The 121,896-nt window shown below is 40.8% G+C and overlaps 1 protein-coding gene across 5 annotated transcripts; it reads right to left on the bottom strand.

The window, feature by feature from the left end:
• Positions 1-9,845: 9,845 nt before the first annotated feature.
• Positions 9,846-108,889, bottom strand: RXFP2 (relaxin family peptide receptor 2). Of its 5 annotated transcripts, XM_082602269.1 has the most exons (18): positions 108,765-108,889; positions 55,971-56,117; positions 52,817-52,894; positions 49,263-49,368; positions 48,381-48,452; positions 40,185-40,256; positions 39,537-39,608; positions 37,908-37,979; positions 36,768-36,839; positions 33,798-33,869; positions 31,866-31,937; positions 28,496-28,567; positions 28,317-28,388; positions 25,872-25,943; positions 22,130-22,359; positions 21,106-21,516; positions 14,530-14,748; positions 9,846-11,065 (listed from the first exon to the last, which is right to left on the bottom strand). In XM_082602269.1, exons 2-18 carry the CDS (start codon positions 56,008-56,010, stop codon positions 10,806-10,808), a joined length of 2,064 nt encoding a protein of 687 aa, XP_082458395.1. In that variant the 5' UTR covers positions 56,011-56,117; positions 108,765-108,889; the 3' UTR covers positions 9,846-10,805. The 5 variants fall into 5 exon arrangements, with proteins under 5 accessions (XP_082458395.1, XP_082458397.1, XP_082458396.1 ...); XM_082602271.1 differs by lacking the exon at positions 28,317-28,388; XM_082602270.1 differs by lacking the exon at positions 108,765-108,889 and having other exon boundaries at positions 52,817-52,931; positions 55,971-56,018.
• Positions 108,890-121,896: the final 13,007 nt, after the last annotated feature.

The raw sequence follows: 121,896 nt of genomic DNA, 5'->3' as shown, positions 1-121,896 counted from the left end.
TTATTATTAACATGTATTTGCTATATGTTATCTGGGAGCAGCCCCTCCCTACCCAGCCTGTTTCTGTAATCTATGTTAGCCTCCGGACTAGCTAGTTAGCCCGTAAAACCTGAGGGCATAAGACCCATTGACTAATGGGGTTATGAGTGGGGAAGGAGTGCATGCCTTAGGTCGGGGAGTGGAGGTAAATAAAGATACTGAGTCACGGACAGCCAAATTAGGGTGAGCAGTTTGGGAGGGCAAGGGATTGCAAGGGGAGAAAACCTGCACAAAGGTTGGTAGACCCTAAGGGAGAGAGAAAAGTGACATAAACAGAGAGGGGAAGAGAAGAGACACTTAAACCAACTCTGCTTTTTTTGTTTTTCTTTGTTTAGCCTGGATCTTATTCTGTTTACTGTCAAACGAACTCCCACTTTCTCTATTAATTATTTATTAATTTGGGGGGGAAAATTAAGGATAATTTGTTCACTCTAGTTTGCTGGTATTGACAGAGCAGCTCCACTTTCTATAGTGGGCTTTTTGAATGGGATCTGCTTTCTCCTCATCAGTGCTGGAAAAGGGCTAAGAGAAAGATTGCTGCCCTTAGCAAAGGGAAAATGCTTTAACTTTTCATTAATATTGTGTTTTTCATTGAATCGAGATGAAGAAATCAAAGATCTCTGAAGGTTGCTGAAGGTGGAGAGAGGCTAAGACCCTCATTATAACCCCCCTAATTTTTCTTTTAAAATGATTTACAGTCAGTGAATTGTTAATCTGAGACTTTCTCTCTCAAAAAAAGAGACAGAGATGATACATAGATGATACATAGATAGATAAATAAGATATAGATAGACGATTGACAGGTTAGATAGATAGATAGATGGTAGATAGATAGCCGGATAGATAGACAGAGTGTTTGCAGTGGCTGTGGTTCACTGGATGCTATGTCTTACCGACTTGGCATAGGACACGGTGGTCAGAGGAAGAGAAGTTGTGACACGGTGCTCATACCTTCTCAATGGGAGAGGCTCCCAGTGACGCTGTGTACTGAAGAGCTGCCGTCCCCACTATGTCCAGTCTCTGCATTACCAGTCTTTCCTTCCATTGAATATCAAAATGTCCATCATTCTTCTGATTCCAGTCGAGCTACCACCTCTCTGATGAGACTCCTAATTATTATGAAGAAATTTCCACAACAGAAAGAAAAATGAACCAAGGCATGGTTACAAAGTTCTCTAGACAGGATGGGCTGAAATATTAGCAATAGACCCCTCTCCCCATAAAATCATTATACTATAACTTCCTATCATTAACAGGACTGGGACCACATAATCTCCTTTATATCTGGTCCTGTGTCTACCTCAGACTCTCTTATGTCTTAGTTCATTTAGACCCAAGACTACGGGGTTTCATGTAGCCTGGGATCTGGTGTGTAGTCATAAAATATTTTATGTAGAATTGTTTGTTGTAAATATGCAGAGTCCTAATATTCTCTCAGTGTTCCTGAACTTTTACATCTCTTTATGAGCCTTAGAGAGTTAGTTCCAGCCACCTATGAGAATAACCCAGGGAAATATTTTTCTAGAGCAATCTGAATGGTTTAATGCTGAGAAGGATGAACTTAACAGACAAAGAAAAGAACAACTCCAGAATCTACTGAATACCAACTTATCTAGCATCTTACACTCTGTAGTGTTTTCCCAAGACACATCTTATTAAATCCTCATGCCATAACCCTGTAAGATAGATGGGGAGGAATTATCCTTCTTTTAGAAACATTTGAGGTTCAAGACAGTAAGAAGCTTGTTCAAGATCACACTGCCTCTCTGTGGCTGATCTGGGACTTGAACTAGGTCTTTTGATCCCGGGTGTGAGACTTATGTTCCATTTCTACCCAAGGGTTTGAAAAGCTCATCTTTCTTTTATGGTGTTTCACAGGTTGGTGTATTCAGAAAGCAGCCTCTGAGACAGTCTAGTGTTCAGGGGGTTTATTATGATCTACTCTTGGGATCAACCCCTGTGGAAAGGAGAAGGAGGAAGAAGGTTAGGCAGAGGGAGAAGTGAGCTCGGATGCAAGACCAGCGCCACGGGGAGCTCTGGATCCAGGTAGTTTGGTTCCAGGTCCCCCCTTCAGTGACCACATCTCATTTCCCCTGAATTTGTCAAGAGCAGGGACTGTTTATGTCTCTAATGTTTAGTGTAGTGTTTGACACATAAAAGACACTTCATGCTTTCCGAATGAATGAACAAAGTTGGAAAGAACCAAAATGCTTCACAGCAGGGAAGTGGTTAAATCAATTAGGATTAATACTTCAATGGAAAATCACTGAATCTCAATACAGAAAATATAACAATTATGAAAACTGGGGAACATGAAAAAATTGTACACTCTCGCAAAAGAAAAATAGCACCATGTAATTGTATATATGCTGGGTTGCAATGAGGGAAAACACATCTATTAACATGATAGAAAATAAATAAATGAAAATCATATTATATTAAGGTGAGGGGATTATGGGTGATTTTCATTTTTTAATTTAAGTTTCTTTCAGTGTTGCCATAGTTTAGCGTGTGCAATACTAATTACATCGTTAAAAAGAAAAGAAAACAAATCACCAGTTTGTGGCTTTTCCAGCACCACTGTCGGCCTGGGAGTGAGGCTGTTGAGCCCCAGCAGTGAGCTGGGGTTTATTGACATGGGGAGGAGATCTGGCGTTGGAAGCCATTCAGCCACTCTGGAAGTCGGGGAATGCTATATTTTACTTCCTTAATCCACCCCCAGGGAAGACGTTATCTCCTCCGCTAGAGGCTCTTCCCAAATCTTTTTTTTTTTTTTTTTTTTTTTTTTTTTGCTGTACGCGGGCCTCTCACTGTTGTGGCCTCTCCCGTTGCAGAGCACAGGCTCCGGACGCACAGGCTCAGCGGCCATGGCTCACGGGCCCAGCCGCTCCGCGGCATATGGGATCCTCCCAGACCGGGGCACGAACCCGTATCCCCTGCATCGGCAGGCGGACTCTCAACCACTGCGCCACCAGGGAGGCCCCCCAAATCTTTTTAACTCTTAAATTGAATCCTCAATATCTGCTGATTCAAAATTGCACTGAGTTAACGGAGTTTTGTTTCTTTTGATTCACGTTCACTTATCACAAGATGTTTGAATCCTTTAGCAAACTTTTTATTCAATACAATCATACAAGTTCATTATTTGGCAGTGTTCTTTAAGCTTCTCATGGTGATAGACCACGAACCTATTCAGGGATTGCTGTCTTTTGGTGCAGAAAGAGACCCCTTTGCTCTCCTTCATATGCTTTGCAGGTGACTTAATAACACTCTGGCATTTTTGCTAGATAGATATTGATTCCATTTTGGCTAGTGTTCTAAATCCTCCAGGGTGCTCCAACCTGACTGCACTCTTCGCACAGAGGTTTAAAACCTGACCCTCACTCTTCCTCTTTGGATCCCTTCTCTCTTAACTCTCTGAAGCAAATTCTGCCAAATAAAACTCTGCTGTTTGCTTAGCCACTGGGCAGTCTCTCCTGAGAGTGGGACCTAGGTCTGTTCTCTGATGCGTCCCATTCTCTGAGCAAATTTTCCCCCGCTTGTGAATCAAAGTCAAGGGTTTTACTTCACTTTACATTACCTCTGTGATCTGCACGGCCACATTCACCCTCAGCACCAGGAAGAAGGAAGGAAGTCACATAGGCTCTCTCCTTTAAGAAAGTCTGATTTCACCAAAGATTACACAAAGGGTACTCTATTCAGTCGGTAATAAAGTTGTGAAAAAATCTTATCTGAATCTCAGTGTCTTCTTCTAGGTATGGTTTTTATACCCCTGGGTATGTTTTCTTATATATTAATGATCTATACTTTCTAATGTGGCTTTGAAGACAAAGGATGTAGGCAAGGAAGAGAGTAATCAAGATGGGGAATTCTTGGAGATACATATATATCTCTATACATATAAACACACTTCCCTCCATCCTGGATAGCACCATTTCAACCATCTAAAACCCTTGGGTTATTCTGGATAACTAAATAGTGATTTCAGGCAGCCAGGGACATACACATTTCATTCATTCATTCAACAAATTCTTGAGCATCTACTATGCATTAGGCACTGTTCTATTCTGAAGAAGGGATTAACAGAATTTGTGGGATAAAACGGCTGGCAGTCAGGGTAGGGAGAAGGGGGGTGTGTGTGTGTGTGTGTGTGTGTGTGTAACAGAAAAGCCCCAGAAGATGGAGACAGTGTGGGCCTAAATGCAGAGAGGGAAATGACTGAACGAGCTTTTAGAACACATTTTATTTAAGTTTTGTGTTGTTTTTTTTTAACTGAACTGTAATCTGTCTTCATTACCCTCAACTGTAAGTCTGTTAATGGTACACGGAGTTGAGGGATAACACAGCCCCCCCTCCAGTATCCCTCTGCTCTGTGAGTGTGTTGGTGGCAGCACCGTATCGAGGGAGGACTGAGGCCCATGGTCCAGACGGCTGAGGCTAGAGGAGGCCCAGAGCTGGGGATCAGGGGAGAAGGAGAGTGCTCACAGAACAGGAACCGATTTAGCCAACTGTAAATCCCCTGAAAATTCAAAGAAACCTCGCTTGAAGAGACTTTTGGACATTCTAACGTTATGACATGCAGGATGAGGGCTTGAGTCATTTAAATTTTAATTCTAAAAGATGGTGGAACCACAAAAAAGTTTATGAACTAATATTGGGTTGGCCAAAAAGTTCGTTCGGGTTTTCCGTAAAATGCTATGGAAAACCTGAACAAACTTTTTGGCCAATCCAATATAACTGATAGCAATATATACACTGGCAAAATTAAACAGATAATCACATTAGTGATATTTGCTTTAGGTCTTTTTTTTTCTTTTTTAGAACAATTGTTAAAGACAGATTAAAATTTTTTTCTCTCCTTCCCAGAAGTAAATCCTTTCTTAAAATTGCAGAATATCGGGGCTTCCCTGCTGGCGCAGTGGTTGGGAGTCTGCCTGCCGATGCAGGGGACATGGGTTCGTGCCCCGGTCCGGGAAGATCCCATATGCCACGGAGCGACTGGGCCCGTGAGCCATGGCCACTGGCCCTGCGCATCCGGGGCCTGTGCTCCGCAACGGGAGAGGCCACAACAATGAGAAGCCCGCGTACAGCAAAAAAAAAAAAAAAAAAAGAAAAAGAAAAAAAATGCAGAATATCATTCCCATGTATAAGATATATAAGGGATATATTGTTTTGTGTTTTAAAATTTTGTGTAGATGACATAGTGTACTCCATCTTTTATAACTTCGTTTTCAGTCAATATTACATTCTTGACATTTCTCTATTTTGATACATGAGATCACTTTAACTGTTGTATGATAATGGATTGTTTTAATTAATAAGCCATAGTTTACCCATTCTCCTACTGCAGGACAGTTAGATTGCCTCTGCTTTTGTGCTAATACAAATATTGAACAAACATTGCAGCACTGAACATCTTTGTATTCATCTCTTTGTGCCCATGTGCTTTGATTTCTCTAGGGTGAACACCTGCAAGTTGAATTGCTCGTTTGTGGGATGTCTTAGCCTGGATCCCCTAGAAAAATCAGAGCCTGAGGCAAGGTTTAACAGCTAGTGCTTTATGAGGAAGCCAATCCTAGAGCAGTGAGGCTGAGAGAAGCAGAGTGTGAGGCAGAGAAGGATAGGGAGCAAATGCAAGGTTTGTGCAAACGCCACAGCTTCAGAACAAGCCAAGACGAGCAGCTGGGCAGGTGGACCCACTTGGCCACACAAGGTGTCTCTGGATAGGCTTTAGGGGAATGTATTCCTAGGAACAGTTCCCTGGAGCAGGACAAGTGGAAATGGATCTGTTGGCTCCCTTTTCTCTTCTCTCTCCTATGGACAAAGTTCATTCAGAGGGGAGTAAATCACCCTGCACTTTCAGATTACATGCCCTGGCCTCTTCAGTAGCTGCTGGAGAAGCCAGATTCTACTACCCCTCCTCCGCTCTCACCCTCCTGTGGCCTGATGTGTCTTCCTGAACAGGAAGTGATGGAAGAGCCAGAGACTCTTGTACACCTGAAACATTGTAAATTAACTATACTTCAATGAAAAAAAGTTATTTATTTTTATTGAAGTGTAACTGACATAACATTACACTAGTTTCATGTGTACAGCACAGTGGTTTGGTCTTCATGAGGGCAGCTCAGTGGAGTGGTGAGGGTGGAGGTCAGTGGTTGAGGAGTCATGGGAGGTGAGATGATGATGACCAAGAATGTACTATTCTTTCAAAATGTTTAGCTATAAAGAGAAGGTGAGAATAAGACAGATGCTAAAGGAGGGTGCAGGAAGGTGGGATTGTCTTCTTTGCGGTGAGAATTCTGAGCTTTGTGAGCTGAGGAGAAACAGCCAGCAGAGGGAGGGAGAGGCTGGCGACACGGGGAGGGAGTTGACAGATGATGGTGCGAAGTTGGAGGTGGAGCTGAATCCTGGGTCAGGAACCACATGTTTTCTGCTGGTTCCACGGGGTAATCAGGCATGTCATTGTCTCTTTATCCTAACAACATTTTTCCCAGGAGTGTAACCAGTCGTAAGTGCTGGACACCCCAGTGCATCTATGTCTGTTTAAGAGGATAATGCAGGTGATAGTAGACCTATTTATACACTTATGTGAAGAGAGCAGTCTGATTAGTAGTTAAGAAGTTTGCTTGTTAGTTATCCTGATCTCTGCATTCCTGGATTTTGCTAGCAATAGGCCACCTAATTTTTAAGTTGTACTTACTGATGTATTGTTGTAAGTGCCTGTGTCCTAGAAAAGCTTCAATGTCTGAGGCTTTGCTTCAGTATTTTTTCCAGAATAGAAGCCTCCTGGAAGGAAATCCACTGAAAGGGGTGGATTTCTGAACATTGGTGGCTCTGTGCATTGATTCTTCCTGAGAAAAGGGAAATTGAGAATTGAATGATCTTTGAACTTTATGTAAACTTTTGCATTTTTAATCCATATCTGCCTTCAGCAAGTGTTTTAATCCACATAATAGATCTTCCCAGAAATGGGCCAAGATGTCAGTTTATGTGATATAATCTTAAGGAAAGTCAGTTATAGAGAATGATAGAGATTTAAAGATATTTGTCTGAGGTCTTGGAAGTAGTTGATGGCTGACCTTGAACTACATCACCAGCCCCCTCACTTTTGACAGTGTATTTCCTTGTATTAAATGTGTGTTGTCTGAGCAAGAAAGTATACAGCTTTCATTACAAAACCTATACTGAATCAGACACCCTCGCACCATGAAGTCAGAGAATCACTAAACAAGTGAACGTTTTACTAGCTCCCAGATAGTCCAGAAATAATTTCTTCTGTATAAAGTAGTTATGAGTTTATAACTCAAAATTGTTATGAGTTTCTTCAGGTCCTGGGGGTAGGAGGTGTCACTATGGACTGGGACCAGGCTGTTCAGACAGCAGAAGATTCCCACTCTGGATCTGCAATTTTGTCACTTGGCCTTTTTGTTCTCTATTTCTTCATTTGTAATTTGGTTCTTCCATATGTGTCATGTGGAGAAATATCCTGAAGACTAGTGTAATGAAATACATGGAGTAATAGGTTCCAACTAGCTTTCAGGGCTTTGGGAAGTATTTCTCAAGGACTTTGAGATCTCCCACTGAAAAGCCATTTAAAAGGAGAATCATCTAATTTCATTTTCCTGGTCAGAGATAAACATTATCATTATTAAATATACAGCTTCTTTCATAAACAAGGTTTCAGACAACTGACATATAAACAGAAACATACATAAACAGATAAATATATAAATAGATACATAGAGAGAGATCTTTGTAATCATTCTCTCTTATCTACTAGAATAAGGAAATAAAATACTTATCTTCAATGTTTTGTTTCTTGAGTAAAGTTGCCTAAGTCTATTTATTAAATAGAACCATATGCCCATTTACGTTATACTGCAAAAACTAAAAAGAAATATGTCTTTCATGTATTCCTTGTTAATTTTGGCAGATACATTTCCTTCAGACTCCCTTGGAATATTTATCAAATGATAGGGTGGATATGATTGATGTTAAGTCTTTACAATTTCTCATCTCTAACATGTGCATTCTCTGGATTTCTGCACTGCTTATGAACTTGAGGATGGTAAAGCAGAGTGAAGAATCACCTGGGGTGAGATAAAATCTTGAAAATGTGGCATGAGTAGATAGGTAGCAAATCACCAAATGCTAATTTGATCTGGCAACCGAGTCATCCTTAGGAGACAAACACTGGGGAGATGGGTCTGCTTCTGTGGCTCCTTGATTTTATAGAGACCAGGTAGATGAAGCCGCAGAATTGGGGTGTAAGATGGGATTGGGGGAAGGTGATACTACTATTTATACAAAAGCTCAGATATGCCTAATTTCACTTAAAGTATCTTACCATCAAGAAGCTATTTCAGCAACTGTGATTGGCATAAAATAGTTTAACTTTAATTAGATATAAAACTTAAGAATAAAACAAAGTGATGTAGAAAAGCTTGGCTATGACTAGTACAGATAAACCACAAAGCTTCTCTTTGTACTGATGTCTGAGGTTCCATATTGATTTTTTAGAATATCTTTTTCTTTTCAACACAAGATACGTTATACACAAAGGCATAATAGGTCGTGGATCAGGTAATTTGCCCTCACCCTCTCCTACTCAGAGATGGCACAGTCTGTGGCCTCTTAAATTCTAGAGTGACATTTAATTGATGTTTATCTTGTCATGGTAAATGGCTCAGGAACAGAGGTGGTATTTTCACAACCACATAGAAATACTGGGTTTAGAAAACAAGTCTGACCCAACACAAAAGACTTCACTCAGCCCAGATAAAACACTATCATTAGCTAAAATCAAACATATTTCTGATGGTTTTCTATTTATATAGCAGTATAGAATAAGACTGTAAATCACTAAGCTATTAAAATTCAATTTTATACTATTTGTCATGCGGCTGACCAATATAGAGCTTCCATTTTTCTGTGAAATATGCTGCCAAATTCCCTGGTGCATCTGACCTTGTGCTTCTCCTCATGTCCAAAGCTCAACAGTAAGAGTGCAGACATTCACAAACAACAGTTCCCAGATCCTTGCTTCCTGGCCAATGCCTGAGGCTCGAGAATGGGAAACTGGGAGACACATTTGTGCTAAGATTAGAGATACCCTACGCTCAGGGTCTATTCCTTATTTATGCTTTTGATGTTGGGAAATATATTAGAAATAAATCATGTGATGTTCAAGGACTGGCAAAGGACATTTAAAAAAATAGACAAGTTGGGAAGCAACTAATCATAGTGAGGAGATAAGACAGAGGGAATTTTGAAACTATAAGGAAAAAGGGTGGCCTAGTCAATGGGTAGGGACATTATTTCTAGAATAAGAGTGAAAAGATTTCCCTGGTGTAAGAAATATCTCACTTGATCAAAATAAAGGAACTCCCATGATGGTTTTAGTCAATATTAGATACTAACAGGTAAATTACCGACACAGCTGTGATGCATAAACTCTGGGATTCTTTCTTTCCTGGATGCTACTGGATAAAAGGGCATCTCATTCAATATGCAGTAGGAGGTGATGTGCAGTTCTTAGTCAGCTGCTTACATTTCATCTCATTAAAGGAACTCAGAATGAAGTGAAGAGTAAAGAAATTAAGTTACTGCTTCATGCTTTGGAAGAGGGGGGAAGAGAAAGAAAAATGTAAAGAGGTGTCTTGTTAATTGCGGTGCTGTGTTTGTTTCCTAGTTATATTCTCTACCAAGAAAAACATGGGTAACAGTCAATAAGCCCTATCTATGGTCTTTATTGAATTTAAATAGACAAATGCAAAATATAATTTTATTTACCTGATTCTTTTTTTTTTGACATATAAACTTTCCATATAAAAACATGTCCAGGACTTCACAACTACTTTTCATTTTCAAAAAACAAATCCAAACTTATCAGCCTTTCTGTTAAAAACAATAGGAATTTATCTGAGTCCAGTGTTCTTAAATCCCCCTTAACACTTCTTATCTGTGTGTTCTATGATGGCAGAACTTGCCAGCAATAGGGATACTGCTCTTAAGAAATTATACTTTAAAACACATTAAAATGTAGTTTTTGGCAGTTGGAGTTCCCAAGTTTCCTTTATGGCATGCGCAACCTTAAGAAAAGTATTTTGAGGGCTCAGTTCTTCTCACATTAAATACAAGCTGAAAAGGAGAATGGTACTAGGCGAATGGTCAGCGTGCCCCTCTGGTCATATGTTCGACTTCGAACCTTGTATGAAGTTCTGCTTTCAAAGCCGCTAATCCACGGGCCTCCATAGGGCAGGACTTGAGGTGGGTGGACATCTCGGAAATCCTTCGCTATCAGTTCAGCAGGATGCTGATGATTTCATTTGACGTCGAAAAAGCAAGGAGAGAGATGTTAGGCTTATGCTATTACCGCCACGCTAGCGTTAGATGTCGTGACTGTTTTCATTTTATGGACAGCACAATTCAATTTAAAAACAGACCATGCAGCGCCAACGTGTGGGCATCCGCTGGTAGGTTGGCCGCGTTGACGAGCTAGACAACAACTGCTTATCAGCCTGCTATTTATGGATTCACTTGTGCATTTCAGGCATGTCGGTGAGGAGAACTCTCAGGTACAGTTCTCAGCCCAGCTGATCAACAGTACAGCTGCCATCGGAATGCAGTGCCTGACATCATCCTGCCGTGCCCTCCGTGCAGAAACGTTCGCCGTTGGTAAAGATGAAAAGCACCGCAGATGTCATCTTCCAAATGCTGTGTTTTTTTAGGTCGTCCACCGAAAGTCCAGTGCTCCAAAACCATGACTAGGAAACTAGTTTCACTATATTCTCCTCGAGGTTTATTTTGTTCAAAATGCCAAGTTTCAGTGAAGAGGAGTCATCGGCCCGCACGATGGACGTAGACAAACGTTTTTTTTTAGTTCTGAAAATCGATTTCCTCTGATGTTTGTGCAGCAGCTGTTTCAACTTGTCTTTGAAAAAGCTCGTTGTGAGAGTGTAGAGGATTGGGTTCAAGGCACTGTTTACCGGGAGGAAACAAATGACGACCCAGGAAGTGATCGCTTCTGAGAAGGAAACGAAGTGCGAAAGAAAGCTGAGGTTTTCATAGACACGAGACACGTAACATTTTATAGTCAAAGCTGCTTTTGAGACGGCCACCTGGCTCGTTTACATCCTCTCTCACCTCATGGAAAAGCTCTCTGCTGGAAGAGCATGGGAGCTACGAATTCAAGGTCCTACCACCGACTTTTCTGAGTTTCAGAAACTACTTCGCACTTTGTTACGAAACAACATGGGAGGAGATATGTGAAAACACTTCATACACTATAAATTGATACACATAATGTATTTTCTTGTTTTTACTGCCCTTCCTTATAGAAAAATAAGAAAATGAGGAAATAATTCATAATCAATAGGACAGTGTCCAGAACTAGAAGGTTCTGGTCCAGAGTCAGCTCTGACCTTGGTCTGAATTTCAGTCCTGAAGGTCTTCCTGCCCTGCCCTCATATCCCCACTGCTATATTCAGAGTGCAGTCAGAAGATTTGAAGAGCAAAAAAGAATATATCTCCAAACTCAATGAATTCCTTCTGTGTGAAGGCTTACAAAGGCTAATAGAATATTAAGGGAAACATGCCAGAAAAAGTGAAGAGAAATTTTGGATGGCAGTGTCCTTTCTGAATTCAGTTGTCCCTCAGTATCCACCATGGAAGTGGTTCCAGGAGCTCCACAGACACCGAAATCCACAGGTTCTCAAGTCCGTTAAATAAAGTGGCATAGTATTTGCATATAACCTATGCACATTCCCCCCGTATACTTTACATCATCTCTAGATTACTTCACCTAATACAAGGTACAGCCATGTAAAGAGTTGTAAATACAATGTAAATGCTATGTAAATATTTGCCAGCACAAGGCAAATTAACGTTTTGCTTTTTGGAACTTTCTGCAAATATTTTTCCAATATTTTCCGTCTGCAGTTAGTTGAATGCATGGATTTGGAACGCAGGGATACGGAGGGCCGACGGTACATCAGTTGCTTGGTTAGAATGAAATCTATTTTCTCTCTTAAACAGAGCCTGCTCCCAGGGCTACACACTTCTTAGCTGTGTGACTGTGGGCAAATCCCCTAAGCTCCCCAGACCTCAACTGCCTTATCTGTGAAAGGGGCTGACGATAACTTACATGACTGAAGTCAGTGAGCTGGGCCGGCTCTGCGGACAACCATTTTCAGCACATTTTCAGAACCTGGGGTTCTCCAGTCCCACCACATTCTGCTGTCTCCTCCCCCATCTTCAAAAGTCTGAGAACTGCCAGCTCAGGTGAGAGCTGGACATAAGCCTAGCATCCTTCCTCTCCCCCCTCCTTTGTGACCCCCTCCTTCCCTCCCCATCCTGTAAATTTCTCATCCTTCAGACACTGTTACTTGTTCTTCTCTTAGCCCTGCTCTGTTCCCTACATCGTGTCTGTTCTTCCTCTGGTTTACTTTTCCACTTCTTCTCTGACTTTATCTGCCCTTTCCTCCTTCCCTTTGATCTCTCCCTTCTCCTTTTTCTATGTTTGCCTTTCCTCTTCTCCACCCCATTTTCTCTTTCTTTCCCTTATTTCTTTTTAACTGGAAAGAATACGAAAGAAATACGTTTGTATTTAGCATACCTTAGATTAAATGAAGTTTTATATTACTATATTATGTCCTTAATTTAAAAAAAAATTAGATACGAACAGTTTGTGACTGAAGCAAAACAGTCAGTTGTTTTTTGTCTGTTGTATCCCCAAAGGAGGTTGTGATCAGGAATGAGACTTCCTGTTCGTCTCAGGATGACTCACTGATGTAAGGTTAGCAGGTAAGTCCTGAGATGGGAGGGCTGAAGCCAGCTTATCTTTGGGGCTGACCCCATGTACTCTCAGGGACCTACCATGATGGCGCAGACCCCAGAGTTCTTGGAGGGTGGGGACAGGAGGCATTTAGGTCCACGAATGTAGCAATTTCTACAACACCATGGGAAGTTGGGCAAGCGAGGAGGGGCTTAGTCAAGTGTGGTAAAGACTTCTCTCCTAGGTGCACTGAGGTAGTCAAGACAAACCTCAAAGGACTGAACTATAAAATGTAGAGAAAGACCAATGTGCGGCCCAATAACATTTTCATGATTTTTTTTCCTGTTCTAGTTCCATATCATGATCTGAAATGTCTTAGACTCTCTCCAAGAATAATGATTACTACCCTTGCTTATCAGAAAACCTTGTTGTGAGACTAAGCTCATAGGTTAAGGGGATGCTGCAAATGTTGTATGTCATTTTGCAGTGAGGCATTTGGCAAGGCTGAGGGACATAAATAGTTGCAGGTGTTTGTTACTTGTACATTCATCACTCTTTTTTTTTTTTTTTTTTTTTTTCGGTATGTGGGCCTCTCACTGTTGTGGCCTCTCCTGTTGCGGAGCACAGGCTCCGGACACGCAGGCTCAACGGCCATGGCTCATGGGCCAAGCCGCTCTGCAGCATGTGGGATCTTCCCAGACCGGGGCACGAACCCGTGTCCCCTGCATCGGCAGGCGGACTCTCAACCACTGTGTCACCAGGGAAGCCCTCATCACTCTTTTATAAGGGCTTCTGATGTGTCAACCCCACGCTTGACACTTCTTTTGTTTTTATCCAAAAGATTTCATATTCCATGGAATCTCATTATAAAGTCTTACAAAGAGAATTTCACAAAATCGATTTATCTTAGGCCTATTGTCAGAAAGTTTAGTTAAGAATAAAATAAAATGACTGCTAAAGATGTTCCTCTGGTACAAATCCTGAAAACATCTTCTACCAAGATGAAAAAGACAATTCCTGCCCTGGAGGAACACTCCAAATAGATTTGCAATAGGCTGAAAAAGTGAGTTGAAGATGATCCCAAAGTTTGTTTCCCTGAGGGCTGGGCAAAAGCCCTGGGTGGACCCTAGGATGGCTACAATTTCTAGGTCCCAGAAAGGCCTTCAAGCAAAATCCTAACTAATGAAAGGTGATTTTCTCTGGTTGAAGTAGGGCTGTGGCCTTTTAGATAGGCACTTGCATGGAACATTAGACCTCCCCAGGGCACAGTGTGACAACCACATGGCTAGGGCCATGAAATAGACTGGTGGTTCTTAACCAGGGGTGTGCACCTTAGAATCACAAAACACCCATGTAGAGGTCTTGGCCCCTACAGACTAAATTCAGAGGCCCAGGGTGAAACCTGGGCATGTATATTTTGTTTTGTTTTAGGTACTCTTGGTGAAGCACCACTATGTAGCTCAAGTGGAAGCAAGACACTAAGACTTAGTTTTTCTCTGTCTCCTATGTTTTTGTTATTCTTGTCTGGGTGGCACCATTACTCAGTTCCTATCTTAGAATACTGATTATGAAACACTTAGGAAATCCTAAACCTTTGTATTCAAGTTGTAGGTATTTATGGAGAACTTACTATATGTGACGGACTGTATTCTCGCCTCGTCAAACAAAGGACATAAGAAAGCACAGCGTACTTGGGAATAAAAGAAGGGACTGACCTGGTATTTCCACCCGGAAGAGGGAAAGGATTTTAATTACAAATACAGGAATCCAGCAGATGGCATCAGAGAACACTATAAAAAAGAAACGGTTTGCGACGGCCGCCTCTCTTCCAGTGTTATTCCTCACTTCTGAAGTCTGCAAGGCAGTTTTTTGAATGGAACAGAACATAATAGTATAGGAAAACACAATGATGAGAAAAGCCAGCAAATTCACACCTGTTGGGAAAAGTACACCTCTTAACGTCTCAGGTGTATAAATCAACAGTAGAAATATTGTGTTACTTAGATGTTCAATATGGTGCCTCTCCCCCTCCCCTGTACTTCCAGGAAGCATTCTTGTTATAAGCCCAGTGGTAAATCGGCTAAAACCCTGAATCCAAGGCTATAAACTGGAACAAGTTAAAAAAACGGGGTTTGCCAGATCAAAAAGGTATTTTAAATACATCAACACTTTTCCAAGAATTGTAGACTTTGAAATTCAGATCTATGTATATCATGAGGTAAATTTTAGCTTTTTAAAAGCAGGAAAAAAGCTATTTCATTTTTAGTTCTCTGCAAATTCAAACCTTAAGGGATTACTGTAATCACATGTACAGCTCAAGAAATCAATATGCCCCTATTCCTTTAACTTATAAATATGAATAAGATATCCTTGGAATATCAAGAAGACAACAGCCTCAGAAACATTATTTCTTATGTTTTTTGGTCTTAAAAATAATAATACACAGGACTAAAATACATTTTTATTTTTTCTTCAGATTGCCCACAGTAATCTAAACTAAAATTCAGAACCTTTTAGACTTGTTTTAGAAAAATAAGGAATAAAAGAAAAATTAAGAATTCAACTATGTAAATTACTCTTTTAGGGTCAAATATGTTCAGAAGATTCTCACTTATCATTATCGTATAATAATGACTTCTTTGTTGCTCTGTTATATTCTTGCTATTATAAAAATCCTAAAAGTGATCATCTTATTCCTTATAGTGAACATAAAATTTCCATATAATTTCAAAGTTGTTTAAAAAATGTTCATCTGATTAGACTGTATGTAAGACTGGTGAAGTCTAGGGAAAAATTCTACAAATTCAAGGTGTTCCATTGTTTTTATCCAAAAGATTTCATATTCCATGGAATCTCATTATAAATTCATACAAATAGAATTTCACAAAACTAATTTATCTCAGGCCTATTGTCAGAAAGTTTAGTTAAGAATAGAATAGAGAGTAGCTTCAAGATGGCTGAAGAGTAAGATGCAGAGATCACCTTCCTTCCCACAAATACATCAGAAATACATCTACACGTGGAACAACTCCTACAGAACACCCACTGAACGCTGGCAGAAGACCTCAGACGTCCCAAAAGGCAAGAAACTCCCCACGTACCTGGGTAGGGCAAAAGAAAAAAGGAAAAACAGAGACAAAAGAATAGGGACAGGACCTGCACCAGTGGGAGGGAGCCGTGAAGGAGGAAAGGTTTCCACACACTAGGAGCCCCTTCGTGGGCGGAGACTGCGGGTGGCGGAGTGGGGGAGCTTCGAAGCCACGGAAGAGAGCACAGCCACAGGGGTGCGGAGGGAAAAGCGGAGAGATTCCCGCACAGAGGATCGGTGCCGACCGGCACTCACCAGCCCGAGAGGCTTGTCTGCTCACCCACCGGGGCGGGCGGGGCTGGGAGCTGAGGCTCGGGCTTCAGTCAGATCCCAGGGAGAGGACTGTGGTTGGCGGCGTTAACACAGCCTGAAGGGGGCTAGTGCGCTACAGCTAGCCAGGAGGGAGTCCGAGACAAAGTCTGGAGCTGCCGAAGAGGCAAGAGGCCATTGTTTCCTGGTGCGCGAGGAGACGGGATTCAGAGCGCTGCTTAAAGGAGCTCCAGAGACGGGCGTGAGCCGTGGCTTCAGGGCGGACCCCAGAGACGGGCATGAGACGCTAAGGCTGCTGCTGCCGCCACCAAGAAGCCCGTGTGCAAGCACAGGTCACTGTCCACACCTCCTTTCCCGGGAGCCTGTGCAGCCCGCCACTGCCAGGGTCCCGGGTTCCAGGGACAGCTTCCCGGGGAGAGCGCACGGCGCGCCTCAGGCTGGTGCAACGTCACGCCGGCCTCTGCCGCCGCAGCCTGGCCCCGCATCCGTACCCCTCCCTCTCCCCGGCCTGAGTGAGCCAGAGCCGCAGAATCAGCTGCTCCTTTAACCCCGTCCTGTCTGAGCGAAGAACAGACGCCCTCAGGCGACCTACACGCAGGGGCGGGGCCAAATCCAAGCTGAACCCCAGGAGCTGTGTGAACAAAGAAGAGAAAGGGAAATCTCTCCCAGCAGCCTCAGGAGCAGCGGATTAAATCTCCACAATCAACTTGATGTACCCTGCATCTGTGGAATACCTGAATAGACAACGAATCATCCCAAATTGAGGAGGTGGACTTTGGGAGCAAAGTTATGTATATAGTTTTTTCCTTTCTCTCTTTTTGTGAGCGTGTATGTGTATGCTTCTGTGTGTGATTTTGTCTTTATAGCTTTCCTTTTACCATTTGTCCTAGGGTTTTGTCTGTCCATTTTTTTGTGTGTTTTCTTTTTATTACTTAAAATTTTTTCATAATAATTCTTTCTTCTTTTAATAACTTTATTTTATATCATTTTACTTTATTTTATTATACCTTCTTTCTCTCTTGCTTTCTATTTTTTCTCCCTTTTGTTCTGAGCCGTGCGGATGAAAGGCTCTTGGTGCTCCAGCCAGGCATCAAGGCTGTGCCTCTGAGGTGGGAGAGCCAAGTTCAGGACACTGCTCCACAAGAGACCTTCCAGATCCAAGTAATATCAAATGGCGAAAATCTCCCAGAGATCTCCATCTCAACGCCAAGACCCAGGTTCACTCAACGACCAGCAAGCTACAGTGCTGGACACCCGATGTCAAACAATTAGCACGACAGGAACACAACCCCACCCATTAGCAGAGAGGCTGCCTAAAATCATAATAAGGCCACAGACACCCCAAAACACACCACCAGACATGGACCTGCCCACCAGAAAGACAAGATCCAGCCTCATCCACCAGAACACAGGCACTAGTCCCCTCCACCAGGAAGCCTACACAACCCACTGAACCAAACTTAGCCACTGCAGACAGACACCAAAAACAACGGGAACTACGAACCTCCAGCCTGCGAAACGGAGACCCCAAACACAGTAAGTTAAGCAAAATGAGAAGACAGAGAAACACACAGCAGGTGAAGGAGCAAGGCAAAAACCCACCAGACCTAACAAATGAAGAGGAAATAGGCAGTCTACCTGAAAAAGAATTCAGAATAATGATAGTAAAGATGATCCAAAACCTTTTCTATACCCTGAGAAAACCATAATTCAAAAACAGTCATGTACCACAATGTTCATTGCAGCTCTATTTACAATAGCCAGGACATGGAAGCAACCTAAGTGTCCATCAACAGAGGAATGGATAAAGAAGATGTGGCACATATGTACAATGGAATATCACTCAGCCATAAAAAGAAACGAAATTGAGTCATTTGTAGTGAGGTGGATGGACCTAGAATCTGTCATGCAGAGTGAAGTAAGTCAGAAAGAGAAAAACAAATACCATGTGCTAACACATATATATGGAATCTAAGGGGGAAAAAAAGGTCATGAAGAACCTAGGGGCAAGACGGGAATGAAGACACAGACTTACTAGAGAATGGACTTGAGGATATGGGGAGGGGGAAGGGTAAGCTGTGACAAAGTGAGAGAGAGGCATGGACATATATACACTACCAAACGTAAAACAGATAGCTAGTGGGAAGCAGCTGCATAGCACAGGGAGATCAGCTCGGTTCTTTATGACCACCTAGAGGGGTGGGATAGGGAGGGTGGGAGGGAGGGAGACGCAAGAGGGAAGAGATATGGCAACATATGTATATGTATAGCTGATTCACTTTGTTATAAAGCAGAAACTAACACACCATTGTAAAGCAATTATACTCCAATAAAGGTGTTAAAAAAAAGAATAAAATAAAATGACTGTTAAAGATGTTCCTCTGGTACAAATCCTGAAAACAGACTTATAGAAAGGTTAGGAAGTGTGTGTTCTGAGAGCACCATAGGAACGTGAGATGTTAACAGTAGGGGAACCTGGGTGAGGGGTATAAGGAAACTGTACTGTCCTGGCAAATTTTCTCTCGATCTAAATATATTCTAAAATAAAAAAATTATTTAAAAACTATATATTCTTATATTTTTTAAGCAAAAGAAGGGGCCCTAGGACTCCATCTCTCACAGATAAGCTATGTATATGTAGATGATGTTTATGTGTGTGTGCTAAACCCTTGTAGTGACGCCCACACCTTAACTGTAAGATCCAGCCATGCCATAGTTCTTTTTTTTTTTTCCCACACCATAGTTCTTTTGCCCTTTATTTGGGCCTGTTCCCTGGCTGTGGGTCTCTAGCTCCTGGAACACGACCTCTGCCTTCACTTGGCTAATGTGTCCTCATCCTCTGGGCCTCCGTTTGGATTTATTTCTACTGGGATGTCTTCCCTGGTCCTCAGATCTGGGGCTCCTAGAACATCCTGTACTCCTCCTTCGTGGCATCTGTCAGCCTGTGACGTGAGGATGTGTTTCCTTGGCTTCATTCTTCTTTCTGGCTGCAGATCTGTGGGGCCAATCTGTTTTTTCTCCAGTTCCCAAAATAGTGCCTGGTCTATAGGAGGTGCTTAATAAACCCTGTTTGAACCAATGAATGTACAGTAGTGTGTGTGCATATGTGTGTGTGAGGGACAGAGGGTTTCCACGAAGTGTACCTATGCCAGGAACGGCTTACAACATTGTAGGTGTGCCATAGCCATGAAAAAATGGCTATCAAACAGGGTTTATGTGAGGAGTATTATTAAAATGGTACAAATAAAGTGTTTTCTTTTTCAGAGGAAGAAGAGAAGGAATAGATGGAGAATAGCTGGGAGTGGTGGTTAGGGCCATTTTGTGATGGGCTTTAAGTGACTAATTTAAACTTGACCTTGGTTGTAGGGAGTTCCTGAAGGTCTCTGAGCAGAAGATACTCAGTCCTTTTGGTACTCAGGTAGTGAACAGATAAATAGGAAAGAGAAGACCCCAGAAGCCAAAAGACCAGTGAGGGCTAATGTAATAATTCAGGGCAGAGGTCATAAGGCTTTAAGCAAAGATGACAGCAGGAGGTAGAGACTGGAAGAAAGAGAAGACAAAGGTGTATTTCGAGGGAAAAGCATTTGATGAAAAAGAAAGGATGAGGACTTCTCCGGTGGCACACTGGTTAAGAACCTGCCTGCCAATGCAGGGGACATAGGTTCAATCCCTGGTCCGGGAAGATCCCACATGCCACAGAGCAACGAAGCCCGTGCACCACAACTACTGAGCCTGCGCTCCAGAGCCCGCAAGCCACAACTATTGAGCCCGCGCGCCTAGAGCTCGTGCTCCACAACAAGAGAAGCCACCGCAATGAGAAGCCTGCGCACCGCAACAAAGAGTAGCCCCCGCTCACCACAACGAAAGCCCGCACACAGCAACGAACATCCAAAGCAGCCAAAAATAAATTAATTTTAAAAAAAGGTAACGAGGGCTTCCCTGGTGGCGCAGTGGTTGACAGTCCGCCTGCCGATGCAGGGGACACGGGTTCGTGCCCCGATCCCGGAAGATCCCACATGCCGCGGAGCGGCTGGGCCCGCGAGCCATGGCCGCGGAGCCTGTGTGTCCGGAGCCTGTGCTCCGCAACGGGAGAGGCCACAGCAGTGAGAGGCCCGCGTACAGCAAAAAAAAAAAAAAAAAAAAAAAGGTAACGAATATTTAAAAAAACGAAAGGATGATGGAGCTTATTGACTTCTTAGATGAGGGGACAAGATGAGAAGGGGGAATCGAAATGATAATACTGCCCTAGTTAAAGAGGGGACATGGGAATGGCCTTAGTTTTAAGCAAGAGAGATACCTACTAGACAATTTTAAGTCTTTTTAATCTTTAAGGGCTAAACTTCTCATTCATTTGTAATAGAGAAGGCGGCGTTTTCTTTTCTAAAACCCTTAATTCTCCCTCTTTAATTAGGGAGAATTAAGAAAACTAAAAAGCAAAGAGTTTTATTAAGCACCCCTTCCGTTGCGGACTTTGGAACTGCATTTACAAAAGGTAATAAACCTTCCTGGTATTTCCATTCAGATAATCTCCTGCTAGTCAGTTTCAAGAATTTTATTATTATTTATTTAGCTCATATCTAGACTGTAAAAAAATGAGTTTAAATAACTTGGTAGCGTCACAGGACAAGGCAGTGAACTAGAATTCCTCCAGCTCACTGTCACTTTGTATGAACATGAAATCAAAGGGCCTTATAGATAATAAAAAGATCATTCAGAGATCCTGACAGTATGTTTTTGGTTTCCATACTAAATCTCTATAATAAAAAATTTAATAAAACCTCCTATAAATACACAGCAAGGACTTTTCTTTAAAAAAGGAAACAGTCTTGACTATATTGGTTTACTTTCTGAAACAGAGAAATATGGCTTTACTGAAATCCATGGTATTGCTACAAAAATAACGTTTGTCCAGCAAATGAAAAATATAATTTACCTAGGAAAATTCCAAGAGAATACCCTTTGCTTCCAATATCTTCTGTTTGATCATAATAAAGTGGGAAACATACTCCATTTTTTCCATAAAAGTTTCCAAAATAATCCTCCTTCCAAAATGGAATCACAGCTATGAAAAATCCCACAATCCAGATGCAAATGAGGATGACCAAGGTCTGCCATTTTCCAGGACGGATGTTACTGAAGGGAAAGACAACGGCCAGGAACTTCTCCAAAGTCAAGTACGTCAGCAAGAGGACGGAGACCTCGGTGGACAGCATGGCCAGGAAGCCCAGGAGGCGGCACTGTAGGCTCTCCATCCACAGCAACGCGTACTTCTGATACTGCCCGCGGTATTTTAGATCAAAAAAGCCAACGAAGAACAAATAAACACCCATCAGGCAGTCCGCACCTATTGAAGAGTCACAGAATGTATGTTGGTAGTTCCAGCATCTCCGTCTTAGTTTTCTGATTTAGGTCTGCTTCCTTCTTCCTGTATTAAATGAACTAACGTAAAACCTACAATAGTGCCTAGAAGCCAATGGACTTCAAAAGGTGTACTATTTCTAAAGTACTACACTGCATCTTTGTTTTATAATTTTGAAAAAAATGGTGGTGGGGAGATAATTTGCGAGGGTATGGGAGGGGGTCTAGGTTTTAGACAGTAAAAAATATTACTAACATAGTTAATAAAAGGAATAATTTTCTGGGCTTGAGGAGCATGGATGCTATTGTAATTGAAGGTTAAACAAAACATAGTTCTGTAACCCACAACCTGTCCTCTCCTCTATAATCCATCCCTTAACTCATCGGCTCCCTGTTACCCCATTTCGAAGACATAAATCACTGCAGATTCATGCAATCCAGAAAAGAGTAGCGAAAGAGAACAACAGTACCTTCATACTTTAAAAAAATTGCCCAGCATATATAATTCATATTAAACGCCATCTGTTGAATGCCAATATAATCTAGAGCACAGCTCTCCGAAGATATACTTAATTCATTTATATAGGAAACATACTTACAGCAAAGGATTTTGATGGATGTAGCATGGGTCATGTTTTCAGCTTTAATGAAAGATCTCATGCCAATGACAAAAAGATTTCCAAAGCACGTTAGAGAAGCTATAACCCAGACAAATATCCTGAGGATATTATTAGCCAAGAGGTCCTCAAATGAAGAAATGCCGTCAGTCAAGGGCATACATATTCGGACATGGGAAGCATAGGAGCAGTATCGAAAGTTTTTGAAATAACTAAAGTCAAAGGGAAAAAAGAGTCATTTAAAGCAATGACACAGAAACGACAGTTGCAGTCCTATTGGGGCTGCAGCTGTGTTAGGTATGCGGCTTCACTAGGCTTGGTTATTTTTGTTTAGTAGTGATTATGTAATTACAGAATTCTTCATTAAATATTACATTACTCTAGGCAGTGTTCTTCCTTTAAAGGTGAAGAACCTAAAGAACATAGGTATCTGATGTGGCTTGTCCGCGGTGAGTCAGGGGAGGAGATGAGAATGGGAAATCCCCAGGACTCTACTTTTCCCCATCACATTGGGTGATTCTCTAGGGTATTACAAGAAAGTAGATTGTCACTGTTAAATTGATCTTTAGCAAACATTCAGGGGCTTCGGTTTGGGATATAAGGGACCCACGGAGTAGCTCACTAAAAACATTCCTGTCTTGTACTTAGTTTTAAGCATATTCACTTAAACTAGCCTTCTTTTCCCTGATACAGGCTGGAAGGGAAGGTCCCTGAGACGAGATAAATTCCGTCTCATTGAAGTGAGGAGGAGAAGCAGCTGCTTTAAACACAGATTCCTTAATAGGGCCTGGAAGGACTTAAACCATTTCTAGAGAAAAATACAGGCCTGTCTGTGATCAATGTGTTTATGGTCTAAGTGTGTGGAATCTTGAAGGGTTGGAATTGGGGAGATCATTTGGTTTACTGCCATTCTCCAAACCTGTTATGTTTAGGATTTTCTCCCATAAAACTCATTTTATGTTTATATTCGTTCACCACCTCTTTTAGTTCTTTTCTCTTCATCTAATATTGTTTTGTCATCTCCCCATTCAATTGCTAAACTAGCAAGTTAAAGAAAGTTTGTTTATATTTTTTTACATTTACATGTGTAGATAAAACTGCTTTGGTAAAAAAAATTCCATTGGGGCTTCCCTGGTGGCGCAGTGGTTGAGAGTCCGCCTGCCGATGCAGGGGACACGGGTTCGTGCCCTGGTCTGGGAAGATCCCACATGCCGCGGAGTGGCTGGGCCCGTGAGCCATGGCCGCTGAGCCTGCGCATCCGGAGCCTGTGCTCCGCAACGGGAGAGGCCACAACAGTGAGAGGCCCGTGTGCCGCGAAAAAAAAAAAAAAAAATCCATTGGATACAATTAAAAGAGCAATGAACTGTTTTATTTTAAAAAGCCAATGTTCTCAACATATGAATACTATATCCTCTGCACTTTTTTAAAACTTGTGATGTTCAATATAATACAACAATTTAAAAACATCTGAAAGATAAGGTACAGCATGGTGATTATAGTTAATAATACTGGCTTATATATTTGAAAGTAGCTAAGAGAGTAGATCTTAAAAGTTCTCATCACAAGAAAAAAAAATTTGTAACAATGCGTGGTGATGGATGTTAACTAGACTCATTGTGATGATCATTTTGCAATATATACAAATATTGAATCATTATGTTGTACACAGGAAACTATAATGTTGTATGTCAATTATATCTCAGTAAAAAAGTGAAAATAAAAATAAAGTAGAAGAAAATTTGAAAAAAAAAAAAGAGGCAGGGAAAAAAAAAAGAAGGCTTTACTTTGCCCCAGCTTCCAGGCCTCCCATGATTGGACCCCTGGCTACCCTGATCCGCCTCAGCACTTCCCTTCCGTGCTCACTCCAACCAGACACGTCAGCTCCCTTCTAATCCTCGAAACAAGCCAGGCTAACCCCCTTCTCAGTGCAGTGCTTTTGCTTTTCTCTCTTCCTGGAAGGATCTTCCAGGAAGAATTCTCTCCTTCCACTCAGGGCTGCTTGACTGTCACATCTCTGACTTCTAGGTGAACTACCTACATCCTCCTTCCTTCCCTTTATCTTGCTATACTTTTCTTCCCAGCATTTCTTAATGATTTATTTGTTAACTAGTTGACTTCCTGGTTCCCAAAGCTAAACGGAAGTTCCGTGAGGCAGACACTTCTCTCTCCCATTCATCCCTGTGTTCTCCCCGGCATGAGGGAAGTACTCAACAAATACTTGTTAGATGGCAAATGAATGATGCACGATTTAGTGCTGGGTATATGTCACACAGAGATACTGAAGGCTATCCCTGCCCTCAAGTAGCTTACGGTGGTCCAACCTCTCCTCCCACTGGGACCAGGGCACTGGTTGGCGGGTGGACATGTTTCAATAAACGATGGGCAAGGAAGATGGAAGAAGAATCACTAGGTCACTTAGTAGGGAAGTAACTAAGTCCACACATTTTCTGTTAATTGTTGGCTCCTTCTTGACCTCAACCTACGGTTCATATTTAAAGCAGCAGCTTCTCCATCAAGCTCTACAAAGGTTGAATTTCTCTGTTCTAAGGAGACTTCACATTCTGCCTGCAGCAAGGAAATGATAGCCTCATGAAACATTTATCTACTAGAGCCACAGAAAGAGCATTTATGAAAACCATGTGGATATACATCAAATACTTGTCTTTGGGTAATCACACCTACTGCATAGACATAAACAAAATATTCTCCCAAAAGGTCACCTTCACACCAACCATTTCAGCCCCTTGCTGATCCCAACTTGATATCTTACATCGAATCCTCCCTATTTTTGTGGATAATAATGGTTGATTTTTGAAGTCATGAACACATTAGATCACACAGTTGATAAAGAAATGATCATGTCATAAACTCCTATATTAAGACAACTTACACAGTGCACTTTAGCCAAATATATTAACGTGACTTATCAGAACTACTATAAAGATTAATTACCTCCGTTTTGCAGTGCACTCAGTAACAGAAACAACACCTGGAATTTATATAGCAACTTTCCTCTTAAGGGCTCAAATCTTAGAGTAGCTGACTGCTCACTCATGTGAGGTGAATTAATGTTTCCAGGTCTCCTGAGTACCATTAGCCAGTGACTTCATCTTGTGTCATATGTGGCATTCTGGTACCCTAATCTCTTATTGGGCCTCAACTGGATAAAAAGCATGTTTCCAGAGAGAAGTGTCATTCATGTCAGCACATCATAATATTGAGCTCTATTTGAACAGGGACCAAAGGTGACAAAATTAAAAAGTTCTCAATAAAAAGACTTTTCTTGCATAAAAACACATTGCAGGGGCTTCCCTGGTGGCGCAGTGGTTAAGAATCCACCTGCCAAGGCAGGGGACACAGGTTCGAGCCCTGGTCCGGGAAGATCCCACATGCCGCAGAGCAGCTAAGCCTGTGCACCACAACTACTGAGCCCGCGTGCTATAACTACTGAAGCCTGCATGCCTAGAGCCCATGTTCCTCAACAAGAGAAGCCACCGCAACAATGAGTAGCCCCCACTCGCCACAAATAAAGAAAGCCCACGCGCAGCGATGAAGACCCAACGCAGCCAAAAATAAATAAATTAATTAATTAACTAAAAAAATCCACATTGCAGTGATACATCAGACAGTTTAAAAGAGAACATCAGCAACATTTCACCATGCTTTCTTCCCCATCGGCAACATTTCACCATACTTTTTTCCCCATTCTTTCATACATACATACATGTGAGAAAGATTCTTCATGGGCTGAAACATTTGTGTGTTTATACTTGGAATCTCTATCCTTTCCAGGTCTCTGGAAAATATGCACAATAGGTTTCATGTTTTTAGGATTTAACTTTTAAATCATTGTACTCTTTGTCAATCTTAAAAACCATGCTTCAAAATCTTGTTATAAATTCAAATTAGGATGAAAATTTTACCATAAACTGTCTTAGAAAACTGCCATTTCTATTTATGCCTCCTGTAACCTGGAGCTGATTTATCACTTTCATATGCAGAACAACCTTCTAATAAAACACGTTCATTCATTTCTTTGATTTAAAAATGACAGTTGTGATTTGTATGATTGTGAAACTAACTGGCTCTGTAGTTTGATTTTATAAACCACAAAATATGAGTTAGAGGGTTTCAGACAGGACTTGATATTTTCAACCTGAGTTTTGTCAGAATCTGGATTTAAATACAGTAATTTCTTCCTGGCCTATGTATCTTTAAGGTAGAAAACCATGGAAGCAATAATAAAAGGAGCTCCGATTCAGGACAATCATTTTCTAAGACAACAGTGGGAAGCATAATTCCTGTAATTCCTCCAACCCCATAAAATGTCCACACGGGGCTCCAAGGATAACCCCTAACACTCCTCATTTATCCAGAAGCTTCTTCAAATATGGCTTCTTAGAAGACACTTTAGGATGGCATGAATTAAGGGAGTCTGCCATGTTCTCAGGAAACACAGACGGAAAGAGGATAATCTAAAAAGATAGAAACCTTTTGCTTTTTAAAGGCTTATTTTGAAAGATGTTTGATTCTCACTCAGCTTCTTTTGGGCAAATCTGAATAAGGATTTCTGGACAAGGTTCTGAGTTTTCCTTTGCATATTGAGTCCTTTACAGAGGACCTTGGTGGTCAGAAATGAGACTTAGGGAACAATTCTACCACTGAATCATCACAGGGCCCCTCCTGCAGGAAACTCTGGAGTCCTTTTTAAAGGATTCCGCCCCCCCACTTCTTTCTTTTGCTCTCTAGCTTCTCCTGAACTTATCACAATTTTACCATTACATGGATTATGTGATTATTTGATGAATAGCCTGTGGTTTTCAAAAGAGCAGAGGCTACTTACTATATACTGAGTGCCCAAGACAGTGCTATGATTAAGTTGGTGGCTCATAAATGTTTGTAAAATAAATGTGTAAATGAATCTTTAGAGAAAAGAAAATGAGACAATAAAGAAAGAAAAGAAATGAAGAAAGGGAAGTATGGGGTAAATAGTTACTACTTTGACTTTTCAGAAAGGCGTGATGTGTAACTTGATACTTTGCCTTTCGGAATTCAGTACGTAGTGAGTGAAGGGAAGATCATTTTGTCCACATCTTCTGGCTTCTTGAGAGCAGGAACCAAGTCTTTTTCATCACTGGATGTTCACTAATATCTATGGAGAATCTAAATCTTGTATTAATTTCCAGCAGAAAACTATTTAGCAAGAATAAAAAATGATATTAAGGATTGGTCTTTGGAATTAAATGAAGAAAGGCTTTGGGCTGGGAGGAGGTAAAGTAATATGTACTCTGTGGGGAAAAAAAACCCAAACTTTAACCAACGATGGCTATTCATGGGAGAGGAATTGATGAGGTTCAAAGAACAACTGGCAGAGTTCTTGGCACCATTTAAAATCTAGTATGTTTGAAATTTTAAAATACTAAACAATATTAATTGTCTGAATGTTCATATTTATGGGATAATTTTTTCTTTGCTGATTGAAAAGTAAAAAGCATGCTCTGAGGACTGATATCAAGTAGACTATTGTAGGAAAGAAGAAAGGGAAAAAGGGAAAAAGTAGAGAAGTCTTATATAATCTGTTATTTTTTTTTTACCGACTGCTTAGTAACAAAACTATTGCAAATTTAATTCTTTGTGAAAACTGTAAGAGATTTTTCCATGTGAATCCTGTTTTCAGGAAGGAGCTATATGTAGCTTCAAACACAGAAATGGTCTTTACACACACTGAATGGTAAAAAATGAGATTTTGTTGTCATTCAGTACATACTTGATGGTAATCATGATATTAACAACTGTCTGAGAATGCATGCTCAAATGAAAAGCCCTCCTGTGTGTCAAATACCTGTTTAAAAATAAATGTGGCTGGGCTTCCCTGGTGGCGCAGTGGTTGAGAGTCCGCCTGCCGATGCAGGGGACACGGGTTCGTGCCCCGGTCTGGGAAGATCCCACATGCCACGGAGCGGCTGGGCCCGTGAGCCATGGCCGCTGAGCCTGCGCATCCGGAGCCTGCGCTCCGCAACGGGAGAGGCCACAACAGTGAGAGGCCCGCGTACCGCAAAAATAAATAAATAAATAAATAAATAAATAAATAAATAAATAAAATAAATGTGGCCCTAGGTAAAGCACACACACTAAACTTATAATCAACATATGGTTACATTTGACTTACAGAGACTGAAGTTGTTTAAGACTTTCAAACTGGTTCTTGTGGAGATACAAAAGAGGATTGGACGACAGATTCCTTTTGTACCATTAGAAGGGAGGAGGAGAGAAGCAGGAGGATATTATTATTTTGGAAACTCAAGATGTTGCCATTTAAATCTGATGACTGTGGGAAGAAGGACTTACAGTTTTTGAAGAAGCTTCAGGTCTTTGAAGATGTGGGGTGGTAGCTCCATTATCATATTGCTCGACAGGTCCCTGTCGGTGACAGTGAAAACCCAAAGCAATTACATTGGAAATAAATGACATAGTTCTTACTCCTCACAACCGTCATCATCCCATTTGATGTAACAGAAAATACAATCCAATTTAACCAGCCTGATAGCTTGTTACCCAACAAAGTCACGTGAGGCAGCCAAATGGATATGTGTTCCATCACTTTCAGACAGGTGACATTTTGCTCATCCAGTTCCCATCTGGAATTTCCTCTCAGCCCCTCTCCAACACACTCCCAACATGGCTTCAATGTCTACTTTGATTAATTCCCTCTGTTTTAGGTACTCTTTGTACCTTCAACCATTCATTGTTTCTGTGATTCCTATTCGGTTCATGTATGTGATATCTTGTGTATCCAACTACATTAGAAGCTTTCTGAGATCAAGACCTATGTCTCTACTTATTTTGCATTCCAACTAAGAGAGTTTTGACCACATAATATCTGCCCAGATGATCTTGAATGGATAAGTTCACATATTTTTAGTCTACTTTTATATGGTACTTTTTTTTCAAAGAAATTGAGAATCTAGATCTAAATATAATAGGGCTGTCCGATCCAGAAAGAATTGCAGGGCAGTGTCCCTACAGAATGTGAAAAAGAGATTTGTCAGGATAAGAAGGAATCAGGAATCTTGAAGGGTCCAAAATATCCTCTGAGCCAGAGAAGATGTTAAAAGTGAAACAGATGTGAAATCGCCTAGGAGTCAAACAAAAGATCTTTTCTATTTTTGATTTTGTGGTGCTCCTGATGTATATATGGGAGTGACAAATAACTAGGACTTAGTTCTTTCTCTAAAAAAGCTTACAGTTAGAGTAAACAACTAGATTGTGAAACAAAAGAATGAAACAAGTGTTATTACACAAGTACAGATGAAAAACAGAGGAAGGAATCATCAAACTTGGCCTGGGAAATTAGGAAGCGTTTGAGCAGAGTTTGATGATTTTTACAGGTGGAGTCAAAGAAGAGCAGATTTTCAAGTGAGGATTAAGCAGGACCAGAGAAACAGATGCTTGGAAGTCAGTGACATCTCCAGGAATCAGCAAGTCGTCCAACGTGGGTGGAGGATAGAAAGGATGGGGAGATGTAGAGGAGGTGAGCCTGGAAAAGAGCCTGGAGACAAAATGGGAAGGCCATGAATGCATTCCAAGGCAGTATTTCCCAGAGTACACTTCAGGCATCAGAATCAAGGAAGATGCTTATAATAAGAGCACTTTCCTGGTGCCATTCCAGAAGTATCATACCCGAATCTCTGGAAGGGAGCCTGGTAACATGCATTTAAAGCCAGCATTCCTTGTGATTCTTCTGAACGTTAACATTTGAGAACTATGTCAAGGACTGTGCTTTGTGGCAGGCAACAAGGAAGGAGAATGTTAAACAGGACAGTCAGAAAATATGCTCTGGGTTATGGGATGATAATTCTGTTAGAAGAATGAAAGATAGGATGAAATGCCAGAGATTCAGAGGAAGGAGACCTGGCAGGAGGCTGTGACTCTGGACCGGGTGAGAGCTGATACGGGTTGAAGGAGGCACTGGCAGGGCTTACGGTCTGATAGGACATCAAGTGTAAAGAGAGTTAGAAGAGTTAGCCAGGCTGCCAGAAAGAATGCAGATTCCACGAAGATAGGCAAGCCTAGGGGAAGAAGCTGGCTGTGGGGTAACGGTCATCTGTAAATTAACTTAAACAAATAGATTTTGAGGGATGTCATGACATCCAAGTGTAGACAGCCTGCCAGCTGGTGTTCTGATCTGGTGCTCCAGATGCAAGGAGCACGAGTGGGTCATGGCGCAGAAGAAAGCCACAGGTGTGCACAGATCAGAGGGAGAGTGACAACAAAACAAGATGACGATGATCTCGTACACCTGGAGAACGTCCTGCAAAGTGTTACCTTGAAAAAGAAAGTACAGTCTTCTGTGCGGAAAGGACCTGAGTGGCCTCATCTAAGTGCTTATTCCTCCCCGGAAGGGGTTTGTGGTCAAGAAGGCACAGTAAAATTATCTAACATTTTTGTAAACTTAAGAAACGTAAATGCCTTGTTCAAGTTAATTCTACTGAGTTCTGAATTTCTTCTATCATACTGGTGCCATCTGGGTTGGAATGAATTATTGGTGGTCCTAAAAGAAGAAAGCTAGCATCTCTTATTTAGGCTCTTTTTTTTTTGGTGGGGGCAAGGGGTTGGCTTTGCCTAAGTGTAGTATAAGAGGAGGATTAGGAAAATGTTCAGAATGTGGACTCCACACCACTGTCTCCTTTAGTTTGTATAAAAACACACTCCTGTTTGTCCTGGGCTACTCCTCCATTCCACCCCCGTAACCCAAATCTGTATCCATCCTCCAAGGTCTGATCAGGAATGCCCCTGAGTGAGCTGTCTTTAATTTTTTTGCCATAGAATGATAATATTTTAGTTCTAATGTGGTGCTTTGCACATTACAGTCACTTAAATATTTGTGGATTTGGTTTATGATACTCATTCATTAGATTAAATTATCTTAATTATTTGTGAATTGTTTTTCAAATTACTCTTATTGAACTACTTTTCACAGTCCTTTCTGGATTTCAAAGCAAGGTATAAAGAATGGGGGAGAAGGTGATTAAGAAACTAATTTTCATTTTTTAGACTTCAGATCAGGAGGAGATCTCTACCCTAATCACCACTATTTGTAATGTAACAGACAATTTTAAATGCCAATGATACACCATTTTGCAGGTAGTGATGAATTAATAGCAAGACAGATGATTTTCAAAAGGTTTAGATCTACACAACATATATTTCAACAGAAAAACGTACGTGAGCTCTCTGAATATTTTGCAATGAGCCTCTTTCTAGACATTTCTATTTGCGTCATCTGCTCTGGATGTTATAATATCTTAAGGGATAATAAGCATGTTCATTCTTTTGTTTAGTTATAATTGATTAATATTATTTCAGTCATTTATTCATTCAGCAAGCATGTACTGAGAATTAATTGTACTCTAGACATTAGAGAGGAGAATCCCTGAGTTTAAGGAGCCATGGAAAACTCATTTACTCCCAAACACACATATGTATGAAATCAGTCAAAGAAAATAGGCAGAGAAATTAGAGTAGGCTAAATCCATATTAAGCCCACTGTCTGATTTTTAATTTGCTTTTAGGATAATGTTGGTTTTCTTAATTGATTTTGAATATCCAGTAGTCTACAGGATTTTGATTGCTACTAATGAAAAGCAGTCTCACTAGTCATTTAGATTTGTAATCCTGAAGAAGCAATCATATTTTCCCAGTAGACAATGCTACTTACAGTTCTCCTAAATTTTTTAATGAAGAAAATGTCTTCTCTGGAACAAAATCAATTTGATTTCTAGGCAGAAACCTGTAAGACATGGTAAGAGTCAGCATTGTTGATTTGTGTCTGCTGTAGTAATCAGTTCTCATTGGGAGATGCCATTGATCCGGGTGTAATTTAATAAGCCTCCTTTTTTTTTTTTTTTTTTTTTTTGTGGTATGTGGGCCTCTCACAGTTGTGGCCTCTCCCGTTGCAGAGCACAGGCTCCAGACGCGCAGGCTCAGCGGCCATGGCTCACGGGCCCAGCCGCTCCGCGGCACGTGGGATCTTCCCGGACCGGGGCATGAACCCGTGTCTCCTGCATCGGCAGGCGGACTCTCAACCACTGCACCACCAGGGAAGCCCTAATAAGCCTCCTTTGAAGTCTCAAAGCAAGGCATGTTTTGGTGTGGAACACAGGCAGGAGTTTCTTACAGAGAATGTATCCATATGCTCTCTCCAGGACATGCTCCCGTAAGGAACTTGAGGTGCTGAGTGTGGTTTACGGAGCTGCACTTCATTTGGATTCTGATTACTTTAGAAAGTGTTTCTTTCCCAACATACACACACGCAATGTCAAATTTGGACCCTGTTAATAATTCCGTGAAGGCTTTGAGAGGATCTCTGGGTAAGGCACATTCCTTATAAGAAGAAGTCCAGAAAAAGAGCAAAGCTTGAACCAACCCCATTTGGGCCACAAACAAATTTTTTTTTTTTTTTTTTGCGGTACGCGGGCCTCTCACTGTTGTGGCCTCTCCCGTTGCGGAGCACAGGCTCCGGATGCGCAGGCTCGGCGGCCATGGCTCACGGGCCCAGCCGCTCCGCGGCATGTGGGATCTTCCCGGACCAGGGCACGAACCCGTGTCCCCTGCATCGGCAGGCAGACTCGCAACCACTGTGTCACCAGGGAAGCCCCACAAACAAATTTTAAAATTGGTGGGGGAACAGTGATTTTACATTTCCTCTGTCTAGAAATGGAATCCTCCAGGACAAACGGCAGAAAAGAGGGGGTCGTCAGCTAACTACCTTACAGGGGTGTAAACAAATGAGATAATGAGTATGAAGGTGACTCAAAAGCTACATGGTGTTATAAAATAGGAGGCGTGGATGGTATTTGTTTATCTTCCAGTGTTCTCTCTCATTATCCATGAGACAAAGAATAAACTCTTTGCATCTCCTATGTGGGATAGTCTCTTTTCTTACTAAATATGCTAATCTTCAATCTGATTGATAAATCTGCAACCTGGCAACAGCCTTAGCTCTTAGTCTGTTGGAGAAAAGTGGTTAGATTACTACAAATGGATATGCTCTGAATTTTCTTTTCCAACCACCCATCCAAGCAACAAACATTACTAAGCACTTACTATATATGGAGAACTATGATTAAAACAAAAGCACATTCTTGTGTTTTTAAGCTTACCAGTGCAAATGTGCCAATTAACCGATCCATCTGCCTTCCTGCCCCCATAAAAAACACAGTCAGCAATCAGAATCACCAGTCAGAATCTTTGGCCAATCAGAATACATTAGAGGTTCTTCTCTTTAGAATAAAATTTTGTTTTCTTTAAAGAGAGAGACATCAAGTGATAAGTGTCATTAGCAGTAACCACTTTCACATACATTATCTCATTTCCTTGTTGACCATGGGGTTAGGTACGAGTTCAGCAGAGAGAGTGCAGAGAAATGATGATTGCCCTCAGAAAGGAGGAGGCTTAAATGGTTGGCAGCTAAACATAAGGCTTGGCCCTAGCATCCAAGTCAATAGATCCATGTGTACATTTTCTAGTACTGCAGTTTCAGACCAAGGCTGTAAACAAAACATACTTTAAAATTCCTTGCCAATATTTTCTTTCGATTTCCAAAGCTACTGGGTTTCCCCTCATTTACTGAATTACATTGTATACTTACAGCACTGTGAGTGAATCGCACGACAGAAAGGTGGAATTCGTAAGGTATTTTATTCCATTGCCTTCCAAATCCCTAAAAGGCAGGGAGGAAAAATATTTTTAATGTTTTTGCACAAATCATATGTCTAAAGGCAGTTTTTGGTGATATAACAGTTCTGAACTTTATTTTTACTTCATTCCAATTTTTAGGCTTTCCTCCTACTTATTGCAGGGTCAGTATAATTAATATTCTGCGTTTTTTCCCCTTCTAATTAGTGTTAGAACTTAATAAAATTGAGCGAAAGGGCAGTCCGCCATTTAGTGAATGTGTCTCTGTGCCAGATACCATGCTATTAATTAGCATAAAATTTGTACTATAGTAATAGTAACTCCCATTTATTGGGCTTTTATAGGGTCAGGTACTGTTCTGAGTGCATAATACACACTCCCACAAAGTTGGCATTATTACCTCCCATTTAACATATGAGGAATCCGAGGATCTTGGAAATTTACTTTTCTTCTGGTCACACAGCTATTGAGGGGTAGAACTGACCTTCTAACTCAGATCCATCTGAATCTAATGCCTAGACACTTAAGTCATGGCATCCTAGATTGCTATATTCTCCCCTCCCCTCCCCCAGGGTCAGGTGGATATTTGTGTCTCTATTTTGCTGCAGGAGAAACTCAGGCCAAACTATCTACCAAATACTGGATGCCAGAGTCAGGATGGTGAGTCCCAAGCTGTGTGAAGGAAAGTGCCTGCTCTTTCTACCTCCCTCCACGATGCTGATGCTGAGTGCAGTGCTGCTCCGAGAGTCCTGGGTCCCAGCATCATCTGGGAACTTGTCAAAATGCAGATTTCCAGGCTCCACCCCAGACCCACTGAATCAGAAACCCTAGGACTGAGGTCCAGCGGTCTGTCCTAAGTCTTTACGTTGCTTGCGCTGTACGCTGACGCTGGAGAAGCACTGGTGGAGAGCTTATGTTCTGCCAAGGTGAACCTTATGAGAGCAGCACCCACATCGTCAGGGAACAACCTCAGGAACACTCTGACATGGCCGCTTCCAGCAGCACCAAGGACAGAGAGGAATGGCTCTTCTGCCGACTCTGTTCATTCCGTTTACCGCTGGCTTCCTACAGGCTTCCCGCACACGACAATAGCTGTTTTGCTGCCTCTGAACCTTTCTCACATTCACGTTAATATCACCAGTTCCTTTGTCATTGCCTTTAAAATCCTATTTTAAAGCCATCTTGGAGGTCTTGCAGGAACTCAACTTTTTTTTTCACTCTTAAAATACAGCAATTGCAAATAATAAACAGTGTAGTCCCTTGAAAGTCCAAATATGGTTCAGTAGAATAGGGAAAATGTTTTTACATCTCAGAACACTTTGCAGTTGTGAGCAACAGTCCTAGCTGGTAGCAAGTGAGGGAGGAGAAGCAGGGCCAAGGCGGGGTTTTTTCTGCCTTTGAACTGGGGCGATTTGGGGTTGACCTCTCAGCTCTCATTTGTGATCAGCCAATCTTGCTAACGACATCTTTTCACTGAGTGTCTACTTTTTCCCTCGTGTCTGTGGGAGCCTAGAGTGAAAATGAGTGTCCCCAGAACCCAGGGCTTGGATGTTGCTTCCTGGTCTCCTCCTTGTTGCTGATGCCCATTTTGGGGACGGGATGGGTACAGGCTGGAGGCCTGATATTTTTCTGTTAATTTTACTCCTTCCTGTTGCTTTCCCATTGTGTGGATGTACCTGCTTAGTTTCTAAGTATTTTCCACTTATTCTTAATGAGTTTTATTCTCATGTTTTTCAGATCATCAATTCCCCCTCCCTTTGTTTTTTTAAGGCAGCTCTGCACGGCATGTGGGATCTTAGTTCCCTGACCAGGGATCAAACCCGTGCCCCCTGCATTGGGAGCATGGAGTCTAAACCACTGGACTGCCAGGGAAGTCCCATCGCTCCCATTTTTAACATTTAGCACGCTTACGTGAGACCCCCATTGCCTTAAAAGCCTTTTGATAACAGGTATGTAAATAATTTTTTTAAGTCAGTAAATAAACACAAGGTCATCTAATAGTGTTGTAACAAGTGAGGCTAGTTCAGAGAGGATCCAAAGCTGAGGTACTAAAATTTTATCATATTATGGGTATTGAGTCCCCTGATTTGACAATGGGGAGAGTTCTGGGGAGACAGTACAAACAACTGGCATTTTCCCAGGACAGGAAGTCGCTCCTGTGCCAATCCTGCCTGTCTCAGGAGACCGTGAATATGAACATGGTGGAATGGCAGGTAGTGGTGGTGAAACCAAATGAATGGTTTAAATGTGTATTGGTCGAAAGCTACCAAGGAGTGGAAATGGTTTAGCACATTCATTTACAGAGTTTTTTTTGAGCACTATTATGTGCTGATTCTTGTGCTGGGTATAAAATCACAGAATTTACTGAACGGTAGGGGATAAACAGGTAAACAGATGGTTCTATGATGACAGTGCCCTGAGACAGCGGTGCAGTGGGAGGAGGGGAGGCGTGGTGGAGGCTGTCCTGTTAATCGGGGCACAGAGGCAGCCACTGAACTGGTGGGTGTGTCAGAGACGGCTTCCTGAAGGTGACGCTTAAATTGATTTTTGAAGGAAATGTCGGAGAATAAAGAAGCAAGACCTTTCAAGTTGAAGGAACAACATGTGTTCAGGGAACTGACTGAAGAAGCAGTAGTTTGGTGTATCTGAAAGGAAGGCACAAGAGGAGAAGGGTCTGGCAAAGAGACCAGGTGGAGTAAGGGATAGAGGACAACGGGTCTCTGGTGCTAAAGTGGGAAGCTTGAACTTTACCCTCACACCTGTGGGGATTCCCCAAAGATGTTTCAACCAGGAAGTGACATGATCAGATTTTGGTTTTAGAAAGAAAAGCAGAGATGAGTTCTTTGTATAATTGTGAACTAACTTCAGGGCTAGTTTCCTGAATCTGGGTGAATAACAAATTAGCTGCTAAGTGCATACTCACATCCAGTTGAGTTGAGGCATTTGGGCACACATCTGCTTGGGAAGGGCTTCTAAGTAGTTATTCACCATAGACCTTTACACAAGAAGAGATTAATTAGAAACGAAATGATATGCCACTTTAAGAACAGTATTTTTACTATTTCCACAGTTTGGGAACTTGTATGCTAAAATCAATATATTAGGATGAAGAATATAAACATAACTACCTCTTCAAAATGGTCTCTAGATATGTGTGTGGCACGGATAAGGGAGCAGATGTCAGAGAAACTATGAATGCATAAGTGTGATACATAACCTAGGAATAAATATGAAACAGTTTGACTTTATGAGATGAAACAGAAGTATATACTGGGTAATAATTTTGAAGTTCATGGTAATTTTCCTTGTAAACTTCAAATCTGCAATCATTTCCAGCATCATACATCCAAAGTTGCATTTTAAGAGAAATGTTAATCATTTACAATATTAAAAGGCCACATTGGAAACTGCATTAAATCTAAGAAGTGATAGTGGGAGGCATTTGGGGAAGAAAACAACTCATGAGCATGTTAAGCTGCATGATTAATTTATGATACTGTGGTCCCTTTTCACAAATGGAAAATTAATGATGCTATATGATCAAGTGTAAAGGAACATAATAATCCCCTGCTGATAAATCATCCCAGTATATTAATAAACACTGAAAATGTAATTATGAGAAAAGCTTAGTTGCTAAGACAAAGATTTTGGAATTTTCAGTTACTCTTGCTGGACAAAGACACATTTTCCTTTGTTAAAAATGTAGTTGGAGATTAACTCCTGGAAGACTCTAACAAATTTAAATGTAGTAAGGAGATAAAAATGAATACTATGTTTGGTGAACCACTGCAAATAAAAACATGCCTTAAAAAAACAAAACAGAACATGCCTTAGGACTAAAGGGAATTAAAGGAGATCAAAAGGAATTGAACTAGTCGGCTTAAAATATACCATGAGCCATGGACAGGAAGTAGCAAAAGTAATTGTGGTTTGAAATACAGGAAAAGTTTTGACTAGTATAAATCTTAGGGGGCTTGATTTTCTTAAAGCTCTTTTTGTAAGCTAGTTTTAGATGTCATTGCAATTTATAGACAGATGGATTGAAAGGTAGATGAATACTTACAGGAAAAATAAGGAATTTAATCCAGTAAACAACCGCTGTGAAATTCTGGTTATGGGATTGTCATCTAGAATTCTGACAAAACATATCACAAACATTTCCAACGTTACTAGCGAAATTAAACCAGGAAGAAATAAAAGGCTGTGTCAATCCTGTCTCCCCCCAACACCTGCTCTCCTCCTTCCTGTCTGTCCACACTTGGCTCAGGGATCTTCCCAGAGAGCTTTCCCTTCACCCCATGGCTGGAGCAGCACTTTCCTCCAAACCCCCATAATCCCCATCCCAGGATTTATCAAGTCCCTTTGGACTTAAGAACCTTCACCTCTGGGTTCCTGCGTCCAGACAAGCTGCACTTAGCTATTGGCTGATTATGGGCTCCATAAATGCTTTGACCTACTGATTGACTGAATGAAAAATGAATGAAAAAAATTCTTAGGAAATCACAAATGGTTCCTTGGTCTCACGGTGTTTAAATGATGTAATTAGTGGGGCCTAAGCAAACAAACTTATTAGAAGCTTTGAGGGTGAAAGACTGAAAAGACTTATAAATTCAAATCACTGTTTTTAATTCTATATGGTATTCTCCTAGAAAAAAACAGATAAGAGGAAATATGCCTTCTTTTCTCTCATTGCCTTTGAAGCCAGGTACCATTTCCTCTTACTTTCAGAGGGACCTGAGGGTAGGATTTGGAGAAGGGGGCTTCTGAGCACCTACTATATGCCAGGCATTCTGCATGTGACACTTTATATATGTTACATGATTTAATTCTCACAACATCCCTCTTAGAAAAAAGGAATTATGATTATAGTTTAAAGATGAGGAAAAAGAGGCCTAGGAAGATCAAGAAAATTGCCTGGAACATTAAGCATGGGGCCATGGCATACACAAGGATCTGGATGAAGCTGAAGTCCTAGCTTTTTCCACTAGACCAGGCTGACCTACAGCAAATGGGAAAACTAACACAGCCGTCTAACTGCCCTTTGTTCATTTTTCCTGATGAAAACACAGACCTCTGATGTGAGACTCCTTAGGATGGAGCTGATGGCTCAGCTTGATAAGTGATGAAACACAACAAGCTCACACATTTTCAGTCTTTTCTATGAATCCTCTGGAAATCAAAAAGGGCCTTATCTTGCTTACTTTCTAGGTCTGTGGTTTTCAACAGAGGGCACTCTTTCCCCCAAGGCATATTTGGGATTGTCTGGAGATATTTTTGATTGTCACAACTCTGGGAATGAGTATTGTTGGCATCTAGTGGGGTAGAGGCCACAGATGGCACTAAACATCCTAAAATGCACGCCCCACCCCCCCATCAAATAATTATCTGGGCCAAAATGCCAGTAGAGCTGGGCTGAGACACCCTGCTATAGGTAAACGCCAGGTGGATGGATGACTTAGCAAGCCGACTTCTGGGCACAGAGGCCACCTGAAAAAACATAGCACTGATTTCTCTTCACACAACCACCATTTGGCATGCCATTATCTGAACTGCTTGGGTAACATGCTCCAGATTATGTGACAAGCAGAAAAATAAGTATAATAAAGAAGATACATAAATAGATGGAAACTATGAGCCTTGATGAGTATCATTAGGACTGTGATCCGAGGGAAGGAAAAGCTAGAATACTTACAGCCAAGTTAGATGATGTAAGTCTTTGAATACTCCAGGTCTGAGAGTTGTAATGCAGTTGTGGTTGAGATATCTACAAATAGCACGGGTGAGTAAATTAGGCAAACTTAATACTCCACTTTAGTCACATATAATTACTGGACATCTATTTCTGAAAGCACTCTACTGGATGAGCAGGGGCCAGAAAATCAAAGAACAGGCAGGAGATACAGATAACCAAAAGGCCAGTGTGACAAGCACCAGGGCCAGGACCAGGAAAGTGGCCAAAAATAATGTATTGGGACATTATATTATGTTAGAGTGTAACGGTAGAATATGTGAGGTGATTTTTGCTTTTGTCCTTTTGGTCACATCCTTAGTAGACTAACATTTTAAGAAAGTGTATAGGTAAGTTATGTATTTTCTATTTGTGGAAATGACCCAAACTTGGGGAGACAAGATTAAAGAGAGCCTTTATACCTGTCTTCTGGTAAAACTTGGAATTTTTTAGCAGTTCTTTCAGTGTAATAACTAATTACACTGTACTTTGTGAAAACTTATTTCTCCCATTTCTCTATATCCAAAGTCGAGCCTTTAAAAAAGTACCATTCATTCTACCCTTTTAATTGTCACTTAAAATTGTACTCATAATTATAAAGAAGTTACTCACAGTATTTGCAGATTATGTAATCCCAAGAATGCTTTCCTGGATATATGTCTAATACAATTATGCTGAAGGAATCTGGTAGGAATAAGATAGAAGAGTCCTGTGATTATGGCTCATGTATTTGTTAGGTTGTTTCTTCGCCTGAAGACAATTTGTGCACCTGGCTCATAAAATCCTGTCTTATTCTCATGTTGGGAGGTAGAAGCACTGCCAGTGAGAGAAGGCTGTGAGCCCAGCTGTGCCTGCTGTCCTGATAGCGCCCGTGCAATGAGACCCTGACATCTCTGACTTGAACCACTGAGGTCCAGTATGCTGTGTGTGGGGACAGAACTTGTCTTATTTCTGCACACTGGCATTCTGGTGGCCTTCCTTCTCTGACGTGCAGGACTTGCCCACCATGTGAGACTAGCCAGGCTCTCACTGCTGAGCTTTCTTGCTCTTTCAGTACAGAGTTCCACCTTCAACTCCTCATTTCTCTTCATTCTATTCCCATGAAACGAGGTGAGGGCAAGTCTCGTTCTGTTTCAAGATGCAGAGTGAGAAGGATGCAGCTAGTTAGAGAGGGGCTCAAGGTCACGAATGGCATCAGTGGCTGAACTGGGGCCAGTGTACCAACTTCAGGTCACAGGGCCATGAGCTACTTAACCGCTGAAGCAATCTAGCAAGAGTGCATGGATTCAATAATAGCACTTTTGGGCTTCCCTGGTGGCGCAGTGGTTGAGAGTCCGCCTGCTGATGCAGGGGACATGGGTTCGTGCCCCGGTCCGGGAAGATCCCATGTGCCGCGGAGCGGCTGGGCCCGTGAGCCATGGCCGCGGAGCCTGCGCCTCCGGAGCCTGTGCTCCGCAACGGGAGAGGCCGCAACAGTGAGAGGCCCGTGTACCGCAAAAAAAATAAAAAAATAAATAAATAATAGCACTTTCAGGAGTATCTAAGTAAACAACTTCCATATCCTGTGCTCATTATATTAATACAATGGGAGGTTAGCCTTGATTTCATATTTTCTAAAGAACTTTAGGCAGGAAATATTCACGCTATTAATAGTAACTAGTGTCTACATAATCTTCTGAGTGGCTTCCCTATCTCTTATTTTGATTTGATTTGGGTCCTAAAGTTTTGTTTTGATTTGTTTTGTTTTTGGCCACGTGGCTTGTGGGATCTTAGTTTCCCCAACCAGGGACTGAACCCATGTCCCCTGCAGTGGAAGTGCAGAGTCCTAACCACTGGACCGCCAGGGAATTCCTGCTTCCTAAAATATTTTACACTTTCTCATTGTTATGATACTTTACTGCAAAACTATTGGTAGATCTTTTGCTTGTTCAGCATCTGGCTGTACTCTGAATTTTGTTACACCACAATTATTCCCAGTGAAGCTTCCCAGCCTTTGAGTCATGACTGCGTTGTAGCTGTGCTGGGATATTGATGTCCTCAGCCCACAAGGTGGCAAAGTAAAGCCAAGATTAGCTTCCAGTTATTAACAAACCCATCTTTTATCCCAAATATTGAACAAATATTGTCATTTTCTCTGTGTACCACCATGTGGAAAAGCTGCATACTACAGAGCACATGCACTACAATTATAGTGACGTACAAAGCAACAATTTCAATCCTACGAAGTAAACTTGAAACCCTGTAAGAACTCGTGCCATTCCACCCCCTCCCCCTGCTGCAACAGGTCTGTAAGGAGATGCTTCACATTGTAGCATAAATTCTGCTTTTGCTTTAAAGTTCTGCTATGAATAGAATGAACCCATACATATCAATATCTGTTTTTGCATTTTCAGAGCCCTTAGAGTGATGTAATGAAAGTTAATATGGTGAATTATATTACAATAGCAAATGAAAATAGAAAAAGAATACCATAATCTACGTATTTGAAGTTCCTCTTAAATATAAAATGTACTACCTAACTAGTGTTATTTACATTTCATTTAAGATAATTAAGTCAAAAGTGCATTGCACATTTTACCTACACGTTGTCAATCTTGAAGAGATGGGGGCGGGTGTAAACTGTGAATTTGACCTTGTGCTTTTGATCTGCACGACTCACCTGATACGTTCAGTCTATCTGCCTTTACTGACACCAGTTAAGACTCGAACTTCTTAAATAATAAAGAAGCTCTAGTCTTCTATTTAGCCAGTTTGCTGGCACCCCACGGAGAACTAGAGTCCCAGGTCTCTCGTCTCAGACTTAGGCTGCTGAATTTTTTAACTTGATCCTTCAGTATCTGCTTTCTTTTTTACAGAATAGTAGCTTGGTGAATATGAGGGGAAATTTGGAAACATGACAGTTTGGCAAGTGGTGTCCTCTTTTTCTTCACAGCTGAGATATGAGCCCGTTGGATATACTTTACACTGAATGGTTTTTCTAAGAATAACTTACTGGTTCATGAATTCCTGCTGTTTCAGCTGTCAGGACTTTTCAAGCAGAAACGCCAGGAATTTATGTACCTGAAACTAAAGCAAATAAATGCTTTAATGGCATGCATGTTTATAGGCTATTTTTTTAATGCAACAACATTTTGTACTCATGAGCCAGGCAGACTCCTTGAATTACATTCTGTTGCCAATGATTGCGTCGAAAAGGAACCCAGTTTAAGAAGGAATTCCTAATTTATATAAAATTTATGTCACAGTGAGGAGAGGAACTGCTGTTGGTTTCCGTGGTAGCAGTGATGAAGTACTATGGTCAAGCTCATAAACTGTATTTTATTTCTTTCTCTCAAAGATCCTCTTAAATTGCTTCTTACCCCCTAATGTTAGAAAGTTTAAAAGAATATTAAAAAGAATAAACTGATCGCTAGTGAAAGCATTCAGATCAGTGATATTTGTTCATCTAGCAATTAACATTTTATTTTGACTTAGGAATTTCTTTTTCTGGATGCCTAACTGACCTTAATTTCACTGTGAATATTTAGAGCATGCAAGACCGGAGACGCACTTGACGTTAAATTGGGTGATCCCTTAGGATATATCCCAATACAACTTAAAGATGCATATCAACTTTATAAGCTCAATACAATCTAAAACACATATTCACACGTGTCTTTTCCCTGGTCAAACAGAATAAAGCCCAGATGCTCTAGCCTAGCGTTCAAAGGTCCTATAATCAGGATTCAATGTCCTCTCCAGCATACACTCCATCATTCCTGTGGGAACTCTTTTCCTTTAGACAAACGTCCCTGGTCACCCTCTTCCTAACATCCTTTGAGTGTTTCTGCTGATGCTTCTTTGGTCCTCCTTGCTGAAGATGCTCCCCACCTTCTCTTTAGCCCTGTTAGTCCCACACACCATTCCTTTAACAAATGCACACTGATCCTCATATATGTTTCAGCGTATGTGACAATGAGGGGTGCTGGCAGTGGCGGTACATGGTAGTAGGAGAGAGCCAGAGGACCATCCAGTTCAGGAAGAGGACAGGATGGTAATAAGGGGCTTCTTCAAAGTCCAAGGATGAAGGTGAGGGGTTCACAAAATGGAATCATAATTGAAAGAATGACCTAAGACATGTTCAAAACTCAGACAGTGAAGAATACAATGGGCAGTAGAAATCAATTTCTACTTATATTTTGGAAACAAGAAAATGCTAAGGAAAAGCCCAAGCCTGCTGTATGGGACATGTTTTATATTATCATGAAATAATAAAAAAAAATATAAATTCTCAACTCCTACATTGTTCTTGTCTTCTTGGTCAATGAAGGTGATCTCAGGACTGAAGTGAATACATAGGATACAGCGTTGTGGCAGTGAAAGCCCAAAATGGTAGAATAAGTTAATCAAAATGAGTTAAAGCCTCTGGTTTGGACAATTTCTCCTAGAAACTGAGAAACACTGAAAATGCGTACACTCAGTTGTGACCAATGGAATCTGGAAAAAGATTCTGAAAAAAGATCTGGAAAAAGATAGTTGGATGAGCTTGAAGTTGGTTCTGGGCGGGATCGTAGGACAGGATATTTTGATGCTGCTTTGTGAGAACCTCAAAGAGAACAGGAACAGGGTAGTTCACGAAAAACAGGGCACGTCAGACCAACTTGACTTTCTTCATTCAAAGACTGATCAGATAAAACTGTGTGGTCGACTTTGCTTATATGTCTACCAGGCATTGATTAAGTGGTTTTATGATGCTTTTATAGACAAAATAAAGAATATTGGCAGGGTCCTGCTCAATATCCTGCTCCATGACTTAGGTGAAGACGGCTCATCTTATTTTCAGATAACAGAGTGCTGGGATGAAGAGTGAATCTGTTGGATGAGCCAGAAAGATCTTCCCAGTCTGGTAAGAAAAGCTGACTCTAACAGGGTGAAACTGAATAGGGATAAATCTGAAGTGCCACAGGTAGCTCTCAGGCGCTAAGCGCACAAGTACAGGATGGAGAAGCTGTCACTTGTCAGTTATGCATATGGTACAGGATGAGGGATTTTAGAGACACAATCACTAGGAGTTAAGAGTATGAAGTAACCACAAAAAGAACAAATGTAACCTCAGGGCATAAGGAGTTTAGAAAGGAAGGGTTGCTAGCTTCCCCCTGCTCTGCCCTTGTGTGTGTCATACAAGTGATCATATTACATTTATTCTAGATACTACACGTAAGGAATATGTAGGTGACCATATACAGAGTGACAAACAGATGTGAAACCAGGCCCTTTGGGGAAGAAGTTAAGGATTCGAGGCTGCATGGGGAGAAACCTGTGGTGGGGTGCATGGTGATAACGGCCAGCTTTGAATATCAGAGGAGTTACATAGAAGACTTATTGGGTGTGTTCTGATCAGTCTCATGGGGTAACGCTCAGAATCATGGCGAGCTTTTCAGATGTTTTGGGCAGTAGTAGAGTTATGTGACAGGACAGTTTATTAGCATAGCGTTTGAAATTCCTTTCCCTCGGCACCTCCTAATTCCCTTCCTGGTTTATTTTTTTCCCCCATAATCACTATCTAACACACTACGCATTTTTATCTTTCTCCATTGGAAGTTGAGCTCGAGGAGAGGGCTTTCCATATGTGTTGTTTACCGCTATATCCTTGACACCTCGTAGGTATCAATGAATATTTGTTGAAAGAATGAACGAACATGTGGGCTTGGCCAGCTTTCACCCTCCTGCTGTCTCTACCAAGAGTTCTGGGGGTGTCCATCCAGTTTCTTCCTTCCCCTGACACCTCTTCCTGGGGATGGTTTGTGTTTTGCTACGTTGGTTGTTTGGACTGTTGTAATGCAGGATGAGGAAGAAAAGGGACAGGACAGGACAAGGGCTTGCCTGACACTGGGGAGATTTTTCTGCGGCTTCTGGAGAGTGACAGGAGGAGCTGAGTGGTGTGAAAAGGGGATGGGGGAGGGGAAGGAGATTTAAAGAAGAGTTGCTGAGCTTATGAACTGCTTTAGGATATTTGAATAATGTTTATAAGGAACTTCGGTTATTTTGAAACCAAAGTTTGTTTTCTGGACTCTTTCATCGATGGTGACAATATTCTAAGATTGGCCCATGGGGGTGGACTTCCAGAGGACTATAGTCAGAGGTCTGGCTTTGAAGCCAAGTTCTAATACTTGTCAGCTGGCTGACTTTGGACCAACAACCTTTCTTCTCCAAGGATGGTTTCCTCATTCCTGAAAGGAACCTGACGCTGTCTACCCTACCTCACAGACCTTGAGGGTCAAAGTCCAAATGAGAATTCCAAATGTTGGAAGTCTTTGTCAACTTTAAAAAGTGACAGATGAATGTAAGAAATTGTGTTTAATCCCCCTTGATGTGCCTTGCAGGTAAGAGACACTTGGTGAATGTTTATGGATAAGAGTCTTATAATTTTTTTCTGAGTCTCTGGGAGAATCAAATTGCCTCAAAAGCATCAAATAACAGCTTGCAATTAAGAGAACCCCTGCTGAGTGATACTCAGGTTATGATGTGGTACCTAAGTTTTCTCAGACTTAGGAGAAATTAAACATTTAATTGGAGAAATTTCCAGCTGATCTGGGCAATCTGGTGGGAAAAAGATCTCTACTTTTTTTCACTAGGGAAAACTGGGGCCTGTATTATCAATAGCGCTTCCACATTCTTCCCTTCAGTGGGCTACCAGATACCGAGAGAGAAGTATTGACACAGAACAAAGCTACGAATCTGTGGTCCAGGGGAGGACTTGGCCTGTGAAGTCTAATTTTAAATCTCCTTGCTTAACCTTCTAGTGATACCTCTGCCTCCCCAGAAGTCAGCTTTCCCCAAATTCGGGGGCAAAAGATACAGGAGGGAGTCCTGCGTGGGATAGAAGAGTATGTGTTGGTAGAAGATTCAGTTAGATGCCAGAGCAATTTCTTTCCATCTCTAGGTGCCTGGTTATTGTAGAATAAACACTGCACTGGGCATCGGAAGATATAGGCGGTAATTCTAGCTCTTCTACTAGTTAGTTGTAGATCTTAGGTAAGTCATTTAACTGTTGCAGACTTCAGTTACCTTGTAAATAATGAGAAGACTTAACTAGGAATTCATAAGACTTCTATGACTCTAGATAATAGTTTTAAACAGCTACTCTAAAACATGAATATTTTTCCTTCCTTTCTGCTAGGCTATTTTAGTTTTCTTCCCTTCGGCATTATTCAGGGAGTGCAAGGGCAATACTGATTAGTAGAAATGAACAGGCTGTGATTCTAAGCATTTCCAGTAAGACCAGAAGCAGTATAGTTAAGATTTCTTCTCTAGAGGAATCTGGAACCCCAGAGCCAATGCATAGCTACTCCAGGGGACAATGACAACATGACCACGTTCTCCAGGATGGAGAAGAAGGAGCTCACTGAATCACGAAGGCTACCATCAAACATAGGCATGATTCTCTATGTTCACACAAGATTCTTCCTCACTAATGGACTTCCTTCAGGGACTTCCTTTCTTGTATAAGGGAGTCTGTACCTAAATTCATGAGCAGCACATAACTGTTGATGGTATTTCAAACCAAATGTGTTTGTCCAGTATCAGCAAAGGATCAGATTATTTTTTATCCTGAATTTTAATATATATCACATTTCTAGAAACTTTCCCTTCTATTCTGAATGTTAAAGGGCAAAATTGTAAGATGATGGTACTACCTAGGGGCCTTACAACATTGTCTTGCTAATTTTCTAATCTAGTCTAATGATTATCTTGGCAAGCGCAGAAAGTTGACCTCTCCATTATCCCAGAGTGACTCAGGCTCAGAGGGACTGACACATAGTAACCAAACTCTCAAGAGGTTGAATATTTAATTGCTTTATTTATTTATCTATCTACCTATCTATTTATTTATTGGCCACGCCGTGCAGCATGTGGGATTTCAGTTCCCCGACCAGGGATCGAACCCATGCCCCCTACAGTGGAAGTGTGAAGCCTTAACCACTGGACTGCCAGGGAATTCCCTAATTGCTTTATTTAAATAGGATGTATTCCACTCCACTAATTAGAATGTTATTATTCCCCATCCAAGGTAACCTCCCAGATACTTTAGTATGAATAATTTGGTAAGTTAATGTAGTCATCATAAGGTTGATTGATGAGCCGGGAATCAAAGCAAAGAGATTCTCCATCTTGATATGAACAGTGTCACAATAAAGTTCATGGGAGTCATGGTGGAGATGCACAATCCATCCCTGCCCCCCAACAGAGACTATCTCTAGGGATTGTATCTCTCAGATCCTGGTTTTCTTTTTTTGATGATGCTGGAAGCATCCTGATACTTTGTTTCTCATGGCTGACCGTGTCCTATTTGTTGTTTTCTTTCCTCAGATATGCTAATATCACCGATTTCAACCAAGATCGTGTTTTTGCTCTTTTTGTCCTGGGAAACAGTCCATATCCTATCATTATATGTTTTAAACGATGGTTCTTGTCTATGCTAACACTCTTCCAGGTTAAAAAGTGCATCTAGTGCCTCTGAATCTGCAATGTCATTTTCCAAATGATCTGGAGTAAAACCGTGGAACTATGTATTTTCTTACTGAGATGCTCAATCCAGTTTAACTCTCTATGGAAGGTTTAAGTAAAACCAGTTGTTATTTTAAATTATGAAATGGAAAGAAAGCATACTTTTCAATGCTTTATTGTCTAATCTTAATTACATTTAGAAAAATAACTTTAATGATAAAGGTAATCAACCTTATATTTCATTTTACTCTTAGATTAAAAACATCTTAAACAAAACATCCCATAGATTTCCCCATAAAAACACTATTAATAGCTACTTACATCTTTTTAAGTTCTGTGTATTTGATGAAAACTCTATCTGAAAGACTGTGAATATTGTTTTTCTTAAGAGACCTAAAATAACATGGAAAGAAAACGTTATTATGGATTTTATGACCAACCAAACTCTTCCCTAGAAGCTGCATGCTTGAGAATATTTGATGATGCTCCATACTACGTCACACACGTTTGAAAATGCCCATAATAAGTAAGAATCTTCAAGTGAGAACGAAAAGTCCATAAAGCAAAATTAAAGCAGTTTGCAAATATCTGACAAGGTTAGCCAGTTAGTGCAATATAACAGACAGGAACATCTATGGTGATTTAACTTTTTCTTCTCTAGATAATTTAACAAAACACAACAAAAATCCTAACCAACTCATGCATGCCCAAATTATGATATGTCCGCAGGCAAATTCCTGAGGCTCTCAAAACTTCTATGCAGAGTTCAGAAAAACTTGCACAATTATGTCACAGCTAGCCTCGTGGATCTTTTATACCTTAAAGTCTTGGACAAATTACCACTATTTAAAATGAGATAGAATAAGTGAGTACCTTTCCTTTTTTTCAAATTTTTATTTTTACTTGTATAGTACTGGCATATTAGTAATAATATATGAATTGGAAAGTAATTGAAAATAACTCCAGGCCACAGACATTTGTGAGCTAAATGATAACCTGGCTAATCTAACATACAGTGTTTAAAACATTTTTTCCCTGGAGAAGAAGCGTGCAGAGTTCTCTGATGGCTGGTGGTTTTAAAGGGACTTTCTATGATTTTGCTAATGTATAAGTAGCATAAAACAGAACAAAGAGAGTTTAGATTAGACTACACGGTTTTCATGTGACTTTAAGAGCAAATATCAAGATGTGAATTTTACTCACAGTAATGTCACATTGCTGGAAACGGTTGGCACAGACTTCAAGCCAGCATTTATACATTCCAACTCAGTTTCTTTGCAGTCACAGCGTTGTGGGTACTGATTTAATACTAGGGGGCAAAAAGAGTAACGATTCAATAGAAAAAAACCCCTCTTTAATTATGACTTTATTTCTAGTAACTGGCATTGTTCTTTTTCCATTGAATGTATAACATTCACATCTTGTTAAATGAACTTATTCTGGCCCATAATAAAAGCAAACAAGAATTTTCTCCTAGTCAGATATAGACTTGGGACTTCCCTGGTGGCGCAGTGGTTAAGAATCCGCCTGCCAATGCAAGGGACACGGGTTCGAGCCCTAGTCTGGGAAGATCCCACATGCTGCGGAGCAACTAAGCCCATGCGCCACAACTACTGAGCCTGCGCACTAGAGCCCATGAGCCACAACTAGTGAGCCTGCGTGCTGCACCTACTGAAGCCTGCGTGCCTAGAGCCCGTGCTCTGCAACAAGAGAAGCCACCGCAATGAGAAGCCCATGCACTGCAACAGGAGTAGCCCCTGCTCACCACAACTAGAGAAAGCCTGTGCACAGCAGTGAAGACCCAATGCAGCCAAAAATAAATAAATAAATAAAGTATGAAAAACAAAACCAAAAGCAAATATAGACTCATGTGGTATTCATCTCAGTTCTAACTTCCAGTGGTCATTTCAGAGGCATTTAACAAGGGATTAGAAAGAAACCACAGGGATGTTTAAATAGCATAAAAGCGTATGGTGAACAAGATTAAGTTCTTCTCAATGAAAAACATGAGTATGATTGAGTAAATCTTTAATGGGTATAACGAAGTCAATTCCATTTAATTGAATGGCACAAAGAGGTGGCTCAGTAAATGCTTGTTGGTTAAAATTAAACTCAATTATTTTCCCCCTTTCAAACTTCTCTTAGAGCTGCGACAAGAGTGAGATGCAGGCTGGGCAGTGGCCATCACGGTGCCTTAGTGAAATCAACCAACCCAGACACCCTATCATTCCGGCTCTTAGCTGTTCATTACTATGAAGTTAACGTGGTCGGTAAAAGTTGTAGAGAAACTGTAAAGCAGAAAAAGACCAAAGATCCATCTATCTGAAGCATTCAGAAGGAAGAAAAACACTTTAGGATTTACTTTGAAGGAACTCACATAATTATTAATACAATGGCATATTACCATAATTAGTAAGATTTATCATAATATATTAATAATATATAAACACTATCACATAATTCTTTTATTTATATATTATGTAGTTATTAATTATGTTAACTGTTAAAATAATGGCATATGAGAAATCTATGGAGAAACCAGGCCAAGTTGGTCCACAGAACAATGACTCTCTGTGTGTGTGTGTGTGTGTGTGTGTGTGTGAGAGAGAGAGAGAGAGAGAGAGAGAGAGAGAGAGAGAGAGAGTTGGGGGATGATATTAATGGAGCATTTGATGTTGCCTCTGATCCTGTGGGTATTTTTTTTGAAGGAGCTAAAAAAAGTGAGAGTTATTTTCCAATGTTTATATTTAGTATTTATTTAAATCTGATTATAAGTTCTTTCTAATTGCTCTGCTTCTAGATCACTTTTATTCAAACCTTATTTTTAAAATCAATTTCACCAAATTTTAGTAAATCCAACAAACTTTTATTGAATGCCTCCCTAATCCAAAAGATGCATTCGAGTGCAAAAGTGTTTAGAAAATATTCTGTGGTGTTCGTAGGCTTATGCTAATCATCTCAACTTCCTAAAGATAACTCCAGATTGTTTACTTCAATGTTTAATTGACACTGAAAATAGCGGTTACATTATTAGATTGAAAGCCTAGGATTGGAAGCTCTTATTTACCCATAAGAGAATCTCGCATACTCCAAGCTGAGCCAGTTGACTAAACCAGAAATGTGAGCGTAACTCCCTCACCTGCAGGTCAGTCAAACCCCAGCCTCTGGATTCTTCTTCTGAAGCGCCTCTTGAAGCTCTCTCTACCTCACTCTCCCCAGAGGTCTTTTCTGGGCTCAGGTTCTTAGTATTAGTCTGGAGCATAGCGAGAAACATAATGTTCAGTGCCTCTTTCACCAAGCTTTCTCCTCAACCTCGGCAAAGCTGACATTGGGGTCAGATCAGGATCATTCTCTGTCCTGAGGAGCTGTCCTGTGCGCTGTCGAAGGTTCAGCAGCAGCCTTGGCCTCCCTCCGCTAGAGGCCAGCAGTCACACCACCCCTCTCCAGCTGTGACAACCCAGGATGTCTCCAGACATTGACAAATGTTCTCCAGGGGCAGAATTGTCTCAGGGTGAGAACACTGTTCTAATCCATTCTTTAAAATTCTGGTAGAAGAATCATTTTCACATACACTTCTTATCACTTCATCTTCCTCTTCACTAAATGGAAATAAGCTCACAACTTTGGTGGTTGCCCCCTTGTATACAGCAGTGACCTCCACAATGGCATGTGTACAAGATGACCCACTGTGGTTCCGGAAGAAAATGTTAGAATTTTCAGTTATATTTATTTTTAAGCTTTTTAGTGTACTCTTTTCAATTTCTAACTTTATGTATGATATATTTGTGTATAATAAAGTATATAATAAGTGGTAATTATAACCAGGTATTATAAAGTGCATAATATACTATAGTGTAGTATTTAATATATGGACTTCATATACATATATTATGTATACATACTAATGTATGCTTGTAATTGTACATACACCTACATAATTATATCTATGTATATACATATTATATGTAATATAATAATATATTAACATACAATATAATCTGTGTATATACAGATATGTAATTCTATCTCTGGGCTAGAGGCCAAACTCCAAAGAGTGCACCCAAAACCCTTTGCGGGCTGGCCCCACCCTTCCAACGCATGTACTAGAACAAATGTGAAGCAGGCTCTGGCTGACTCCACTGTTTTGCTGATCGTCCTCCCCTGCTCATCCTGTCACCTCTTCCCCTTCCCTCCATCCAAGGACTTCCAAGCCCATCTCAAGGTCACCTTGTCTGTGGATTTCTCCCCATCCCTGGCACAGCCATCATTTCTCCCAAAGGGCTTCCACATTCCCTTGTGCAAACATCCTTCCTTCAGTTTCGCACAAATATTGTACCATTCCTGCTTCTATAAGGGTCTGTCTTTCCCGCAACAGTGTGAGGTATTTGAGGACCTTAGTCATCCTTGCACTCTCAGCGCCTAACGTAGGTCCTGGAAAGTAGCTGGTGCTTAATATCTTTACTAAAGAAAGTAAGCAAAGGGAGTAAGATCTTTATTATTTGTCACAAGTATTCAGTACCTATGTATTCTTGCACTCACAGGCTAATACATAGAATGAGCATGAATGGAGCATGTTGTTTTCTTCTTTCTATCTTTTCAGTCCCAAGAGCAGATAACAGACCAGTTGACCACTGAAATACATTGAACTGAAATTGAAATTCTAAAGGGAATTTATCACACTACCCATATAAATCCATGCCCCATAAATAATGTTGCTCGCAAAGCTGAGGCCGAGTCTTCAAACCAATACCACTTACAGCACTCCTGTGTTAATGCCACATTATCAGCATCTCCATGGACCGTGCCAAACAGAGTCGCCCATCCACTAGTGTCTCCTGTGAAACACACGGCGATGAACATGTGTCAGTTATTCTAGAAATAAAATATCAAATTACAGAACAAAAGTATAAAAATTTGATCATGAAATCAATTTTAAAAATTTAAGTAACAGAAAGATAACAAGGGCGGAAAAGGTAGGCAAACATCTGGAGTCTTGTCTTTTTCTGCAATTACAAATAGTTTAAATGTGTGTATCATAAAATATATAATGAAAATAGATACATACATGTATCCATCTTGAAAAATATCACCTGTTTCTAATGCTGACATTTTAAATGTTTGATCTTAATTTTGAGGTCCTCAGAAGAAAATATAATCTGAATTTTATTTTATCATATGCATACATGTATGTAGATACATACTTGATATATGTAATGAGTTCTGACAAAGTTTATGGCACCTGACCTTTTTAATAAGGAAAAAACCAAGTTCCTTTTAATAAAGCCTGTCTAGTCCTGATGAGAAAAATATTTTCTCAACTTGTCAGATGATATAATCTGCTTATTTGCCAAGTTTTCCATTTTTTGCAATAAAATTGTATTCTTTTAAAAAAGAAGGCTTGGGCTTCCCTGGTGGCGCAGTGGTTGAGAATCTGCCTGCCAATGCAGGGGACATGGGTTCGAGCCCTGGTCTGGGAAGATCCCGCATGCCGCGGAGCAACTAGGCCCGTGAGCCACAACTACTGAGCCTGCACGTCTGGAGCCTGTACTCCGCAACAAGAGAGGCCGCGATAGTGAGAGGCCCGCACACCGTGATGAAGAGTGGCCCCCACTTGCCGCAAATAGAGAAAGCCCTCGCACAGAAACGAAGACCCAACACAGCCAAAAATAAATAAATAAATAAATAAGGCTTGATTTTTGAAGCATCATTACTTTAGCATAAGCTATTAAAGTGATAAAACACACAATATGATGTATGATACTAAAGTTCATACAAATAGAAAAGTAAATTTAAATAACTGCCCGCAGGTCCCTTTGATCTCTGAAAATTTTAGTTTATTTTTATTTCTTGCTGATAACCTCAGTGGTTTTTAAAATTATTCTATTTGATGCCTTTATATGAATTATTTCATTTGCGTTCCTAACACCCTCATGAGGTAGATAACGTGCACGGTCTAAGATTTCCACTGAAGAGGAAAGGCCAAGAATTTGAGTGACTTGCCATTGGCACCCAGAGAGCTGCCCCATCATGAGCACTGATTGTATTCTACTGTTCTAGGATCTGGTGACACCAAAACAAATAAGAACTGTCCTCAAGGAGTTTATGTCCAGTGAGAGAAGTACAGTGTAAAGACAAGGCAGTCCTTAGTACAGTCGTCCGGGTATACCCAGGGTGCTATGGCAACAGAGAGAAAGGGTGCTTGTCCTAGACCTGGGGTGGAGCTTCAGAGTGGGGAGGTGTGGCTGGGAAAGCCAAGCTTCTCAGGAGAGGAAGGGACACCTAAACTGCAGCCTACAGGCTGAGTAGGAGTGATTCACAGGTGGTGAAGGCAGTGGTGCTGGGAGCACGCATGAGTTCCCAGGGGCAGGAGAGCAGATTCTAGAGATGCACACTGGCACTCCTGGACTTTGCTGTCGCCTCTGATTGCTAGCTGGGCAGTGCCAAGGAGTGGCAGTTCTGTGTGGTATAAAACACACAGGATTCATTCAGATTCAGGAGACCTGGGTTCTAGTGTATACTCTGTGACTAACTAGACATGTCAACCTCTCTTGGCTTCGGTTTCTTCGAGAGAAAAATACGCGGGTTAGATGAGATGACATGTACAGTCCTGATATACAGACCTAAAATGGCCTATAAGACCTTTCGGGACCTGACCCCTGTTACCTCTTTACCCTCTTTATCCTTGCTCACTCCGCCCAAGCCAATCAGGCTTTGCCTTCCCACAAACACATTGTCTTGGTTCATTCAGCCTCAGGGCCTTTGCATTTCCTGTCTCCTTTGCCTGGGATTTTGCCAGAATAGTTCATGGTTTCTTTCTTCTTTTCATTTCATTCTCAATTCAAATGTCATCATCTCAGAGAGGGTTTTTCTGGCTATATCTTTAAAGTAGCCTTTCCCCCAACTCACTTTCTATCCCATTATTCTGTTCTATATACTTCATGGCACTTATCGCTCTCTGAAATTATTTAATTTGTTTACGTACAAGTTTACTGTCCTCCTTCTTCACATGGTCCCTTGTCTCCCCTGAGCCTGCTGAGTCCTGGTGACTTGGAGAGCACACAACGGGCACTGGATACAGGTCTACTGAATAACTTAATTCTCTAGGCAGGCCCATTTGCACTTTAAGGATATTCCTGAAGCTGAACCAAATTAGCAAGCCATAGGGAAGTGGTCATAGTAAGCCATTTAAAATTAAAATATGGGTATCCAAGTAGAACTTTAAATAATTTTATTTTTTCATCAAATACAGCTTTTTGTAATACTGTATTTCTGATTTAAGCAACCTCAATATATGAAAATTCTGGTAATTATCACAAATCCATTGGGGAGCAATTAGTTGTGTCACATTAGGATTCCCTATAGAATACCAAATCCCCTTTTCCCCTTTTTCATCACCATTAGCATTTTTTTTCATGTTTCTTTTTTTTTTACATCTTTATTGGAGTATAATTGCTTTACAATGGTGTGTTGGTTTCTGCTTTATAACAAAGTGAATCAGTAATACATATACATATGTCCCTGTATCTCTTCCCTCTTGCGTCTCCCTCCCTCCCACCCCTCTAGGTGGTCATAAAGCACCGAGCTGATCTCCCTGTGCTATGCGGCTGCTTCCCACTAGCTATCTATTTTATATTTGGTAGTGTATATATGTCCATGCCACTCTCTCACTTTGTCCCAGCTTACCCTTCCTCCTCCCCATATCCTCAAGTCCATACAGAGTGAATAAGTCAGAAAGAGAAAGACAAATATCGTATGCTAACACATATATATGGAATTTAAGAAGAAAGGAAAAAAATGTCATGAAGAAGCTAGGGGTAAGACAGGAATAAAGACCATTAGCATTTGATCCACCCACAGTTCTGGGCGGTTCACAAGGGGTGCTGTCCGTATGGAGCTGAGCCCAGGACTCACCACAGTTCTCCTCGTCAGCTCCATTCCCACAGTCGTCCATGCCGTCACAGTGAAAAGCACGGGGTAAGCACTGGGTCAGGTTCCCACAGGGAAAATATCCTTTTGGGCACAAAGGTGTGACTGTACTTCCTTCGGTCAGTGCAAAATCTATGTGAAAGAGGGGACACAAGTCTTAGGTAATGGGAAGAAATTGTTAATATGGCCAAACTCTTTTCGTGTTATCCCATTTAATTTTCACAAAATGCTATGAGTTGAGTTTGTCTGGTGTTATTCTTAGTGTACAGTTTCTCTGAAAAAAATATAATGTTATAATTTTAATTATAACATTTAAAATAATCACAATCATACCAAACACCAGCTATACCAAGAGTGGAATCAAGGCTCATTTTGAATTTGCTTCAGGAAGGCAACGGTAAACAAAACCAAAGCAATTGTCCTACTTTTGTATGAAATTAAAGACCTGTTCACTCCTGGAAACAAAAAGGTAAAACTATGAGCTAACAGGACCAAGTAGGTGGATTTATTTACTTATTAATCCTTTATAAGGAGGATTTGAGGTGACATAATGAAAATACACATGCAAAAGGAGAGTTTAAGTGTGCATGACAGTGAAATCCAGAACCGCATTGGAACAAGGAGAGATAATATTGAGTAATAACATCTAACGCTCATTGGGCTTACTGTGTGCCAGGTAGTTTGCACAGTGGTTAATCTCGGTTACTCCTTCAACAAGTCTATGTGTGGGTGATAGTATCCTTCCTATTTCAGGGTTAGGGAACTTGAATGCAAAATCACACAGGTAGATTTGATCATCCCTCTGACCCCAGAGGCCCATTTTTAACCGACTTGCTAGGGGTAATCAGGGACCTGCATTTCAAGGAGCATAAGTCCTCTATGAGGATGAATTAAAAACAGTCTTCTTGTGCTGGGAATGTAAGAGAAAATGAATGAGAGTTGAACAGCTGCTGGGTTGAATGAGAAAGCACAGAAAGGAAATATAATTAACATTTACAAAGTTACTCTATCTGTGGATAGGATGACCAAAGAAATTCCCGAATTTTAGATGCAAGAGACACTCTTTTAATTTTGAAAGATCACTTTCCAGAAAATAAAGAGATGTGGTTTTTTTGTAAATACTTTAGTAAAAATTTGCAAGTCATGTATTTTTTTTTTTAAAAAGGGAGTATGGGTTGGACAGAAATAGGCGAGGGAGATTAAGAGGTACAAACTTCCAGCTGCAAAATAAATGAGTCAAGGGTATAAAATGTGACTGGGGGTGGGGGAAAAGGAGTGCAAGATGAAACTTCACAGAAACAGATTTAAGGAGCATGTAGACTCAGGCAAAGAGTAGTGTAGTAGTCTACTCAGTACAGACTCATCATGACTAACTGAAGGGAACAAGGGTTGTTGGCAAAGTTTTCCTAACCGCACCACTGAAGGTTGGCTTCATGGCCAGGAATTTTCTTGGGTTGGGGGTACGGGACTTTTTAATACTGCAGAGGACTAGAGAACCAACCTTCGTGGAGCATCTTCTACTGTGGGCTGGGTGTTTCCTAATTATTTCACTTAATCCTAACAGCAACTTTGTGTTGTTGGTATTATTGTCTCCACGTAAAGGTGAGGAATGAAGGCTGAGAATATGAAGGCACTTCTACTCTGGTTCTTGGGAAAACACCCTGGCGAGGTCTGGGCCCTCCAAGCAAATGCTGCCTTGCATTGAGGTGTTCTCCCACCAGACGGATCACCAGGCTCTCCTGAAGTCGGTGAAGGCTGCTGGCCTTCCTTGTTTCACGAATCATGCTGTTTGTAAAAGGGCAGGGGTTTGCTACAGGCACTAAAGCTATGTCTGAGTTACGGTGCACGCCAAGCTTTTAGTGATATTGTTAGAGAGGATGAGTAGATTATGTGATTTTTTGAGCTTTAGTCCTTTAGTCATGATGGCCCTCAAGATCCAGCAAACACATAAAAGAGCGGCATCTGGCCCTTTCCTGGGGACAGCCAGATGAAGCAGTGTCCATTCTCCCATGGAAGCTGCTGCTGCTGCGTCCACTAGGCCTTCCTTGAGTGGTGAGTGTGGCTCTCAGATTCTTTTCTACCCACTGGATTTTTTTTTCTTTTTTTTTTTTTTTTGCCGTACGCGGGCCTCTCACTGTTGTGGCCTGTCCCGTTGCAGAGCACAGGCTCCAGATGCGCAGGCTCAGCGGCCGTGGCTCACGGGCCCAGCCGCTCTGCGGCATGTGGGATCCTCCTGGACCGGGGCACGAACCCATGTCCCCTGCATCGGCAGGCAGACTCTCAACCACTGCGCCACCGGGGAAGCCCTATGGTTTCTATTTTAAGCAGCCTCCAATCTCTTTTGAAAGCTGAAGGGGGGATTGTAAATGATTAAGCAACAAAAATGTCCTTACAACTTCCTAGTAATATTTTTTATCGATCTAGAAGAGGTGATTAAGCATTTGATTAAAGGTAATTTTGAAACAGAAAACTGAGGCTGTGAAAGATATTCTGAAGGTGGAATATTGTCTTCCATTATAGGGTTTTATCATGAAGATAACCTTGCGTTCTCTGAGGGTTGGACTCAACTGAATGTGCATCCTCACAGGTGCAGACTCATTCCGAGGGAGACAATCAATCAAGTGTCACAGACAAGAAGGATCAAGATTATTTCCTTTTCCCTGGGGAAAAAATGGGTTTCACCTAGCAAGTACGGGTGAAGGACGGGCAGGAGAAAGACTGACCATGTACAAACGGCACCTACCAACTGTATTTCTCAAAATTCTCCATTTTCACCCCAGAATGGAATATTCCTGAAAACAACTCAAGGTATAAATTTTGTGTGGAAGGAAAATAAATAAATAGAATCTATTCCCTACCTAGCCCTGGCCTTCTGTATCCTAAATGCCAGTTGTCTAACCTAGCGCCTCGTACTTACTTGGTGCTCAATAAAATTTTTTTAATGAACAAATGAATTAATGGGTGATTTAGGAATAAAAGAAGAGTTGAAGGAATAGCCCCTTTAAAAATGTAGAATTCCCATAGTTGCAGGGTAATGTTTTTATTTTGATGAGAAAGTATTTTTTAGTCTTCAAGGTATTTATCATTTATCGTTCGGTTATTATACAATTTAGAAAATGATTAAGAATCCTTGCTGTATTTGGCACATACTGAAAAAGAATCAATACCCATCTGTAGACAGCATATGATGCTGTCTATTCTTCCTGCCATCTGTGGAAGTGGAGATAGTTTTACTGAAACTTGGGGATTATAAAAACGGAGGATGCCTACATACAAGCTGTGTCAGTAGTTTCTGCAGCAGTTTCTATGGGACCTGAGTCAAACACACAGCTGAGAGGTTTGAACATATGAAAGAAAATTTCTCCATAATGGTCTTTCTCGTCTCTCTTCTGGTCAATGTTCTGGACATATCTGTGCAAAGGGATTCTAAAATGACTCCTTGATAGCTTTTGGAAACCAACTGACTGCTGCCTAAGGACATACTTTGTTGCCCACAAACCCCTTCCTTGTTGGGAAACTACCGGTGAGAATGGTCTTACAGGTGCTCAGTTTGAGAATCGATGGAGGTGATCAAGACCCTCTCTGCTTTCTCTGATTCTCTGCCAATGCTTGTCCTGCATGAAGCTGAAGAAAGCCTTTATCGTCTCAGCCTGGTTTTCTGGCTGAGACTCTGTGAACAGCCCTGCCAGGGATGAAGGTTCCACCACCCACAGGAAGCCCAAAGGATCCTGGCCAGTGAGGCCATTTCCCAGCGTGCACTGCTCCTAGTGGGGTTCAATCCAGTTCGGATGCAGGGGAGCCTCTGCCATTTACTCTAAAGAGCCAGTTACTGCAGCACAGGAAGAAACATTCATTTAACATCTAGGAAATTTTAGCTGAGTGCATACTACGTGCTACCTCAACAAGGCAGACAACGTGCATTCCCACCTGGAGCTCAGGTGGCAGGATCTCCAAGAGGAGCAGCAGCGCTACTCAGTGAAGCAAAGGTGAATCCATTTCATTCGCTGAGTCCACCTACTGGACGCCCCCCTCCTTCTGGGAAGAGTCTGAGCGCCACTAAAACCTCACCTTTCTAGGGCACCCAATTTATTATTTGTTTGAAGGAAACTAGTAAAGTCTGCCTTAAAAAGTGGTTATGTTAAGGTGAGTGGACAGAAATTACCCTCTTGGTGGTTGTTTTTTGAAGTTAGAAATCTTGTCCCTTTATGCTGCGGGTCAGACCTCCCAGCTTTCACAATACTGTGTGGCCATATCAGTCAGTATGTGTAGAATTCAGATCCAGTTGCATGCACACATTTACCCCAACTTCTTCCCATTTCAAAGATTCCTACCTTAACTGAGTTTCTCCAAGCCCCTATTTTCTGTAGTGTTCTTCTGAGACAAACCCACCACCTCTGACTGGTGAATGTCCTTCAGGATCCTACTCACAGATTTTCTGCAGAAACCATCACCCCATCTCCCTCTTCAGACTATTGCCCAATGTTCAGGCAGATTTGGGGAAATGATGCTTAAACTATGTGGGACAGAGTATAGGTTCAATACATGTTGATTTAAATAGGAAAAAAACAGAATTTTAAATTGCCAACATCATCCTCACCAGGGATGGATTTCCATCCTATGTCCCCCTTGGCTGGGTGCTTTTATGTGGGTCACAAACTGAACACCATGGTTCTTGGTGGGTTCTAAGGTATATGCAGGCACAAGAAAGATTTCTCTTCCCAAAACATCTCTTCTACTGACCAGTAAAAACTGCTTAAGCTTCATTTTAAGGGATGCATTCTTTTAGGTTCATATCTTGTCTTTTAGTATTGAAATTCCTATCTTGTGCTGCATGAGTTTGAGAGACTGGCTTCTTCCTAAAATCTGCCTGTGTACAATGAACTCAGAGAATGGACACTGTGGTGGATGAAGGGAAGAAGAACATGGAAGGGGTGATGATGAAAGAGAGAGGGTGACACCTGACAGACACTTGGTGTGGGACATGTGGAGAGGAGAGAAGATGATAGCTTTCTCCTTTCACGGCTCTCTTCCAATTCCTCTCTGAGTGGGTGACCGCTCTGTCTCTAGGGACTTTCACTGGCTCTTCTTGGCGGTCATTCTCTCAAATTCTAGTCAAATCAACCTACATATTAACCTGTATCCTAGGCTGCTGCATATGACTGGGCAGGATGTACCTCGCACAAGTATGGGGCACTGTTCACACAGCTGCTAGTGTTGAGCTGTGTAGAAGCCACACGGTACAAGGCTGAGGCCCTGGATGCTTATTTTATGATGCACCAAGGTTGATGGGCTCCCTTCCTGCCCACAGGAAAGCCTCGCGTCTGTGTTCTATATTCCACTTCCTCTCCTCTTCTCAGAAACTCTCTCCATTTATCTCCTTTCTCTCCTGTATTTCCAATATTCCTGTCTCTCCACTGGTTTTTCTGTTCACACTAATCTTATTCAATCATCCCCCATCTTCAAAACAAACAAATCAATCAACCAACTAACCAGTCAAGCAAGCAAGCAAGCAAGCAACCAACCAACCAACTAACCAACCCAAATGCTATTATAGTCACACTGGAACTGAGACACCCTTCTCTCTTCAAAGTTAAATTTCTCAGAAAAATCATACTAGCCAGTGTTTCCACTTCCTCACCAGCCTTTCTTCAGCTCACAGCATTCGGTCTTGGGCTCCACTGAAATCCTTCCCACTGTGATCACTAATGGCCTCTTTGTTACTAACACCAGACATACCTTATAGTCTTCACGTTACTTAGTTCTCTGCAGCATCTGACCCGGCCAACCACAGTCACCAGGCTGAAACCTTTTCTCCCTTGGCTTTGTGATGTCTCACTGCCCTGGTTTACTTCCTTCTTCTCCACGCTCTCTAATGGCCCTGTCTCTATTCCCACCCATCTCCTTAATGCACTGGCTCTTTTTTTTGGTCAATATCCTGAATGTCACTGATATGCATTGGGTCAGAATCAAATCAATCAGAGAATTTAGAGGGGCCTGCAAAGAGTTACTAGTATTTTAGTTTGTCAAACAAGAACATTAAAAAAAACCTAAATTACCACTATTATAATAACGATTATAAGAAAAATGGTATTTTATTGCTAAAAATTTGAGAGAATATATGCACAGAAGAAAAGACAAGGCTTTGAAAGGAATACATTTAGCTTCACAAAAAAACTAACTTATTTTTGCTCACGGACTGGTGAAACTTTCATTCCTGACAGCAGTGGCCTGGAACACTGTGTTTGGAACGCTGTGTGAGAAAACCAAATCTGGCAATGTTGACCAGAATTCTTCACGGCAGTTAGCCCTCTGTTCCATAACTCACAAATATTTTCTCCCAGTTTGTCACTTGTCTTTAACTTTGCTTACAACAGAGGCTCCAGAGAGGAAACGATCTGTTCCTGACTTTAAAATAACTATGCAAACTAAAAATAGAAAACATTCTATTTTTAGAATATTCTATATAAAATATTTAAATATTCTATAATAAAAACCCATAGCATATAATATACTTAATGGTAACTTTTTGAAGATATTTAGTTTGAGGTTGGGATCAGGGCAGTGATGTCCATCATTACTACATCTTTTCAAGGCTGTCGTGGAGGACTTAGCAAATGTAGTGAGGCAAGGCAAGCAAATCAATCATATACAAGTTGCGAGAAATAAAACTGTCATTATTCATGAATGATATGAGTGTGAACATAAAAAATCCAAAATAATAAATTATTAGTGCCAGAGAGTTTATCAAGGTTTCTGTAAAATCAATTTAATTTCTATATATCATCTACAATTAATGAGAAAGTGAAATGTTTAAAAAATACTTTTACTATAGCATCAACTGTGTCATATTTAGGAATACATCAAACAAAAGTCTGCAAGACATTTATGTAAAGTATATAAAATTATTGATAGACATTAAAGACCTAAATAAATGGAGTTCATTCTCTCAAACTGGGGGATTCTCTGGGGGTCCAATGGTAAAGAATCAGCCTTCCAATGCAGGGGACGCGGGTTCGATCCCTGGTCGGGGCACTAAGATCCCACATGCCGCCGGGGCAATTAAGCCCGCGTTCCACAACTACTGAGCTCGCGTGCCTCAATGAGACAGCCGTGTGCCGCAAAGTACAGAGCCTATGTGCCCTGGAGCCCACCTGCCAGGACTAGAGAGAAAATCTGCACGCCACAACTAGAGAGAAGCCCAAGCGCTACAACGAAGATCCCATGTGCCGCAACTAAGACCCGACACAGCCAAAAAAATAAATAAATATTTTTTAAAAAACAGCTCTCTCTCTCTCTCTCTCTCTCTCTATATATATATATATATAATTGAAAAGCTGACATTAAAAAAAAAAAGACCTAAATAAATGGAGTTAATTCTTTTCTCAGATTGATCTATGAGTTCACAGCAATTCCAATAAGAATCCAGGAGTGTACATGTATATGTATGTGTGCATAGAAACGGATAAGCTGTTTTATATACATGGTGGCGATAAAGGACAGGAGGAGCTAGCTGTGTCTTGAAGAAGGAACACAAGGTGAGAGAACTGTTTACCTGTATATCAGGACTTATGATAATGATACAATAATTCAGAAAGTTCAGAAAAATACAGATACACACAGACATTTGATCTAGGACCAAGTGGCACTGCAGAGCAGTAGTGGGGGTTAGTCACCCCTAAGTAGATTATGGATCTAAAGATTAAAGGTGAGACAATAGAGTTTCTGGAAGATGATATAGGAGAAAAGATTTATCACTTTAGGGGTAGGATTTTAAGGGAAATAAAAAACAAAACAAAAAATGAAAGCATTAATCATGAAAGATAGCTAAATTAGACTATATTAAAATTCAGAACTTCTGTTAACCCAAAAATAAAAATAAAACAAAGTCACCATTAAGAACATGTAGAGGCAAGCCTCAGAGTAGAAGATGTTTTTGCAAAAAGGCTTGTAATTAGGAGAGAGAGAAAGAGAGAGAGAGAGGTCAGTCCTACAAATTAATAAGGAAAAGACGAACAGTAAATAGAAAAATGGGCAAGAGACTTGAACAGACACTAAACAAAAGAGGATATCCAAATGGCCAAAAACATCTGAAAAGGCATAAATCTTATTAGTAGTCAGGGAAATGCAAATTACCATATGCAAAAATAAATGACCAGTATGGTTATGTATAATTTAAAAAACTACCAATCATACACTGGTGAGAATGTCAAGCTATGCAAACTCTCCTGCACTGACAGAAAGTGTTAACTGGAACAACTGCTTTGGGACACAGTTTGTCATTATCTACTAAACTTGACGATTGAGAACCTTATGAGTCAGCAGTTTTAGGTCTCGGTACATGCCCATAGAAATGCATGCACGTGTGCACCAAGAGACTCAGACAGACAGCAATATTCACAGAAGCATTACTTATAATAGCCCCAAACTGGAAACAATACAGACGTCCTTGAAAAAAATAAAGTGGATAAAAATTGTGGTATATTTTTCAATGGTATACTATATAGTATTGAAAATGAACAAAAAGTCAAAGTGATTTTAGATCAAGCATAGCCAGTAAGCAGTTCTCCTTTACTTTTTTTTTTTTTAACATCTTTATCGGAGTGTAATTGCTTTACAATGGTGTGTTAGTTTCTGCTTTATAACAAAGTGAATCAGCTATACATATACATATATCCCCATATCTCCTCCCTCTTGAGTCTCCCTCCCACCCTCCCTATCCCACCCTCCCTACCCCACCCCTCTACGTGGACACAAAGCACCGAGCTGATCTCCCTGTGCTATGTGGCTGCTTCCCACTAGCTATCTAATTTACATTTGGTAATGTATATATGTCCATGCCACTCTCTCACTTCGTCCCAGCTTACCCTTCCCACTCCCTGTGTCCTCAAGTGCATTCTCTACATGCGCCTTTATTCCTGTCCTGCCCCTAGGTTCATCAGAACAATTTTTTTTTTTAGATTCCATATATATGTGTTAGCATACGGTATTTGTTTTTCTCTTTCTGACTTACTTCACTCTATATGACAGACTCTAGGTCCATCCGCCTCACTACAAATGACTCAATTTCGTTTCTTTTTATGGCCGAGTAATATTCCATTGTATATATGTGCCACATCTTCTTTATCCATTCATCTGTTGGTGGACACTTAGGTTCCTTCCATGACCTGGTTACTGTAAATAGAACTGCAATGAACATTGTGGTACATGACTCTTTCTGAATTATGGTTTTCTCAGGGTATATGTCCAGTAGTGGGATTCCTGGGTCGTATGGTAGTTCTATTTTTAGTTTTTTAAGGAACCTCCATCCTGTTCTCCATAGTGGCTGTATCAATTTACATTCCCACCAACAGTGCAAGAGGGTTCCCTTTTGTCCACACCCCCTCCAGCATTTACTGTTTGTGGATTTTTTGATGATGGCCATTCTGAGTGGTGTGAGGTGATACCTCATCGTAGTTTTGATTTGCATTTCTCTAATGATTAGTGATGTTGAGCATCCTTTCATGTGTTTGTTGCCAATCTGTATATCTTCTTTGGAGAAATGTCTATTTAGGTCTTCTGCCCATTTTTGGATTGGGTTGTTGTTTTTTTTTGATATTGAGCTGCATGAGCTGCTTGTAAATTTTGGAGAATAATCCTTTGTCAGTTGCTTCATTTGCAAATAGTTTCTCCCATTCTGAGGGTTGTCTTTTAGTGTTGTTTGTTCTCCTTTGCTGTGCAAAAGCTTTTAAGTTTCATGAGGTCCCATGTGTTTATTTTTGTTTTTATTTCCATTTCTCTAGGAGGTAGGTTAAAAAGGATCTTGTCGTGATTTATGTCATAGAGCGTTCTACCCATGTTTTCCTCTAAGAGTTTTATAGTGTCTGGCCTTACATTTAGGTCTTTAATCCATTTTGAGTTTATTTTTGTGTATGGTGTTAGGGAGTGTTCTAATTTCATTCTTTTACATGTAGCTGTCCAGTTTTCCCAGCACCACTTACTGAAGAGGCTGTCTTTTCTCCATTGTATATTCTTGCCTCCTTTGTCAAAAATAAGGTGACCATAGGTGCGTGGGTTTATCTCTGGGCTTTCTATCCTGTTCCATTGATCTATCTTTCTGTTTTTGTGCCAGTACCATACTGTCTTGATTATGGTAGCTTTGTAATATAGTCTGAAGTCTGGGAGCCTGTTTCCTCCAGCTCCATTTTTCTTTCTCAAGATTGCTTTGGCTGTTCGGGATCTTTTGTGTTTCCACACAAATTGTGAAATTTTTTGTTCTAGTTCTGTGAAAAATGCCAGTGGTAGTTTGATAGGGATTGCATTGAATCTGTAGATTGCTTTGGGTAGTAGTCATTTTCACAATGTTGATTCTTCTAATCCAAGAACATGGTATATCTCTCCATCTGTTTGTGTCATCTTTAATTTCTTGTGTACTCAGCAAAACCATTGTGTCGTTGGTTTACTAATTTCTTATTTCTTAAGGAGGGAGTGGTAATTAGCACCAAGACTACTTTATAGCTAAAGTTGTGTATTAATTATACTTTTTTTGAATTTTACTGTCCATTCAGTATATTGATCATTAGATCAGCTATTCCCTTGCCTAATACTTAATTTGTCCTTATAACCCCCAAAATTGAAAAAAAAGAAGACTTTTCAGGTAGTATTAACATGTCAAATAATCCAAGTGAATCCAATTAGCAATCCTGGTATGCACAAAGAGTATAACAAGGAATTAGCATCCCTTACAGAAAAAAACCCTACTCATATTTTGATGTGCTAACTGCAATACCAGTGTTTCCAGAGGTGTGACCTATGGGGCAGATTCATCAGACGACCTAGAATGCTTCTTAAATGTACAGAGTCCCACACCCCACCCTAGACTTATCAGATCTATGGGGGTGGCTAGAGTCCTAGAGTCTATTTCTTTACCATAATCACAAGTGATTCTTAGCAATTCAGTAATTGCACTGATGTTTGGCTATGGCTGAGAGGTTCTCTGGTATGCTGAAGGTCAAAGGCTTCAGAGGATCAGGGCTGTGACTTGACCACAGGTTGGCTCACCCCTAAATCTAGCATCCTTGCCACTCTGCTGCCTCTCCTATCCTAACCCTTTCCATTGTGTAGCACTCTACTTCATTATTTCAAATCTCTGGTGTGTATGCCCTTTCATGTCCAATCTCTGATTAAGCAAAATCTGAAGAATTAAAACCTACCTTGTTTTCTAAGCTTTGGGTCAAAGATGATCTATTGTGAGCAAATCCTAAATATGCTTCCCACAACATTTACTTTTCCAAAGATAGAGAAGACTGTTACTATGTTTTGTCACTGAAATGTTTAGTTTATTGAAGAGAGAATCTCCACAGAACGTGAACAGAGAAAAAGCTGCTGTTGTGAGAGGAGCTAAGCCCACTTGGTGGACCAGAGCCTAGATTGGATGAGCAGTTAGATCTGGCTCCCATGCTTGTTTGAGAAAGTGGCTGAATGCAGACTGACCAGCAGAGGCTGGGACCTACATGAAGCTACCCGCTGGGACAGAGCCCCTAACAATGCATGGGGGATGAAATGCCTCTGCTGACCACCTGAGGTTGTGATTTGAATACTGCCCCTTGCCCATGGCCTGTAGGGAAAGCAGTGGTGGTATCTCTGCAAACTGAGCATGAGATTTGGAACTGGATCACCCACAAGGTAAAATCCCTGAGATACTCATAAACTACGACTCAGAACTGAACACTCCAATGGACTCTGTTGAGGCAATTCTGAGACCACTCATAGGGAGACATGTGCAGGAGAAAAATCCCTCCAACTTCATGAAAATGTCCAGGCCTCCAAAAAGAAAGAATTCATACCTGGGGAACTGGGAGATAACATCTTCCCCTTATCAAACATATTCTATTAACACAGAACTCCCCTGGGCAAAAAAAAAAAAAAAAAAAAAGTGATATACCATTGATGAGAACAATATTTATTGCAAGCTTAGTTTTCTTCTATACATACACAACATCTAGAATTATAGGGATGAAGAATTGATGCATGTGAACAAAGCACTTAAAAATGTTTCCTCTAATTCCACTATGATTTCTTTTTAATTAATTAATTAATTATTGGCTGCATTGGACCTTCATTGCTGTGTATGGGCTTTTTCTAGTTGTGGCGAGCAGGGGCCACCCCTCGTTGCAGTGTGCTGGCTTCTTATTGCAGTGGCTTCTCCCATTGCGGAGCATGGGCTCTAGGTGCACAGGCTTCAGTAGTTGTGGTGCAAGGGCTCAGTACTTGTGGCACACGGGCTCTAGAGCATAGGCTCAGGAGTTGTGGCGCACGGGCTTTGTTGCTCCGCGGCATGTGGGCTCTTCCCTGACCAGGGCTCGAACCCGTGTCCTCCGCACTGGCAGGCGGACTCTCAACCACTGCGCCACCAGGGAAGCCCTCCACTATGATTTCTTATATAAACCAAGCACATTCCTTTTGCCTGGTGAATGGTAAGTTACATTTTTACCAAACAAGGAAACCAAGCTGTTTTGGGTTCTCAAACATATATATACTCCTAAAAAGTCTGTGCATTTATCATCATATAACTATGTACACAAAAACTATTCTTAGTTAATTGAATTTTATTCAAGCCACAATTTCTTAGGACGAATGTGCCATTTTTCAACATCAGCTTATTTGAAGCAACATCCCCATTTTCGCATTAAAATTCAGGTGACAGCCAATTTTGTCACTTCAAGTGAGAGTCCTTAAAAATCTTTTATTGCATCTGGTCACATTCATTCACAGTAAGATGAACAAATGAATAAACATCTGTTGTGAGATGTATTTAGTTAGTGCCTTTAGAGATAACTTATCTCAAATGGCCTTAACTTCTGGGTTTCTGATATTTTTCCTCTTCCCTCACAGCAGGCTCCATTCAGCCCTGAAGCAGGTGAGTTTCTTTTTCATTAGTGGTTCTGCTTTAGCCTCTCAGTATGACTGTCCTGCAATATAATTGATTTTCACAGCTATCGGCAGCATGGATATAATTGTGTGAAATTAAAATTTAGTTCAAAAACGTTTTCTTAAGTCACAGCATCCAAGTCGAACTGACATTACTGAGAAAGAACCAAGATGAGATTTGAACTAGTCCATTAGGGGGCAGTCAAATACTGTTCACATCCAAATGCTGCTCTAGCCCTGCTTTTGATGACTACCTTTTTCAAGGTTAGCAAATTATTTGAATAAGTAGCAACTGGTAGTTATCCAGTAGCATTCTCAATACTTCATGCTTTCAGTTTCCCATATAAGCCCATGTTTTTTGGTTTGCAATATTGTTCATAATTAGTCCATAAAAAACTTTTTTTGAAGGGAGTTTGAAGATGGTTAACAAGAATACCCAGTGAATAAATGGATGAAAAAATACATGAAAAAAGTGATAATAAGACATGTTATCTTTACTTATCATTTAATGTCTGTAGCTTAAGATGGTTGTATCATTTATTCATTAGGCATGCAAGGGTGATCATGGCCGGAAGAGAAAAGATAATCATATAATTGTTAACTTTTCCCTTTGTTTAGATCTGGTCTAAGAATCTATCACAAATATTCATTTAAATTTAAAAAGCAATTTTTACTCTTACATAATTCTAAATGACTTTTCTTTGTTTATGATAAAGAGCCTTACTGCTTTAACTGTATAATTTTAACTGCTTTAATTAACTCTTAATTTTATTGTGAAAAAGAAAAAAGTTTTGTTAATATATATAGCAAATTATTATTTTTATAAGTAGGAATAAGATATCAAAGCATTGGTTAACATATCTAACTTTGAAAATAAATGATTTTAAATATAAATTATCAATTGAAAATAATATAAAATTAGAAAGTAAAAATTTCCAGGGAATTACAATTAAATATCAGATTGATACTACGGATTTTAAATGACATTTACTTAGAAATAAAAAAAAAAATCATGTTTAAAATTTCTTTCCTTCTTTTTTTAAAGAACACCATTACTTTGTGGTAAATCTTGAAACATTATTTTAGTAATAGATATTTTTCTTCTCATAAAGATTTGTTTTTCTAAGGCAAATCAATTAGATGCATTAACATAAGCAAAAGTAGTTAAAGCTGGTTAACTATAGTTACTGTCTTGTACATTAAAGAATTTTTTAAGGGCATAGATAACCTCTATGAAATGTGTTGAATCCAAGAACCTATTTTTTAACTGTCTATCCTTAAAAATCATAAAGAATTGAATATTATAAATGTGCATAGGGCATGAACTTCTGAGGGAAGAGGACCTTATATCAAGAGGAGACTGCTTTCTACAACTGTATTACATGCTAAATGAGTTCATATATTGTTTCTCCTTAGATAACACTTGTTTTCATGTAAGAAAGATTAAAATATAAGATAAAAATCATGTTACATGTATTAAAATATTTTAAAATAATTTGCAACAAAGTTTTAGTATTTCAAATTCAAACTAAAATTTAAATATTAAAAAATCTTTTATCCGTTAGAAGTTCTTAAATAACTGTTCATAAATACTGCATTTTATTTCAATATTTAAAATATTCAGTTGACTTCATTTAATAAAATTAAACATTTTAAAAACCTAAAACGAATTTCTCAGAAAAGAAAAATAATTTTGAATTCTAACTTTAGTCTCAGAGGTTTATCATAAGTCTTTAAGAAAGACTATGAACTTAAATACATTTTAAAATAATAATAATAAACCCAACGTGCCTTGGGTATGATGAATAGATTATTTACAAGTGTACACGCTCATAAAAAAACAAGTCTATATTTTTCTTTAAAACCAGGGGAAGATTAAATTTTATTTTATTTTTTCAGCTTTACAATAAAAATACTGCCAACTTGAAAATGAGCAGTTGCTAAAATGAAAAGTTTAAAAGTAAAAAATAGAAAATAGAATTATCTGAATAGGTAACTTTTGTCCATTTTTAATTATTTTATTTTACATAGGTTTGCTCTTAGGGAGAGATACTGATTTTTAGATTTGTCTTGGGCTTTGCAGTTCCCAGTTTAACTATGTTAACAATGAAACATGGCAACTAACAATTATATAAAATTTATGAACAGATTTCAACAGGTTGAAATTTCATAAGGCAAAATTTTAAGTTATTAATTGTCATACATTTTTTCAAATACTAAAAAAAATTTCTCCATTATAATTGATTTCTTCAACATTGTTTTTTAAAGCTATCTTATTACAATTTTAACAACATTTGAAGGCAAGTTTCCATGAAAAATTTGTTGCATCTAGAAATTGCTAGGATGGGACTATAGGCAACTAGTGATAATGACAATGCAAACTGGATGTCTGTTTATCAAACACTGCAATGAGTATATTATAAATATGATAGAACCAAGTAGAAGTATTCTGTTCTTTTGGAATTGCACTCATTCAAGCAAGAAAGCAGTAGCCTTACCTTTGACATCCATCAGAACGATGAAATGAAGTAGAAGGAACATTGCAATCAATCTGCAGCTGAAGAGACGCTTAATACCAGAAAAATAACAACGGGTTCAGAGCAGTTGAGTTATTAGATGTATGCTCCTTAACCTCAGAAGGAGTTCTGATATAGTAACTTCAGTGCCTCCCCTGTGTCTGAGCATGCTCAACAGCTAGAACTTTACTGGCACGAGAGGAGACGGTCTTTGTCACTATGCAGCCTATCTTTTTCATTCTTTCTTTTTTGGTTTCATTTTATTTTAAATCTACAGTTGTATTCTTGGTCGTTAATTCATTATAGTATGTACAGAGAGACATATATAAGACTCTGGTATTATTAGATAAGAAACATTTTTTTACATCACTCTAAAAATACGTTCCCCTTAGAACATGTAGTAACATATACAGAAGTTCTCAAATAGAAAGGGATATAGATTTACACTGAAAAGGTGATGAAACTCTTTGAAAGTGTATTTTTCATGCAACAAAAAAGTGACAAAAAAATACTCACTGGCAAATAGGTGAAGAACTCCTACTTCCATTCAAATGCACTTAAATGTTTTCAAATGACATACAGAAAGTAATAACTACAATATACGGCCCTGTGTTTAATAGTTACTTATTGTAAGACATTCACACAATATTTTAAACTTCATTTACTTCCTCTATGATCATATTCTTTTTTTCAAATGGATTTTATTCTTGCTTTCAACCCCATGTTGCATACCTATTAGAAACTATTAATTATAATTCAGTTCTTACACCCTGAAAGCAGCTTTTACAACAGCATAGTTAGTGCAAGTTAAAGTATAGTATTGGTTGTAGGATTCAGCTGATCCTAGTGTAATGATAACGAGTCTACAAAAGGACACTGTAGAACTTCACTGTCTATGAAATTCTGAGAAATGTCTATGTAGACATATGAAACATTTTGTAGTTCTGATTTGGACATAGGATTTTGTAAGGGAATGATACAGGTCCTCTTATATGTTATTAACCATAACAGCACTGAAACAACACTGAAAAACTATCCTGTGACAAATAGCTATCGTCATCACAAATCATAAGAGAGGGGGTTTTCATTGCTCTTTCCTTCATTCCAGCCTTGGATAGAATAAAGATTCAAAGGGAATTTCAAATAGAAAATATTTTATTTATCACATAATGTAGTTAATTCTTTTCTCTTTTAAGAAGTGAGCTAAATTCCCTAAGACTTTTTCCAGATACATTTAGATGTGTTCTCATCTTATTTTTCAAACCAAAAGAGAAAGCAACAAAGAAAATAAAGGAAAAACAATGAAAAGAAGTATTTCAAGGTTTTTTCTTATATTTCAAGCACCTTTTTCTCTTCATTAACCTCGGGGTCTTTTTAGATAAAATTTGCCTTAGTCCATGTAAAAAAAATTCAGAGTGATCAGTTTTTCTTACATTTTGTGTTCTACTAACAAGATCATGGGTGCTAGTTTCTGGCACTGAAACTTTGAGCATGAATTTTTAAGTGCAATTAAATACCATGAATTGTCCATCACAAGTCTATTTGAAATTTAAATATATACTCCATGAAAACACAATTTTTGGAGAAAGAAGAAATGTCAAGATTTCAAAGAACTTAATTTCGACTTCTTCATGAATATTAAGCCTTAGAAATAGATTTAAATTGTTAAAAAGTTGAATCACCATCCCTTTGTGTTAAGCTTTTCAAAGTTGATCTTTGAAATATTAACATAAAAAATTCAGAACTCCATAATTATAAATAATAGTTAAGAACATGTTAGGCTCATTCATCATTATTGGTTTCTAAGGACAGAGTGTGCAAGTACTGAAACGTGTTTCATTTAATATGTTTTAACTTTGATTTACTTAGTATGAGTATCCAGCATTTTGAACTGAAACCCAAATGGTTGAAAGGTACACAAGGATATAATATATGTGTTTAAATAAGGGTGAATGGATTTACTCTTTCCTTGGAGACACGGTTGGTAAGGAAGCTCCAGAGAGTGCTTCATGCAGAGCTGAGAGGAAGACTTGTACAAACTGATTCAACCCTGGATATTAACTCCAAATTTGCACAAGTGTATTTTATTGATCCTTGCCTGAATCAATTTATTCCTTCATTCCAATCTCCTGTGGGTAGCACTCGTATTTTTGGCAATAACACTATAAAAGCTCATATAAATATAGTATGTAATAAATAGCATAATTCAATATAATTCTCGCTAATTCAAGGGAATTTATTTACTGAAAGGACTAATTACCTAGTTTAACAGTGGGGGGGCGAGGTTGGCGCAGAGGTAGGGGCATTTTCTTAGCCTCTACTGTAACTTTTATTCACATCTTAGAAGCCATTGTTACATATAAAGTTCTGAAGTCCAGAACATAGTTTAAATATGGTCAGAAAACCCTGATATTAACTCACTTTCAGAAGTGTGTGATTGTTTTTCCTATAAGCTATAATTTACTATCTTGCTAAATCAATATTTTCAATCAAGATATTTGCTAAACACTCACACTGTATAGGCTTGTTAAATGCCTCTTATTTCCACAGTCTCTAGTCTTTCATTCACAAAACCTATTCATCAGCTGTTTAGTATCACTTTCTGTTTTGAGGGAAAGGACATAGGATAGTCAATGAAGGAATTATATTAATAGATAAGATTTTCCCCAAAAAGATAAATTATAGAAAAATAAATATAAGAATCCCACGCTCATGATATTAGGCCAACAATGGCAATGTTCACTTGAATAGCCTCCATATATGAAGTTAGACCAAAACCTTAGATATTCAGCTATACCAGCTAAGTATTTGTGATTATAATTATGTTAGCCTTTCTTCATGAGATTATATCATTAACTCGTCATTCAGTAAGACTGATATTTTGAGTAACCTTTTCAGCAATGGTTGCAGACTTATTTGCACTCTGTAGACAGAGCAAACCTAACTGAATCACATCATCTCATTAGCATAGAGTGTCAGTCAATTAAGCAAACCAGTCCTGATATAGGGTCCATTTTGAGAAGAGAAGTCTCAGTTAGGTGTTCTAACTCTGATATTTTACATTTAAAATAATTTAAGTCATGCTCCATTTATCTGGGAATTTCAACTCTTGGCAAGCTCAGTGATTAGGAGCATAGCTACAAACCCAGAGTAAAAAATATCACCAAGACATCCACTCCTGGCAGGATGGTAGATTAGATACTCTGAAAAAGCCTTCTTGCTTGAAAATAATAGCTCCTGCATAAAACAATTTTCACTGCATTTCTGGAGTGTTAAAAATGAGAAGAATTAAGTCTAAAGGAAAAGCACAAGACAAAACAAAAATAAAATGCTGAAACGGCAATGCAGAACAGTAAACAAGTAAACGGTAAACAAACATAAAAGGCAAGACGTGCCTACAAACAAATGCGGATCTCAACTTCCAGACCAAGCTTGTGTCAGCGGCAAGGTCTCAGGGCTCAGCCTCAGCCTCCCCAGAGGATTAAGCTGAGCAATGTCAAAGAGGCACCCTGTAGCACCGTGAAAGAGAAACATAAACTCTGTAGAAAACATCCTTAATTTAGTTCCTTAGGGTTTACCCAGATTAACATCGACCAAATATAGGCTCATTATCAAAGATCAACCAAGCACGCTTGGGTGACACTTAGCAGAAATAAAAGCAATGGATTTAGAACCCCAAGAACTTCAAATATTGACATTATCAGTTATGGAATATAAAATGTTTACAGGAAGAAACACATGGAATCACAAAAATGAGTAAGAAATAAACCATTCAAAAGAACCAAGGAGAATTTTCAGATATGAACAACATATTTGTGGAACTTAAGAACTCAATGGGGGCTTCCCTGGTGGCGCAGTGGTTGAGAGTCCGCCTGCTGATGCAGGGGACACGGGTTCGTGCCCCGGTTCGGGGAGGATCCCACATGCCGCAGAGCGGCTGGGCCCGTGAGCCATGGCCGCTGAGCCTGAGCGTCCGGAGCCTGTGCTCCGCGACAGGAGAGGCCACAAGGGTGAGAGGCCTGAGTACCGCAAAAAAAAAAGAAAAAAAAGAACTCAATGGATGGGTGAAAGTAGTCATTAAAACACAGTTGAGGAAAAAAGTTGTAGATTGGAACAAAGAGGTAAAGAAATTATCCAGAATGTAGTACAGATAAACAGGGAATGAACAAAATCAAAGAAGTTAAGAGTTAGGAGGAAGGAGTGAAAAGTTTCAACGTAACCGCTAATTAGAGTCCCAGAAGGAGTGAATTGTGAGAATAAGGAAGAGAGAATATTTGGGGGAGATCATGACTAAGAATTTTCTAGAAATGATAAAATATAAATATTACAGATTTAGGAAGAACAATTTCTAGTAGGCAGTGCAAATAAAAATAAATCCACATCTGGACATTTGGTGTTGAAATGGGGTAATATCAAATATACAGAGAAAGCCTTTAAAGGAAAGCAGAGAGAAAAAACAGGTGAGCTACAAAGGGAAAACTAGAATACTAGCAGACTTCTCAGCAACGATGATGGAAGCCAGAATAGGTGCAATAGCATTTAAATTCTGAGAGAAAATGACTGGCAACTAAAAACCGTGTTCCTAGGAAAACTATATTTTAAAGGGAGCAAAAGATATATTAAAAAGTTAAGTAAGAACCCAAATGAAGGATACAGATAAGAAATGGCCTTTCAGAGAAGGGAACAATCTGTTTGAGATGCAAAGACCATTAGATGAAACCTGTGCTCTGCATATCTTGAATATAACGAACAGATCGAGAGATTAAGAAGTCATGTCAGCTATTCTACAGAGGTATTAAGATACTCTCAAGTCAGGCTGATGGCAGAAGGAAGTAAAGCAGATTCTTGTACCTGAGTGAGACTGAGAGAATACCGCCCACACATACATGGCCAGACCAAAAAGAGGATAGTTACTCAAAAAGCATATGAGAGATACTGTGGTACATTAGATTAGCATTCCCGATTATTCCACTTTCTGCAAAAGGATTATGCACTTCCACTGTTTGCCATGTGACTTGGCAATACCTCTTACAGGTAGTGTATATTTCTCTGCTGCATTGACTTTCGCCTTTGTCGTGAGACTGATTTTGACCAATTAAATGTGACTAGATGTAGCATGTGCCACGTTCCAGCAGAGGCTTTAAATGTGCTTGTGTGGTGCGGCTTGGTTCCCCCCCACACTCCCTAGCCAGAACGAGAGTCACGTGCAGCATGCTTGAACCTGAGTCCAGCCAAGCCCAGAAGAGCCACAGATGACCCACAGACCCGTGAGCAAGGCTTACATGTTTATTGCTGTAAGCCACTGAGATTTCTATTTTATTGCTGCTGTTTTGGTTGCCACAACAAACCCTAACTCAGACAGATGGATCTGGAAGTCATTGGTCCTGATCTTAGTTTTTCAGGACAAAAACTGAGGATATTGGGTTAGCAGCATGTGCTACATATACTGAATAAATTAGTGCACAAATTCCATTTTTATTTGAAGAAATTTTCTTCTTTTGGAATGTCTTTTACATTATATATTATTCCCAAATTTCTTAGAGTAAATTATTAAGGTATTACTTGCAGAGGTGACATTCCCTTCATTATTCACAAAATCATTCCTAAAGTTACTAAGTTCTTTTGTTTTTCTGAAATTCTGTATAATATGACTGAGCTTAAATAAACAAATAGGTGCTATTTTCTAGTGCATGTGTACCGTGGTCTCTAATTGCCTCCATTTTAAAGCTTCAGGTAACATAAAATAAATTAGAACACTATTTGGTGAATGTTTTAATTTTCAGGTCTGTGTATTGAGTTTACCCTGAATGAACGTACCTTTATTTATAAAATACAATCCTGTATATTGCTGAGTAATGATCTTTGATGTAAAGTGAAAAGCCACAAATCATTTTTATCTAAATTCTTCTTGCATTCGTTACTCCAGCCCTTCGTTTTATAGGATCATAAAAACACAAACCTGGCAGAGCCTACCAATGCCCTCAAATCAGCCCGAATGCTCACGACAGCCATTATTCTCATCCTGTTCTCGTATGAACACTGATCTGTGCACTGCTTCTTCATTCTATAATTTTACATTCTGACAGCTGGATGCAGTATCCAGAAAAGTGCCCAAATTGTTAGCCTTAGATGGGAGAGTAAGCGGAAGACCCTAAATAGGTAATAAACCGGTTAATTTCTGGACAGCCGAGTTAACGCTGTTCACCTTTGGGCAACTCTTTGTTAACTCATGATGGATATTTTCATTTCATTTGTGGACTTATTCATTCAACAAATCTTTATTGAGCTTACTTATGTTGGAGCTGAAAAGTGGGGGGCGTGTGGCCTTACAGAGGGTGGACTGAACGGGGCTGTGGGAGGATGCCCAATGCTTTCGTGGAACAGGGACAAGCTTAGGAAGTGCTTTTTAAGCCATGGGAAGAAACGTAGACTTTATGTGACAGGAAAGGGAGAGTTGTTGAGAAGCTTTAATCAAATAGAAGGGGAAGTGGGCTGGCCATTGTGTGGAGGGTATGCTGGAGAGGACACAGCCTGGAAGCGGGAGGACCCATTAGATCCACTGCAGTAGCCCAGGAAGGCATGGACCAAGGCAGAAGGAACAGAGAAGAGGGAACAAAGCTGAGATATACTTAGGAGGTAAAATTGAAGGGATATGGTGAGCAATGGAAGGAAAGGAGAGAAAGATGCCTCAGGTGATTCTCAGATCTCTAAACTGAGCCACTGGGTAGCAGACCCAGGAGGAGGAGTGTTTTATCAGAGACAACGTTGACTGAATATTTCCATGTGCTGAACTTGAGGGGCCTGAGGCACATCCAGATAGCAATGTCTAGCCAACAGTTGGAAATAGAAGTTAGAATTCAGGAAAGAGGTATGGTGTGGGAAACAAGGAGTCTCATTCATAGAATAATTACCTAAAATACTTTAAAATAAAGAGATTGAAAAGCTACAATTAAAAAATTTTAATCATATAGTTGCTATACATATGTATAAGAAGATATTCATTGGAAGCTTTACTTAAAAGTCATTAAAATTCTAAGGCACTAGAGCTACACACAGCTAATTTCAGATTACTATCTAATGAACATTCATTATAGGACCAGCATACCTGGTCTCCATTTGGGTAAACCAAAGTAAAAGATCCACACACAAAAAAATGACAATATCACAGAGAGTAGGTGAAGTAATTATATGTACACATGCATATTCCAAGCACATATGCAGAAAATTAGTTAGATCCTGTCAATACAATGGTACTGGATTTTAGAATGCATACTTAAGGCACATAAAGCTGACAAATGAATAGGAGTAAACACTAAACTTCGTGGAAATATCGAAAAGTTTTATGTTGTGGGATCTGATACAGCAGCTAACTTCAGAATCAAGTTGATGAATCCAAATAAGTAGGGCCAAGCACAAGGCTAGATAAAGGCTAAAATTCTCTATTAAATCACAGAGCTGTGTCCCTGAGGCAGATGCATGTAAGGATGACTTCTCTAGGTATTTTAGGAGTCCCCTGAGCTCCAATGAGAACCAAGGGAGCTCAAAGAGACTCTGGAAGGCAGCCTGGATAGGAGCTGAGGTGAGAGAGAGAGAAAGAGAAATGATTTCACTGGCTAGTGCCAACAGTGGCCTAAAGTTCTTACGTGAGTCATGCAGCACAGCAGGCTGCCTGGAATCAATACTTTCTTCCTGTCCACATGCCTCTGTAGGCTTAAGACATCTCCCATTCTTTTAGTCATATTTAACATATATATGTGTGTGTGTATACACACACAGACACACATATGACATAGGAAGATGGTAGAGGGAGGGGATGCACCATCAGAGTACAGTATTTGAAAAGCAAATAGGCCAAGAGGAAGGAACTAAGTAGTAGAACAATTGATAATAAGAACTTATGAAGTGAACATGTACACTGGAGAACAGTGAAGAAAAATAGGCTAAAATAAAGAGATGTTTCCAAATGTCATAGCCATACTTAAGAGTAAGCCCACGGAAGAAAAGGGAAAATCCAGAATTGTATACTTATATACATTTTTTTCTTTTCTGCTCCGGAAAGCTCAGAGAGTGAAAAAGCTTCCAAAAATATGTTAATAATAATTACAGTTTTGTTCATCTCACATCTGGTAGTGTTATTTTTCTATTCGACACAGTTAATAACCAGTTATTCTGGAAGTCACACAACCATACCAGGCAGGATCATATACAGATAATTGTTAATAGAACAACAATCCAAGGCTCAGCAATAAACAGCAGTCTTTCCAGGAGTGGCTTGGATGCTGATTTTTGAGGAAGGCCAAAGCTTACGTCATCACAGACTACTATGACATTTACATGAACTGGTGCTCAAGAAATATTTAGCTCTCCTATAAAATTTCCCAAAAAAATTCCTACAAAATTTTCCAAAAATTTTTCCAAAGAATTTTGACTTTCCTATAGCAGAGTTCTTTTGTCATTTCCTTTTCTTTGTGTTGTTCAATTTTTACGTTCAGTTTTTTGCTGTTGAAGTTTTTCAGAAAAAATCTGAAACTCATAATTTTGTAACAACTGCCAAATGTAGCAATGAAGTCGCCAATGGATATAAGATACATACAGGAAATCCCTAAAAAATTAAAACAGAATATGCAACTCTGTGTTTCTTATAAAATGGAGAGATTTGATTTCTAAGACTTTCCCAGGACAGACCTCTGGGTCCTAAATGAGCTCATGGTCTGAACGGAGCACTCTGTAAAACACTATCTTCCCAGGGGAAAATCACTTCTAACTCATTCTTCTATTAGACTCAATGTAAACCAAAATGTCGTGTACAATAATAGGTATATGTTTATATATTTTAACAACTTTACTGAGTTGTAGATTATATACAATAAAATGTTTTAAAAATATAGCCTATATACCAATTTTGTGTATATATTTATATAAATTTTACCTCTTACATTTAAGTTTAAAAGACCAGAAAATTGTTACAGTCTAGGATTACAGAGATGGACTGAATATGCTGGGTGGTAAATATTATAGAGGGCTTTAACTTTTTTGGCATGAAGGCTTTGGGCTTGATGCCGCAGGTGACAAGAAGCCGCTTGTGGCCACTGAGCAGGAGAAGCATGTGTGGGAAGGTCTGTTTTGGGGAGACAGGTCAAGCAGTGGTGTGAACGATGCAACAGAGTTAAGAGGGAGAGACCAGAAAATAGGAGAGGGATTTGGAAAAAAGATAAAATTAGATCTGTATCTCACATTGAACATAAGAATTAACTCCAAATGGATTAGAGCACAAAAGGTTAAAGATGAAAGCACACAAGCACTAGAAGACAACATGGATGAATTCTTCTTTAAGGTGTAAGGGAAGACTTTCTAACTATGAATCAAAGTGCAAAGGTAATAAAAGAAAAAAAATATATATATATATATGCTTACTACTGGTGCTTTCTCATGGGAACCCTCACTGTTGGGTTAGCTCATTTCCTACTAGAATGCTGGGTGACGTGTTGCTGTGCTGGTCTTTCTGTCAAATTTATTGGGCCAGGGTTTCATTTATCTACTGTGGCTCTATTAGAATGAGAAGCAGCTGCTCTGTGATTTTAGGTCTTCCTTTACTAGAAGTAGGGTATGAAAAACTACAATAGCAGAGGGCTCTGCTCTCAGAAGTCTTCCATCGTTTGCTTTTTTCTTCCAAGCAGCCCTTTCTTCCTTTTCTCCACCTCTGACTAGCCCTTGTATCATATTTAGGGGTTCACCTGTCAGACCCCTACATAATGGTGTAAAAGAAAAATTTAACCATTTCTCACATAAAATAAGTCTGGAAAGTTGGTTGTCCAGGCTGGCTTGGTAGACTCGCTATGTCAACAAGGACTCATGCCACACCGAGAATAGGAGATGTAGTCTTTCATTCCAGGTGGAAACATGCAAACGAAAAAGCAGGGCTAAGTTACTAGGAAGGAAGGAGAGAGGGATGTTGCAATGGTCAGCTTGCAATCTCTAAAGCACGCTCCCTTAGCTTGCAGGTCTTAGGAAACCTCTTTTAGGATGCTTTTTTTTTTTAAATTAATTTTTATTGGCGCATGGTTGCTTTACAATGTTGTGTCAGTCTCCACTGCACAACAAAATGAATCAGCCAGACACATACAGATATCCCCTCCCTTCTGGACTTCCCTCCCATTTAGATTACCACAGTGTTAGGATGCTTTTTATATAGTAATTCATGTCTGTTTCCTTTACCACTATATTCAATAGCAAAGACTATTACTTCATCATCATTTTATCCTGAGTTCTTATCACAGTCCTTGTCATATACATATGTATAAATATGTTGAATTATATTGCTTGAAAAACTCCTGCCACTTCTACCTATGGCTTTATCGTATCATTGGAAATTACAGTCCCTAAATTAAATAGAAAGAGCACCTCTAAGGAGGGAAGGGTTTACTATATTTGTTGAAGAGCTCATTTACCTGAAGAAGAGACTCTGTGATCTAAACAGCTGACGGTCCACGCTTGCCCAGTAAAGTCTCCATTAGCTGTGAAGTGGGGACTTCAGAGAGACATGCGAGGTGCCATATTGTTCTCCCTCACTCCCACTCTTCTACCTGAGGGCCCCATCTGCACTTTGGATAGGTGAATTCTTCCCATAAATGTTGACCCATGTTTCTAGCTTCTACTGGTGCATCAGTTTTATACCTTGTTCTTGTTTTCATGACTATTTTAAAGACAGGTTGGAAGGACGCAAATCAGGGGCCACTAGTTGGGTTCTATTTTATTACAGAGATCGCACATTATAGAATTTCCATGGGAATTGTCTTGTCAAAAGAAAAATTAAAAGTCTTGCCAAAACTTCAGATTCTTAATGTATAACAGAATCTTGAAATAGTTGCATTCCCAACAATAGTATCTGTAAAATACATGTCTTTCCATTGAGTCAATAAGACCCATTGATTTTCATTATAAAACCAAAAATATATTTCTCTAGAAAACATTGGCCCTAAAATATCAGGAAAACCATGTTTCATGATACAGCATATCCTTTAATTTATATAAAGAAAGATTTTGCAGTTCCAGTAAAATAAATAAATAAATGCAAATAAACTCTAATAATATATATTTTTTAAATCTACACAATTATTTTTCTTGTTTTGCTTAAAGCTCTAAATGGTTAATAATATGAAGTTTACACTTTTGCTAAATTAGAAAGTTGCAGCTTTGTAAAACTCTTTCTCCAGTATTTTAAAGCAGAATATATTTCACCTTTCCTTGGTTTGCATTCTCAGACATGTTTTCTGTCCCTTTCAGAAGCCATTGCTAACAGAACACTACAGAAATAGAGGACGATATGTGTATGTAGTATGTGTGTATGTATGAGAGAGAGAGAGACAGAGAGAGACAGAGAGAGAGAGAGAGGAGGAGAGTGAAAGGGAGAGGGAGGGGGAGGGGGAGGGGGAGAGAGAATCCTTTGAGTCTGAAAAAACTGAAAGAGCAAAATAGTGGTAACAATCCAGAAAGTCTGGCCATTGAATAAACCAGAAAACCTCATTTGCTGAAACAAACACTGAGACTCTGATAAGTCTGCGGAGTCTGTCTTTAGCATATGTTGAAGTAGTTCTGTAGCTTAAAAACTGTCTAAGTACTAAATTTAGCAAATTGAATCTGTTGGATTTTATAACAGGCACCAATTATGTATTTGAGTAATTATATATTCAATTATATTGAATAATTGAACACTTTTCAGTTAATGTGTCTTTTAGGAATACAAACAAGTTGGCATTCCATAAATACGTAACTTTTGATTAGGATCATGAAATTCTGAACTCAGAACATGATCACATATTGTATAATATTTGTTGGAGAAACATGTTGGATTACTTTGGATTTGGCAAATCTCCAGCCCATGGGCCAAATCTGGCTTCAACTCTAGTTCATCTGAACCTTGACAAATATCCCCTGTGTGAGTGTGGGCCACTTCATGCTTCCTTGACTCCAGCCACTCAGTCTACATTAATGCTTTTCAAATGCATCCATGATTTTTCACCTACAACCTCTGCTCACATACTGTTCTCCCTGCCTGCAGTGGTTGCCTAGGAGTCTACGTTTGTCCAAATACATATAATGTGTCCTTCAAGACCTGATAAAAGTCTCACTGCCTTCTCATCAAAACTCTTCCAAACTTCCCAGCTCACAGATATTTCTCCCTCTTCTCAATTTCTGAGGCAGTTTTTGTTCACAATATATAATTTATTGCTGCCTATATAGTGTGGTGACATTATTTGCTCTTTTGGGTATATGTTCTCATTCCTCTTCTAAGTTCTAAGCTCTTCAGTGGCAGAGATCTTGATGTCCATGGTGCATTAAAGTGAGTCGGTTATAGTAATTCCTCCGTAATTATCTGCTCACTGTAATATAAAAGGTATGTCTGATCTCTAGTTTGAAGAATAAAAGTGGGAGACTTTCCCCTACTCTTGGAAGCTTTGTTCTTATGAGCAGTAAATGAGGTAATACATTTCAACCATGGTTTATTAGCCTTGTTATTTTATGACTTCCTCAAATACTGGCTTTTATGATATGAGAAACGCCTGACTTTTCAATTCGGTTTTAACTTGATCCCTTTTCTAATTAGTAATTCAGTTATATAACAATAAATATAATAACTGATAATATTTCACTTTACACTTTGGAAAGTGTCTTTACAGACCTCATTTAATCTTTGTAACAACTCTGAAATAGGCATGATTAATATTTTTCACCCCGTTTTTTTATCAGGTGACAAATTCAGGCCGACAGAGTTCAAATGGCTTCCTCAAGGTCACTTCAGCACTGCCCATGTATCTCAGCTCCTTGTCCAATGCACTTGCCCCACTTTAAAGATTCACATTTATGATTATTTCCCAGTGGTGGTGAGAAGAGACACATGACTTCCGTTTGCTCTGTCAGCTTGGAAGAACTGAAATCTCAAGCTTCTTTTGTGGCTGAGTTAACCTAGAGCAATAAAACTCTGGGAAACAGGGCGATGCTGTCCAAACCCATAGCAGTTCAAGTTGAAGCAGAAAGCCAACTTAGCCATTTTTAATGAGGAAAATGATTGCCAGGATGTCGACAGGGAATATCAACACATTTTCCCTCCTAGCAGTGAAGCCTGTTTTGGAAACCAAATTACCAATCCATTCTATCTGAATAGAGATTTTCATAGTTACCAAAGCACTTTTAAATATCTATTCTCAGTTGATCCCATCACCCTTCAGTGTGAAGCAGAACAGACCATGATTATCCCCCTTCTCATTCTATAGCAGGAAATGGGGTTGCTGGCAGGCTCCCTGAAAGGGGAAGTCCTACAGATCTTCCTTAAGACCACCCAACAGTGGGGCTCTGGGGAAGGGACACACAAGGGTAGGGAACCTTAAGTGTATTGTGGAGTTTCTTGTAATTAATTACTGTTCTTCCCCAAAGTCTTCACTTTCCCTTGTGACTAGTTGTAAAATAACTGTGAAACAAAAAAGGAGTTCTTTGAAAAAGAGGATGAATGGGTAAGGCACGCACTGCTGAGATGAGGACCAACCTTTTGTGAAATAATAGGAAATAAATATCTATCGGCTTCTGCCCCTGGTTCCTGATGTTTGTTCCTCGATGCTGGTTCCTGACACAGAGCTCCTAAATCCCTTGTAATTTCCTCGTGATAGGAATGTCTTTTGTTCTAATGAGGTGACTTTTGATGGATTCCTGGATTGGGGCTGGTCACCAGAAAGACCAAGGCATGATCAGAGGCTTGGAACATTCAGGCCCACCTCCCATTCTCGGGAGAGGTGAGAGGGGCTGGCAATGAGTAAATAAATGATCAAACCTTCATAAAAAAATCCCTAAGGGTGCAGGGTTCAGAGAAACTTCCAGGTTGGTAAACACATCTACAAGCTGGGGGAAGACGCACTACAACTCTATAGGGACAGAAGCTCCTGTGCTCAGGACCCTTCCAGACCTCGCCCTATGTAACACTTCTCTCCTGTTGTTCATCTGTATCCACTGAAATATCCTTTGTAATAAATCAGCAGTAGTAAGTAAACTGTTTTCCTAAGTTCTGTGAGCTGCTTTAGCATATTACTGAACCCAAGGAGAGGGTCATGGGAACCTCTAATTTTAGCCAAGAAGGACATAAATGGTGGGCAACCTGAGGACTCAACCCTTGTGATGGGCATCTGAAGGAGGGGGCAGTCTTGTGGGGTCTGTGATAACTCTGTTTAGTGTTAGAAATGAATGGAATTGTAGGACACCCAGCTGGTGTGGGAGAATCGGTGGGTGTGGGAACAAAGCCCCGCACCTGGTGTATTATGAACGTTAGAACTGAGGAAAACTCTGTGCTTTTCATAGACACCTTTGTGCCCCCTTCTCAGAAATCAAACAGTTCATTTAGAAGCAAGATTGCAAGCTTGGTTTCAGGCTTTAAAATTGGCTGACTTCGGGGCTTCCCTGGTGGCGCAGTGGTTGAGAATCTGCCTGCTAATGCAGGGGACACGGGTTCGAGCCCTGGTCTGGGAGGGTCCGGCATGCCGCGGAGCGGCTAGGCCCGTGAGCCACAACTACTGAGCCTGCAGGTCTGGAGCCTGTGCTCCGCAACGAGAGAGGCTGTGATAGTGAGAGGCCCATGCACCGCGATGAAGAGTGGCCCCCGCTTGCCACAACTAGAGAAAGCCCTCGCACAGAAATGAAGACCTAACACAGCAATAAATAAATAAATAAATAAATAAATAAACTCCTACCCCCAACATCCTAAAAAAAAAAATTTGGCTGACTTGTTTACAAACCACCTGGGGGTAGGAATGGGGATAGCAAGGACCCAGGAAACACGCTAAGTGTCAAGCTCAGAGAAATTTTTGCTAAATTACGGATATATTCGATTCTAGCTTATTCTTAATATTGAAAAATTCAAATAGAAATATTTTAGCCCAAATATTCTCATAGGTAATTGGTCTCCATTGAGAGTATCTTTCTTCTTCATACATATTTTAAAATTGAGCTATAATTAACGTATAACATATTACTTTCAGGTGTACAACATCACAATTTGATATTTGTATATATTGTGAAACTCTCACCACAAGAAGTCTAGTTATCCCTCACCATGTAGAGTTGCACATTTTTTTTCCTGTGATAAAAACTTTAAAGGTTTACTGTCTCAGCAGCTTGCAAATATACAACATAGTATTATTAACCATAGTCATCATGGTGTACATGTCCACGACTTATTTATTTTATAACTGGAGATTTGTACCTTTTGACACCTTTACCCATTTCAACCCTTACTCCCTCCCTGTCTCTGGCAACTACCAATCTGTTTTCTGTATCTATGAGCTCGGTTTCTTTGTTTTTGTTTTAAACTTCACATATTAGTGAGATTATATGGTATGTGCCTCTGTCTGACTTACTTCATTTAGCATACCTTCAAGGTCCATCCATGTTGTAAAAATTGGCAAGATTTCATTCTTTTTATGGATGAATATATTCCATTTTGTGTGTGTGTGTGTATATATATATATATATATATATATATATATATATACACCACATTTTCTTTATTCATTCATCCATTGGTGGTCACTTAGGTTCTTTCCATGTCTTGGCTATTGTAAGTAAAACTGCAATGGACATGGGGGCACATATAACTTTTTGTTATATGTTATAAATTTGTTATAAATTATTGTCTTCTTTGAATAAATGCCCCGATGTGAATTGCTGGATTACATGGTAGTTCTATTTTCAATTTTTTGAGGAAACTCCATGCTGTTTTCCATAGTGGTTGCACCAATTTACATTCCCACCAACAGTGCACAAGAGTTCCTTTTTCTTCACATTCTCCCTAACACTTGTCATTTCTTGTCTTTTTTATAGTAATCATTTTAATAGGTGTGAGGTGATACTTCATTGTGGTTTTTGATTTGCATTTCCTTGAAGATTAGTGATGTTGAGCAACTTTTTACATACATGTTGGTCTTTTGAATGTCCTCTTTGGAAAAACGTCTATACAGATCCTCTGCCCATTTTTCAATCGAATTTTTTTTCCTATTGAGTTGAAGGAGTTCTTTATATATTTTGGGCCACTTATTAGATATAGGATTTGCAAATATTTGAAAATACGAAAATGTTGACTCTTCCAATCCAAGAACATGGTATATCTCTCCATCTATTTGTATCATCTTTAATTTCTTTCATCAGTGTCTTATAATTTTCTGCATACAGGTCTTCTGTCTCCTTAGGTAGGTTTATTCCTAGATATTTAATTCTTTGTGTTGCAATGGTAAATGGCAGTGTTTCCTTAATTTCACTTTCAGATTTTTCATCATTAGTGTATAGGAATGCAAGAGATTTCTGTGCATTGATTTTGTATCCTGATACTTTACCAAATTCATTGATTAGCTCTAGTAGTTTTCTGGTAGCATCTTCAGGATTCTCTATGTATAGTATCATGTCATCTGCAAACAGTGATAGCTTTACTTCTTCTTTTCCGATGTGGATTCCTTTTATTTCCTTTTCTTCTATGATTGCTGTGGCTAAAACTTCCAAAACTATGTTGAATAATAGTCGTGAGAGTGGGCAACCTTGTCTTGTTCCTGATCTTAGTGGAAATGGTTTCAATTTTTCACCATTGAGGATGATGCTGGCTGTGGGTTTGTCATATACGGCCTTTATTATTTTGAGGAAAGTTACCTCTATGCCTACTTTCTGGAGGGTTTTTATCATAAATGAGTGTTGAATTTTGTTGAAAGTTTTCTCTGCATCTATTGAGATGATCATATGGTTTTTTTCCTTTAATTTGTTAATATGTGTATCACATTGATTGATTTGCGTATACTGAAGAATCCTTGCATTCCTGTGATAAAAGCCACTTGATCATGGTGTATAATCCTTTTAATCTGCTGTTGGATTCTGTTTGCTAGTATTTTGTTGAGGATTTTTGCATCTGTGTTCATCAGTGATATTGGCCTGCAGTTTTCTTTGTGACATCTTTGTCTGGTTTTGGTATCAGGGTGACGGTGGACTTGTAGAATGAGTTTGGGAGTGTTCCTCCCTTTGCTATGTTTTGGAAGAGTTTGAGAAGGATAGGTGACAGCTCTTCTCTAAATGATTGATAGAATTCGCCTGTGAAGCCATCTGGTCCTGGGCTTTTGTTCGTTGGAAGATTTTTAATCACAGTTTCAATTTCAGTGCTTGTGATTGGTCTGTTCATATTTTCTATTTCTTCCTGGTTCAGTCTCGGAAGGTTGTGCATTTCTAAGAATTTGTCCATTTCTTCCAGGTTGCCCATTTTATTGGCATAGAGTTGCTTGTAGTAATCTCTCATGATCCATTGTATTTCTGCAGTGTCAGTTGTTACATATCCCTTTTCATTTCTAATTCTGTTGACTTGAGTCTTCTCCCTTTTTTTCTTGATGAGTCTGGCTAATGGTTTATCAATTTTATTTATCTTCTCAAAGAGCCAGCTTTTAGTTTTATTGATCTTTGCTATTGTTTCCTTCATTTCTTTTTCATTTATTTCTGATCTGATTTTTATGATTTCTTTCCTTCTGCTAACTTTGGGGTTGTTTTGTTCTTCCTTCTCTAATTCCTTTCGGCATAAGGTTGGGTTGTTTGAGATATTTCTTGTTTCTTAAGGTAGGATTGTATTGCTATAAACTTCCCTCTTAGAACTGCTTCTGCTGCGTCCCATAGGTTTTGGATCATCGTGTTTTCATTGTCATTTGTTTTAAAGTATTTTTTGATTTCCTCTTTGATTTCTTCAGTGATCCCTTGATTATTTAGTAGTGTATTGTTTAGCCTCCATGTGTTTGCATATTTTACAGATTTTTTTCCTGTAATTGATATCTAGTCTCATAGTGTTGTGGTTGGAAAAGATACTTGAAACGATTTCAATTTTCTTAAATTTACCAAGGCTTGATTTGTGACCCAAGATATGATCTATCCTGGAGAATGTTCCATGAGCACTTGAGAAGAATGTGTATTCTGCTGTTTTTGGATGGAATGTCCTATAAATATCAATTAAGTCCATCTTGTTTAATGGGTCATTTAAAGCTTGTGTTTCTTTATTTATTTTCATTTTGGATGATCTGTCCATTGTTGAAAGTAGTGTGTTAAAGTCCCCTACTATGACTGTGTTACTGTCGATTTCCCCTTTTATGGCTGTTAGTATTTGCCTTATGTATTGAGATGCTCCTATGTTGGGTGCATAAATATTTACAATTGTTACATCTTCGTCTTGGATTGATCCCTTGATCATCATGTAGTGTCCTTCTTTGTCTGTTGTAATAGTCTTTGTTTTGAAGTCTATTTTGTATGATATGAGAATTGCTACACCAGCTTTCTTTTGATGTCCATTTGCATGGAATATCTTTTTCCATCTCCTCACTTTCAGTCTGTATGTGTCCCTAGGACTGAAGTGGGTCTCTTGTAGACAGCATATATACGGCTCTTGTTTCTGTATCCATTCAGCCAGTCTATGTCTTTTGGTGGGAGCAGTTAATCCATTTACATTTTCGATTATCGATATGTATGCTCCTATTCCCATTTTCTTAATTGTTTTGGGTTTGTTATTGTAGGTCTTTTCTTTCTCTTGTGTTTCCTGCCTAAAGAAGTTCCTTTAGCATTTGTTGTAAAGCTGGTTTGGTGGTGCTGAATTCTCTTAGCTTTTGCTTGTCTGTAAAGGTTTTATTTTCCCTGTCAAATCTGACTGAGGTCCTTGTTGGGTAGAGTAATGTTGGTTGTAGGTTTTTCTCCTTCATCACTTTAAATATGTCCTGCCACTCCCTTCTGACTTGCAGAGTTTCTGCTGAAAGAGCAGCTGTTAACCTTATAGGGATTCCCTTGTGTTATTTGTTGTCTTTCCCTTGCTGCTTTTAATACTTGTTCTTTGTATTTTTTTTGTGTGTGTGTGGTACGCAGGCCTCTCACCACCGTGGCCTCTCCCACTGCAGAGCACAGGCTCCGGACACGCAGGCCCAGTGGCCATGGCTCACGAGCCCAGCCGCTCTGCGGCACATGGGATCCTCCCAGACCGGGGCACGAACCTGTATCCCCCGCACCGGCAGGCGGACTCTCAACCACTGTGCCACCAGGGAAGCCCTGTATTTAATTTTTGATAGTTTGATTAATATGTCTTGGCATGTTTCTCCTTGGATTTATCCTGTATGGGACTCTGTGTGCTTCCTGGACTTAACTATTTCCTTTCCCATATTAGGGAAGTTTTCAACTATAATCTCTTCAAATATTTTCTCATTCCCTTTCTTTTTCTCTCCCTCTTCTGGGACCCCTATAATTCGAATGTTGGTGCGTTTAATGTTGTCCCAGAGGTCTCTGAGACTGTCCTCAATTCTTTTCATTCTTTTTTCTTTATTATGCTCTGCAGTAGTTACTTCCACTATTTTATCTTCCAGGTCACTTATCTGTTCTTCTGCCTCAGTTATTCTGCTATTGATCCCTTCTAGAGAATTTTTAATTTCATTTATTGTGCTTTTCCTCACTGTTCGCTCTTTAGTTCTTCTAGGTCCTTGTTTAATGTTTCTTGTATTTTCTCCATTCTATTTCCAAGATTTTGGGATGATTTACAATTGTTATATCCTCCTTTGGGATGATTCGTTGTCTATTCAGGTATTCCACAGATGCAGGTACATCAAGTTGATTGTGGAGATTTAATCCACTGCTCCTGAGGCTGCTGGGAAAGATTTCCCTTTCTCTTCTTTGTTCGCACAGCTCCTGGGGTTCAGCTTTGGATTTGGCCCCACCCCTGCGTGTAGGTCGCCTGAGGGCATCTGTTCCCCACTCAGACAGGACGGGGTTAAAGGAGCCGCTGATTCGGGGACTCTGGCTGACTCAGGCCGCGGGGAGAGAGGGGTACGGAGTGTGGGCGAGCCTGCGGCAGCAGAATCAGGTATGATGCTGCATCAACCTGAGGCACTCCGTGTGCTCTCCCGGGGAAGTTGTCCCTGGATCAGGGACCCTGGCAGTGGTGGGCTGCACAGGCTCCCAGGAGGGGAGGGGAGGGGAGGACAATGACCTGTGTTTGCATCCAGGCTTCTTGGTGTGGCAGCAGCAGCCTTAGCATCCCACACCCGTCTCTGGGGTCCGCGCTGATAGCCGTGGCTCGCGCCCGTCTCTGGAGCTCCTATAAGTGGTGCTATTAATCCCCCCTCCTCCAGCACCAGGAAACAAAGAGGCAAGAAAAGTGTCCTGCCTCTTCGGTAGCTCCAGACTTTTTCCTGGACTCCCTCCCGGCTAGCTGTGGCGCATTAGCCCCCTTCAGGCTGTGTTCACGCAGCTAACCCCAGTCCTCTCCCTGGAATCTGACCTCCGAAGCCCGAGCCTCAGCTCCCAGCCCCCCGCCCACCCTGGTGGGTGAGCAGACAAGCCTCTCAGGCTGGTGAGTGCCAGTCAGCACCGATCCTCCGTGCGGGAATCTCTCCGCTTTGCCCTCCGCACCCCTGTGGCTGTGCTGTCCTCCGTGGCTCCGAAGCTTCCCCTCTGCCCACCCCCCATGTCTACCAGTGAAGGGGCTTCTAGTGTGTGGAAACCTTTCCTCCTTCACAGCTCCCTCCCACTGGTGCAGGTCCCATTCCTATTCTTTTGTCTGTTTTTTCTTTTTTTTTTTTTTGCCCTACCCAGGTACGTGGGGAGTTTCTTGCCTTTTGGGAGGTCTGAGGTCTTCTGCCAGCGTTCAGTAGGTGTTCTGTAGGAGTTGTTCCACATGTAGATGAATTTCTCATGTATCTGTGGGGAGGAAGGTGATCTCTGAGTCTTACTCTTCTGCCATCTTGAAGCTCCCACCTCGTTTAATCTTTTTTTTTTTTTTTTAGCGGTACGTGGGCCTCTCACTGTTGTGGCCTCTCCCGTTGCGGAGCACAGGCTCCGGACGCACAGGCTCAGCGGCCATGGCTCACGGGCCCAGCCGCTCCGCGGCATGTGGGATCCTCCTGGACCGGGGCACGAACCCGCGTCCCCTGCATCGGCAGGTGGACTCTCAACCACTGCGCCACCAGGGAAGCCCTCGTTTAATCTTAATTGCCTCTTTAAATGCCCTGTCTCCGGGGGCTTCCCTGGTGGCGCAGTGGTTGAGAGTCCGCCTGCCGATGCAGGGGACGCGGGTTCGTGCCCCGGTCCAGGAGGATCCCACATGCCGCGGAGCGGCTGGGCCCGTGAGCCATGGCCGCTGAGCCTGCGCGTCCGGAGCCTGTGCTCCGCAACGGGAGAGGCCACAACAGTGAGAGGCCCACGTACCACAAAAAGAAAATAAAAATAAAAAAAAAATAATAAATGCCCTATCTCCAAATACTGTCACATTCTGAGGGACTGCGGGTTAAGACCTCAATATATGAATTTTGGGGAGGAGGGGCATGCAATTCAGCCCATAAGAACAGCAAAGAGAGGAGGCACACACTGCCATGCTGTGTTTTGTAGGAGTAATGTCTTCTCCTCCTTGCATGGCTACCTAGTCCCTGGTGTGGTCTCTGACCCTTCCAGGGTCTAAGCGGAAGCCACAGAAAAAGCAGGAGAAGCAGGAAAGGACTTACTTGGTTTGTACCAATCTAACCAGACTTTGGCTCTTTCTTTGGCAGATATTTAAAGCTGATTTTCTGGGCTTGGTGGCGAATGAGCAAAGCTGATTCTTTTTCTTGGGGTGCAGGTCTGTGGCTTTCAGAAGTCCTGACTGGCAACACTTGGCCACGGTTGCTGGACACTCTCCTGGCTGGCCACTTGAGGTTCCTCCACTGGCTTCTGATAACTTTGTGGGGGGCCACTCCTCCTGGCTGTCTTCTGGGGCAATATTTAAAATGGACCCAGATTGGCTTTCTCTCCTGAGTGGCCCATGTTGACTCCAGAGGAAATACATTCTTGCTCTCTTTTTCTCTGGCTGCCATGGTTTTTAACTTCAATTACCTGAGTAGTCACTTGGGATCTCACCATATCCACAGCTGAAGCAGCTGTTGTAAAGACACCAGTGGTTTGCTAGGGAGGCTTCCCTCCGTGGTTGTGAAAGGTATTGAGCCTCAGGGAGCCCGAGCAGAGTTGGGCTCCACAGAGAGGCCAGGAGAAGAAAATGTCCCCAGAAAAAGGTGCCACTTGTGGACACCTATTTTCAGAGTAACCATGCCTCTGCTCAGAAACTCGTATAGTAGAAACAATACAACCAGTCTGTGATTTCACACCACTGAGAACCTCATGCCGTGACTCATGGAAATGGTTATGTGAGGTCCCTGGTTCTCTTTCTTCTAATTATAGAGGTTCAAATTTGGTTCATGGGGCTGTGTAGCAGTAGACCCCTCACCACCCCTACCCATGGGGTGAGGAAGACCATGGGGTGGGGAGATCAGGGGAGTAAGCTGCATCTCCACCCTCCCCTCAAGCCCCTACTTACGCTAAACCTCTCTCTCCTTTCCAGTCACACAATGAAAACCATGTGCACAAATGGATGTAGAACAAAGAAGGTTGTCTGTCCTGCTCAGCCGGAAAATGTCTGGTTATAACTGGAAATAAATTAAACTGTTCCAAATGTGATTTCAACACCACAACCATTATTATTTTTAGCTAATATTTTAAAGCTCTTTCTATACAAAAATGATGTTCTAACTACTTTTTACTACTACTTTTTAACTATATTAATCCTCACAACAATCTCATGAAGTGAATACTACAGATGTGTAGGAAAGAATATTATACAACTATTAAAAAGCATGTTAAAAAAAGAAACTTAAGGATATGGAAAATGCTCACAGAGCAAATTGAATGGAAAAAGAAAGTTAAATTATTTAGATAGTATGATCCCAATTTTTTTAAATGAAAATTATACATGCATAGGAGAAAAACTGGAAACAACTGAAATTATAATCTCAGTGGGTGATGGAATTATAAATTATTTTATTTTCCTCTATTATACATTTCTGTATTTTTCAATTTTTTTCACAATTAGCATGTATTACTTTTATAATCAGAGAACTGTTACACAAGAAAGATATGTCTGTCAGCAGTGTGGAAGATGGTTAGGACAGGGGAATGATGGTTCCAACAAAAACTAATACTTATGAAGCTCTTGTTATGTACCAGGCATGATATTAAACATTTATATTACTTAAAGTGATTTCCACAATAACTTTATGAGGTGGTTACTATTATTGCCCCCATTTTATAGATGAAGAAACTGAAGCACAGAGAGGTCAAGTTGCTTGAGGTAGGCAGAGCCAGCATCCAAAGTCAGCCCTGGGTCTGTGTTGGATCCTTGAACACATTCCTGGCTCTTGGGGCACAGCCATTAGGCACCTAATGCTACAATCCAGAAGGAGCTTGTTATCACTGGTGGCTCTTCAAAGGATGGATTTATACAGCCCCTGTGCTAAGTGTTGAAGCCTGTCATCAAAGGAAGGCCCAGAAGGCACCGATGAAGGGATCTTGGCTGACATTCCCGACAGTACTCCCCAGACGACACGGTTCTGGACATGGTCAGAAGAAAAATCCATTGTAGGGAGCAAATTGCCAAAAAGAAGCTAAAGGGCATTTAACTAGATATTAGTTCAGAGAGTAAACCTTGGAACCAATCGAGGTGGCCGACCTGCTGGACACTGATCCACAAATCTGAACCCACCAAACCCACTCTTCCCTCAGACTTCTCCACAGGCTGTTCCTCTTCACAGAATGCGCTTTCCCCAGATCTTGGTGGAGTTAAAGCTCTCACTTCACTCAGGTCCAGGCTCAGAGAGGCCCTGCTGACTAGGTTATCCAAAATATCCAACTAACCATCCTGCTACTTCCCGTCACTCTGCTTTCCCTCTTAGCCCTCTCTCCACCCACAATCATTTTATATATTTATGTATGTGTTGTCAGTCTCCTGTCTTCAGAATGTAAGTTCCTCAAGGCCAAGGTCTGGGACTGTTTTCTTCATTATCTATCCCAAGTACCTACAACATGCTTGGCTATAGCTGATGCTCAATAAGTTATATGTGGAGGGACTGAGTGAGTGAATTCATGAGCGAATGAAAACCTCTGTATAGTGTGAAGAGAGAAGGGCTGGCATGCTGAAATTTGGGAGCAATTTCTCTAGCTTAACGGCTTTGTCATTGCTCGTGGCTTTGGTGCGTGGAGAGGCCACCACACTGAGTGATGACAGCAGGGAACATGTGCTCTCAATAAGCCACGTGGCTCCTCTGTGTTGAGAACACATTACCTGGAGGAGGAAGCATCAAGGTCTGCTAAGGTCACCTTATCTAAAGGAAAGATTTGAAGAAAGGACTCTGGAAAGTAGAAGTCAGTCCAGAAAACAGAGCTGAGATGATTTTGCTGCTCCAAAGGGATTTTATGACTTTAATGTAGCTTCTTTCTGGGTAAGAAATTCTCCACCCACCTTGCAGGGGCTGGTCCATAATTTTTGCTTGAAATGAAATCCATTATGAGTAAGTATGTAGCAAACAGTAACAACTTTTAAACCGAAATAGGGAAAAACATCTGGATTACTTGGCAATATAGAAGTCCAGCCTGATGATGAAAGCCAGGCACTGTAATTTGGATTGCCTGAGGGGTATGATTCATCACATTATCACTCCTTAGGGGCAGAATCGAATCTGTTTACAAATGAGGAATTCTAAAAACAGAGAAGCAGCTGCAGATTTTCCTGGATTAGACCAGCCATTGTCTCAGGTCTAAGGTAACCTTTAGAGCTTTTCTCCCCTCGCTACTCTATTGATTAAGTAAAAGCCAGATACAATAATTTGGAGCCCTGAGTGGTTGGGGATCTTTGATGGATTGGGAGCTAGGAAGGCAGAAGACAGCTATTCAACTCCTCCAGACCTTTGTAGTCAGGAAGCTGGGACTTCCAACTATGTATGTTGCAGTGGAGAAGCAGGAAAGAAAAGTTTTTCCAGGGTTGGTTTTGTTTTAACATATTTTATTTTTGTAAATATTTTTGAAGTATAACATGCAAAAAAGTGTGCAAATCTTAACCGTACAGCTGAATATATCTTCACATAGTGGATGCACTCATGTGATCTGCAGACACAGATTATGAAACTGCACTGCACCAAAGACCGCCCCTCCTACGTCTCCCTCTTATCCCTGCTCACTGCCACTGGGCAACCACCACTGTGACTTCCAAAAGCATACGTTTTTTGGCCTGTTCTTTTATTCCACACAAGTGGAATCACGCACACATTCTGCTGTGTGAGTAGCCTTCCTCACTCAACACCACAGCTGCAAAACTCAACTAAATTTTGCAACTAAACCTCCATCCATTCTCACTGTTTTCCACCAAAGACTGTATGTAGACCCATCCACCACCCCTCACAGATGAACTTCTGTACTGCTCCAGTCTGTGGCCACTGCAAACAGTGGTTCCATGAACATCTGTAGATGTGTCTTTTGGTGAGCATATGTGTGTACTTAGTTGGGTATATATCAATACCTAGGAGCAGAATTGCTCAGCCACAGGCTCCTCACAAGCAGCACATTTAAATCCAAACTCCATAGCACAGACCCCAGCGCCCTATATTCCATGAACCTGTGGTCTGTTTCAGACCCATCTCTCATATCCCACTCTGCAATTCCTAAGACTGATTGTCAAGATATCTCATGTCCTGTGCCAAGGCCATTTATTCCCCTTTCTTGCCTGACAAACCCCTTCTGATTCTTCAAAGTTCAACTTAAATATTAGTGAGCCCTTGCCTGAGGAGTGCTCTTAAAGGAAAGATGGCTAGAGGATCCATTTATGGAAGAAATCACTTGAGGCCACGATTGTAGCTCTCTGATAAGTTCAGTGTGTTAATTTTAAATTAATGCTCTACTTTTTTATAAAGTATATGTTCATTACGGAAAACTGAAAAGAGACAGGAAAAATGTAGTAAAAAAAAAAAATAAAAGGTACCCAATGAAAGTGCCGTTGCCATTTTGGACTGCTATGTACCATCATCTTTGTGCTGAAGTTGATGATTCCCTTTCAAACCTCAACGTTTCTCAACACTATTACTGACTCTTGATACTCACAATTTTCAGTGACTACATAATATTTCTTGCATGGATATACTATAATTTGTTTAACTCTTCCCAGTTGGATTGGTTCCAATTTTTGTTATCATAAATTATGGTGTGCAGAGTACCTATGTGCACACAGCTTTGTCTACATTTCTGTTTATTTCCTTGTGAGAGATCGTTAGAAGTTGACTACTCAAAACAGACATGAAGATTTTTAAGACTCTTTATACATACTATCAAGTTGCTTTAAAAAAATATTAGATCACTACTCCCACCTGCAATGTATTAGAGTTTGTTTCACAGCACCCTAACCAGAATTGTGTATCTTTAAATTTTTTTTTTTTGCTTATTCCATTGGGTTTGTTTTTGTTTTGTTTTGTTTTTCATATCTTGCTGTTATACTTTAACTTCTTTGTTTATTAGTTCAGTTGAACCTTTTTCTTCATATGTTTACCAGCTATTTGTTTTTTTTCTTCTATGAGCTAAGTTAGAATTAACCAGTCTCAAGGTACAGAATTGAACATCAGTGAATATGTTCAATAGTAAGAAGATTCATTTACCTCACTCATTGATCAAATTGAGCTATTGTATAAACTCTTATATAAAACTATTTGTCAAATTAAGTTTAGTTTTTAAAAAACCATGTTAAAAAACACATAAGGAAGAACTTAATTCATTCAACACTAATTGATAGTCTGTTGTGTACCATTACTGTGCTAGAGATGGTAGACAAAGATAAATTAAACATATTTTGCTCTCAAGATGCTCAGAAGTTACAGCATAAAGAGTGTAAAACAGATATTTGGTAGAGAGAAGAAAACTCAGAGTTCATTGTGCACTCAGAGGAGAGGATCTAACTCCTTCCCACGAATTAGAGAAATCAGAAAGGGCAGGTTTCTGAGAGAAACACTAAGAGTGAGAAGGAGTTTACAAGGCAGAAAAAGTTACCTTGTCTAACAGATACCAGTTATTAAGGGATCCTTCTGTGTCCTGCTGTCCTACTAGGAAAAGGTCAGATGCTTGGTGGGATTGGAGAATAAGGTGCATTAGGAAGAGATAAGAGGCAGCAATGGTTAGTTCAAAGCTAAAATATGAAGCTTAAATGTACTGATAAGGAATTTGGAGTTATCCTATTTTTGGTAAGGAGTCAACATTTCAAAACGAGACTATTATTATCCTTATTTTTCAGCTGAAGAATTGGAGATTTAGAGAGGTTAAGTGATTTGCCAAGTTATGCTGTCAGGAAGTGAAAGAATTTGAAACCATATCATCTGACTCCTGAAACAGGGTTTTTTGTACAATGCTACAATTCTTCCTATTATTCCATGCATCCTCACCATACCCGTAGGAAGCATGCTCCAGGAACTGAGCTAGATGCTCCAGACAGCAGGAGACAAACCTGCTCTGTTCTCTCTGCACTGCACACCTCCACACCCGACACCCCCCACCAACATCACACACACAACAAGAGAGGAAAAGCCACCCATCTACCTGGCAAAGGCTAGGATGTGGGAGATGATGCAGCAGGTACTGGGCTCTCAACATCCTTTGTTTTAGGCTCAGAACCAAAGAATATATTCATTGACAACAAGAATACTAATCATACTTCTATTTATCTTCCCACAACCCTCAGATATCAAGGGTTACAGAGCATTTTTAAAAATTTACACCCAAACTGGTTAAAGAGAATTCTTATTCAGATAATTAGCCTTTGTAAATTGGAATGAAAGGGAAAAAATGCTTTTTTCCCTGGACTTCAGGATAATCATTCTGTCCCTTATTAAAGACCAATTGTTTGGGAACTTTGGGCCATAATCTAGAAAAGCAAACCCCTACACAACAGGGGTGTAGCTCAGTGGTAGAAAGCATGTTTAGCAAATCCCATTCCCTGACAGCATCCATGAAAGCAAGTTTTCACTTCTATCCTATTGATCTTCTCTTCACTTTCAATGACCTGGCCTCCAAAGTTAAAGAAAACCTGAAAATACTGTCTGTGTTCTTAAGACCTATAGTTTCCTTCCCAGCACTTGAAAGTTACTGGAGATATTTTGCAGGTCTGTTCAGTTTCTATGAATTATTCCCATATGTGTGGGCAGATGCAAGGAGCTGAAGTGTCGATAAGAGGTTTGCTGTATTTTGGCAGGCTCTCTGCTGGATAAGCAGCTCATAAAGAACAAAGTCAGGTGGTGAACCTTGTGCCTAGGATGATGGGAGGGACCTCTCCAGAAAAGGCTGGAATTCATTAACCACCATTCGGAGATGGGGTTAAGGTTTCACCTGCGATGTAAGGCACGTGAAGCCTCATTGTTTTTCTGCAGCCTGCTAATTGTTCAGGAGATGCACATCAACCCTTTGACAGAAGCCCAAAGCTAGTCACACATATTTGGTGGCAGAGAATTACTTTCACCTTCAAGCTCTTGACATGGCAACCCCTTTATTTTATTTATTTTTTAAATTAATTTATTTATTTGTTTTTATTTTTGGCTGTGTTGTGTCTTTGTTGCTGCGCGCGGGCTTTCTCTAGTTGTGGTGAGTGGGGGCTACTCTTCGCTGTGGTGCGCGGGCTTCTCATTTGCGGTGGCTTCTCTTGTTGCAGAGCATGGGCTCTAGGCATGCGGGCTTCAGTAGTTGTGGCTCGTGGGCTCTAGAGCCCAGGCTCAGTAGTTGTGGCTCACGGGCTTAGCTGCTCCGTGGCATGTGGGATCTTCCCAGACCAGGGCTCGAACCCGTGTCCCCTGCACTGGCAGGCAGATTCTTAACCACTGTGCCACCAGAGAAGCCTGGCAAACCCCTTTATTTTGATGTGATTTTTTTAATTTATAAAATACATTTGAATATTTATATTTATTTCATTTATATTCTATTTATTTTGATTCCCCATTGATTCTTTATAGTCTGCCTTTATACATCATTCTTGACTCTTTTTTTGTAAAGAGCACTTCCCCTTTCCTCAAAGGGTCACTGCATGTATACTGGGGAAGACTTGAGAAACGCTGGCAAGGGTCTGGGCATCTTTATTAATTTGCACTGGCCATGTAGCTGCTCAGATTTTAAAAGAAGATATAAAGTACACAACTATGAATTGCATTTTCTAAAAATCTACCGCTTTTCATCTGAGATATAATAAACAGCAAGATAAGGTAACTTCTGCAAAGACACAGCCAAAGATTTGAGTTTGATAGAATAAGTTTCTAGAACTAGATGATTTTCAAACTATTAAGTATAAGATTCAAAATAAAAGAACACATGTCTAATATTCAAAGCAAAGATGTTTGTTTTGTCTAGTAAAGTTCAGATGTTGACTATTTATTGTATTTTTTATGGGTAACAATGTGATACTGATTACCAAGATAAACCAGAGATAAATAAACACAATTATGGGAAATTTCTTCTGATTATATATATATATATATATATATATATATACATAAAATGGGATCTGAGTTTCTGCTTTTTAGCTTGAAGCCATATATGGAATTTTTTGAAAGATTTATTGATTCTTCCAGGAGAAAGTAATTTTCTTCAGAAACTAAGAAATAGTACCTTCTGTTTATTGTAAAGAGAACATCTGTTAATTATGATTTTTTTTCTTAATTCAGGAATCTTTACGTGAACGAAAAGAGGGCATTAACCAATAAGAGAAACGTTAAGACATCAGTAGATAAACGAGCAAAGAGCTTGAGCAGAAAACAGACAAAAGAGGAAATATGGCTGGAGAAAAATGGAGGAAAAAATAATGGTTAAAAGTGATTGGCATAATTACTCAGGGAGAAAACTGCATTTGTTTAGCAAAACACTAAATGGGCCATTTCAGCTTGTGAAAAGACAGCCCTAGGACATGGCCAAGTGGAAATGAGAGGGGGACTACAGGCCTCTGAGAAGCAAAGGGCAAGGAGCGCAGGACTCAGGGGCGAGAGGGGAGCTTGACAAGGTGTGGTCAGGGAGGCAGGCCAGCCAGATGCAGGGAACCAGGATCCAAGAAGGAAAGGGATCAATGAGAATTTCCGAGGAGCAGGAATGGCTGGGCCCTTTTATTTATTTTATTTTTTATAAGTAAATTAAAGTAAATGAGATAAGTGTTTTTTTAATTAAAAAAAATTTTTTTTTGCCCACATGGCATGTGGGATCTTAGTTCCACAACCAGGGCTCAAACCTGTACCCCCTGCAGTGGAGGCATGGAGTCCTAACAACTGGACCGTCAGGGAGGTCCCAGCTGTGCCCTTTTATGATAGAAATGTCTCATGTTTAACTTTTAGGTTGTTTGTCGTCCTAAGAGGTTTTGTTTACTTGCAAGTTCCATCCCTCCTTTTGCTGCCCCTCATATGAAGAGAGTGATGAGAGTCACATGAGGTAAGAAATGGGAGAGACTGAGAGTTCCACTGATTCAAAAAATTGGAGTAAGAATTGACTAGATGAAAAATATCAAGTCTCCAGACCTGTCACAGGGGACACTAGGTTTTCATCACCCAAGGGAACTGAAGCTACGGAATATTTTCATTTAAATATAACGGAGGGACTTCCCCGTTGGGACAGTGGTTAAGAATCCGTCTGCCAATGCAGGGGACACAGGTTCCAGCCCTGGTCCGGGAAGATCCCACATGCCACGGAGCAACTAAGCCCATGCGTCACAACTACTGAGCCTGCGCTCTAGAGCCCGCAAGCCACAACTACTGAGCCCACATGCTGCAACTACTTAAGCCCGTGTGCCTGGAGCCTGTGCTCCACAACAAGAGAAGCCACCACAATGAGAAGCCCACGCACCGCAACGAAGAGTAGCCCCTGCTCGCTGCAACTAGAGAAAGCCCACGTGCAGCAAAGAAGACCCAATGCAGCCAAAAATAAATTTAAAAAACATAATAAAAAAATAAAAAAATATAATGGAGCAAGGTGAAACCAGCAAGCAGGAGAGTTTGCTAACATCCCTGCAGCTTATGTGAAGGTAACAGATTCTTCCTCAAAAGAATAAAAGATGGACAAATTAAAATAAGCACCAGGCACTATTTTAGCTATCAAAATAGGGAGGGAAAATATTCACGATGAGCTAGAGTCTTGCCGTTTCGTACCTTCATATATCACTGAAGTCACTGGAAAAGGAACTGACCTTTTAGAAAAGCAATTTAGTAATTATATATCAAGAGACATAAATATGTCAATATGCATAGATCAGTAATCTCACTAGATCTAGTGAGACTAGATCCTGAGAAAATCATCCAAATATGAAGATGACATTGTCGCTATTTACAGAAGCTAAAAAGTAGAAATGATGTAGATTGACAATTGTTTGAGTCCACTGATTTGCCTTGTTTTTCTCCTTAATTCCACTGAAATTGGCAAAGAATTAAGAGGAAAATTTTAAGAGGAAATCCCATATCCGCTCTGAAAAATTAGGGACATTACTATAAACAAGGGGAAAATAACGAATCATTTTTAGACTATATAGCAGTAACCAGAGAAGACTGCTCACATTTCAACATGAGCAAAGGAGAGACCTCACCTAGGAAATGAGTGCACAGGATCCCCCAAAGGGACCCCAATGAGCCCTGGGAAACCTCAGACACCGGAAGAGAAGGCTGGCCATCAATCAGTCCACGGGGTGCAGGGGTGATACCTGTTTCATGGCACCAGTTTCCCCCACTTTTGCCCCAGTCTTCACTGACACAGGTCAGCAGTGGGCTCATGAAGACAGTGGTCGTGCTGCATTACCCACACAGGGAACAGCAGCAAAATCCAACCACTGGTGCCCAGCAGGGATGGTTCCACCCACGGCAGCCTCTTCTCTCCCCCACTCCTCACCCCCTACCTGTTCACCTACCTCACTGCCCAGAACAATCGTTCAGCCGGCAGGTTAGGCTTCTGATCACTCTACCCTCACACCCCACAGCCCATGGGGACCACACTGTGGTGAAATAAAACTTTAGAAAATGTAAATTTTCCTCTTTCACTATTTGGCAACCGCTGAAAGGTTTAACACGCAATCTCAAAAACAAAACAAAACAAAAAAAGCTGCTTCAACTCCTGATACTGAACAAACACACATTTTCTCAAGTTGAATAAAGGAAAATCAACAGATAAATAACAATATTATGTCAAAGGAAGAATAACAATACTTTGTTAAAGGATAAATAACAATATTGTTAAAGGATAACTTTTTTCAAAAAAGTGAATCATGTTGGCCCCACAAATATAGAACGAACATGTGTCAAAGGTTTCATTTAGTTCATTTTCCAGTAAGATGTAAAAAAGGTGGGAGGGGCAAGGACAAATCCAAAGAGTAGACACAGACATAAACAATCAGGAACGCAGAGGTGCACTTGTGATTAGATGCAAAACTAGCCTCTTGCACAGAGCAGCCAATCACATCTTCACCTTGTGAAAGGCGTGGTTAGCATGACGGTTGGCCCTCTAAGAATTAAGTTCTATCTCTATAGAGTTGCAAAATTGTCAAGCCAATGAAAAGCTCAGATCCCCCCCAAATCCAATAACCTATTAGAATCCTCTAGGCCAGGGGGTCTGTGAACGTTTTTCTAAAATATTTCTATAGCTATTTTAGGGGTTGTAAGGTCTCTCTCAACTACCCAACTCTTCCCAAGGCCTGGGACTAGTGCAGTCCCACAGGGGCCCATGCTGAGAAGAACCCTGTGCTTGGGGTTTAATGCTCTGTGATTGCAGCCTCCAAATTCTTAATAATTTCATCTTTGAATTTGTGTTTTGTAAGTGAAGTCCATTGGGACAATGGAGCACATGCTGAAGGCTTGGAGCTTGGCTCCTGTGGTCCCCCCACCTCCCTACAATGGATTCTCTGCTATATGCTCCCCACCCCACGAAGCCCCGGGCCCTCTCTGTCCCTGCAACCACCGCTACCCTCCACCTGGGCGTCAACCTGGTGGGGGCATTTCCTGGACTCGAATATAAGGAAGGTCAGGGCTGGGCACCTGGCCACTCCTGCTGGCGCTTCCACAGCATGTTCAGTGGGCAGCTGGTTAGGGGGGTGGCTCTCACCCACCCCTGATCCAGGAACAATTGTGCCCCAGCATGAAGATGGCACTTTGCCATCTGGGTCACTCATTTGCCCTGGGTTGGGGCTGTGGATCCCTAGAAGGGGAGATAATTTGGTGGGTAAAAGTGAGTAGCTTATTGTTTTAATAGGGCTTCTCACACATTGTCTGATTTATCCTTGATGCTTTCAGCCAAATAAGCCAAAGGGCAGCTGATACTGAGCTAGAAATTTACTCCAAGTGTTTCCAGGTTTTCTTTCATCCTCAACTCCCTTCTGCTTGCACTTGTTTTCCTCTCCCAGCTGCAGACTGCAATTCTGACCTTAACCCCATTCCAACTCTTTGTTATATTTGCTGTCATTTTGGTTTTTTTAGCCTTCATTTGTATGTGTATTGGGTGTTATGTGTTTGTAACGATATAGGCTTAAATGTCTGCATAGTTACTTTCACAGACGTTTTCCTGGTGTCTTATTTCATCACTTTTAACTGAGAAAATTACCCTGAGCGTTCTGTTCTATTCTATTGTTCCATCTGCCTATGCTTTCATCAGCAGCATGTGGGTTCCATGTCAGTGTAGAGGGGTGAAGAGATAAGCCCAGGAATTAGGCAGACCCTGGCTTCACAGCTGATTAGCTGTTTGATCTTGAAGAAGTTAGTGATCTTGAACAACCACTTTAATTCCATCACTTCTGTAAAAAACGAATAATAGTGCCTATTTCACAGCATTATTGTGAAGATTAGAAAAGATAATGTGCAGAAAGTGGTTAGCATAACGCCCAGCACCTCACAAGTGCTCAGCAGATGATAGTTTATCATCATCATCACTGTCATTAGCTTTCTTTAAGATGGATTTTGAAACCCAGTAGTTCACTTCATAATTCATCTTTTTTAAGCATTTTGCCTGATTATTTTTTCAATAATTTGCAATCAGTCTGCAAATTTCCAGAACTCTTTTGGGACTTTTACATTGTAATTATATTAATCCTCTAAGATAATAGGGTCAGTATCTTTAAAAGATTCAGTATTCCCACCTGAGAACTCAGTGGATCTCTCCATTTATCCAACTGTTACATCTATTGGGAGAATTTGTCATTTTCTTCATATTGGCAACTAGACACTATGCAGGAGGGACATTTGTCAAGGAGAGGCCCACTGCCCATGTGAGGGGCAAGATTTAGCATCACACCAGGGTCAGAGAAAAGGTGGAACCACGAGGGCCTATTTGGAGGGTTGGGGGCATGCAGACTCTGAGAAAAGGTTCCTAGCTACAGAATGTATGTTTGTGTGCCTCTAATGGCCATCTGCAAACCAGGCAGTGGGCTCTCACCAGAGACCCTGATTCTGGACTTCCCAGCCTCCAGAACTGTGAGGAATTCTAAGCCACTCAGTCTGTGTTCTGTTAGAGCAGCTGACCAGGCTAAGACATGCATCTTGTTTCCATCTGAAGTTGTGTTATTCCCCCAAGTCTTCTGTGAATTGCCCTCAAGTGTTAGTTGGGTCTTCAGCTGTGTGCCTGAGTCCCGTGGACTTGGGCAGAGCAGCACAGCATAGCCTGGGGCAGCCTCTGGAGACTGTAGGATGACTTGGTGAAAAGAGGAGAGCAAAGCAGGCCCTGGAGATAGGCCACTGATTGAGTGACGTTCAGGATGGATTTCTGGAAACATGCAAACTTAGATTCCTTTATCCTCCGGCTCTGCCCCTCCATCTGCAGTCCTTTTCAGACCTCACAAGACAGGAGTAGACACCTCTGGTAGGAAAGCTAGGGACCAGATCAACATTTTAAGTTAAAGGAAGCATCTTCCCAAGTGTTCTCTCCCCCCTGCTTCTCTCCCTGCTGACTGACCTGGGGGCATGGACGATCTCCCACTGATTTCAGTCTGGAGATCTGAGGGGTTGGGTAGCACCCGACAGGAGAGAAAAATGGAAAACGGATTGCTTGCTCTGAGCTTAAGGTGGGAACAGGAGGAAAGAGAAAGGCAATCTTCTGCTTCCATTCTACACTGTGTCGGTTGCCTGGAGAGAAGAGTGAGGGTCCCCCATACGGGCACCCAGCTGACTTCTTCATAAACTAAGACATGAGCATTTTGTCATGGAGCAGAGAGGGCTGACTCTGGCCTGCTTTGGGGGATAAGAACCCTGGTATGGCCGAGGCCTCCCTCAAGCCAGGTTCACGTTTATATTTGTAAAACTTCTTCCCTTTCTCTGCCTTCCCGACTACACCTTCTGAGATCTGGAAGTCTCAGATTTTATCCAGTTATCAAAAAGCCTCATGAAAACACTTTTAAGACTAAGCCAGGTCTAAACCACCCACTTGCCTCAGACCTACAGTCAAATGGAGGTGGACACTCACACAGTTGAGTAAAACGTCCTTCTGCTGGGAATATTGCCACACAGACTGTGAATTTTGTATACAGTTGACCCTTGAACAACATGGATTTGAACAGCAAGGGCCCATATAGACAGGTTTTTTTGTTTTGTTTTGTTTTGTTTTTCACACGCACACACTGTATTTTATTTTTACAAGAGATAAATAGACTGACACCAAGCATTGTGAATGGATGACCACAACAGAAGCAACAATGATTGCAATTACCAAATACGAAACACACTCACACTGTGTCATGATATTGACATTCAGTCCAGTAATCCTCCCCTGTAACAGCTCCTTTACTTTGCAGTGAAAATTGATTTGTATATTTTTTGCCTCTGAGTCCTTGTGGGATTTTTGTTGTTGTTGTTCAAACAGAAAGTCACAAAAATTATAATCATCCTCATCAGTTCATTCAGTCCCATATAATTAATTTTTTTTCATCTTGATCTTTTGTTAGCACTTTTATGAGTTCATCAGTTTTCCATTAGAGTTCTGAAAATGCTTATTCATTCAGTTCAGCAGTATAGTCAGTTTAGACAGGTTTTTTCCCCCCCAACAAATATGTATTGGGTTGGCCAAAAAGTTCGTTCAGGTTTTTCTGTAACATCTTATGGAAAAACCCACACGAACTTTTTGGCCAACCCAATACTACAGTGCTACATGACCAGGGCTGGTGGAATCCACGGATGCAGAACTGTGGATACAGAGGGATGACCGTAAAGTTATACTTGAGTTTTCCATTGTCCAGAGGGGTCAGTGCCCCTAACCCCCACACTGTTTAAAGGTCAACTGTACATCCACTCCCTGCTTCCACCTTCCTGCCCTCACAGAGGGAGCCACAGCCTCCAGAAGGAGAATTCCCAGCCCCGTTCCAGCCAGTCCCCTTCCCAAGCCCAGCTCCCCTTTCCCCATCATTTTGCTTCTTCAACAAGCAGTGTGCTGAAGAGCAGAATTTACAGATCACACTCTGCCGTGGATGCTAGTAAGGTCAACTACAGGTGGTTAAGTAGAAAAAAAGAGACTCTGAGGGAAGATTAAGAGGCTAACTAGGAAGGAGAGGGGTTGTCCAGAAAACAAGAAAGGGTGCCAAGAGACATGGAGTCCTCATTCCATCAAACACCTCAGAGAATTCCTGTGAAATGGGCACAGACACGTAAGGCCATGGGTCACATTAGCAGAGCAGTTTCAGTGGAGTGCTGGCGAGGGCTCCAGATTCCAGGGGGGTCAGGAATGACCAGGCAATGAGGCAACAGGAACTCACGGCGCTGCTCTTTTTTTCTTTTGCCTTATTTGATATGTTCAAAAGCACATTATGGGCCTTCCCTGGTGGCGCAGTGGTTGAGAGTCCGCCTGCCGATGCGGGGGACGCGGGTTCGTGCCCCGGTCCGGGAAGATCCCACCTGCCGCGGAGCGGCTGGGCCCGTGAGCCATGGCCGCTGAGCCTGCGCGTCCGGAGCCTGTGCTCCGCAACGGGAGAGGCCCCGACAGTGAGAGGCCCGCGTACCACACACACACACACACACACAAAGCACATTATGTAACATGCATGTAAGTCATGGTACATAGTGATGAAATGAACACCACCACCTGCCTGAAGAACAGAGCACAGCCAATGCTACGGCATCTACCGGGCCCTGAGGACCGCTTTTCCAAGCAGTTTGATTCTAAAGGACAGAATAAAGTGAGCGATATAAGCTAGAGCGGGAAGAAGGCAGGAAAAGCACTTTTTCAAAAGACAGACTGGGAAGCTGAAGACACAGGGGAGAGTGGAAACACGCTTAGCAGCCTTGCAGGGCCCATCAGAGGAGGTCCGGGGACCAAGAAACAGGCTTCCGGCAAGTTTTGCAGCTGTGCTCTTCCTGAAGGAGGAGCGGCTAGCCCTTCTCTTTCTCTGATGGGCCAAGTCTAGGAAGAGCACGATTAACACCGACGAGAGGGATGCAGGTCAAAGCTTCACCGGCAAAGCCCGTTCACAATTCCCGGGAAATAAAACTGGAAGCTGGGTAACAAAATAAAGTCTAACCTTTTGTTTTCTTTTCCTTCGTGCTTAGTCTAGTTTCACTGGCTCACAGGGCGCTGCATTCCGAGGCGTCACACCCGGCACTCTAGACCAGAGCTCCCGGTAACAACCGGCTGTGCTGACACCTCAGCTCAGCGTCTGCACACGACACTCAACCCAAGATGGCGGCAGCGGGGCGGGCAGAGAGGCGGTGCCGGGCTCTGGAGCTGGAGCGAGAGCAGCACAACTGCGCCTGCGCCCACTCGCAAAGACTCCTCCTCCTCCCCTCCCTGCAGTCGATTTCCGATTTCCGTATAAGGCAGCTCCACCCACTGTTTGTCCGGAGAACGTCTGCTCTAGCGTGGGAGCTCTCGTCTCTCCATTCTCTGATCAAAGAGGAACGCTTTCTTCTGCTTCTGAACCAAATTCTGAACTCGTTTCCTTGATGCCGGCGACACAGGGCAGGAGGACCCTTGTTAGGACCCAACTGGAAAGGGTCGATGACAAAAGCTCCGTATTTGTTGCAGAGGTAAGGCACCGAAGCCTAATTCCTGAGCGGTGATAGAAAGGCTCCCAGCTCGGCCTGGGCTGCGCTGCACAGTGGCGGGAGCTCAAGTCAAATGGCCATTTTGACTTTCTCCCACAGGATGCCACTTTCTGTCCCTAAGCTCAGGATCCAGTCCCCTTGATGCAGCAGGTAAGGAAACGCCCCCCTCGTAAAGACAAAACATATCCTCAAGACAGAAGCAAAGGTTTCAAGAAGAGACTCTGGGGGACAGAAACCAAGTAGTTCCTGACAATGTGCCCCTGTGTATGTCACCCCTTCGTGGTTCTCATCACCATGACACCTGATGCGTTCAGACACTCCTATCCCTCTGCCCTCAGGCTCACATGTGGAAAAGACATTGTTCTTTTCAACTTTCCCCCTAACCAGGACTAAAATCATCTGGGTCAGAAAAACAGCAATAACAAAAAAACCCTCCCAAATTAACTGATAAAATAGAGCAATATTTTCTGAACATAAAAAATACTGAATTTTTTTTTTTTTTTTTTTTTTTTTTTTGCAGTACACGGGCCTCTCACTGTTGTGGCTTCTCCCGTTGCGGAGCACAGGCTCCGGACGCGCAGGCTCAGCGGCCATGGCTCACGGGCCCAGCCACTCTGCGGCATGTGGGATCTTCCCGGATCGGGCACGAACCCGTGTCCCCTGTATCGGCAGGCGGACTCTCAGCCACTGCGCCACCAGGGAAGCCCCAAAAAGTACTGAACTTTGAAAGTACCAACTTTGGGCTCTTTGGTTACAATCTGTTCTCCTACCAGCTCTGCCCTTGACCAAGAACAAATTTTATTTAACACTTGTTATGTTCTAGGAATGGGCCAAGTGCTTCAAATGGATTATCTCATTCCGTTTTTATACCATTTCTCATGAGGCAGTTGTTAATAAGATTATCTCATAATTTTTTTGTAAATGAAGCTACTGAAGCTTGGAGACGGGAATAACTTCCCCAAGTTTACAAGGTGCAGCACTGGCAGAGTTGGGATTCGAACTTTCTTATGAAGGACACCTGACTCAGTTATGCCAGACAGCCTTGGATTTGTCCTTCAGTCACTGCAGGATCCCCTCATAGCCTCTCGGAGTGGTGTTTCATACAAGGTCTCCATTCTTCACTGCCCTGTCTCCCCTTCATTTGATGTGCTGTAGATGTTACAACTCTTTCGAAATAAAGTCCCCAGAATTAAATCTCCTCCTTCAGCTGAGGTCTGGCCTGGGCATAGGATGGTCAGTCTATTGCTTTCTTTGTGATGAACATAAATTTTTTTTTGGCGATGAGCCTATTTCTTTGTTAATGAAAGACTACTCTGTGCATTTATTTCTGTTAATTCAGTGTTGTCCATCCTGCACTATATCACAAATTTGTTTTTAAAGGTAAATGAAGGATTTTATATTTATCCTTATTAAATTTTATCTTATTTGTTTCAGCCTATTTTTTTAGCACATCAAATCTTTTCAACATTTTTTTCATCCAGCATATTAGTTTTTTCTCCAACTTTTTAGTATCTGTGTACCTTTACCCATAAGATATCAAAGAGATCGATCCAAAAACATAGCTTTATGGCCCTACAGATCATCTTTAGTTGCCACTGATCCTTCAGATAATGCTGGATTTCTTTTTATTCAACCAGATAGGAACACAGCTAATTATACTATCTCGTAGCAATATTTAAAAAATATTCTTTAATGAAGGTTTAAAAGACACTGTCAAATAACCCGCTTTTACTGAAGATACAATGTTCTCAATTCACAAACTCTGATAAACAAAACAATGTAATTATACTTTTATTAAATATGTTCTCTATCTTGATTTGTCATTGTACCTAAGAGCAAAGCTTAATCTAGGTTTCTCCAGGTAAAATCAATCAATACTGTGCGTATCTGATTGTGTATTTCTTTTAGTAGCACACGAAGCAGGCTCACTGGTGAAAGCAAAGATTGCAGAGAGGAGAGAACAGGTGTGTGTGTGTGTGTGTGTGTGTGATGAGTAGAACTGAGCAGAAAGGAGAAGACAGGAAATTATCTTTTTGGAGAGTGAACAAGCGCACATAATAGAAGGTGTGCTCATCTGAGTTGTCATTATATACTTAAAGAGAAACAAGTCTGCTTGATTGTATATTTGACGCAGCATTGTTGAGCTGCTTGTGTGCAGGTGGGAAGCAGATGCATAGTGCGGCTTAAGTAGGGTTTCAGCTTTGCAAGGCCAGTGAAGTTACGGAGGGAGGCGTGAGGGGATTATGTTTCTAATAATGATCTATGGAAGCTATGCCGAGTAAGAAGGGGCACAAGCCCAAGGGCGTGGCTGTAGGAAAGGATCAGGTCGATGCTTTGGTAGGTCTGAGAATTTCTGGAGTGGACACTCAGGGTAGGAAACCTGGAAGGAAAAGATGTGGCCATCAGGCAGAGGGCTTTTTTTTTTTTTTTTTTTTTTTGCGGTACGCGGGCCTCCCACCGCTGTGGCCTCTCCCACCGCAGAGCACAGGCTCCGGACGCGCAGGCCCAGCGGCCATGGCTCACGGGCCCAGCCGCTCCGCGGAACGCGGGATCCTCCTGGACCGGGGCACGAACCTGTGTCCCCGGGATCCTCCTGGACCGGGGCACGAACCCATGTCCCCTGCATAGGCAGGCAGACTCTCAACCACTGCGCCACCGGGGAAGCCCCAGGCAGAGGGCTTTTTAAAGATTCCAGAAGAGCTGCTGAGGTGGGAAGAATGAACACATCGCTGGAAGCAAACAGCCCAAGGATTTGAGAGAGAGCTGCTGAGGTGGGAAGAATGAACACATCGCTGGAAGCAAACAGCCCAAGGATTTGAGAGACCGAGATACTGAATCAGTTGTCTATGTGGATGTTGAAGTCGTTAAGATTGATGACAGGAGTGAGAAAGAGCACAGTTGGTAAAATCATCAAAGGATGAGAGGGAGTGGGGAGGGGTTTGCAGACAACAACGAAGAGGAGCAGCAAGAGGTCGAGTGTGATGGCGTGGATTTCAGCTGATGAGGTGTTGGTCATCTGGAGAATTAGAAATGATCACGTGATCTGGACACCAACATCAGAGAGGTCAGATGTGCAGCTGGTTGCCTGTGCTTTTTCATTTTTGTTTGGATATTGTGGCACAGTGTGGGAAGGGCTACAAATACAGAGTTAAAAAGGGGAAGAAAACCTCTGCTTTCTGAAGAATGCTCAGTGTTAATTACATTACAATATGCTTAATGTACCCCCACTGGCAATGGCAGACATTTGAACAAAGAAATCAAGATGCTCTAGGGCTGGTAGCAAATGGTGGGTGAAAAACATACTAATAACTCCACTGTTTCTGACGTTGGAAGAAGGAGTTTCACTCCAGGCAGACTAAACATAGAGGTTTTGCCTGGAGACTATTAAAAAAAAAAAAAAATCCCAAGCTACTAAGAGAAACAGAGCTGTAATTGGACTCATCTAGCAAAAATAAAATTTAGATAAAATGAAAGTTCTCTGTGAAATTATTGTGGGTCATTTTTTGTAATGCAGCTGAACCATATCCCTAAGGCTGTTTGGTGTGATTTTTTTTCATATCTTATAATGATGATAAATTCAGTTTGATTTCTGATTATGTTAACTGGAATTTACAACAAACACACAAAAGATATGTGTAAGATAAAGCTAGGTTTTATAATGCAGTTTGTACAGGTTTTGCCATTAATTAACTAGAAATGGAGGAAATTAAATAATGTAGAATTCATTAAATCCAAGAGAAAATGTAAAATATGTAATCCAGGAGTATATGTATAATATATAATCTCTTTTCTGTCACCTTCAAAAATACTGAAGTGTTTTCTATCACAAATGAAACCAACCCAAGCCCCATCTCCTTCATAAAACCTTCTAGAATTTCCCTAGGTCTCATGATCTCTTCTGAAATCCTGTAGCATTTTCATTCAACAAAATATTATTGATCACCATTTATGTATCAAGTACTATACCAAGAATTGGGGCAGTAGGATAATAATATAACTAATCAGAGGGGAGAAATAGTAAACGCAACAATTAAAATGACTTGTTCTTACTTGCCAGGCATTGTTATAAGTGCTTTTACATGTACTAACTCTTTGATTTCTCACCGCAACATTGTGAGGTAAATATTACTATAATGCCCATTTCAGAGATGAGGAAATAAAGGCACAGACAGGTTATGTTACTTGCTAAAGGTCACAGAGCTAGTGGTTTGGTAGACTCAGATTCAAAAGGAGTTCTCCCTGGTTTTAAAGCTCTTAACTACCTAAGTCACTCAATTGCTTTATATCTTGATATCCATATCTTAGGGGAAAAAAGCATAATACTCTACATCTGCCCTACCTAATTTAAAGGGTTGTTATATGAGATTCAAGTAAGATAATAGGTTTGGAAATACTACTTCAAAAATTAAATCTTCTGTAGTAATGCTAAGCATTACTTATTATGATGACATTTGTGAATTGTTTTACAGGGACTAACTCATTTGTCTCTCAGAACGACACTCTGGGGCAGCTCTTAAGGTCACGTCCATTTTATGATGGGGAAACTAAGATACAGAAAGTACACACCTGTTCAAGGGTCCAACCCAGGGAGTCTGACTTCAGCGGCCATGCTCTTAGCCCCTAAATTCTGCTGCCTGTTTATTAAACTTTGTCCTGTGGACAATACGTGGGGCCAGGCTGGGCCAGGTGTCCATGGTGCTAGAGGTGGGCACTGCTGAATGAGGACTAGACCTCAGGGAAGATGCTCCTCCTTTCCCTGGCCTATGTTTAGCCTAGACCAGAGGCCATACAGATAAGCCCTGTCCCCTACCACATGGGTATCAACCCACACCCCCAGCAAAATGACTGGATGGCAGGGCCCTGCCATGAAGCCTGTCACTGAGTAAGCTCTTGCCCTTCACAAGGCAGCTGAAGCAAATATCAGTTCCTGAACTAAAAATCACATCCCACCTTTCCCACAGGAAATGCTCAGAGTACCTGTTTCCTGTAATTCCAGATTGCCTCTGCATGGACATTTCCCAGGACCGAAACCAACTGCCTCCAGAAAGAGTCCTTTCCATTTTTACTTAAGTCTGCTTTGTAAAGAGTCCTTCTTTAGATAGAACTGTAAATGGCTTAAATTGAACTATGAATCGAACACTTTTGGACTGGTTCAAGATATGCCCTACTTCTCATAACAAAACTGCTTTGGCTTAGTGTCTATATTCCTGGTACAGAAAGACTTGCTCCGGCCAAAACCCTCATTGTCTTCTTACTCACTGTGAGAGCTGTGTTGGGGGGTGGAGTGGGGTGTGCAGGGGGTTACCTACTGGTCTGGCAGCAGGCCCCTCCCTTTACAGTGCACTCCACTCCTGTATAGGAGAATGAAAATCATATTAGCAAGTTTAATAGTCTGAACATGGTAAGGAGACTGGTTTAACTCTGTCAGCCCATCATTTCTCCAGATTCGTTGCCAACAAGACTCCTTTTTAAAAAGCAGAATATCTGTTAATTCACTGTAGAGCCAGAAGTAGAGAAAAAGAAACCAATTTCAACAAATGGAAGTTACCACTGTCAATCAAGCTTGGCATCTGAAGCCTTTCTAAGTATCAGCTGGTGGCTTTCACTGTGAAAAGTGAAATAATTTCTAAACCATCAACTTCTTCATAAAGGCAATTTGGAAATACATTTTGGGAAATGTTGGCTAGAGGATGTATAACTGAAACTATAATCAAGTGCTAATCTAACAGACACTGCCTCAGGTTCTAATCTCAAAGAAAAATATGATTGATACTTCTTGCCAGTAGATTCAATGAAGATATTTTTATGAGTTTGCACAGGCTCAAAAACATTGCAGAGAGCACTCCATGCAAATTCTGAATCATTAAAGTGTAAAATCGTTTGGCAGTTCAAGAGAAGAAAATATTCTATTGATGTGAAGTACAATTTTTACATGCTAATACATTTAATCACTTTCAGCCTCTATGAAAATTAAGAGACCTTGGAAATCATCTAGTTCAACTAATTTCACAAATGTGAAACCTGAGGCCCAGAAAAAGAGATTCTATTCATAATCACACAGCTAGTGAGCAAGAGAGAGCAAGAATACAAGACTTCCAATTCCATACTTCAATTTGGTTCCAACAAAAATTTGAGCATGAGGAATATACTTTCTTTTTTTTTTTTTTTTTTTTTTTTTTTTTTTTTTTTTTTTGCAGTACGTGGGCCTCTCACTGTTGTGGCCTCTCCCGTTGCGGAGCACAGGCTCCGGACGCGCAGGCTCAGCGGCCATGGCTCACGGGCCCAGCTGCTCCGCGGCATGTGGGACCTTCCCAGACCGGGGCATGAACTCATGTCCCCTGCATCGGCAGGCAGACTCTCAACCACTGCGCCACCAGGGAAGCCCAGGAATATACTTTCATAAATCAAATATATGTGAGTAATTAGTGCTCAACATTTCAGCAGATATAATGGAAAGAATATTTTCACTCCACCCTCTAGATCTTTCTGAAGTTAGTTATCTTTAGAGTTGTACAACGTATGAGAGGCCTTTTCAGATATCATAAAATAGCTTTAGAATGGGACAAGAAAGGAAATTCCAACATTAATGGCAAAAGGACCATTTCTGTATGAACCAGAGTTTATCTTCTATGAAGATATTTACAGAGGCCACTCAAGATATTTACAAAGCCCACTAAGTCTCTGTTTCATATAATTATAAAAACTACTCTGTATAAATTTCTTTGGGGAGGAGATTGACAGGCTTGATACATCCAATGAGAGAAAATTTTCATCTGATAGTAGAGTTGTTACTAGTTCAACAAAAATACTTGACACATAATGTAAAAATTTATTGCCTCCAAAATTTTTCTATAAGATCTGAAATAAAACTTTATATCACATTTTATTACATGGCTTTCCTCCTTTACTTTGATACAAGTGAAAAGAAGATAAAATTTTCTCATTTATTCAACACCAAATATATTAAATTGTTATTTCCTTAGATCATCCTTGACACTAAAAATTCTTTTCATACTACTATTTGATAGGGAATAAATCAAGAAAAACCATTTTCAACAAATTGGAAATATTTCAACAAATGGAAATCATCACTATCTATCAAGTTGTTGGGAGCCTTTCTAAGCATCTGATGGTATTTTCCACTTGGCAAAGTGAAAAATCTAAGCCACTAATTTCTTCATAAAGGCAATGTAGAAGGAGTTCATATTTGAATTAGGGTTCTACTCAGGTAAATGTAAAGGAATCAGAATGAATTTTGTGTTTACAATACAGTGAAAATAATTCAAATCGGAATTTTCTAAAGTGAAATCATTCCCTTAGATATTTGAGAATTTTCATGCATGGATCCAGGATGTTAGGGTTAATTTTTAAGTAATTCCTCTGCATGCCAATGTAACATTTTTACTGGAAAATACTTTTCTTCTCAAGAAATTTTAGAATTACATACCCTCCCCCCACACACGGTCACATATTCCTTAGCTCAAACAAGCATGGGTAGATATGAGTGGAATAGACATTAGACAGAGGAAAGAGGCTGTCAAACGATGTGCTGAGGAGTGAGGATTTATTCAGTGCCTCCTTGGAGTTTGGTTCCCATAGCTGTGGAGGACGGGACTCTATGTGTGAAGAACTGAAAGAAACATCTACTGAGTAAGTCTACACATGAGCAGTTTTCTCTTCTCTAAGCATTACCACCAACTGTGCTCTTTGGCATCATGCTTCGTGGTCCCTTAATGTCCCTTCAGCAGATTCTAGATCTTTCTGTTCACTTTCAGATATTATAATCCACTCTGGTTCAACATCTCAAGCTTACACTAGATTTGGATTTCATTCTGAAGCTCTTCTCCCCTACCCCCAACGTGGTCATCATTAGAACTGTTTAAGAATCTTCTCGTCCTCCTTCTGAGGACATGGCAGGAAAGAACTCCCACCGCCTTTGAACTTAGGTTGGCCATATGACTTGGGTTTGGCCAATGAAATATGAGCAGAAATGACATGTATCACATCTGGGCGGAAGGTTTAAGAGCTGGTGCATGATTTGCCACATCCCCTTCCTTCCTACGCTGGTGAGAGAAGAACACGTCCAGGTGAAGGCTCCTTCAGCTCAGGTCTGTGAGCGACCACTGTGAGTACAGCCCCCTGCCAATGTGCTTCGGAAACAGCATGAGTGAGAAGTAGCCTGCTATATTGAGCCTTTGAGACATGGGACTTTTCTGAGAGGCTGCAGCCTATTCTGCACCTAGCCTATTCTGGCTCCTACGTCCCAGCATAGACTTGACCTGTAAACCCATCTGCTTGGAATTGAAGGAGGTGGTGGGGTGCATGGTCTGCCTCTGCAATAAAGCTTCTCTCAGGACTAGTCCCTCCTAACTTGGAAGGAGGAAGAAAGGAATCACAGAGAAGATAAGGAACATCTCATATCCACTGGCTGATGCTGGTGGCAGGGAGTGTCGCTGGCCTTATTCAGGTTATACCTGCTCCTGGGTGTCCTCTGCTGACACAGTGGTCGCTGTAGATGGACACGTGGTGTTGAGTGTCTCTCTGGCTCTCTCTGTCGCTGAGGATCCCTTCAGGCAGGGACATTTACTTTCACTGCCCAGCAGGGGGCTCCCTCCTGGCCTGGTGTCCATCTTGGCCTCTCGATACCTCCTGTGTCTGGTCCTCTACCCCAAGCTCCTTCATGGGACCAAAGGACATGAGGAATTAGCGTGAGGGTGTCCACTCCTGTCCTTTTCTTTCCAGGCACACTAGGCTACGATAATAAGGCCCCTTTTTGCTTACTAAACGATTTACTTGATGTGGGCTCCACCATCAAGCCTCCTGCCTTTGGGAATATCCACCTGAGAAGCAAACCCCAGTTTCCATATTTTTACATCCTTATTCCTGAGGACACCCCAGACTTTCCCAGGAACTCTCTCACCATGCTCAGCCAGTACCGAGTTGGGGAACAAGAGCTGGGCTTCCTTTCTTGCTGGCACATCTCATGGATGCACATGGGTGCCTAGGACTCTCCTCCTTCACTTGGTATTGGAGGCAGAGGGATAAATCCCACAGGAATACCACTGTCCCCATAAGGCTAATGATGGCCACTTTCCTCCCTCTCCCGGGACCTCTTCTCAGAGGAGACTTGGGGGATGCTGAATGTAGGTGGTGGTTAGTTGTAGTAGGGCCTGGGGTGGGGGATGGACATCTGGCTTTTCTTGTTATGGGCTCTCTTTAGAATGTGTCACACCTTCTTGTCTATGACTCTGTGGTTTAATAGTCACAGGCTAGTCCCACTAGGCATCAGGTCACATTTATATTTGGAACTAAGTTGATGGGCTGGATATGCTAGGGGACAGAGAAGCAGGGCATTGACTCAATCATTTGTGCCTTCTTTTATTCCAGTATTTATCAAGCGTGACTATGTCCCTGGCACTCTTCCAGGCACTAGAGATATGGAGCTGTAAGACACTGCAGGAGTTAGTAGTTTGATGGAGGAGTACTTATCAAACAGTGTTATGTATCACATTATGGATGTATCACATGTGGAATTCTCTAGGGGACTGTGGGGAGGCCACTAACCCAGGCTTGAGGTTGGAGAAGGATAAAGGATGAGCAGGAATAACACAGGTAAAGGAGGATGGGGAAGAGTGTTGTAGCAGTGGGGGCACCAGTGGCTGGGTCCCAGGTGTGCACTGGGAGGGTTCAGTCTGGCCAGGCGTTGAGTGTGAATGGAAGTGGCTGGTTCTACCTGGGAGGTAAACAGGGTGAGGTCTGGGGCCTTGCATGTCCCTTAAGGAATCTGAACTTTCTGCGGAGGGCAAAGAGAAAACCATAAAGGATTTAAGGCTGGGAGCAACACAATCACGTTTGTTTTAGAAAGTGGACTGGCAGCGCTGTGGGTGATAAATTCTGTAGGGCCCAGGCTGCAGGCAGGCAAGTCAGTTGCAGTGATTCTGGAAACAGAGGAGACTGTCCTGAACTAAACATTTCCGTGTCAGTGAGGCCCACGATCTTGTAAACAAATGACAAACCAGCCTGGAGACACACTGAGACTGGAACCTGAGATGAGGCTATTTGTGTACGAATCATTTCCACACAACTCAGAAATGACACTTGCATTAAATCATGCATCTCTTTATCTGATATTTTCGCTGTCTGGTTCTCAGATAGAAATCTCAAAAACACCCAATGGAGATGTTTCACATCAGGTAAGTGGAAACCCAGTTTCAAAGCTGTGGTTTTAGGCTTATAAAAGCAATTGAGGTCAGTGCTGTGAAACACAGTGTAGGTGAGGCTTGAGAGTTTTAGCCTCACCGCAGAGCCCTGAGGTCAGCTATTAATCCTGTTCCACTCCCTCCCCCAGTCAAAGGAGAAGGCTGCTGTCTGAAATGACAGGCTTCTGAAACCAACCGTACATTACCAGTATTTGCCTCAGTTCTGGATCCTGTCCCTCAAGACCACTAGGTGACACTGGAACATAGTCATTGCATTCAGGTATTTTCTCAGGCTGGAAAAGGAATGCAGCTTTATATCCCCCCTGCCAAGTTTTAGAAAAGCCACTTGCTCGTCAACCATTTCCCCCAATGCAGTTATTTCCCACTAGGTGGAATAGCTGGGTTCAAAAAAAGAAAAGTCACTAGAAAAGTTTGCCATTTAATGGATGAATTTCTTTGTCATACTCTTAGAATACAGCTACCTCCAAATTAGTTGGTTCTGTGAGAAGCAGCCGCATAGCACAGGGAGATCAGCTCGGTGCTTTGTGACCACCTAGAGGGGTGGGATAGGGAGGGTGGGAGGGAGGGAGACGCAAGAGGGAGGGGATATGGGGATATAAGTATATGTATAACCGATTCACTTTGTTATAAAGCAGAAACTAACACACCATTGTAAAGCAATTATACTCCAATAAAGATGTTTAAAAAAAAAAAAACAGGATGTTCATTTAGGAGGTTTTCTTGACTGGAGTGATACCAGCAGTGACAATCCTCGTCCCCCTGCCACCAAAAAAGAACTGTTTATGCTGTTAACACTGTCCTTGGGCTTTGGGCTTTGGGTTTGCTGCACTGGGGTTTGTTTTTTCCTGATCCTCTGAAATATAGTCTTCTGATAGCAGGGGATTTGTGTTTTCTCCCATTACTATATCCACGCCCTATGTACTTAATGGTTTGCCTCTTTTTCTCATTTTTATAACTTCTTGTTCTGCTCCCTTGAATAGTTCTATATTTACCTACTTTATTTATTTATTTATGCATACTCTAAAGATTTGTGGTTGCATTGTTCTTCTTATGGAAAAGACATTGTGCAGCTGGAAACAGACATTTCTGTGCATTCTACCTTGAGGGACATACAACTGATTACATCTTTTTAAGATTATTTTTCAGATTATCTCATCTTTCTGGATACTTGATGAAACAAATATATGTTTCTTTTTTTTGCTGTTGGTTTTTGTTTGTTTCCCTTTTTTTTTTGTTTTTAGTTTGCCTCAACAACTTTAGCAGATTGAATTTCTTATTTTCATCACTGAAACTCAAATTTTACTTTTACTGTAAATGTACATCCTTCCCTTTATTTAGCATCAGATCAACTTGGCATTCCTAGGCTATTTTTTCCCTCCAACTTCTCCTTTAGAAAAGATTGTATTGCTTGGTTTGCCATATTGATCAATTATAGGTTTCTGATTTATAGATCAGGAGAACAACAAAAAGTGTCAATCCCTGTCCAGGACCCAGCTCCAGCTGAGCTGTGAACAATGAACACAGTTCCAGTTACTTAAGATTGATGCTTCACTCCACCAGCCCCAGAGGATTCCACGTGGGCCACATGTGGGTCTATCAGCAGCTGTCAGTGGCCTATGGAGTTGGCAAGGAACCCTCAGCTGCTAGACCCAAGAGTACCTTTCTTCATGTCAGTGACGATTACAGCAGCATCTGTCCGAGCTGACCCCCCACCCCACCCCGAGGGAATCTAGCAGCAGATTGATTCACTTCCTGTTGGGTCTCTAGGACTCCTGGAGTTTCTCTTTTCCTTCAAGGTACCAGCCCCCATGACAGCCCCATGCTTTGAACACTGCTTTTCTGGTTTGTTTAAAAGATGTGAAAACTTTGTGACAGAATTTTCTAAACGGATCTCTGGAAATAGTCAAAATGTAAGCAAGTTTTAGAATATTCTTCTAGTAGTGGTATGGAAGGTGGCTTTCGGAAGGACAGATCTCTGAAAGGACTCAAAGCATAAAAATGTTGCATCATTATATCCTGTCCTATTTGTTATCATTTATTTTTTATTTTTAGCAATGCTGTACAAGAATGTGATGCCACATGGTTTATAATGAAAAATAGCTTCTATTGCTTTTTTATTTTTATTCTTTTGGTGTAGAACATTATCTATTGACTTCCAACTTTAATAGAACAGAGGATTCAGGTCCCATATATATCTTTAGGTCGTATTTTTTAGTTACATCAATATTCAAAGAAGGGTTGCCGATGTTGAGTTAGTCTCGTTATCAGGAATAAAAACCAGCTTCACACTGCCTACCTCATGACTGTCCCGTGGCCAAGGATGATTGTACAATGTTTACTATTCTAAAATGCATCTAAAAAAGTTGTTAAAGTTCTTAAAATGGAAAAA

The sequence above is a fragment of the Mesoplodon mirus genome, assembly GCF_964341445.2.
Source record: "Mesoplodon mirus genome assembly, chromosome: 17".
In the NCBI taxonomy this organism is placed as follows: Eukaryota; Metazoa; Chordata; class Mammalia; order Artiodactyla; family Ziphiidae; genus Mesoplodon; species Mesoplodon mirus.
This window is presented reverse-complemented; position numbering and strand designations above follow the sequence as displayed.

Excerpts from the sequence above, each read along its gene's own strand:
- RXFP2 (XM_082602269.1), bottom strand. The coding sequence starts at position 56,010 with ATGGACGACTGTGGGAATGGAGCTGACGAGGAGAACTGTG. Across the intron at positions 40,257-48,380 it reads TACACAGAACTTAAAAAGAT|ATTCCTTCAGCATAATTGTA; the intron begins GTAAGTAGCTAT and ends TATTCCTACCAG. Across the intron at positions 33,870-36,767 it reads ATGCCTCAACTCAACTGGAT|GGATTTGGAAGGCAATGGAA; the intron begins GTGAGTATGCAC and ends CCTGCCTTTTAG.